Source organism: Ornithodoros turicata, chromosome 1 (assembly GCF_037126465.1).
Source record: "Ornithodoros turicata isolate Travis chromosome 1, ASM3712646v1, whole genome shotgun sequence".
Taxonomy (NCBI): domain Eukaryota; kingdom Metazoa; phylum Arthropoda; class Arachnida; order Ixodida; family Argasidae; genus Ornithodoros; species Ornithodoros turicata.
This window is the reverse complement of record NC_088201.1, coordinates 206,955,864-207,100,042: the sequence shown is the minus strand read 5'-3', so window position 1 is coordinate 207,100,042 and position 144,179 is coordinate 206,955,864. Positions and strand designations below refer to the sequence as shown.

The 144,179-nt window shown below is 44.5% G+C and overlaps 1 protein-coding gene across 2 annotated transcripts; it reads right to left on the bottom strand.

Annotated features, from left to right (window-relative positions):
- Positions 1-43,346: 43,346 nt before the first annotated feature.
- Positions 43,347-142,300, bottom strand: LOC135379001 (uncharacterized). 2 transcript variants are annotated; one of them, XM_064612223.1, is made up of 14 exons: positions 120,899-120,902; positions 107,291-107,376; positions 106,625-106,684; positions 106,489-106,536; positions 94,166-94,308; positions 86,811-86,873; positions 85,549-85,700; positions 83,450-83,487; positions 73,392-73,509; positions 57,758-57,829; positions 56,622-56,751; positions 54,870-54,971; positions 50,842-50,874; positions 43,347-45,793 (listed from the first exon to the last, which is right to left on the bottom strand). In XM_064612223.1, the coding sequence occupies exons 2-14, from the start codon at positions 107,337-107,339 to the stop codon at positions 45,674-45,676; spliced, it is 1,128 nt and encodes a 375-aa protein (XP_064468293.1). In that variant the 5' UTR covers positions 107,340-107,376; positions 120,899-120,902; the 3' UTR covers positions 43,347-45,673. The 2 variants fall into 2 exon arrangements, with proteins under 2 accessions (XP_064468293.1, XP_064468294.1); XM_064612224.1 differs by lacking the exons at positions 106,489-106,536; positions 106,625-106,684; positions 107,291-107,376; positions 120,899-120,902 and adding exons at positions 140,754-140,787; positions 141,164-141,243; positions 142,215-142,300.
- Between the last annotated feature and the right edge of the window lie 1,879 nt (positions 142,301-144,179).

Genomic DNA, 144,179 nt, shown 5'->3' with positions numbered 1-144,179 from the left:
TTCAACTAGCAAGCAACGACAGTTATCGCAGTCCCATATGAAGACACTTCATAATATGAAGCGGTAAAGAAAAACGCGGATTCAAGTACAAGTTTTCTCACCCGCAGTGGGGGTGGTGGTGGGTCTCTGCAGTGGGGGCGGTGGTGGATAAACGGTTATTTCGGAAAGGTCAGCCTGACTGAAGGTCAGCTTGCTATTCCTAAAACAAAAATATAGCACAAAGGTGGAGCCAAACCGAATATAAGATAACGAAGGTGGGTGAAGTGTAAATGACATGAAAAGTCAACTCATAACTTCTTCGTGATGGGACTTCCTATAACGATGTATTAGTAGGTTCGGATGCAATGAAAAGTGGTCTACCTTTCACATACTACTCATGTTATGTCATAGTGCAAATAATAGACCATCCAGGATAAATATTGTGATAATCTTGCCTTGCCGCAATCTTAAAACTCTCTTCATAGAAAAAAAGAAAGGCATGACCCTTAGATCGAAGCAGGGAACATGAAAGCTAGAATCGACATCTGCATCACTGAACCACCAGCCCAGAATGTTGTCATCGTGAGAGACCAAGACGCAACCGCTTTGGAACGCACACTCAGCAGCCGTTTCTTCTTTCGTCGTGTAAATAATAGTAATAATAATAATAATAACAACAATAACTTTATTTTTGTTCGTGTACCAAAAAACAACCACAAGGATTAAAAAAAGATAGGGTAAAAAAGAAAAAAAAAAACTTTTATAATGAATCTTCACGATTCCTGAAAACAAGTTGAACGCTCAATTCTAGATTTGTAGAGCACAACCCTGAGAAGTCTACTCAGCAAGAATCGAAACAGTACTACTCTTCTGCGCATTTAAAGAATATGAGAAAATGCCCTACCGTCGAGCGTTGGGCGAGTTCGGCGGCCGCTTTTTTCTGTCGTTCTCTCACTGTCAACCTTTGACAACACTGACATCACAAAACATGGGGCACCCCCGCTTCCTAGCGTCCTGGTCGATATCGTCGTTTTTCTTTTCTGGTAGAACGTACACGCTTATCGAGCAGCAGAATCGGTGATTTTATTTTTGTTATCTCCCAGGTAATACATTGGTAGTTTTATTGCGTGACAGTTCTCACATCAAATCGCGAACTGCCTTGGAAGGTGTTGAGCAGATCAAACGAGATAATGAGCAGATCAAAGACGGCATGTTTTATGATAACGTAGACTGAGAAACGGCATCACTAATTCCCCTCACGCTTACTTCTGGGGACAAAGCGAGCTGTTGCATGATTTTAGGAACAACCTGGTATCAGCTGAAAAGGGGTGACACCGAGACAGAGAGAGTAGAAATTGGTCGCAAAACCCGCACAATGCTCAATTATTTTGTATTTTCGCACATTTTTAATAGAGCACAAAAATGCGCTGTCGTGTCAGTTCTTGTGGGGTAGACCCTCCAGGGTTGTACTCTGCATCTTTGCAGTCACGCAGTCAAATTATTTTCATTAATTACAAAGATTAATTAAGGAAGTTAATTAACGGCTGCGCCATTTAGTGATACACCACCGCCATTGAGCAGATCCCGTCGGGAATAGATATATTCAACGACTTTCTCGAAAAAAAACAACAACAAGAAAGTCAATCGCGGATTTAATAAAATTCAGTCGGTCTTACGTCACGTACCCTGTATATATGACAATAAGCACGCGTGTATTTTTAACATATTCATTATTTTGGTACCTAGGACAAGTTAACCCGTAAGGAGATTACGGCCTTGCACAATGCTGAGAACGAAAGTTTTGGCGAGTTGGGGAATAAAGCAAGTTTAAGCCACATGTCCGAAATTTATGCAAAATGATTGACATGATTGACCTTTGCCATTAGAAAGTGGCAAAGTTGACTCGCATAATTGGTTTCGTCGTCACATCGATCTCGAATGAAACTTTGATGAGTTGCGCGTTCACAGAGAACAAAGGACGTTTAAGCCACAAGTTCGAAATTCATGTTAGAGGATTGACAATTATCTACATTATAACAAACACATGCGGCGCTGTGCAAGACGGAGATTCCTGTAACGGTGAAGTAAGTCGGAGTGCAATGGAAAGTCATCTGCTATTCACATGTTAAGTGCACAGGCGATCGCAGAGCATTACCGCAACTAAATCGTTTTGGCAAAGTACGAGAAAAATAGCACAGCAATACATTCTGCCACGAAGCCAACACGGCGAAAATAAGTCCTCCAGGAACAAAACTGTGACGTTCTTGTGCTTCCATTCCACTTGTACGCCATCGAAGGGCCTCTCACAGCAACACCCTTGTGTGGGCATTTCTTTCTAAAGCTCAGGCTCAACAGATATTCTAACAAAACCAGATGGGATGCATTGCTTCAATGGAGGGCAGCGAGTACGCCTAGAAGCCAACTTTAAGAAGCTGTGTACCGCACTTCTGGGAATGCTTTTGGAAGTTATTATCAGTGTGTGCAATATAATTACGTGAACATGCACTGTTGTGTTGTCAGACCGAACGGCAATTGGCGATAAACAAAAAGTATACTGCTAAAATTTTCTCAGATACGTTAACACAAATGAATTCATCGAACAGAGACATCTTAATAATTTATATGACAAGAGATAACGCTTCAAAATTCGTGTTCCTCCCGCGGGCGCATAATGTACCAACCATGCTCTCAAAGTTATATATAACTCAAGAAATGAGGTCAAAAGCAGTTACTAAATCTAAATAAGCAGAGAAAAGTTCAACTGACGCGTAAAGGTAACTTCCCTGCTGCACACCGCTGCAACGCGGAGAAGCCACTTTGACCGTTTCCGAATTTTGGCATCTGGGCCAAGTTTGCCGTACAAGGGAACCGCAGACGATTGAGTGACTCTGGCACTTCTTCTAAACGCTGAATCTAGAGGTACCCTACAACGCATATCCACGGGATATTACAGTGCGTCATACATTACCAAAGATATTAAGCGATGAAATCGTTTTCTGCGTGAAAATCCCCATACCTCCCATGTATTCACGGTCCGAAAACTGGGATGACTAGGGAACCAAAAGTATTTCATGTGTAACGATATTTTTCGTTTGTATAAGCTTAGAATAGATGTCTGAACGTGTATCCTCGGGAATATTACGATACCTTGGATAGAACAGCTACTACAGCACTTTTCTATTGTCTTGGCGGCAATGAAGGTCACTGATGATGAGTAAAGAGAATATACGAGTTCAAGTTTATTCAATATTTTATATCATTCATTATATTATTCAACATTTTATGTCAAGTTTATACAACATCAAGTCTATTCAAGTTCAAGATTTATTTCTTGCACTTATGCGTTTCAGGATACAATGAACGTGCAGGGAGGTCGCAAAAGGCTACATTTATTGTTTTGTGACCTTGCTACAATGGCAATATATATCTTAGGAATGACAATGGTCAGGTACGCTCTCTAAATTTGTAGCACTCAATTTTAGGTTGGAATGAGCAATGAATAGCAACTTCCCCACTGATATTTTCTTATATGCTAAATTTTAAATTTAATGTGATCGAATATGTGATAATATAATAATAATATATAAGAATATATTATGTGATAAATGAATGTGATCAACAGTAGATGTAAACAACATGAGTAGCCAGAGAAGTGCATTCTCAATAAGTAATTGTCATCTTATAGCGTATATGTGCATGCCTATTAACTGAAACAATTATCACAGTTCCCTGACAAGTTTTAATTTCTGAGAGTGTACTGTAGAGGCTGCTTAGATCTACAGCAGTTCATACAAGGTATTATATACTGTGAATGCCTTTAAAAATCCCATGTGACACATATCCCTTTACTTTCTGGAGGTGCTGTGGTAGTCAAAGTTTGCGGGCATTACGCAGGTTCTGCACCCATTTCTTGAGTATGTCGAGGCAGCTGTGAAGTAACATGCATTGATGATGATTATTCCAACTTTTATGGTGCATCGACAACAAAGGAAATAATACATCAGAACATTGGTTTGGGTGCAACCAGTTAAAAATGAATATGTTGTTTAATAAATGCATTGGACAAATGTTAAAACATCAGTTTAAAACATGGTTTACAATCCCTGTATCTTCTAATAATTAAAAAGATTAAAAACTATTCTAAAAAGAATATGGGGAACTCTTCTAAAAATAATTATAATCTCCAATTATTATATTGCTGGGTCAAGGAGCCTAAAGTGTAAGGTGTGTTTCTGATGGTGAACATGTAAGAAAATATGCAAAACTGAGAGAGGCTAACCACAGTGCGTGCACTGAGGTTGTTCCTTCCTGTAAAGTAGAAACCAGTGGATGAGGAACGTGATACTTACCTGTACACCCAGCCGTATCACACTGCACAGATTATTCACTGGGCAGCCCTCATGACGAAACCTGTATTGAGAGACCACTTTTGCCTTAAAACTGCTACAAATAGCACGACACGCTACAAATTATTACTATCGTAACAAGCTGACGATACAGCTCAGACACAAAGGCGTTATTCAAGTCGCGCCACACCACCGTTACGTAGGATTCTTTGTCACAAATCAAACCAAGGCACAAAACAATACCAATACATGACAAAATGTGACAATCGTGGTCTTATTATGACGTAATACCGAACTTGTGCGCGAAGGTAATTCAAAGAAATGAATGTGGCACTTGCTTCCGCAGAGAACACCGTGTACCATGCTAGCAATGCATGCAAAAAAGCGCTCGAGTGTTCCCACATATATTGATGACAACACTACCTGTGTAGTGTAACATGTTCTTTCAAGCATATTATGCACTCAAACTGTATTTGCCGCCGGGTAAAATGCAAGTGTGCTCGATTGAACGTCGGAAGAGCGATCAAACAACCTGCATCCAGTGCTCGTTTTGGGCAAAAAAACACTTCATAATGGTCAAATAAATGTACAGAACGGACGCCTATTTATTCCTTGATGAAGAGTGACTCACTTGTATAAGTTTAGGCCCTGTAACCTTGCCAGTACGGTTGGTACGACCGTAATTGCAAGAAGTTGCCATGATCGCTGCGGCGGCTGTTGTGGGCACCGTAAGATGGCGGCCGGTTTCTTCACGCTCGCGCTCCCTATCCGGGATCCAGCCTTTTACAATCGAGATCAGTGAGAAATGCATCGCTTTTATTTAGACGTTGTCGTCGTCGTCCTCTACATCGGAACTGCGTTCCCAATACAGATTATCTAGGCTAAAGTTGGACTTCTTTTTCGCCAGTCTGTCCGCCGCTAAGATGCGGTCGAGCGTCTTCATCTTGTCCTGACACATTTCTTGATGCGCTTGCAACCATTCCAGGCGGTGGACTTGAAAGGCTTCCTCCACGATGCCGCTTATAAATTCGCGAAGTTCTTCGTTTTTTGTCTTTTCCTTGCGACGACGAGAAACGCAGGAGAATAAACCACACATGGCGTTTTCCACGTATCGGTCAGAATGATGACGCGAGCGCGGTGCGCGCTGCCTTTATACAGATAAACGCGCGCGCAAAGAAACGAGAGTAAAACCGAAACTCAGAAACCACCCGTCGCCGCTAGGAGCGCGCGCGCGCGCAGCGGAGAGCCGAAACCGAAAACACACGCGGGCGGCGCAGAGGGAGCTAGGAGCGCGCGCATGCGCGGTCGGGTGGAGCAGAGGGCGCGAGGAGCGCGCGCGCATGCGTAGCTGCCGCGGCGCGTTGCCAGGCGCCCTCAGCTCCCCATAGAGCCCATAGTTTGAGATAATTCAGGCAACACTGGACATACGACCAATGAAAATGCGTCGTGATGCCTAGCAGCCAACCAGTCAGCAACCTCTCAGTTTGGCTCGGCTTTCGGCCGGCCCTGGCTGCCATTGACTTCTGCTGGTTTTCATACCTGGCGCCCGTTATTACAAAATAACTAAGACATTTTTGATAGGCGAAATACATATTTATTGATGCAACGTATAAACTCAAATGCTTGACTCATATATTCACCGTGCGTACAGGACGTTTCGTTCCTTGAATAGACAGCAACCAAACCAAGTTCGAACTTGCAAAGCACACATACAGTCTACTTCTGGAGGCGAGCGAAGTCCACGAGTGCGTGCGTTTCACAGATGAGCATCTTCTTCTCATTCTGGCGATGCACCGTAGGTCACACAGTCACGGGAAATACTTTTGTCGTTACGAACACTCTCTTAGTCACTGTATTTGAAAATGCGACAGCGCTCGAAAGTGTTCCTCAGGCGTCATCTCACCAAGCATTCCAGTTCCGACCCGGCAAGAATGTCCGTAGGTTGACACTTTATCGGAGATCAGTACATGGCCAGAGTCACTATAGCTCACGAACAAACCCGCGCGTACACTTCCTCTTTGGTCGTTGTGGTCAACCGACATCGGCGAGCCGCGGAGACGTAGCGACCTTGCTTGGAGCTGCCCGCCTGGCCGACTGCCCGCGAAAAGTGAGCTGTCAGATATTTCGAAACTTTATCAACCAATCCCGGAGCGCGCATCCTCCTTTGGCCAATGGGCATCCGTCATGATGCCTGACGATGTAATACCACGTGACTGTGACGTGATTTTATTTTTCTACTGCCGCAAATGCGGGGAGCTGTGGAGGCCTGGCGTTGCCTCAGTCAGTCCAGCTCTGCCTCTCGTAGGGAGAAGAAGTGCGGCCGGTCGCTCCGTCGTCACTTGATCCCTGGCTGTCGACGAGAGCGGACGCTCCGTCGCAGCGGGGAAAAAGGTGAGTGATTTACCGATGTTTGCGCGTTGTTTTACCGTGCTCGTGTTAAGCCTTTTCTCGCATGTTTAGACTTGTTTAGCGGTGTCCAAGCCTGTTGACGCACGTTTACCATCGTGTGGTTCGCGCCTTGTGTTAGCCGCGTAGTGTTGTGACGCTGTGGTTAGGCCTTGTCGATTGCCTTTTCCCCCGATGTGTAGTGTTTTCTCCGTGCTGTTTAGCAGTAGCGGTTGGGCCTTTTCCCCGCGCTCTGGCATGGTTAGACTTGTCGAGCAGTGTCGCCATTTTTACGTGTCGCTAGTACTTTCTTGTTCTCTGTGTTTCTCGTATAGAGCTACGATGCTGGCGCCATCTGGTGTGATGCCTTGGAACTAGCGTGCCCCTGCCTCTGCAACCGTCGTGCTCCAGTCGCCCGCACCGGCGTGATTTCTTCAAGATGGCGTCGTTGATTTTCAAATAAATCATTTCCCACTGTCTGCTTCCTTTCTATCTAGTTTTTTATTTCCTACAACCCGAGTTTTACATAGAAAATCCACGACAAGTATTGCACTGAGTCAGATTTCGCCCAATTTAAAAATTTTAAAAATTTAAATTTTTTAAAAAATTTAAAGTAAAAAGTGCAATACTTGCCGTGGATTTTCTGTGTAAACCTTGGGTTGTTACATTACAACTGCCAAGAACGTGCGCCAGCCTTGACATGATAGAAGTGAAAACTGCATGTCTATAGCACTTATATCTTTTTTTTATGAGACATTCGTCTCGAAACACACACACACACTGTATTTGATGTTTCAAAGCTATTGTGCTGTTAGATGCTTTATTATGCAAAAAGAATATGGCAGCGAACGAATGCGGGGACATAGGTAATTAACTTTAACGGACCTACACTGTGGCAGCAATGTGACATTAGTGAATAAACCCCTCATTGCTGGACGGACGAGGACCACTGGCATCATTGGTAAAATGGTTGCTTACAATCGCATATAAATACTATAGGTCTGTTAGAGAAGAAACTCAAACATGGTATTGCTTGCAGCCTGCTAATCCGCGTTCCTGCGCGCATGCTATGTAACTCTTCTTATGCAACTAATTCCTGCTTTCTTCACTCCATTCCCTGACGTATAAACAAACTCCAGTGATGGGAACTCTGTGCCTACGTCTTTGGGTTGTACTTGACAGTATAAGATGACTGGCAAAAAAAAAACATAATTGCGTTTTCACGAAGCATGTCAGTTTGTGCGCATTAACAGCTGAACTTCTCAAGGAGGACAGGTGAACATAGTATGGCCGACATGGCAGTGGCCGCCGCCAAGTGTAGGTCGTTGAAGCTGCAAATAGGTATCTCCGGGCTTAAAGGGGTAACGATAACGATAAAATATGCTTTATTGCAACTTCCACATAAAGAATACAATCAGGGGGAAGCCAAAAAGCAGCGCGAGGCTGCTTGACAAGGGCATTACCCCTTTAACATAATCGTCGCGACGGCATGCAGCAAATGAACGAAATTGTCAATGTAGTGCGAAATTGGGAACGCTATTTTAAAACTAACCTTTAAACATAACCTTTAAAACTAACACAACCATGATAAAATACCACAATGTGTGTACGTAGATGGGTAGAAATCCAGCAAACCGGTAGAATGTAGGAAGGAGTTGCCTCAGGACAGAAGCCGCCGATATTTCGAACAGAGACTGTTCTTCTTCTGGGCGGAAGAAGAAGAACAGTCTCTGTTCGAAATATCGGCGGCTTCTGTCCTGAGGCAACTCCTTCCTACAATGTGTGTAGTTCGGTATGTACAATAATGCACAATACTACATTGTGTATACAATAACAAGAAATTGCCCTATCCCGAAATATCAAATTAAATAAACAACGATGTTAAGGAAGAAAAGGAGAGGTCATTGATATATACCTTCTGAGTAAACTGTGAACGGAGAAAACTGTTTAAACCGTACGGAAGGGTATAAGACAGGAACTGATGGCTGTAGTTGGTATGGCCGCTAGACTACAGAGGGCCATCCAAAAAATTTTCAGATTAAGACATCTCATGAAAGTGTGTGTGCCATTTTACTGAATGGCGCTAAAGTTTTGATGTGTGTAATTTGTTTCCCAGAAAAAAAAATCACATAAACACGGGTCCACGCCTTCACCCTTAACGCCTTCACCCGAGTATTACGAGGAGGACAAGGTATGATGCTTGTCACGTCACCTATGACGTAATAAGAATAACTCGTTCTGGTTCGCCTGTCTGGGGGGGGGGGGGGCGGGTAGCTTCTTGTCCCTTTGCCGCCGCAAACCAGTTTTGCCAGTTATCCCCGTGGAACTGGGGATAGAAGAAGCGACCGAACCATTACCCAGCCAGGAGAAACGCTTTTTCGAAACCCCGAACAGCCGAGTAGCAGACGACAGAGGAGTAGCAGACAACATTTCTTTAGAGCAATCAGCAAGCGTTCTCCTTATAGTGCCAGTGCGAGGTTCCAGGCAGATCGCCGGCTGGTACTTCGCATCACCGCCGTTGCGCACAGTCGCTTTTTGTGACGTACTTCAATTGAATTTATTTGACAACCATGACCCTGTGATGTGGATTACTTCTCATGGTGTAACTTACTGGCCTATTCCCAAGTTTCATACGAAGAAAACAGGGTGCTAAAAATTGCCTCTGTGCTACTTTGTGCGTGCAGCAGATACACTCACATATTGACTAAAGAGGTAACACAGCCCAGTGTTTGTCGTCAAGGATCACAGTCTACTTTGTGGCCATGCTGACAGGCCTTCCATCAATAATGTCTTTGTCACTTCTCGTGTGCATTTGGCATTTCTAGCGTGCATTTCAAGTCTGGAAAAAATGTAATAGTCGTTCATAGGCTGGCTATAGCCCTGCCCTTCGAACATTAGACCTATCGTTTAGAGTTCACCACAGCCACGTAGAGATGCGAAGCCCCGGAAAAAAACCTGGAAATTTTGAAGAAAAACAGTTTTTCTGTTGTTTTTTTTTCTCGTCTGCGTAAAAATAGCCCAAAATTTCCAGTCGACAAAATTCAAAAATGTAAATCTCCGTCCCTTTTATGCGTTCCAACCACTCAGGAGAACTAAGCAGACCGAACTCCGCTGGAAAACGACGTCGCAATTCCTCGAGTCAATTGTTGACCGCGGCGCGGCGCTCGCGTTCCCTCCGGTACAGAGCCCTATATTAAAAGGGAGTCTGGCCATTAATGGGTCATGCCTATACCTGAAGCTCCACCCACTTTTTCAGCTTTCCGACCAATGAAATCTTGAAATATGGGGCGCTATCAATCAGCCTATCCTCACTATTTGCCCCCTTATCCACCATGGGCAGCGCCATTTTGGGTGGCAAGTGGATTGGATGGGATTGAAATGGATACCTCTCGCAATCTGCAAAAGTAGTGGATTGTTGGTGCAAATTTGATGAGCGCCACCTAGGGAGCGTAAGGCACGTCGGGAATTGTCGTCTGCTTCCGTCGTTGTACCGCTGCCGGCAGAACTACCTGCCGGGACACATTCTGTTGTCGGTATGATTTTTAAACAAATCTACATAAATAGTTGGAATATAAGAGACAAGAATGTTTATATCCATGAAATCCAGCAATTAAATATAAGATTGTACAGCACTGCGCCGTTTTTGTTGTGATTTCGTTGTGATCGCCATGTTCACTAGGCCTATCACCGGCGACAAAACGTATTATTTTTAGTTAGATATCGATGGATGAGCATAAGTTGAAACTGATTTCCGAGAAACTTATATTAGGATGTACATTTGCAGCGTAAAATCAGGTTAGTCTGTGAAAATTTTTTGTCACGAAATGCCCGCTTCACTGTGTTTGTTTTCGTCGCCATTTTGGGTGGCAGTATGGTGTCATGGCGACCCCCTTGGTAAAAAGCAAACCAATCAGAGGAGCGAAACTGTGATTGACAGGTCGAGCCTCTTTTTGTGACTCCTCCCAATGGCCAGACTCCCTTTTAATATACGGCTCTGCTCCGGTACAGAGGCGTGTATATTAGAAGGGAGTCTGGTCATTAATGGATCATGCCTATACCTGAAGCTCCACCCACTTTTTCAGCTTTCTGACCAATGGAACGTTGAAATATGGGACGCTATAAATCAACCTATTCTCACTATTTGTCCCCGTATCTAACATGGGCAGCGCCATTTTGGGTGGCAAGTGGATTGGATGGGATTGATATAGATACCTCTCGCAATCTGTAAAACTGGTGGATTTTTAGTGCACATTTGATGAACGCCACCCAGAATGCGTGGGGCAAGTCGGGAGTTGTCGTCAGCTTCCGTCGTTGTACGGCTGCTGGCAGAACCACCTGCTTGGACACAGTCTGTCGTCGGCACGATTTTTAAAGAGATCTACATGAATAGGTGGTATATAAAAGGCAATAATTATTATATCCATGACATCCAGCAATTAAATATCAGATTGTACAGCAGAGTGCCGTTTTTTTTTGTGTGTGTGTGTGATTCATTGTGATCGTCGTGTTCACAAGGCCTAACACTGACGACAAAACGTATTATTTTCGGCTAGATATCGTTGGGTGAGCATCATTTGAAACTGACTTCAGAGAATCGTATATGAGGATCTACATTTGCAGCGCAAAATCGTAGTCTGTGATTTTTTTTTTTTTCTTGTCACGAAATCTCCGCTTCACTGTGGTTGTTTTCGACGCCATTTTGGGTGGCAGCGAGGCTACCTGTCGACCCCTTGCTAAAAGCAAACCAATTAGTGGAGCGAAACTGTGATTGACAGGTCGAACCTCTTTTTGTGACTCCTCCCAATGGCTAGACTGTCTTTTAATATATGGCTCTGCTCCGCGAAATCGCCTGCGCGGCACTGCGCCGTTTGTGCTCGTATACTCTATTAAAAAGCGTTCAAAAGGAATGTTTCTTTGATAGGAATAAACAACGGTGTCTCCAGTGACGAGTTAATATTTTCTGGTGAGCTACAAATATTTCTTATTTTCTTTCTTTTGTTTTTTCAGTTTCTACTAGCTCGTTTTTGTCTCATAGATGGAGGCTACCTGTCGGATAAAAATGAAATCGGAAATAGGAAGACCAAAAAAAAAACAACTAAACTTTAATACGGAAGAAAAACGTCTGACATTGCCAAAGGTGCAGGTGTCGAATGCCTCCGACGGAATCACCTGTCCCTTCTCCCCGGCCGTCTAAGGTATCGTGCCCTTCTCTCTCTGGTGCGCGCGCATTTTGACCGCTGCGCTAGCACGCTAACATATCCCAAAGAAAGCAAATGTTGTTCCGAAAAGCCATATTTGAATGGTATGGAGGAAAGAGTATGTTAGAAGCTCTGTAATCGAAAGTCGCCGGATGCGATCTTTCGGGAATCGCGCGTTACGTGGGTCGTCGCATAAGCTGTGACTGAGAAAGTTTTATGTCCGTACGTGTCCAGCAGTTAAGAGACCTTTGTGTGCGTGAGTGGCAAGGAGGGGCGGGACGCTCTGATGATGGGAGACGGTGGGGTTCCGAAGGTTCTGGTACTTAGTTTATTATTTCTTGTCATGCACACAATCGCTCTGCTTTGGGGAACTGCAACAGAGAGTCGGGATGTAGTCACTAATCTATGTTGACGGACACTGAAATCTTGAACAACACTTACTTACAATACACTATCGCTTTGGTGTTCAGTTCCATGTTACTTCTGTACAAGCATACTGCTCAAAGCGTCTCACGAGGGATTTTACCACCGCCACACACACACAAAAAGAGGAACAACGCTGCACTACCACCAATGTATGCCTGCATTAAAAGCTGAAAAGCCCTAATTTCAGTAAATATGGGATTCCCCCCCCCCCCCCCCCAGGATGAAAATCGTCTTCGAGATCCCTTCCTTAAACAGGAAGTGCATGCACTGAATCCTGCACAGCGCGTGTGCAAAACCTGCGACGGAAGTGCGTTCTGGTACCTTAGCATTATATTCGTGTATGGTGGCATGCGATATGTGACTCTTAATCCTAGCGGATGCATCACAATTACGACAAAAGGCTCCTGTTTCCCAAAGCGTTGTGTATAGCGGCTGGTAGAAACGCGGGCGACAGAGCTCTCATGCAACAGCTGGAATGCAAACGCGGATTAACCAACCCAATGACATCATTACCCTACAGTGCGAGATGTTCCCGGGAATTAACAGTGATCAATGCAAACCATAGGCATAGTCACAAAAATGTCAATTCATGGCTATAATAAAGGAAATAGTCAAAACAGGTCGTAAGTCATTCCAGTAGTCCCATAGCATCCCACAGTACTGCATAGAGTAGGCATAGTCATACAAAGTCAATTTATAGCTGTAAACAATGAAATTGTAATATCAGTCACAAGCTATGCAAGCAGTTTCATACTATCACATAGTAGGTAGTGAGCAGGGTGATGAAAAGATAAAAAGACAATGCCACGATTTAGAATTTAATTCCATGACATGAAGAATAACATTTGTACCATGAGGATTAAATTATCCAGAAGAAGGATAAAATCCTTGCGGTATTGGATTAAGAGCGGTGGCATGAGAATTGAATCTAGTGAAACAAGGATAAACAGTGGGATATCAGGATTAAATCTCACGGTAAAACAATTGAATTCCTCGGTATAATGATTAAATAGGACAGGAGTACCGGCATGATTAGTTACCTGTTTTGACTATTCCCTTCTTTATGGCTGTAAAATGACTTTTTGTGACCATCACTGCCTACTGCACTACTGTGTGATAGAATGGGACTACCTGCATGATTTGGACCACATGATTATTTCATTCTTTGCAGCTATACACTGACTTTTTGTGGCTTTTCTAGGGCTATGTCTGGTATGTGTGCTACAATAGGACGCTATGGGACTACCAGCATGTTTTATGGCCAGTTATGACTATTTCATTGTTTAGAGCTATAAAGTCAAGTTTTACTGCTATTTCCACTAGTATGTCATAATATAGGACTACCTGCATGATTTATGACCTCACATGACTATTTCCTTGTTTATGGCTATAGATTGACTTCTTGTGACTATTGCTGCTCTATGCACTACTGTGGGATAATAGAGGACTAGATGCGCAATGTATAACCTAATATGACTATTTCCTTTTTATGACTATCAATGGACTTTTTGTTACTATCAGTGCTCAATGCACTCCTGCGTGACAGTATTAACTGCCTGCACGATTTTGTGATGTGACCTGATAGAACTATTTCCTTGTTCACGGGTGTAAATTGACTTTTCTGTTATTATGCTTTCTCTATTCACTACTATAGGATGGTATGGGACCATCGTCATGATATACGGCCAATTATGACTCCTTCCATGTTTAGAGCTATAAATTTACTCCTCGTGACATTGAGCATATTTGAACTCCCATGGGATCATTCAAGATTCCTTGATAATTTATTACCTGTGAAGACTATTTCCTGGTTTCTAGCTACACACTGGTTTTGATGAATACGACTATTCTTTGCGCAACAACGGGATAAGGTATGACTTGCCACATAATCTATGACCTGTTACAATTCTGGGCTCCTGCTACAAATGGTCTTTTTATGACTATGACTATACTGTACATTACAGTGGGATACAACAAGAACAACTTAATTTAGGATGATGAACGGAGAGTTTCATCACCGGAGGCGATAAGCTCCATTGCTGGTGCTGAGGTGGGGTTCTAAATAATGAGCCCACTCACAATAAGGATCGACGTCCGATTGTGTCCAGAACGGTCGAAAGAGCTTGGTGTGCAGAGAGTGCTGGATTCGGCCAGGGATAGTGCGACTAGTGCTTCTTGCACCCCAATGAAGTAATATAAGACTGCCTGATTTATGACATGTTATGAAAATCCTGGTTGTGGACAAATGGACTTGGACAAACGAACAAAAAAATGAACTTTTTATAGTTACGCCTATCTCCTTAGACCGCGATGGGATAGTATAAGGCCACTTTCACAATAACGTTTGCTATGTGAGAGTTCAAGATCGGGGCGTACGTCATTTTAACATAGAAGACCTGCGACGCGAAGAGATCAGTGAAGCGATAAATTATAGGGGAACATCAAGAACTGATGACCAGGATGTGATACAGTGACGTGGCTGTCATTGCTGACCAATTTACATCTGGAAAGAGGCGTGCAAAGAAGGGGACTTTTTCCAATGAATGTTTTATTTCAATTGTTCTTCTTTCCAGGCAACTAAGCTTGTGTGGTGCTTGTCTCTTTGTGTGTTCCATCTTGAGAGCAATTACTTTCCAGGTCGTTCGTGTTAGCTTCTGGTAGCCTCATAACAGCCCACAGTAGCGCACAGAGTGGGCCACAGAGTGCAAAAGTCAATTTATCGCTACAAACAGGGAAGTAGCCTTAACAGCTCATAAATCATGACAGTAGCCCCATACCATCCCGTAATAGTGCACAGAGTAGGTATAGTCACAAAAAGGTCCATTTATGGCTGTAAACGAGGAAATAGTGAACACAGGTCATAAATCATGCCAGTAGTCACATACCATCCGATAGAGTTGCATAGAATAGGCATAGTGACAAAAAGTTCATTTATAGTCATAAACAAACAAATTGTAATATCAGTCACAACTCTTGCAAGCAGTCCCGTACTATAACGTAGTAGTGTAGTGAGCAATGGTAGCCACAAAAAGTCAGTGTATAGCTGTACGTGAGAAAGTAGTCAAAGCAGGTCATAAATCACACAGGTTGTCCCATACTGTCGCATGGTAGTGAAGAGGGTAATGAAAATATAACGCGAGAATTTAGGATTTAATTCTACGCAATAAATATTAAAATTGGCAGCACAAGCATTAAATTATTCAGAAGAAGGATTAAATCCCGCGGTGTAGTCATTAAGAGTGGCGGCATGAGGATTAAATCTAATGAAACAAGGATAACGAGCGGGATAACATTACCAACCTTACGTTGTACCAACCTTAACCTTACCAGCTTGATAAGACTGCCTATTAAGTGAGCACGTACACAGTTCATGTGTAGGATTCGAATTCCGGAATCTTGTCGAAATTTCGTGTCCCAAAATCACGGAACTTCTTCATAATTAATTTTCGCTTTTTGGACAAGGCATGTGCGGTCGTACGAGTAAGAAGGAAAAAAAAACGATGTCTTACCGAGTTTTGGTATTAAGCGGCCCTACCCTAAGACTATCACTTGCAATAAGAAACTGAACCGTGAAACCGATACCGCAACATAACCTCCGTGTCTGTGTCGTCCTTGTCCCTCCTCGTCCGTAATCATATTCAGTCCCGACGAACACACTCTACACATTATCACACCCTCATCGCCCACGGCATATGACAAAGACGTTGCCTGCTGACTTATGTGAGCCACGCAGGATATAGAACAGCCCTCAACTTGCATTAAAACTCCTTCGAAATAGTGAGCATTCGATCCATAAGACAACACATGAGAGCTATAACTGTGGATTGGTAAAAGGGTATAATAGCAAAATGCAGCAGGACAAACGATACTCCAGCGGAAGATCTGAAAAGCGTCATTGCTTTTAGCAGCCGATTATTATACAGGGTGTTTAAGGAATATCCCCCGGATGAATAATTCGAAAACTGCGCCAGCTATCAGGATTTTTTTTCGGTTAGCAACATTGATGTGCCGTCTACAAACTGGCCGCTCAGTTTCGCATTTGCAGGCCTTGGTACTTGTGACGTAGGAATCGCCACTCTAAATCTGTGCCAAACAAGTAAGAAGATAGCTTTGACTTTTAGTGTCTTTTTCGGGCAATTAACTGGTGTGCTGTTACAAATTTGTTGATTAGAGCAGTGCAGGAACGCGCTGTTTTGCTCTACTGTCCTGCGCTCCAATTCGTGTTCGTCCGGTTGCATTGGTGGCGACGGGCGCAGCAAGATAAGGAACAGTCGCGACCGAAGATTTCATATGGCTTCTCCTTTTGTACTAAGCTGGTAAACAGAATTGCGGTCGCGGCATTGGATTATTCAGTGCGCCTTTATCGCCATAATGGCGATCACTTGCCAATGGCGATAAACCTATTTCGCGCGGGACAACAGTGGGTTGCTGTTAACACGTTGAGCATTGCCACTCGATGAGGCCTTTTGTAGTGAAATACGCAATCAGTAATCATTACATGGCAGTGTACTATCTCCATAGGGATGGCTAGCTAGACATCATTCATTTTTATAAAACCACAGTTAGCTCAATTCGAAGCCGTTCGTTCCGTCCTCAGCACTTCGCGTCCCAGGGCCCAGCGTTCAGTGTGTGCCTGTTTACAGGCGTCGTCTTGAGGACAGGAGGACGCACTTCCGTTGCATTCTCGGTACTACGCCTTACCGAGATCTGGCGAGAAAGCAAGCCAAGAGTGAATGAACGTCCTAGTATTGACATAGCCATATTTCTGTCACACGGGAGCGGAGCCTGAATGGGTTTTGATGGAGATGTTTGGCAGCCATGAATCTACATTTCGAAAATGATTTCCCATAATATTCGGGATAAAAATAATAATAATAATTATTATTATTTCACACTCAGGATATGGTGTGACGCCAGGAGAAAAAAGCCAAAGGCTTGACTAGGCCCTAGGTACTATACAGCTCACGTAACGATACATGTAAGTTGCAGTCGTGGGTTTTACATAATATGCATAAATAATACACAAGACAAATAAGCATACACATACGTGAGATATCACAGGCTACATAAAAAAAAAAGAATGAGAAAAAAGAATGTGCTCAAAACCGAAGTATGAACCCAAAAAAAAGCTTCTTTACGTTTCTATATGTGAGGCAGAAAAAGTTAAGGTTTCTAGAATGCAAATCCTTCAGTAAGCTGGGTACCTGATAGGTAATAGGCTGAAGTCCATAACCTGTTCGGAAGAAAGACATGTGCCAGGGATGCAGTGATCTAAGGGAATATGTGGTTGTATTCCTCTCCAAAGAAAAAAGGGTGAGGACTAGGATTTTCTACTCTGACCATTTTCATGTAAAACTGGAACAATCGATATTTATACAAGGCACCAAGATTTAGACTTTCATATTTATTATACAAAAATTCTGCATGATCTCTCTATCAGAATCCTCCAATTGTGCAGAAAACTCTCTTGTGTATGACGTCGATGTTGTGTTGACTGGACTTGCCTGTGTGCCCCATGTTAGCGTGCAATAACAAAGTTTGGAGTAGAAAAGACTGTGATATAACATTAATTTATTTTAATTATATACATTTTTTGTGTATTTACATGCAAGCTAATCCTTCTTGTCCAAACTCTGATTTTTTCAAGAACAATATTTGCGGGGTTGACTATGGTCGTCTCGTCTGACGTTGATATTAGTACAGTAGATTGGATTCGCATCCCCCTTTAAGCATGCATATGTAGAAAACTGAAAAGCACATAGCCTGTGTGTTATATTATTTCGGAACAAGCAAGATGCAAACACGTTTGGAATTATGAGTGGCTTTCTGGGTGTTTTCAAGACAAATATTGTATCAAAAACTGCTTGCGATTTCAGACATGTTTCACATGGAAAGCACAAACAAATATCTGTACTTCAAACGCTGTTGTACATTGGCAATCACATAACATCATCTAGGCATTCAGAAGTGTTTTATCCAACATACCCTGGACGATGGGTACCAAAAACAGTAACGTCGTCACACAATGTCGTACTTTCTGTTAAGTTTTCAAAGCGGGCTCGTATGCCCCAGTGGGCATCACAATATTTAACGAACACCATCGATAGGCACAACTCGACACAACGACACACACACGATCGTACCAACGTAAATTAGAGGTTAGTAGGTCACTGAACACTCCTTGAGGGGAGACGGCAACCATAACTCACGCTCGATTGGATACGGCTTGAAGTACCTGTTCCGAGTAATTGCATGCCCGGTGCAAAGTACTTGCAGATAAATCCTGCTTCAGGCCGATTCTATGTGGCGTATTTTTTGACTGCTTATAACTATTGTCCACAATATGGCGGCCTCCGAGGTTTGGCGCGGTGAATAGGCTGAAATACGTCGCAGACGGCGGCTTTCACCCACCTGATCTGTTTGCCTTTCGACAATTGCCGACCTAGCTTTTGTCGTTTCTCGTGCTCATTGGTCGAGTGTGAATTGATTCCACAGATTGCATGATGAAGGGCGTCCACGATAATACCTCGATATCGGTGAGTTGTCCTTTTTGCTGCTTTCGTCGCGTTCTCTTATCCGCGATTGCCTTCGTGCATATTCGCGATTACCCTTCCCGCAATGAGCAGTGCATGTTGGTGATAAGTGTACTTAGTGTGTTTCTATTAGCAGTTTGTGTTTGCGGTTGTAATTCTTACCCTATCTCGATTACCTTGTTGCGATTAGCGAAGTTTGTTCTGGATTGGGTCATTCTGGTTGAAACGTTCGAAGTCGGTGGCTGGACTGTCAGAGTTTGCGATGGTACTTTGTTTCGTTTTCTTCTTTTTTGCGCGATGTTCCGTTTCAGTTGAATAGTACATTCGCAAAATATTTACCTTCAGTTTTTCACCGTTCTCCCACAAGGCGTCACCAAAGATGATCGCCCGACGCGTAACGCTTCTTCATTCCAGAGCTTCCCGCGAATGAACTATTCGTTCGATTTCAAAAATTCCTCTCACTAAATTGTCATGCAACTTTGACAAAATCAGTGGGACAGAACGACGCAGGCAACAAAGCCCAGTGCGTTCGAGTTCAACATTTTCCCATGATATCATGAAGTGGCGCCCGTGCGCCACATATTTTGCGTGCGCCACACATAACATTATTTTGTTATTTGGTCCCCATTACGCAGGAGTCCAGCATACTCTTAATTTTTTACTCCCTCTAGGGTGTAATCCGGGTGTAATTGGGGTGTAAACTGATTTTTACTCCCAAATTACACCAGCTCGAAGAAGCACCCTCGGATGAGGGGTGTTAAATGGGTGTAATAAAAACTTAACACCTTATTTACAACATCCAGTGAGCTTGGGTGTAAAAGAGGCGTAAAGTGGGTGTAGCGGGCATAGAGCTTTGTACATTAACTGTATTTCTTTTGAAAGTTCAATTATATGCTTCATGCTCCTTACAGATGCATACAATGGGGCACCTCGCTAGAAATTTTGAGTCTACACTCTAAATCTTGTGACGAACATGTGCTTGTTAAAAAAGTTCCCTCAGAAAATACAGCCGGTACACAGCCGTAACCTCTGGAAATAGCCGTAACAGTTATCAAATAGCAAGCACAGCGGTCTCTATCGCCAAATGTGTGTGCCTCCTGAGCCGTGTACTCGAGTGCGTGTTGAATAATGCGTGTGCAGGCTATGTGTGCCTTCGCTGGAGCGTACTACGCTGCTGCGCGCTCCCCCGTGAGGAGTGACGTGGCACCAGTGGCACCTCGTATTCCTCCGCAGTGTATTCCTCGCTGCTTTCGTGCCCGCTGTATGCTCTGCAACCTCGCGTTTGAGAAAGATGACAACCTTGTTTTTTTAAGTACAGGTTTAATGTTTGCTTAAGGTAGGTCAACCTACCTGGGATTCAACGTACGACGCCTGCGTTTTACTTGTGTATAACCATCGCAGTACATTCTGTTGCAGACAGTGGACGCATTGCAAATGGCGGCAGGAGAGGATCGGCTACATCGGTGAAGCGATGATGTACTGCTCGCGACACGGTTGTCTGAAATCTCAAGCCTGTGGCGGAGCGGTCCCCTATCGGCGGTGTCGCGCTCTAGGGAACTATACCAATACCGACTATGAGGGAAGGCCGTACGCAGTCGCCACCTGTCGGGAGAAGTAACCCTCGGATACCCGGGTGGCGTCTGATAGCAAGAGAGGGAGAGAGAGGGATTGCGGCCTCCCCTAGGATGTTGTATTGGTACAGTTCCTTCGTGTGCGACACCACCGATAGGGCACCGCTCGGCCACAGGCTGGAGATTTCAGACAGCCGTGTCGCGAGCAGTACATTACAAGCGAGGCTAATTGTATTCTTTCGTTATAGGTGCACGTGCGACTGTATCAACTTCAAAGACGTGAGTAACAAAATGCTGTACTATTCTAGCATTCACGTTTGAACAATACCAGCATGATATTCACTCCGGTTTCTTTACAGGTAGTTTCCTGTCTCAACGGTCACATATACGCGTGCAAAATTGCAACTGCTTGGCATCGAAGCGTGTATGGTGCCACTAGCTTGGACAATTATTCATCGGCCATTTCGTTTGAGGAACTGTCGTGTTCGTCACTAAGAATGATTTTGGTTGAGCTGTGCAGCGCCAGACTGTTCGAAGTTCCGAGGATTGTGTGTTCGATGTTTGGGGGACTGCCTGGTGCATCGGAGGTTGTCTGTCCATGCAACGTGTGCTCCATATGTGTGTGTTGGCATTAGTGAACCGTGTATGCTTTCCATTCGGCCAACGATGATGTACGGGACTCAATTTGAAGGCATGTGCACGCCAATAAAATTTGGTGTTTCAATTCGGATGTCCTTATTGCATTTTCTTTTTTTTTTTCCTTTTTTTGCCAAGGGTGGAGGTCATTTTTCTGGTAGGGAACCCGAGAGGCATAATGTATCTCACGTATTAATGGGTACAAGTATTCCTTTAATACGTAAGGTACACTGTGGCTCCTGGCGTCAGCAGGGATGTCGTACCAGTTGTTTCAGGGAGCACAGGGCACCTGCAGCTTTCGCAGGCCTCTTGAAGTCATCTGGCACATTTTTTGGGAAATGTGCCAGTTGATCAGGCGGCACCTATCTGTCACTGGGTTTAGAGTGTACATTGTACTGCTTGCGACGTACTTGTCTGAAATTTGCAATTGAAATTGGGGTGTGGAATTCTACAACATTTGGCTCTTTGTCCTGTCACACGGATTTACAGTTTGCAGCTGCTGGCAGCTCAGAAAACCGAAATTTCGTACTGTGTACAGACGTACAACAAACACCCTTTTTTTGGAGGGTGTAATCCTGCGCACGGTGTTCACTCACACCCTTAAGGGGGTGAGTTATGACACTTCTGGATTACACCCAAAAGGGTGTTTTTGGTCGAACAGAAAACACCCTTTTTCTGGAGGGTGTAACCTCTCCTAGAGATGTTCGCATACACCCTTTAGGGGGTGAGTTATGACACCACCGGATTACACCTAAAAAGGAGTAAAAAAGAACAAAGAAAAAAGAACAAGGCTCTAACTCAAAGTAGCTTTCCGTGAAAAAAGAAATCACTAAGTTGCCGTTTTTTGGAAAATGGCGGATGTTTGGGTGAAAAAATATCAAACTGCCGCTCGTCCTATAGGATGTCCATCTGGGGACCAAAATGTAGCGCAATGACAATGTCTTGCAACTGTAAAATATGTCATGAACGTTTTTTGTCGTTGCCGCGTAACAATGGTTTGAAATCCAGTACGGTCAGCTTACAACCCTAACTGAGTCCGGGCGGCCTTGAGCGAAATTTCCCAGACAACGGTGTTTTCGGTGTTTTCGACGTGGTTTTGAAGAACTGCTAGTTTAGAGATCAGCGTAAATGTGAAGCTGACATGAAGACACCAGGTAAGGTCCTACGAATGGGAACTCCGCTTTGCTTCCTCTGCTAATGATAATTGAGGGTTTACGTTGCGAGACAACTGAGATCATGAGTGACGTCACAGCGGTCCGATTGTGGATTGCCTTTGCCCTCCTGATGGTTCTATGACGTGCGATGAGGTCACCATGCGGTATCACGTATTTAACATCTTTCGCGGAAGACGGCGTGTCAAAGCAACTTTACCCTGCCACCAAGTTGCTGGCGTCCTCGGCCGGGGCCGAACTCGCTTTCTTGGGATCAGAAGACGAACACGCTACCGGGTGATCCACCGAGGCCGTTTTTACCGTATCTGAATAAGCGAATCTGATGCCTGGTGTATTTGAGGATGCCTTACGTTTTCGTTATGGAGGGCAACGAAATAATAAAAAAAGTGGAATAAGCTATGTGGGGGACCGACTATGTGGGGCTTCATCCCTGCATGATTGGGGAGTACGTCACGCTTTCGCTTCCCCGTATCACCCACAATGCAACGGACTAGTAGAGCGCACCAATCGCACTATCCTCGACATTCTATATGCCTGCGTTGATGACCACCACTCCGACTGGGACGACTACGTTGCTTACACCGCCTTTGCACTGAACACGGCTCGGCAAGACACAACCAGCGAGGTTCCCTTCTAATTGGTGTACGGGAGGACGGCTGTCCTTCCTCCTGAGGCGTCCCTTGACTTTACCTGGCCCCTCGTCGCGAAGAACAAGGCTTTGGTTTCCAGTCACGCCTACGAGACCAGGCACACACCACAATTCTCCGGTCTCAACAACTGCATACAGATAAGCATGGATTCCCGGAGGCCAGGTTTCACACTGGAAATCCGGTGTCGACTCAGACAGCGGGAAAGAGCCGCCATATTTTAACAGCTCTTTCCGGCTCACGTCGGCCAGCTGAAGCCGTATCTGGTCCGGATATGAACCTTGTAATCTGCCGTACGCATGATCTAAATGTGCCGGACGGTTCTCACCCGGGTGGGTGGAGAGTGTTACGGCGTTGGCGATTGCGTAGAAGAGGATAAAGGGCGCGAGGTCTTTCGGAATACATGCTGCTTGATGTTGGATGTTCCTGTTCTGCTTTCCGCCCTGTAACAATATATATATATATATGCTGAAAGATAGAGGTTTTGGCGACCGCGAGATTCTAACAAAGTCACAGGCAGCCAACGAAGATATAGGAGGTAGGAACAAAAGGGGGAGTTATTTATTTACTGGTGACAAATTAAGGGGGGAAGTCAACGTTGAGCTGGAGGCTTCGCGTTCGTCAGTTCTGAGGAAGGCGGAGCATCCGCCGCAACGTTCTCTTCCAAAGAGCTGCAGACAAACAGCTTAGGGTACGTTTCATCGTCCCTTGTACATTACCCAACCGATTAACATCGTACATACAGTTTGTTTGTCCATTTCCTTGAGACTTCTGTTCGCTGCTCAACTATGTTTGTCTTTAGTGACATTTCAGCCTACTACCAGTATTACGCAGCTACCAGTATTAGCTGTGCGCTCTATTGCCACTGCACAATCAAGTTTACAGAAAAAAAAAAGAAACAGCTGTTCGAGACATAGCCGCGGACATCTGGCACGTTACACCCGACATGATGTCGACAAAGCCCCCGTGCGTTGTCTCACCCACGTCATGAGTTACGGCAGGGGAATAGACTAGGTCAAAGGTAAGTACATTCCTCCTTCCCTCATTATCTGGTACTCTCTGCCGAAAAGCGGTTGATTGTTTTTCAATGTTCTTCGTCATTCGCCGTTTTTTCGCAGGCACTCTTTTTTGTGTTTGTTGTTCTTGCATAACATGCCGAAGCCAATTAGTAAAGTGGAACGGCTTCCTTCATGGAAGTAGTCGCGTGACGACGTAAACCCGACATATCATTACTAAATATTCGAGGACGCACGTCACACGGCTGCACGTGAAAACCGTTTTTGTAGGCCCAGATTTCAAATGAGCATGGCGATTGGACCTCGTATGAGTGTTCGTCAGGAATCTCTGGCGATGGGATCGATTGAGCGGCTGAATGTCTATGTCGACAACGTGACAGCTTGCAGGCGGATCTTACGAACCATGCTTAACTACCCGCTGCGGTATACCAGAAAATATCCTTATCCCATCTTACCCATTCTATCACATTATCCTATCCTATATACACGGTTTCTAATAACGATTATAGAAAATTTGGAGTGTCTAATGAGGATAAAACAATGTACGTAACTATTCATCGGACGACGTATCATGAACTAAAATTTTGTGTCAGTACAGTTACTCCAGGTTCCGACCAGGATCTTACTGGCAACAATTCGTGAAAGCTCAAAAAAAAAAAAAGAAAAGCAACAACGCCGGCTTCTTTGCTGTGTTTCCGCTCCTTCCTTCCGCTGGATGGCGCCGCAATCGGAATATGTGTTGCAGCCGGCGTTGATAGCAAAGGCGCCTGTCCAACTGGATCTGCAAAACTGCTGTATAAAGCGGTTTTGTACGTAGAAAAAAAAAAGAAAATACACGAAGCGTACAACCGCGAAGCCGGAATATCAGGATGAACGTACTAGCATGCACCCAATCAGACAGATTCTGCGTTCATAGCAATCATCTACAAAGCTCTTCGTGTTATGCGACGTGCACTTCTATTCATGCTATCGTTCGCATTTTTCTCATTATTTATCGTATTGTTTGTTCATCTGCTGTCTATCGCTGTGCATACGGCGATTCCACTTTATTCACATTACGCACAATGCGCAAACTGTTCAGGAGCGAACCAATGTAATGGCCCCACGGAGCAAAGGAGTGCTCCACTAGTGCTAAGAAAATGCAGCTAGGGGCGTCAAAAGTCTCTGACAGCAAGGGCAGTGTGCCTTCACCTAACCGAAGCTAAGCTGACCACCTGACGTAACCTAGAGGAGACAATACCATGCATTGTCATATGTTAAGAAGCGTGTCAGATATAAAAATTTAGCGCCTGTTTGAAGCGACTCGTATATCAATCCTATTACGGTGGCGCTTGAAACTCGGATGGGAGGGCCACGTCGTTTTCTTCGTTACCTTGAGACGAAAAAGAGGTTGGCGTTAGAGCAGCACAAACTCAAATATTAGTTGATTGTTTCATTAAGTGTGGTACGACGATTGGAAGCAAGCCAGCGGTTTCGTCTTATGTATTATTATTCTTTTTTTTTTCGTTCCGTGAAAAATATAATGAGTTCGTGGTGGTGGTGGTGGTGATGGTGAAAGGGCTCGCCGTTGTCGTCCTCACCTATGTGGGCAACGTCACGACTGACGACCTGGGGGAATGTGCGTCCTGGGCCGACTTCTACGGGAACTGTGCCCACATATGTCTGATAGTGTCTGAGGAAAACCCAGGAAGTAATGAGTAATGGGTTCGTGTAAATATGTTCTGCCGATTGTTCCTCCAATGACACGGGCAAATACAGCAGATATGCTACATGAGGTATCAAACACACCAGCGAACTGCTTAAAGGAGTAATGAGGTGACATTTAACGTGGCTCGAATGTCTGCCTCATCTGTCAAACAGCCTATTAGGAGTCCAAGTGCAAAATACTTTCGTTCTGCGATCTATTATAGGTGCAAAATCGAGCTTACACAAAGAGTTAGGAGAAAGCCAGTCTCGCACGGCCAACACAATCCTCGAGTGTCGTGGAAACGTACCCATGCCTTGCTTTCTTTGTTGATTTCTTATCCGCTGGCGCACCGGTTATACATGACTGTACGTGATTGACATGTGTCGGTGTACGTCACGAGTCACGTGGTCGTGGACCACGTTACGTCACGACGTATTCCACTTCCACGCTGCGGTATTTTCACGATCGGAAGGAACTTTTAAGTGTGTGCTGAACAGAGGCCTTGTGCGTGCTCTGTAGGTCTCCCTCTGTAGTGAACGGTACAGGATTATATCGAGCCTCAACAAACAGAGTACAGATACCCAAGTAAATTATTTCCTCTATGCATTGGGCGGCGAAGCCGAAGATGCCCTTGCCTTTGCCCAGGATGCCGCGACTGTCGGACGACGACTCGAAGGCATTTCTTCTGTATTTCTTCACCTGTATCGTTCCTTAATTTTCCCACGACTGGAATATGCGTCTCCACTACGAAACTATCTTTCCTTCAGTGACTCGTCACGAATTGAATCTGTCCAGAAAAAAAATCTACGCATTGTACATAGCGTATTTTTAAGAAAGAGCCCTGACTTTAGAATGTAGGTCTTTAGAGAGATAATGTCATTTCTTAACCTTGAACCACTCTCAGCGCAACGTCGATTTCATTATATTATGCTATGTTGTAAGATCTTACAAAGTTTTCTCGATGCACCATCTTTATTACATCAGCTTCATATCGTGGTACCTGTCAATGTACCCAGACACACGAATATATTTTACCTATCCCAATATATACCTGCAAATCCGATCGCACCTATTGTACAAGTGACAAGCCCAGTTCACCCCTCTCTTGATATCTTTAACCCCCATACAAAGGTTTTCAAAACTCGTCTCCAGCTTTCACTGAGTAACATGTGAAGTTGTACAGTTCTTTCCTTCCCTTATAGTGCCGTGTGCTGTATGTCTGTAAGTCTGTACTGTATGTATCAATGTGAATATCTTCCTGTTATATTCCTGTTCCTGAATATGTTATATTTTACTTAATCTGTATATATATATATATATATATACAGGTACTAACAAAATATGAGGCAGACAACGAAGATGTAGGAAGTAGAAAAAGGGGGAGTTATTTATTTACTAGTGGAAAGTTAAGGGGGAAGTCAACGTTGCGGCGGAAGCTCCGCCTTCGTCAGGACTCCATTCGCCAGTCCTGACGAAGGCGGAGCTTCCGCCGCAACGTTGACTTCCCCCTTAACTTTCCACTAGTAAATAAATAACTCCCCCTTTTTCTACTTCCTACATCTTCGTTGTCTGCCTCATATTTTGTTAGTACCTATTTAATTTCGCGGTCGCCCGAACCCCTTTCTTCCAGCATGTATATATATATATATATATATATGTGTGTGTGTGTGTGTGTGTGTGTGTGTGCGTGTGTGTATGTATTTGTAAGTACTGTGTTTTCTACCTGCGCCAATACTAAGGCTCGGGCTATTCTTGGGCACATTAGTGAAGATTAAATAGAGCGAAAAAAAGGGTGTCACCTCAAGGCAGCCTCAAAACCTCTGACATCTCGACAAGAGTCCCCCTTCTAACCAGGGAATATCCCTGTGGTAAGCAAGGCTACTGAGTGGCGTATCGGTACTCTTCGCGCAGCAGGTCCGAACATATAGTATCACACAGGTTAATTGAGTGATAGTACTACCAGATATGCGCTGTAACTACAATCTTTTGTGTTTTGACTATATCCACTAACCACTGTATGAGACTGTAGTTTAACTACTAGTGTGATCACTTCACAGCTAGTTAAGTTAAAAAAAGTTAGTTAAAACTACTTCGCATCAGCTGGGTTGTAGTTGTTTAACTACATTTGTAGCTACTGATGTTTTGTGCGTGTTGTTATATCTGTGATCGCTTAGATGTAGAAATAGCGCGTGGGTGGCTAGAGGGTCAGAAGATAGCTAGTGTGCTCTCACACTCGGAACAATCATAGCGCAACACGTGCCCCTAAATACAATGCTGATGTAATGACAAGTCATGCGATGGCCTCCAATCTGACGACGAAGGGGGCGTAAGCTTTTCAATGCGTGCTGTGGGTGCCGGTCGTCATGTACCCTGATTGGCACAAACGACGTACGTTCTGCTCATGTGCCGTAACTTAAAAAACTGGTGTCTCCATTCCGTATCTAACCAGTCTAACTCAACTAGTTTGACCACTGAGGCTTGTGCAGTGACGTCATATTTGGTCACGTGACATAGGAAGACATAGTACCGTACCGGAGTCAAAGTAGAAGGGCATGCCGTGAGTTGTTGCGGTATGCGTGCAATGACGAGATAAGATTGCAAAAAACACACGCTGCTGCCTCATTCGTTGCTCAGAAAGACACCTGTGACGGATCCCCGTGTTTTCCCATGTCACGTGGCTCCAAGGCGCACAAAGGCTGCGCGTGACGTCACGTGCACACGCCTCGTTCTCCGACACCTGACGGTCCTGTGGCAACGCGTTGGATGTTGTCCCCGTCGAAACCGCTTCTCGCTCCACGCGCTTCGCGCTCTTGAGTCAGGCACACCGTGCGTCTCTGTGCACCTGCGTTTAGCATCGCAGTCCGTTATGAAATTCTCTCGTCGAGTGAATGTGCTGAATGAGCTTTAGCTGCCTGCGTCAGATGCACGAAGCTGATATTCGATTAAAACAATGAAAAAAGAGAGAGAGAGAGAGAGAATTGTCGCTAATAAGCAGAGGAAAGACCGTGAACCACACGGAAAGCTAAGTGAAAAATCAAGTAGTTGTATCCAGCTGTAACCTAACTACCGTAGTTAACAGTTTACAGTTTAACTACTTTTTAACTACCATGTTGTAGCTGAACTACATGAAGTACCTACTTGAGTGAATTTCGTCTTCTATATGCGCTTTGAAAACAGCCTTTGTTTTCGCTCTCCAGTAACGAAGCTGAAAGCGAATATGTCTCGGAGGACACGTATGAATAAAAAATGAAGTGCTGTACCCTCAGAGGGAAATTTTACGGGGGCTGGGCACCCGGAACGAAAACTCAGGGGGACGACACCCTCCGACGCCCCTACCTACGCCCTCGGTACACAACCTGAGTCAGAATATTCCGTTGGACGCGTTTGAAAAACGTTTGACCAGGTATCTCAAATAAATGTAACAGCAAAATGACTAAAATTCACGTCCTAGTGACTTGCAATCGAAACTACACACACACTCCGAAAAATACATCTCAGACGACGACTCCACGTTCAGACTCATCTTCACACCCAAGACATTTCCCGACTGGAACAATCTTCCGATGTAATCACACGTTCTAATTGTCGCGCCTCGTTAACATGAGCAACTCAAAATATTATAATTAAATCGATAAAACCAACAGTACGCTTTAAGCCATTGTCACTCGAAGTATGAACCGCATAGCTGAGCACCCAACATTCTGGACAATAGCAGAAAACACCAACTATATATTCCTATCTACCTATGTATCCTTCTTACGGACATCCTGTAGGGAACACCACCGAGACGGCAGTGGTACAGCCAGGGGAGGGGGTACCTTTGGCAGTGCATTTGTAAGAGGAGAACGAGGGGAAATCCTCCTCTATCATGTAAACTTCCCATAGAGCCCCTCCCACGATATTTTTCTAACTTCTCCACTGATAAGAGGAACTAGAGAGGGATGGAGGACAAAGAGTCCTGAACAGGATAAGGACGTTTTCCAGTAGCGTACACGCTGTCGTTTGATGGGGAGGGGTGGCAGGGCAACGCCTGTCCTTGCTGACGCCGTGCTTTTTGATGATAATGGCGATCAGCAACAGCGTAAATTCCATGTCCTTTCGCAAAAAAAGGACGTTACAATTTATTTTCCTCAAATTGCTTTCTCTCTAATATTCTATAAGATAGACAATTTGCTTGATGAGCCTTATTATTTGCTTTTTCGTTTTTCTTTTTTTTCTACAGGGAGTAGTTTGAAGGTGACCTTGTCACGCTTTCCCTTCCTCTTGATTTCCTCTTCGCGCCTTGGCTTCTATAGCAAGTGTGCCGTATACTATGCGCGTAACCATTTCGCCTCAGAAGGTCAACATGTCCTTGCCACACCCCATCTGGCATGTAGCAGCAGTTTGGAAATGGTCATTACTTTTCTTAGTTGCTAGTACAGTTTATTCAGACAGCTTATTCAGACACTTTATTCAAAGGAAATCGAGAAACTGCAGAAAACAGTTCAGCGGGACAAAGTACTGGACCTCTCAAACCACGGCATAACGGGCACGTTTATCGTCGAGGGGGCTGCCCGGTGCGGTGGCTGGTGGGAGCGCTTAGTGCGCATAATGAAGCGGAGAGGAGAGTTTTATGGCGGCAGTGCCGGACATTTGAAGAAATGACAAGTGGAAGAGGCTGGAAGCGGATGAGGTGGCAATGAATCCCCGTCCACTGACGTATTTCCATGCATCAGCGGACGAGACGACGTGCACACCCGACACAGGGAGAAAATAACAGACGATTATTTCTCGGACACAGCACAAAATTTTAATGGTACCCAAGGTTTAAATACACAAAAATCTCCGGATAGGAGAAATGGGCAGAAAGGATGGGTTGCTGACCAAACTTCCACGTGTAGCAGTCTACAAGGATTCCATAAGTAATATGTTACGCTCTAAGTCCTTTTCTTTACACAATACTACGGTTTGAGAAAAGATAGGTTCACATCCGCTTTTTAGGCCTTTAAAGCATAGGCCTTTTTCGAAAACAACGATAAGGTCCAAAAACTTTAGCTGATGGGCCATGAGATGCTCAATAGAAAATTGCAGCTCTGCGGCAAATGATCTCATGCTGTTACACGAAAACTGCGGTGACAAGGTAGGTTGGTTGAAACAACGATATCATCAACATACCGCCGTACGCATATTAATGGACTTTTTGTGGTGGTTGCTACCAATCCGAGAATGGCACGGTCCAGGGCATTGAGGTAAATATCAGCCAATATGGGAGGAGCGGACGAGCCGATACACACACCTTCAGCTTGAATAAAGGGTTTCCCTTCCCACCATCTCAACCGCCGATTGCAAGTGTAATTGAAGAATTGGCAGACAGTTCGCGGCAGGGCATGTCAACCGTGTTTGCAGTGATATGTTGATCAATCAATTCAGAGGTGCGTTTGAGTAAGAGGTATAGTCATAGAATAATAAAGGTCACTGATGTCGAAAGAAAACATTGACATTTGAACCGTGAAATGAGGCTAAGTACCCAAGCAAATCATCCGAGTTTCTCAATGCGATCGATCCGGGGGAGCTGATGTGACCGGAGGGATTTCTGCGAAAAGTCCGAAACCATCATTTGCCACGAACCACGTTGAATAATTACGATACGCAGCGGCATGTCCGGCGTGTGGTGTTTCAGCAGTCTTGCAATGTTTGACAGGATTCTTAAGTGGATGTTGATTATTCGACAGAATCTGGACAATACCTGCCTATATATATATATATATATATATATATATATATATATATATATATATATATATATAGCTGAAATGAAAATTGAAACACAGACTACGAAGGTACGGGAAGTAAGAAAAAAGGGATAATTTATTTACATTTAAGATACTTGGAATGCTAAAAGGGTTGTCTACGTTACGGCGGAAGCTCCGCCTTCGTCAGGACAAAACTGTTTGTCCTGTCCAAAACTGTTTTTTGTCCTGACGAAGGCGGAGCTTCCGCCGTAACGTAGACAACCCTTTTAGCATTCCAAGTATCTTAAATGTAAATAAATTATCCCTTTTTTCTTACTTCCCGTACCTTCGTAGTCTGTGTTTCAATTTTCATTTCAGCTACATACAGGGTGTCCCAGAAAACGTGTCATTGAATTATTAGAATTAAGTCATTGAAACCACGCCACCTAGAATCATGCGGTCAACAGCATTTGTTCTTATTAGGTTTTTGCCACCTCCTAATGTGAATGTCATGTACTCCAAGTTTAATTATGTAAATATTTGCGAACTGAACTCGGAAATCTGCCAAGTAAAGGTCACTTTTTTACCCCACCAATATGAAGAGCGTGCCGAATTCACTCAGATTCATGATAATTCACAGTGATACTCACGAGCTATCCCATCGGAAAAAATAGCCGAATATCATGCTTTTCGGAGCACCGGACCATAGCGCGCGATGACTTTTTGAGCGCAATCGCTCGCAGTGCGACGAAAGGAGGTTCCAAAGCCAGCCCACAGAGGGATAGTAGAAAAAGTAACAGTTCCTAAAACTGGGAGAGGGAAAGCATTATCCCAGCGAAAGTCGGACGTGATAAGCCGTGCCTGTTTTATCTCTTTCTGCGATGTCGGGGAAGGCTGGCTTTCCAACCTCCTTTCGTCGGACTGACAAAGATTGCGCTGAAAAATTCATCGTGCGCTATTCTGTGTAGTATAGAGCCGTTACGTACAACAGCCACTTTTTTCTAATCCAGTTGTAGAAATTTATAATCCACCACCCATTTCTAATCCAGGTCAAGCCAGGTCTAATCCAGGCTCCACCCCTTCATGGTGATCCATCCAATTTCTATGTGATTGGCTACCATTCGTTGCCACATCTGCTCGCTCGCTCATAAACAACAAAATTATCTATTCTATTCAATTCTAAGTCGGCTCATAAGCTTCCAAATTGCTCTTTTTTTAATCCAATTCTAGGAATTTCTAATCCACCACCCATTTCTAATCCAGGTCAAGCCACTTCTAAAACCCTCTCGTTGGTTGGTCACAGCTCCACCCCTTCACGGTGATCCATTCAATTTCTGCATGATTGGCTACCATTCATTGCCACAACATCTGCTCACTCGCTCGTAGACACCAAAATGATCTATTCTATTCAATTCTAAGTCGGCTCATAGGTTTCCAAATCGCTCACCTGTCTATCGGTCTGGGGGTGGTCACTTTCATTCATTTCTAAAACCTAGTGATTGGCTCAGGATCCTATTGGCTGCCTCCCATACATGTTCGATAGACTCATTGGTCATTCGCACTCACAGGTTACTCGGTCACACACTTTCAACTGCATATTGCTTCATAATTACAGCTGCATAATAGACAACCACTCATTGATCAATCCCATTCATTTCTAGGCCAGCTCACAGTTCCCCCAAATTGCTTATTGACCCGGGAGGCCTTCTTTTTTAGCCTGAGCGACTCTCGGCAATGGTTGGGACACAAAAACATGGTAAATAGTTCTCAATGTTTATTGAGTACATCATGGCAGTCTCGGAGATATTGTAGTTCTCCATGGGGACACATCCATGCACGCCGTACATCTCCGCTCGCATCCATGGCGTTTTCCGCATAAGAACCATGTGGATCACCCAGGTACTCGTCCTTCTCTGTCCATGACCCAGAGGCAAACCGCAGGAGAGAACAGTAGGTGACAGAAGCATTAATTCCCTTCCTGCACATCTTCTGAAGAGATGAAAGAACATTATGAGCTTCTCTATTTACATCATCCATTTAAACTTACCATATTCACAGCTTCCGTAAGGGTAGGATTCGATGTCATTGCAGAGGTATCGCTTGTCGTCATATGCCATCAGACTTCTTTTGACGTTTCTGATGGTGTACATGCACTGTTTCTTTCCAACGATCGATACTTGTTCGTTCGATACGCTCGTGTGATTGAACAAGGTATTGTAGTACGTCTCATGAAGGAGGTGCTTGCGTACAATATTCTTTTTTACCCCTTTAGCTCTTGCAATTTGCTTTCGTCCAGCTAATTTGACGGAATACATTTTAGCTTTCAAACATACTACTTCTTCGATGGGTACACTACCAGTTTCGCTTTTGAATGCCCCAAGTCTTCCACGATTCTTTTCACTGTACAGTGGATGATCCCGATCGAAGGAAGACAGATCTAAGTGGTCGTCGGCGATCGCTCGTAACTGATCTTCGTAGTCCTTGCAGAACAGGCCGAGGATCAAAGAATCCGTGTCAAAGTAGCAGGTAATCACCGGACAAGTGAGCTTGCTCAAGAGGGTTTCGTAGTAGAATGAGTACATGGTTAATTTACTGAGTTCTAAAATCGTAAACCCAATCTGGAGCGGGAAATCACATCGCACTTTTCTTTTGCGCATTTCGTACATGACACAATCCGGGGACAAAATTTCCATCCGCACGCATTCTGCCCGAATCCCGAGGCGACTCGCCGTCTCCTCATCGAAGGCTACTCGAATATCACGCATGTTAAATTTATTTAAAAGTGTTCTCCCAAAGACTGCATTATTTCAGAGTTTGTTGAAGTTTTTTTCGAAAGTCGTACACGAGGCAACGCGTCTGGCAACATTGTCCTCGATGTAGGGACGCAGGAATGGTGCTTGACAAAATTTTAGAATTCGGTGAATTTTTGTCACCTTCATGCCCAATGCGCAGTAGAGTGCGAGCAGTGCGTAATGAACGACGTACTCGACCTTGTCCTTGCACGTCAGCAACAGCTTTTTGCTGTTAGCTGGCTGATACATTAATTCTTCGAGAAGCCCTCGCTGGAATGGTGAGAGCCATTCCTTTGGGACGACTGCCTTCTCGGGAGCCAGGGGGAAGTACCTCGTTCGAGCGTGGATAGATTTTGGATACTCCAAGTCACATACGTACACATACCCCACCTCCAAATCCATGGGGTGACGCATAAAATCCACGGAGCTAAAATCCTCGACCCACTCGAAATCGCCGACGGGGAGGTGCTTTACCATACTGAATCCGTAAAGATTGTTGCAATCTATGTATGATATGTACACCTCCTCTTTATCAGGATCATAGCCACTACACAGAGGGTTGTTAGCCCGCAAATGACGCCTGCTCGCCTGACAGAGCCCGCCCCTAACACCCGATTTGATGGTTCTGCGATATGGTATTTGGAATGGTATTTGCGATAGCTCCGTCACTATGGACTTCGCGAGCAAGCGCCATAAAATGAGCTATGTGTGCGGTTACATCCCCTCGATTTTCTTTCATCATTAGAACGTCAGAACAAATGCAAAACCTAAAGGGTATTCTTTGCGCTCGCAAAATAGCAATTATATTGTGGAGGTGGTTCATTAAATATTGTCGCAAGTCCTCTACTCCCTGATCGTGAACAGATGCCAATAGCACAAACGCTTTGACGATACCTCGAAATGCGCTATCAGTTTGAAAGAAAGGCAGGAAGGAAATGTCCACATAGGGATGTGATCGCTCAACGTGAGCATGCAATGTGCCAGGTGAAATGTCTGGAGAAGATGGTGAATTCTCTTCCAATGGCTCATCATTCCCAATATTATGAGGATCAAGAAAGCAGAACACACATCTAGGCACTGAAAAATAAAGAAGAAACACTAAGAAAACGTGCACCACAGAGCGTGGATGAAAAATACTTACTTTTGAAGCGAGCTCCGCACACTCCCGAAGCAATGCGAAGACTGCTGCCTCTTTACACATCCTCCCCACTTATATAGCGGCGACCTCGCTGCATGCCCCAACATGCACGGGCGCGAGGAGTCGTCATAGCCTAAAAATAAACTTGTTCTGCATGTTCAAGGTCGCAGCTTGCCCCTTGGCTTCACGTAATGCTCCGTCCGCCTACACCATTGCCGCACCTGAGCGCAAAGTTCGCTCTCATCACATGTCATTCCGATATGCAAGTTGCTTCCATGAGCAGGCACACAACCATCCCTTTTTAGTCACAGTGGCTGCGGAATTTCAATAATATTACTTAAATGAAACAAATTGCAGTGAAATGCAGATTCATCTCAGATTCCCCCATTCACCAATTTCAGTGATCCTAATAATCCTAGTGATCCTAATTATAATGTTTAAAAAGGGAGGCCAGCGCAGCTTGTACCTTGGACTTGAAACATTACATGGGGGAGAACACGAAATTTACCGGATTTGTCGCATTGTAACAATTTGAGATCGACATCGTGTAGCTCATTCTCAACATTACAAATCTTGCGGGAGGTAGGGTTGCTTCTTCTGCAATAGGCATTGGAGGGGATTCGTGAGATACACCGCTCAGCAAGGAGGTTTTTGTCGGAGGGATCAGTTATTTTAGAGTCAGCATTAGATAGGAAAGCAGCGACATCGAATTTCGGAGACGTCACTGGTAAACAAAATTTCGGGGTAGCAGAAAAGACATCCAAAGTTGACCTAGAGGTATTAGTTGGATTGGACTGGCATTGGTTGGACTGTGGCATGTAGGGCAAAGGAAAATATGTATCAATCTCAGCCTCCTCGAGCATAACCTGAATACGGGGGAAAAAAAACTTGTCGCGCACTTGCGTGAATGCAACGGATGTGAACCTATCTTTTCTCTGAGTGAAGTATTGTGTAAGGAAAATAACTTATGGCATAGATTACTTAACCTATCATTTCTTCCCATTACTCCTATTTAAACCTTGGATGCCATTTTGTTCTGTCCCTACTGAAAAATCCTATATGTAGATCCTCATATGATGTTATTGGATATAGGACCTATAAGTGGTGTAGGTATCACAGGAGTTATAGGTTTTATAGGATAGGCAATTTTATTTTATAGGCAATATAGATATTATAGGAGATGTAGAACCTGCGTGTCCTATATGATCTGTACACTGCGTGTATGGGGACACGGTATGAAATTTGGCTGTGGCGATACATGCATACACATGCAATGAACAAAAATAATAAGAGAGGAGTACAGTAAAATACCATCTACGTCCCTTTATTTATTAATACCATTCACAATTTTTTTACATTCAAGGACACAGCTGTAAAGGCTTGCACTACCGTGGAGCAGATGACGGAGTTGCATGGGTGAGGCGTATGCCTCATCTGTTTCACAGTAAACACGAATCAGTGAAGAGCTCTGCAACGTACTTTCACGCGACTTACATGATGTCTCAACATTTCCGTGACGTATCTGTGCAACATTCCCACGTCGTGTGTGTGCTGGCTCATCTGCGTTGTTCACGAAAATCGATCCGTGAAAAGCATCTGAAATTCACAAATTCGTCGTACGTAGCAGGGCCACTGGAGTATCACATGTGACATCTTCACCCTGATATGTCGAGTGCGTTTATCCAATAAAAGGAAATTTGCATCCGCCGCGGGCTCGGAATCTGAAAGCAGAGACAAAGTCAGGAAATGGTGGTCGGTGTCAGGAATTTCGGGAATGACGCCTTAACCGCTGGAAATGGACGGGTGGTTTGAATGAGAAAGTTGTAGAGCAGAGAACAGAGCACATGCACACAAAATTTCGACTGAATCAGACGTCCGGTATGCGAGTTGAGACTCCGAACAGTGGGAAGCGTTTCAGAGTTGCGCTAGCCAGACTGGTCGCCTCGTCATACTCTCAAGCCGGTATCGCGAGAACGAAACGTCGCGCGTCTACGGGATCAACGCTATTCGAAAGAGCACATCGAGACTGTCACAACGAAGGGAAACACAACCATGTCGCAGCAAGGGGAACGTTTTGGGGGGAAAAAGCCGTCAGTCCCATATACTGGGAGGCCAGTCAACGCGGAAACCTGTAACTCGAGAACCGTTAAAGTTGGAAAAGTGTGGTAAATTTTACCACGTGCACCACGTCGATAATAGTATGCTCTCGAAAGATACATCATGTCCGACGCGACCTTATTTCCGAAAAAGGGCCCAGAAGTTCGAAAAAACGGCGTTTCTACCGCGTCTCCTCGTACAACTTCTAAACCAGTAGAGATCAGCTGCTAGTGTGATTCGAGCGATCGTAGAGCTATTCCAGACATGTTCGGACCTAAATTTTGGTCTCGATCCGACAAACGGGGCGAGAAGTACGGGACTTTGGTGTCGGAAGCACCGGCGGCGGCCTTGGATTTCCAAATATCTCGGCAACTGTCAGGATTTCTTACAAGCCACGAGCATGCAGGCGAAGGAGGAAGAAACGGGAATTCGTCACAAAAAACCGCGTCCCGATATGACAGTTGCATGCCGAGATATTAGACCCGGAAACCCATTGAGCGACAAAGCAATATCGCTGGATGGGGTTCAACAACCACTGGACGGTTGAAAAACGCCAAGTACTGTAATATGCCAAATGTGTGCATGGAACGCACGCATCATTTTATGTTTGATGTTTGGTCAATCAATAATGGACTTGTATGTATGTTCCAAAAATGAGTCGAACATCAGTTATTTTAAGCTGCAGCTTAAAATAACTGATGAAACACCCCCATATCAGCCCTCCTAAAATTTTTACATGTAAAAATTTTATATTGATTTTAGGAGGGCTGATATGGGGGTGTTCCTGCACGTTCTTACTTCTTACGGTCGACAAAGGATGACTCCTATGTGGCTGTATGTGACCCTGTATGACTCATGGTCATGCATGGTCTACATATAGGATCCGTGTAACTCCTACATCCTCTATGTAGGAACTTATGGGTCCTGCATGGTCCTACATGACTCCTGCATGGGCTCGTTTAGGATCTCATAATGGCCTACACAGGAGTTATATAGGTTCCTAAATAACCCATAAAGATCCTGTAGCATCCTATATAATTTTACACAGGACCTATACGAATTTGCTCGTTATTGTCTCCTCAAGTCGTCAGTATGAACCAGCTAGTCTGCGCCCTTTCACTATTTTCACCGGACGTGCGAGTTGCATTGACCTCAGTTCACACGCTGATTAGACGATGGCTAATACCACCGCCAAACACTCAAGGTGATAATCACCCATCATCAACTCTACTTGATATCGAAGCTTTATTGCAAGGCAACTGCATGATGTAGAGCAAATACTACGCTACGTTTCCACAGCTACGCTTGAAACATTGTTTCCAGGCTGGCCTTCTTTCGTAGTTGCTTACGTTGAGTGGCAGATCTGAAATACCAAAATGCGCGGCACTGCATCTTTTGATGACTCATGTCCTGGACGCATACGTTAGCCTTGTCCTCTGTCCTCGCCTTGTCGCTTGTCCTCCGGATTCCGCAACAAAATCACAATGAAGGATGTGGTATACCCAAAATATATCCAATTCCAGTTCAAATTCAAATTTCCAATTTTAATTTTTCCTTTATTGAAAGTGAAGAAATGGCAAAACATAGAAATCGGAACCGCAGGGCAAGCCCGTGAAGTGGTTCCCCTTCAAGGATGACAAAGACTTAGGACTTAAGGGAGCGCCATAAAACAATGTTACAGGCAGCAATAAATAAGAGAAAGCGAAATGATAAAGTAAATCGAAAAACAACGGTAAGATTAAAGCAACAGAGCACCAATATAGTAAAACAACATGTTGTATAGCACCAATGTATTACATGAATACAACTTTAGGGCAGGAGCATAACAACTGCAAAAATGGAAAAAGAAACCATCGATCGAAACACATCGAAGTTCACTCAAGATGTGAAATAATCTTATTTCGAAACACATAAAGCGATCGGGAGTCACGGACGGCATAGAGTAGACAGTTTCGAAGCTTCCCAGAATAAGAAGAAAATAAAAACATACAGAGTTAGAACGGGGGTAGGGAAGAGCTACTGTTAGCTTATCAGTTCTAAGATTACACACATTCCTATTGAACTGCTGAAGAACCGAGCACGAGTAAACCATACCATGAACGATTTCGTAAAACAATAGAAGGCATTTGTATTTAACAAGTTCAGACAACGGTCTAACGTGCAAGAGTGTGAAAGCAAATGAAACCGATTCTCGAAATGGTATGTGAAGCATAATGCGCAGTGCACGTTTCTGTAACACATACAAGTCATGGAGGCGATTGTCATAAATGGTATCATAAACCTCCAAGGCATAAGAGAGATGACTGTCGAACAACGAGTAGTAGACTGCTAGCAGTACCTTCAGAGGAAGGGGATACTTTAAACGAGAAATTCCATACAACCCTTTCTTAGCCTTTTCCCTCACATGTTCTATGTGAACTGGCCAAGATAAATGCGAATCTATGTATATGCCAAGAAATTTCGTGTTATCGACCCGCGGCAGCCGCATCCCCTAACTAATAATTCCCAGCTACCATAGTCAATACATTTTTGTTTTGGATGAAAAACCATATAACAGGATTTGTCAACATTGGGTTTTAGCCCGTTCACAGATAACCATAAGCTGAGCTTACTGACTACAGACGTAGCCTTGTCGTATCAGTCACAAAGGGAACTACTTTCAACAAACATATTCATGTCATCTGCATATAGCGCTGCAGTGGTAGATAAAAATTTAGGTAGGTCGTTAACATAGACTAAGAAGAGGAAGGGACCAAGAATTGACCCTTGTGACACACCACGAGACATGTATTGCATGGATGAGGTATACTGGCCTAGTGATACATATTGTTTCCTTCCTGTCAAATAACTAGAGAGGAGATCAAGCGCCGTACCCCGAATCCCATACTATTCAAGATTCCTAATTAATATTGCATGGTCCAAAACATCGAAAGCATTAGATAGATCAATAAATATACCCAAAGTCAACAATTTATTATCAATATTAGTTGTAATCCTTTCCATAATATCCACCAGAGCAAGCTCAGTTGACTTGCCCTTACTGAAACCGTATTGAGAAGACGACAGGAGCTTGTGAGAAAAAATCTAACCTAGTCAAGATTACCCTCTCAAGTACTTTACTAAAAACAGAGTATGGATATAGGACGGTAATTGGAAACCGAAATAGAATCAGCTTTTTTGTAGACCGGTATAACCTTTGTAATATTATCCGGAAAGCAACCATCAGAAAAGACAAGGTTGATTAGGTGGGCAAGAGGACCTGCTAGCAGGTGGTGAAATGTTTTAACGATGTTTACTGAAATACCATCATGACCCACTGCAGCCGTATTATTTAGTTGCACGAACAGATTCCATCTCGCCTTCATCTACCGGCGCTAGAAAAAATGAAGCCGGATGTCGTTCAAGATTCAATAAGTTAACCGATTGACTGTCACACTCTCCCGTTCCAGTGTTCGTTAAGAAGTTGTTGAACGTATCGGAAATACTAAGTTTGTTCGAGATAAGCGTTCCATCGTCATCTCTAATCGTCATAATGTTGTATTTCTGGTTACTTGTATTCAACGCCTGATTGGTGGTTCCCAATACCTTCTTTGTGTTGCCGCGAGCTTGCGTAACGCGGTCGTGGTAATGCAACGTTTTTGCGTCTTGAAGAGCCGAACGTAGAATGTTGTTATATGTACTAAATCGTTTACGTAGAATTGCAGTATCTGGATACATACGTACTTTTTTGTAGAGGTTATTTTTGCGTTTAATACATCGCAGCAGAGATGCCGTCACACAGGTCTTCCTTAATTCATTGCGCTTACTAAATTCTACAACAGCAGTGTTGGTAGCAGCGCTATTGCTAATTTCGGCAATGAATTGGTCAATCTTGTTGCTAACAGACGTGTCATTGGTCAGAAATTCCCAGTTAACATACCGCAATGATTTCTCAAGCAGATTATAATCAACTAAGCGTTTCTGCAGTTTTCTTAGAAGTTTTGTAGTAATTCCTGTATCACAAAGGAATACCATTTCGTGATCTGCGACATCAACTCCCACAACATCAGCAGATACTCTGACCATTCATATTTGTGATGATAAGATCTAGTGCTGAAGCAGTTCCTGTTTCAATCTATCGAGTCGGGGACTTGATCACTTGTTCGCATCCATAGGATGAGATTAGCTCCAGATATTGCATAGAAGCTGAGCTGTGTCTAAGGACATCAATGTTTATGCCACCGAGCAATAGTATATTGAGTTCCCGTGAGGAAAGCTCGTGGAGTAAGGCCTCTAATGCTGTTAAGAATACACTGTTGTTCACAATTGAATATTTGTAAATAACACCGATAATAAGCGGAGAATCCTTAAATGCTAAGGAGGTGAGACCACTAGTCACATGAATCTGAATGAATATGTTTTCGCACATAGGGACGTCGAGTGCAAAGTTACCACAGACGCTATAAGCTATTTCGTTGCGAATGTATAGTGCAACGCCACCATGGCTATCTGAAAATCTATTCGCAAATGTGCTCGTGTAGCCATCAACATAAAAAAAGAACAGTCTCGTTCAGATATCAACCAAGTCTCAGATAGTACAACCACACTAGTAAACGAACAAAAGGGCAAAACATTTGTGATTATTGGATCAAAATTCTTAGTTAAGCTTTGTACATTCATATACATTACACTTAGGTTGGCGTCCTTTGCAACATTTGCATATTCACACAAAGACATTAGTGTCATTTGCACTGGTGGTGTGAAGCGATAAAACGAGAAAAAAAAGGAAGAAAAAAAAGTTATGGCATGCATCGTTCAGCTGGAACAGCCTACAGTACACTTTGATCATTGCAGTGCTCAATGCGTACTCTTTCAGATGTGGCATCCTTCTTTACAAAGATATTTCCATTACGAACCCACACAAACATGTATCCTTTTTGTTTAGCTTGAAGCCTGGCTTGCCATAACAGTTTTTTGTTTACAGCCGTCAAGTTCTCGCACACAAATGAGTCTTGATACATCGCTCCAAAACTGCGCAGATTTTAGTCAAACATACAACATTTATTACAAAGCGAGCACCTCTGTGAAGCTATAGGGCGCTCAAATAAACAAACTTTTGATACAGTGGACTAGGATTAGTGGTGTGCTGAGCGAAGGATGGTACTCTCGCTATTATATGGTTCTACATGCGTCTCGATAGCGCGCGATTGACTCGCCTCTCATGGATTTCCGCCAATCTAATCGTTACGTGACAGCTCCAGGGCCGTTAGCCCAAGATAATGTATTTCTTCCTTCTTGCATGCGCTGTGTTTCACCTTGTCCAGGGCAGAGAGCCCCGCCAATGCCACACGTAGTTCCAGTTTCCGAAATATGTTTTCTGTGCATTATCTGTATGTTATCTCAACCAGCACGTTAATGTCGGTATGCGCGAGCTTCAATGACAATAATAAGGTTTACGAAGCCAACTTCGACGTTTTTCAATCTGCGTGGGGAATCTGGCAGTTCATCCTTGCCTCACGCATTTAAGGAAGTTGGGTTATCTGAGTGTAGCCTCCACATATTTTTGATCATTAGCATGATAACATCCTCGCTACACATACAGGGTGTGTGCTGAAAAACGTGACCCGCATTTAGGCACATAGCTTGTTGCCTACCGAACTAACAAACTTCCGGCTTGTTGCACGATGGCCCATTTATGCGTGCGAAATCTGCAGAAAAATTGTGGAGGCCATATTCAGTTTAAAAAATAAACGGAGCAACGAAAACGTCGGCTTCCGTGCATCAGAATAGGGCAACATGGTGGACGTAGGAGAGTTGTGTTCAAGTACCGCTAGGGGAGCTATCGGTGCATAAATCGAAACGATGTCCCACATGGATGCTCATCGGCAGTACCCCTGGCGGTGCCTGCACATAACTCTCCTGAGACCGAAATGCACTACCATCCACTGTCATGACTGCCCTATTCTAATGCATGGAAGCCCATGTTTTCGCGCTGTGTTAATTTTTTTTATACTGAGTATGGCTTCCAGGATTTTTTTGTAGCTTTCGCACGCATAAATACGCCGTCGTGCGCCACCGGAAGTTCCTCGGCTAAGTAGACAACGAGATACATGTAAAAATGCGGGTCACGTTTTTCTGCACACACCCTGTACATTATTTAACAAAGTTTAACACCGCATAACTTCATTGAATAACTATCACCATATTTACCGCAGGGACAACTGGTACATTATCCCATCCTAAACAAAGGGCTCAACCGCTAACAACCTATGTCTATGAAGGCTAAGCATGACCACGTAAAATGTGTTGACAGTTGACAGAAATAGTTCATAGTGGCGGTTGGCGTCGTCTCTTTTCATGTCGAAAGATAAACATTGTTATCTGCAATATGTCGGGTGTTTCTCGAACCGGTGCACCAATCGAAGAACTGTGTTTTTATATATGCATTTATATATATTTCCATATATTTATGAGAATGTTGCTATGTTAAGTATCAATCCGACACCTCGTACAAGCTATGCTGAAGAATGGGAGGCAGTCGTAAAAATTCTAATGAGTTTCACCCAAAAACATTATTTCTAAAGCACGGCGCCTCGGTATTGAAGTGGGTACTACCCCTTTTGGCACCTTCAGTGGACATCTTTTAAAGAAAAATCTCCAACCGAAGCGGGTCGTTGCAGTAATTAATTAACAGAAAAAGAAAACAAAAAATGTTCATCCACAACTTGCAAAGTTCCGTCCATGGTTCCGTATGAACCGTAATTTAAACCGATTACCGGTATTTTTGGTTCAGTTCTGGTTCAGCTCCAAAATGGCGTCGACTGTTGCGGCTTGGTTCAGTTCCGGCTCGACCAAAGATAACGGTTAGTAGCAGTGTTCGTTTCAGACTGCGTTCGAATCTCTGACACAAACAGTCCCAATAAACAAGTGCACGGTTCATAATCTATGCATGGGCGTAGGGAAGTGGTCCTCCATGACCAAGCAAAAAGCTCAGGGCAAGAAAAAATGTGCAATGAACTACTCATTAAGTTTGAAAAGGGTACCTCTTATCAGGGCTAATCCACTAGTAAAACCGCGATCCAGCGCATTGAGTCTGCTGACACAGTACCTTGATGGAAGTAGGAAGCAGCCAATAGGTGCACGAGGCAAGTAACATATTCGCTCTCCCCTGTTAGGTATACATAAAGGGGTAATATATAGTGCTCATGTTTGATGGATTGCTGTTTATTACCCCAGTGATAAAAATGAGCGGCCACCACGTCTCAGAGATCACATGTGCTGTGAATTTCCGGTGTCTTTCCCCGGCAGAGCACATGGAGCGTCACAGCCCCGGGTGTCACCGGCTTGAGTACAACTAGTTGCTGGCGAATGAAATAGCTCACTATCCGGACAAGGTAGCTGCTTCGAAAAAAAAACTTCTACACCGAAAATTGCCACACACTGGAATACTGAGGTCGTCGTAGTTCGACAAAAAAAAAAAAAAAAGAACGCCTTGTCTGCGGCAATCGCCTGCTCACAAGATCACGTGCCCGGCTTCAATCCCGCGGTACACGCCTGCAATGCTTTGCATAGGCCGCTCAGCACTAGTCCACCATACTGCTGACGTCATCCGGGGAGAACAAAGGCTTCGAAGCGGATGAAAATGCTGGCGGGTGACGTCATGCTATCCTGCTCCCGACGAACCACCGTAGTATGGAACTTTTTTTTTTTCCTTTTGCTCTTCGCATTTTGTTTCGTGTGTGCTATTGTCACAATTTACGAAGCAATTACCAGCGCAAAACGAATCAGTTTGTTGTACTCGCCATCGAGGAGGTGCTTCGTGTTCGGTGTGATGCTCACTTTTCTTTAATCCTTGCGGAGTCTCTCTTTAACCTAACCCAACCGAACCAGGTGTACAAGTGACAAGTGTTATTGCGTGGTGGTATCCTGGAACTATTTGGCATTCCATTACTGCATTTATAAGGAGTAATGTGTCATGGTTATCTCTGTGCTGTCGTTCGCGACGACATTCGACGACATTCGGATAACCTACACTTACTACTGGTTACTAGTTACTACACTTACTTAAGTAGTTTGACGGCACTTACAGCGCTTAATGTAGGATCACCATCCAAGAATCAGCCTTGTTTCGAGTTGCATCTAACTTGACGCAACCTCACGTTATTGTAGCTCAGTTTCAACAATTATCACACACAAGTGACAAAGGAGCATGAATGCGCGTCACATAGTCCACAATACTGAGCAGTTCTGAAACAATGTCTCAATTGAGCGAATATTGAACACAACACAGGGGCAGCAGTCACTGAGTCGAACCAATGTAACGTGCTCGACACGACCAGGTAACCTTGAGCAGATGAACGCTACCTCATGGATGCACAGGCAGCACCTTCGTCGTAATAGCTGTCTGGTAGGTTCCAATTACGACGGGCCAGCGCCTTTATCTCGCTGTATTTCTTTCTACATTGCTTGAAGAAGCACAGCTGTAGGAAGAAAAGGAAAAACGGATGATTCTTTAGCACGAAAAGTTGAGCCCTTTTGTCCTTTACGGCATTCTGTTGACTTGTGACAATTCATGCGTAAGCCAGACTGGGAACTTCGTTAATGATAGGCTTATTTAACATGCTACTTCTCTGAAATCAGGGGCACGAAGCAGTTTTGCGCTACACTGAGGAGCATGTGGCTACTGGCCTCTGTTAGAGAGCACTCGGGATTTCGCCAGATAGAAGGGTCAGAGCACCAGAGTGATATTCGAAGCTCTCACGATCCGTGACAGAAGAGAGTGATGTGTCAGTGCACTTTGCATTGAACTTCAACTACGGGATATTGCTTATCTAAACCTGTCTCCCTTTTCCCCATTTCACTTTTCTTTTCCTGCGGTGCATATCATAAACTTCAGCTCTTACTCAGCGCCTATGTTGTGTGGTTCTTTCTTTGTCGTCGATGGTTGCTGCGCTGTGTTGTTGCGTTAATTGAACAGATCGTACCACGGAAGTACACATAGATGAACGTCTGTATCTGAATCCAAATCGCGGTCCAATAACATGAATCGTAAGAGAGTTATTCAACTTTAGACCTGTCGTCATTTGAGCTGAGTCGTTAGAATGAATGCATCAGCACGCGAATTCTATTTTCTTCGGCAAAAATAAACATTCATATGACATACGTAGACCTGTACATGAAGACATGCGAGACTGTCCAAACTTCCTTGGATAGCGAATGACTTTTACTCTTGTATTGTGGGAACACAGCGCTATTTGCATACAATATGCATCTCCGAGTCTATATGAAGCATTTCTAGCATTTATGTTTAATGCCACGCAACCAGGGACTGTGAAGGGAAACAGATACGAAAACGGTGAATCGTATCTACGTGAATTCCATCGGAAACAAAAATAATAACAGAAACAATAATGGTTCCGTTACTAAGAAACAAAAACAGAAATATATTTGCATTCGTCTAAACAAAATCGGAAACAAACGAGAACGGAACCCGACACCGAAAGAGCTGAGACAAAAAAAGAAACAAAGAAAAAAAGAAAAAAACAAACGAAATATCTTCTGCAGGAACGGAAATCGTTACCAATATTTAATCACCAAAAAACGAAAAGAGTAAGGAATACAATAAGCTTCGCGAGACAAAAACTAGTCCAGATGATATCCCCATTTGGCCAATATTGATATTGATGTATAAAGGTATGGATCAGCAGGCGTTTTATGAAAGGCTGAATAAGCGTTTATTAAGGCTTCAGGCCGGTAACAGTTAGTACGAGCTTGTCCTGTTAGAGCGATTGATTTCCCGAGAGACTTCAGTGGCAAAGCGTTCTCAGAACCTGCGTAAGACTAATGCTGAAAATGAAAAATAACTTGCTAACACAATCATCAGTGATCGAAGCCATAAAATGAGGTAAATGCGTCATGTTAAACTCGCACAAATCGCTAATCAGCCTTAAACAGTGTTCCGCGGTGACGAGAAAAAAGTACAAGGTAAGGAACTTTGCAGACCTGCAACACGCTACAGCTTCGGAGACAAGCTCTGGAAAATCCTATTACGCTCCGTAAGGGAGATCAACGCAACAGTGACTACTGAATGATACAGAGTAGATGCCGCAGGGAATCGGACGCGACTGAATCTGGAACTATCTTAGCTCATAACCGAATGGAGTTCCTGTCGACTACGCCATGTCAGGCACAAAAATTGGATGACGGTGTCGCCCCGCTGGTCGCGTGATGGCAAAGTGGCGGTCCAGATGGCCAGGACAGATATTGATGAATAAACGTGTGGGGCAGTAGGCGGTCTACCAAAGCCGAATTTTATTGAAGCTAGAAGTTAAAGACGTTAGCGCTACGACTTCAGGTTGGTAAAGGGCCAAATTAAAGAGCTCGTGGATGTTGATGCGTCGATCCTGGCTGATGAACCCTCGTGGTCTCGCCCATCGCTTTGATGGATGCAACGGTGAAAGTGGTGAAAATTCAGAGGCAGTGATGACGCTGATGATGCTCACACAATACTCTTTTCAGTAACAATCACTGCACATAATGGAAAAGGTGGCTTTCTTGAAGGCCAACTAAATACGACGATGGATGTGCCTGTCCCTACACCTGCATCTAGTCAACGTATGCCAACAATTGCGACAGCGTCATTTCCTGTCAAATACAGTGTTTTCAATTCAGCCTGTGAGCTCTACTGTGATTACCTGCTAACTAGAGCTGTAAGAACATTCATCTGTGTCTTTAAGACTGCTACGTAAATTCTTTGCAAAGCGAGCAACACGCGAATGCTATTTATTCACGCTATATCGGAAGCTCGGACAAGGTATTTTTGCTTGCTCCTAGCGCCATCGAAATACTACTCAGTAAAAATAACGACATCCCGATGAGATTCCAGCGACGTTCAATCAGTGCTTATATCCTGGTCTCTTCGATAGTCCAGGAACTTCCCCAGGATATATGTACTGCGCCTTATACATCGGAATGCAAGCATGCAGAGCGCGATATTTTTTAGGCGTACCTGAGACATGTGTTGTTTACTGCACTCTTAAAAAATGGTGTACTTTAACTCCTTTTTCTTGCCACATATATAACTCCATTTTGGAGAGTACAATTACTCTCAACAAAGGTGTTACTCCCTTACTCCTTGCCGGAGAGTAAAATACTCTCCAGTAAGGGGTTAGAGCGTATCCCCACTTCCTACAGGTTGTGAGGAGAATCCCTTATTGAGAGTAATTGTACTATCCAAAAGGGAGTGATATATGCGGCAAGGAAAGGAGTTAAAGAACACCTTTTGTTAACAGTGTGGGATCACAAGGATATCCGGATATTCAGGACGTTCGTGACCAGGTAGATATGTTCCAGGGATATTAATGAAAGATGTACATTTCGTTGAATTTGAACAACAAAGAATACGAAGACAACAGATGACTCAAACCAGCAGTGAAGCTTTAATGTAAGGGTACCGCGAAAAGTGGAGCGTGGAATATCGTTGTCTCCTGCAAGGCTCGCAACTGTAGGAATCCTAAGCAGTCAGAGCTAGATTATTTCTTTTTTTTTTTTTTAGTTTTCTTCCTCACGTCCTCTTTGTCCGTGTTTAGTATCTCCTAGGAGAGCTTCAGGTAATTGTCCTTGTTGATTTTGCGAATGCGTTGCAACTGACAACTTAATGCGATAAATTTCCTCGCGCCACTCGGCTCCCCAACGGAGAGTAACACGACATAGGTGCTACGTGGATTGGAGACAGACCTGCTTACAGCCACAAATGTAGAACCGAGAACCGTGGATGTCGTACGACTTTGCTGTTGCTAAGGTGGTCGAAAGTTTGGGACTGATTTCGATTACCAAAAAGGGATTAGTAAAGTTAAAGAATCGAATATATATAACTTATAAACAGAATGATAAAATAACAGAAGGGTAGAATAGACAAATTGAAATACTAAGTGCGAATCAAGAGGGACTTACGGAGGAACTACCTCTAAATTTGCACTTACTATGCTAATTAATTAATTTATTCTATCTGTCAAATTGAAATACTAAGTGCGAATCAAGAAGGACTTACGAAGGAACTACCCCTAAATTTGCACTTACTATGCTAATTAATTTATTCTATCTGTCAACACCATACAAAGTAGAATATCTTTTATGCTTTAGCATTACAATTCCCCAGTTCGAAAACCGTGACAGACTGATTGATATGCGAAGGGCCGGAGAAAAACCTTTCTGCTCCCTTCTTTATTCAATACCGGCATGCCGTGCAAGCACAATGGTAGATGGAATACCTCTCTACGGTAGCGCGGCCAGGGGAGGGGGAGGGGAGAGAAGGCTGCTGCTCTTGTTGTTGGCTTTGCAGTTAGTGATAGTGATTCTTAGGGGTGGATGGATGTGGGTAGAGGTGGATAGCGCTGCACAGTGGTAGTGGGTGGACGGTGTGTCCGCTATAAACAAAAAAAAACAACAAAAAAACAAGAGAATACGCGCATTCCGCCGCATTAATTATGCAATAATTAATCGTACTTCGATTTTTGGCAGTGAACCCGTTCCCTGGGATAGCAGAATTTTGTAGCAGAACAAACAACAACAACTTTATTTTCGACCTTGGAGAGTGGGGAGTTTCATCGCCGCAGGCGATACTCTACCCCTTTCACAATACCTAAATTGTAGCAGAAATTGCGCGTGTAAATAGTGCATACGTAGTTCACTTGTTTTGGAAACTGACAGCGGTCACACGCACGCGCACAAATTGTTCATCAATATACTTGTTTCATGTATTTACTCTTTATTTTCACAGGTGCCTGCAGTATCTTGGATGGGGTGATGGAAAGAACGGCGTTCTGTCCATGAAGCGTCTGCTTGCTAAGTTGTGATTGTGAGATCATCCTATCAGCTTGGTCTCAGTCAAACTCAGTCTCAGTATCAACTACATGGTGACTATCGACGTGGTGACTCTCTTGATGGGTGCCCTCTCGTCCTGGAGGTTTGATCCAAAACAGGTCGAAGTCAGGGCTCGAATTATACGAGTATTTTCCATTTAGGCGTAGGACAGCCGCTTTTAACAGAGCCAGGAGCGTGGTAGCGCACGAGTGCAAGACATTTTAGGCTATCCTGAGGGTTGTGTTGCATATCCATCAACTCTATATTTGGATATGTTTTAAAGGTATACTAGTCGAATGTAGATTGAAGGACAGAGCGAGCTCTGGAAGGAATGACGTTTTTCAGACGCTTGAAACGGGTGCGTGAGCTGCAAGCTGCGTCATCGAAGATGAAACAGGCACTTCTCTCTAGACATCAAGAAGTTAGCTGTCTGCGTCGTGTCTGTCTGTGTCTAAGCGTGCGTCCTTTGGCTTGTTTTTGGCACTTCGATTAATATTGTGGCATCAATGTCCTATAGTGCCACCAGAAAGCATTGAAGAGTGTTTTACGGAATGCCGAATGGTGCAGCTAGTCTTCACGAAATATTCTGGTGTTTTCTGTCAATCTATCTGGTCATGACGTAGCTAATAATGTTGGTTGTCTAATTAGAAAATAAAAGTGCACGTACCACATGGTCGTCGTCGAAGCATGCTTGTCCGGACTGAAAGGCAATACCGAAATGTTAATCAGGTGTGTGACGCTCTAGTACATTTGGATCAGATCATAGCACACTCAAGGGTACCAAGGAAAATGTTTTTTTTCTGTTTTACTGAAAAGCATTTTCTGTGTCCCGTCGTTTGATAGATACGTAATCATACAAAGTTCGGCACCAACCCCTGATGTGAGAACAGATAGGGTATCGACCATCGCATTTGTTCTCGTTAGGACGCTACGCTACGTCACCCTACGCTGCATGACGATACGTCATCCGTAGACGTCTCACTGACGGAGATGACTGCCGTGGCCATGGCAGTGATATCTCACACAGTGAGCTTCCGTATTCGTGCTACATATTTACACCCTACTACCCCGTTTAACGTAAAACTTCGTATTGGGTTCACATCGGAGCAAATGTACCCTGCCTAAATTGGGGTATGTAGTTATTCCTCGAAAATATTCTGGCACAGCGTCGATGTATTGTGTGTACCAGACTGTACTGAAAAAGCGTTCTGACATGTGTTCCCACTCTTCGACATGGTCCAGAACGGTTCTCAGCACACCACCAACCCAGGCAGCACACGACATCGGGCCGATATCGGCAGCAAGTTGGGCATGTCGGCCCAACATATCCCCGACACTGCCAACTTGTGACCGATATACGACAGAAGTTGGCAATGTCGGCTCGATGTTGATTGAAAAACGCGACATCTAGCCGACACTGCCAACTTGCGACCGATATCACGCTGAAGTTGGCAATGTCGGCTCGGTGTTGCCCGAAACAAGCGACGTGTAGCCGACAGTTTCAACTTGGGACCGATATCAGTTTGAAGTTGGCAATGTCGGCTTGATGTTGACCGACACCAGCGAGATGACGCTGACAATGTCAACGTGCAATTGACATCTCACAGAGATTGACAATATCGGCTTGATGATCACAGAAACGAGAGACATGATACCGACACTGCCAACTTGCGACCAACATCCCACTGAAGTTGGCATCGGCTTTCCATCGACCTGCTTGGTGTCCCGCGCCAAAAGCAAGTAGGAAACACATTCGTTACGTTGATGTAGAGTTAATATTCGAAGCAATTCCTCATTCGAGCCTTGTTTGTATGCGTCAGCGAATTAAAATAAGATACGTCACCTCCACCATTTTGATTCCGAGACGAGCAGGGCTCTCGAATTTGCGCAAGCTCGTAAGACATATATAGTATCTGTTTTCGTTTCGAAAGGAATGCCGGTACCTTTTAAAACATTCTTGCACTTCGTTTTAAGGCGCTTTTGAACTTTTTTCGTCTTGCTTTTTGTAATACCGCGCTGATTGCACGCCGTGGGAAATACGAGAAATAAAGGAAACCATCAGAAAATAAAACGAGTAATAAACAAATGGTAGAAATAAAACTTAGTTTCCTCGCAAACAACCAGTCTAACGTTGCTTTTTTCCTTACGATTGCCAACACACGAATAAAAATACAAAATTATGTTTGTGCAACATCGGTCACAAATCGGTAGCATGTCGAAATGACATCGGCAGCATGTCCAAATGATATCGGGCCAATATCGAGACCCGACATCGGCCCAACTCTGGGCGGTGTTGCAAAGCGTATGTTAGGCCGATGTCGGGAGTGTCGGCAGCAGCACATAGGGTTTTGCCAGGAGTTTCCCCGTATTGGATTAGACTTGGCAATAGGGGCCCCATATTGCCAAGCTTGAGCCGTTAACGGGGAAGTGTCGCTAATATCGCCCTGTATTGCAAGTGTGCAACCCGTCCCAACGTCATTCTCTCGTATGTTTAGCGGCACATAAAATAACTTTATGTTTTTCTAAAAGCGTTCTGGAATTTTGACAGGGCAACAGCCAAAAGACAGCAGCGTATTCGTACGAACGGCACGATTGTTATCACCCACCAAGAGAACACTGATCATATGTAATCCCTGTGTTCCGCACATGGTGCTAAGGCGTCGCATCGCTAATGACGACAATGGTGTAGCGGAACTAGACGCCATATAACAATGGCACGGGGAAACAATTCGCGCCGGTTACGCTGTATTGGGCTCTTCCAACATTTTCACATTATTGCGGCCTCTGCCAGCGCCACCTAGATACAGAAGGTCTGCTTATTACCTTCTCTCCCTCCTCCTCTACGTGGACACAAAGCCTGACTTCGTCTGATTGCGATGCGCCCTGTTACGAATCCAATAACTCCGGAATTATTGCAACTAACTTGGAACCTATAGAGACGAATCTGTAGATAAAAAGAGCACTTTCCACAAAATTACTCACGATAGAAATATGGGACAGTTTTGAGCTTTATTTTGAAGTTTTCCTGTTTACTACGCCTGGACGGCAGTGGTTCATCTACGTGGCTACGACAGCTAAAAGCTTTGATTTGATTTGATTTTTTTTTGTGGCGCATTAGTTAATAAGGCCATAATGCGCTAAATAGTACTGTAAGTTTTACCTAGGTAAAATTTTTGTGCTTACTAAACCAGTGCTAAGTGCTGGGTTAGTAAAATCACAGATGCTTTAAAAACTCGGTGCCTCTAAAAAAACATGTATACATTTTCAAAGGGTACAAAACTTTCATTGCCGAGCTGAAGAGCCGGGGGCAGTGGCAAGAAGTTTCTATTCCACGAAACAAAATGACGTTCACGGAGATGCTGGTAGGCTGGGCATACAATGAGGACGTGAAAGATTGAGAGTTGTTCCCCACAGTGACTGCATTCGGGACGGTCTACTTCCCGTAAGAGATAGTCATGTGTTAAATAGATGTGTCCCAGGCGGAGCCGACAGGATAGCACCTCACACAGTTGATTGGATGCAGATGGAGGAATAGCTTTTATAGGTTTTATAGTGCGTAATTTGTTGCTTGTCTGTTGGTCCCAAAAGCTCTGCCAGTGTCTGCTGCTTTTTAAACATAGCCCGAGATCTTTTGATGGAATGTCGAAGGGCGTTATCTCGTTTGTTAGGGCAGCAGAAGCTGCTCGATGGGCCTTTTCATTTCCTGGTATCCCAACATGGCAGGGTATCCAGCGGAAAAGTAATCGATATACCCTGTGCTTGCTAGGTTCCTTGCACGATGGACAATGGGGTCTTTTGTGAATGACTGCTACAGATAGTCTGTAATAAAGTCAAAAAATCTGCGTATATGACTGATGGTTTGATGCGATTTTGTAAGATATAATTAAGGGCTAAAATTATGGCATACACTTCTGCTGTGAAGACAGACATGGTGACCTTCACAGGATGTGACCTTGTAACAGTGCCAGTGACCATAGAGCATGATACCTTGGAAACACCCTTTGAACCATCAGTCTACAACTCTACGTGGCTGCCAATGCTATCCTTTCGCACCTCCAATTCCTGTTGCAGTTTGGTGCTTCACAGTTTAAAGTTTGTTGTATCTGGAGAGGTACATGTTACATTTTGGAGGGGCTGCCATGAATGAGTTTTTTACTTGACTCAAGGATAATAGAGTTGTACTCTGGAAAGCCATAGTGATCAACTGGTTGTGACATTCGAACGCTAAAAGAAGACACAGCTGAATGCCTGTTTTAAGAAATGCTGTCTGAATTGTGTACCTTCCACACATTGATATCTTGGGTTCTGAGGGTGAACCTTGATTCTTAATGAATGTGAAGCAGCCAGGTAAAACCTGCGTTGCTCTAAAGACCACTAATTTGATTATATGCATAGACATTGTATTGGCGAAGTTCTGAAAGTTCTGAGAACTAAACGTAGTCCTTGGAAGCGTACTGGACCCAGGATTTTAAGTGTTGATGGCCGTGCTGAAACATACACAGCACATCAATGACCCAATTTGCAAAAAAGAGTGGAGACGCTCCCTAGGACCGGTGAAGCTGAAGGTTCGACCGGGATTGGCTACCGCCGTGAAAAACACTGTTATGATTGGCTGACTATTAGTTGTTACGCCACGTCCATGGATGGCAAGGCTTCATCCATCTAGGTAGTGTTGACTCTGCACTGTGTACTTACAGTCTGTGGCGCCTTGCATGGACCAAGGAAGGTGGTGTCATACAAGTACCCCGGATGCCCACACCTCGTGGTACACGATTCGCTCACTGTAGAGCCTTGGACCTAGAACGGTGAGAGACGAGACGTGTTTTCATCACTCACCACACCACTGTCACACATACAACATGAAAATGACGCCCATGAGCATTTTCAATGAAGTTTCAGAATTAACAGCATTAGATGAATTTTCACGGGGCCCGGGTTTGGACTGAACTATAACGTTTTAATTTTAGTTTACTTCACGCTAGCGCCAGGACTTGACGCAGCGCCTCACGCCAGTTGCGTGCTTCGGATCAAGCCTGAAGTCAATTGCATGTGATCATCCCTACGGCTGAGTCTTTATTACTCGACACCTTATGTGGCACAGTTGTGTGGAGTTTAAAAGAGTATTCTACTTTCGGCATGGATAAAAGGACGGTTCTCGCCGAAGTCGGCCGCAAGGAAATTCCCCTGCCTCGACGGCACAGGTGCAGCGTCCAATGTTGCTCCATAGACGAAAACGTGCTGGGAGAAGGCAATGCATTTGGGACAGGTCCTGGTCGCACGTCACAGCAAATGTCAACCCACACGTGACCATATATATGGCCGCACCCGTGATCGGCTGATAAACAGTCCTTTTACTTTTTTTGTGCACTGTTCCGGGCGTCTTTCCACCTCGGTAGTTATATTCATCCGATAATCTTGCACTAAACGCTCAGTTTTCTAAATGAGGTCTCCTACTGTTGACCACTTTCAAAGAGGCGATGACAACCTACTATTACACACTGAGTCGATGCGATTTGCTTAAACTGAGGGGAAATCTGCTACTAAGTCTCGGAAGAAGCATCGTATAGTTGACGTTGCCAAAATACGTTCGTCTTCTGGCATGAAGGCAATCGGAATATGTCGACAAGCGCTAAAACGACATGACCTCAAAATGATGTTGTCTATGCTCTGACGCCATGCTTAATGTTGCTTCACGCGTGTTTCCTAACGTGGTGTCTAAGCAGAGGCCTCGTATTTTCCACTTTCGGGGCTTCTATCAAACGCACATAAAGGACACATCTTTCAGAGTGTTGTTATAGCTGAAACCGGTAGTACTCTCATATAAATGAAGCGTGCTTTTCCTGAAGTGTCTTCAGGTGTAGTAAATAATGTACCGTTTAGTGCTGAGATCCCAAATTGCACTGATATACTTGTGTTGAGCAAAAAAAATTATGCATGCCAGGAGTTTTGTTTCTCTGGTTGCGAGGTGAAGGATCCGCCTGAGATAAACGACTTGCTTTGTGAGTGACGTATTCAGTGTGTCAGTAAAGTATCACTAATCATATGTGAAGAAGGACACCACGGCAACTAGGTTTGCAACACTGGGTTTCCTTAAACCTGAGTGTAGGATTTATTCTTTGGTTCTATCAAGAAGCGGTCCGTCTGTAGTACAAGAGTACCTTATCACTAATAGTCTGCTGCTGAGACGCTTGGAGCTCGCACAATACTAATCAATCATTAATACGATCCAAATGCCGTCAATCCTCGTATCTTCTTTTCATCACGCGCGAAGCAATTTCCTTGGAAATGCAGTTACCGGAAAATTGAAATTCGGAATTCGGAAGGAATTCGAACAATCGAAAAAAAAAACCTTGTATTACTTCGCAGCACTACGACCTCGTTTGCATTTCCATAATTTAAACAATACGAAAATACGAAATATATGATTTTTCCCGTAGTAATGCTTACCGCTGTTAGTCCATTTGAAGTAACGGCCGCCTTACAGAAATTATCTACTTTGAATCCCACTACTCCTGAAAATGTAGGCGCCTTTTGCGTGTCTGTCGTTGTGTAGCATAGGCTTCCGTTCAAGTCATTCCTGTAAATAAACAAATTAGCTTCCAGAAACTTTGGTACAGGCAGAGTAGGTACGCTATTGGAAAAGCGCTGTCGCAAAACATGAACTAAAATGGCCATCTTCAACACTCTCGGAGCTAATCACCATTTAGAGACATTGTTCTGACTTCTTAGTTGTTGTAAATGCGAGCCGTATTTGCGTCTTCGTGCTAAGCGTCTATGCTCTGCTCTCCGTTGAGGGGCATCAGGCAAGGGTACCAGTAGGCTCTGCGACTGGGACAGAGGGCGTCATGCGGCAAACATATTTAGCCCTGAGTTTTTGTGAAAACAATGCGTCTATTCAGCGCCTTCCTTTTATGTTGGCACTCCGACGCAAGACTACATGCCATCATTCCCATCATTCCATGTCTACCTTCGAACGGTATTGCTTACGTGCAGTGTAGAAAACACGTAGTTTATACGTTAATGTAAGCACCTTCTCCCTTCATGGACGCCAACTGTCCCATTGTGAAGGTAAGTAATCGTGATCATAATCATAGTTCGGAATTTTTTTGTCGCCAGACAAGTGCGATCACGAGCGACGCCACAACGGTCGCGTCTGTGGATTAACGTTGTGCACACGTTACTTTTTTTTGAGCGTGCACCGAAATCTCGGCACATGAGACACCAGATTTAATGTCAGTCGCGGAAGACTGAGCAACTTGTGTCCTTCCAAAGAACTTACCATCGTCATCGGCCTGCTTTGAATCTTCCCAGATAAGTAGAAACGTCTTATGAACATCCATAAGACGTGTAGTCCTGGATATTGTGCACGTGTAATAGATATCCATTTTAATCCACTGAATATTCCATGGACGTACTATCAACATATAAAAACCATCCACACCGGAGTTCCTCAGCGATTTGTACCCTTCCAAAAAAGTTACCAGCGTCATCGGTATGCTTTGAATCCCCTATCTTTGAATCGGCGGGCGGACACGCTACCGACTCATCCGCCGACAGAAGCCATTATGAAAGGTGACTCTTACTTATATGCAGGGATGAGATGTTGGTAGCACTGATCAAGATGCTTGGCATCGCATTCACCGTTCTTCACTATCCTGCAAAAAAGAGAGTCATATATGGTCATGTAAGCTTATTGACTGCCTCTGAGACTTCGTGGCGCACATGTGGCAATCTCCAACTGCTGCGAGCGTACAATACTTTCACGTACATTTAGAGCGCCTGTCTGAAGAAAATGACTTGAACACAACGGCAATCCCGAAATACTCAGCGCAGCGGAATATTTTTGTGCATTTGGTTTCTTCCTTCTCAAATATTTTCAAATTCTTCCTGTGCGCATGATACTGTGATGATGCGTCCACCTGTACGTTGACTTTTCTTTATTTTGTTCATAGCGCATCTTCGGAGACCCGTCTTTCTTTCACCCCCAATGTGAGAGGAAGAAAGATCACACTGTCGCCTCTTGCGTCCTGGAAAAAATATTAACAGAAAACAGAAAATGCAACCCAAGATAAGGGCAGTTCAGATAGAGTCACCCCATACACACGCTTTTGTTTTATTTGTGCAAGTTCAAGCTCATCTTCGATGCATGAGGCGGTACTGTGCTCCTTCACCCTCTCACACTGGGGGTGAAGGAAAGACGGGTCTCCGAAGATGCCCAATGAACAGAATAAAGAAAAAAAAAGGCGTTCCTCCACACATTTTTCATGAACCGGATTATTTTACAGAACGGAGTCTTTTTATCAAAACGGTAATGATATCATGTCACCGTAAGGAACAGATGTTCTCTTTTGGGACAGCTTCGCAGCTTTTTCAACGATTCTTAGGTAATTAGTCGTTTGACGGTTGAGCAACATATGGCAAAGAACATCTGCCGGCCCAGAGAGAATAGTGAAAGCAGCATGTCTATGGCATATATCCAAATGTATCCAAAAGCAATCCAAAATGTATAAATCCATACACTCTGTGTACGTACATACACCTTCATACACACATCTGTGTGTTGTCTGTGGTAAGGCACATGACGTGAAAGCAAAAGCACAAGGCTTCCGACAGCAGCAATATATTGTGAGCTCCTTCGGCCCACTTTGCCGCTAGAGGGGCAACCATCAAAGTTTTTCTTTTTGTCTGTGGTAAGGCACATGACGAGAAAGCAAAAGCACAAGGCTATCTTCTGACAGCAGCAATATATTGTGAGCTCCTTCGACCCACTTTGCCGCTAGGGGCGCAACGATCAAAATTTTTCTTTTTGTCTGTGGTAAGGCATATGACATGAAAGCAAAAGCACAAGGCTATCTTCCGACAGCAGCAGTATATTGTGAGCTCCTTCGGCCCACTTTGCCATTTGGATGTACGTATATTTTGTGTTTCTGCTATTGTGTAGCGTGAATTACAGATGATACTGACGTACTTACAATACCGAGTGCAAACGCCTCCCCTGCTCACACCAGCGCGCTGACAAATATGTCGTACATACTTGTAGAATGAACAGTTGAAAATATTTCTTAATTATTTCATCTGCATGCTACGACCCTGCATCAACTTCCCGACCACACATGCGGGCCAAAACGCGAGCAGCTCATGTATCCCTATACACAGATAAGTGTGACAACACATTGGAACAAGTCATAGCGAACAATATATTTTCTACTTCGTATATCAGACTCAAGAAATTTTGTGTCTGTTGTCACCTTTTTTATCATTGGCTCACGGTTTCCCTATCACGATTCGCACTAAGTTGATGTGTTCTCACAATAAAGTTGTTTGTTTGTTTATGTTTATTGTACCAGCCTATTGCGGTGTCGAAGGGAATGAACAGGCGGACAGCGCCGCAGCAGCAGCTCTCTCGTCTCCGAGACGGACCCTTATTGCGCTGCCGAGGGGAGATCGTCGTTCCGTACTTCCACGCCTCGTCACTCCCCTGGCTTCCTGCCAATGAATCGCTGACATTTTCCCCCCAGATATGCAGAGCAAAGTTGATTCAGCGCTCCGTATACCTCTCATCAAGATCCCCGATTAGTTCATTGAATGCGCGTCGATGTGTGCTTTACAACGCGTGAGATAAGTTGACTCTCCCCAGTGCTCTCACTGCGGTGCTGTGTGAGATCTACAGCATATTCTCCACCTTCCACACCTTCTCCAACCGTACTCTCCGGTTCCCCTAACGAGCTGGGCTCCCCCCCCCCTCCCAGTCACAAAATTGCTTGGCCCCTGCCCACATACAGCCCACCAACACTCTGCCCGCAAAGCTCTCTTCACCTTTCTTGATGCTGCAACACATCTATCCTTATTGTGACGCGTCTCATTCTTTCATTCCCAGCATCATCACAAGTAAGGGTAGAGCATCGACCATGGCGATGAAACTCCCCATTCAACATCTCAATATTATCAGCACAGTTTTGTGTTGATAATATTAAGGGATGGGAGGAATCCAGAATTTCTCGGATCCGAATTCGAATTAAAGGAAGGTTCTACGAATCCACGAGTCTTTCGAGTCATTTCTTTAAAAAGAGTTCAAAAACCCAGGGAACAAACAAAGTGCTGTGTGCAGAATTTGATATCTGTTTAATGAAACACAAATTTCGGGCGAAGACATACCCACCCAGTCAGCACAAATTGTTGCAGTGGCATTGCACCAATATTGGAATGCAATATTGTTGTTATGTCGCTAATGACCGCTTTCTTTATGCTACAACGATGTCATTGAAACAACATTGCAAAAAAAAGTGATATCGGCAATGTTGATGCAACAGTGCCAATGACCAGTTATTTATAGTGTAGCGACGTTACAAAAATTACATCGGACACAGACTACATTAGTTAAACTACACAGTTAATTACACACTACAGTCTTCGTAATATATATGCAAGTGAGGACAGTATGCTTTCATATTCAGTAATTATACTGCTCCTGGGCAGACTTCAGGGCAATGTTGCCGACATTCGTCTGGGAAGCCTACCGAGAAGCTCTGGGAAAATCGCAGACAGCAGAGTCACGATTCGAACACGTGTTACTTCTCAGTCTTTGCGCGGAAGGCGATCGTTCTAACCACTATGCCACGCGAGGGCTGTGGTGTCGCAGCTGTTATATGGAAGAACGGCACATCCAGGGTTAGAGCGTAACAATGGATTGTAATTAATTTCTCAGTCGATTAATTTTCTTTGACCTTATGTTGTCCTCGTCTCGATCATTTTGTCCATAGTCATCTTCCATACTGCGTCCGCAGTGCTGTCCCAGACTATATCTCTCAGTCTGAATTCTCCCCATAATGGTCACACTAATTGTAATGTTAACTCACTGCAGCACCTGAAACATTGCCTGGGCAACATAATCGTAATGCTCCGCCAACATTGAACTATTGGCATTGTGGTCACATTTAATTTGTGCATGAGACGTTGCCGCAACGTTTGAACACGTCGCCAACAACCAATAGATAAATTACGGGTGAACGTCAGGCGAAGTAGTCAAGATTTCATTCATTATTTATTGGTGGGAATTACAGACAGAACAATATCGTGCAAACATTGCGTTACTGGAGCACTAGAGCAAGTGCCTCGGAAATAATGCTCCATGCGAAACGTGCAACATTGCAGTACTATGTTTGTTTCGATGTTGCTGCAATGTTTCAGACGTTGCTTAGAGGTAACATTTCTAAGTTGCTACGTATCCTCAATGTACCATGTGCAACATTGCTCTCGCAACGGAATCACACTGCGAGCTCTACGCATCCTTTGAAATATAGCAGACACATTGATGTAATGATAGTGCTGCAACGGTAAAATTAGGTGTCTGATGCACTCTTTTTTGAGTAATGATATTGCAACATTGCATTATAATTGATTGCCAAACACCACATCAGCAATGTAACAGCGACATTTCGTCAGCGTAGCACATCCACATTGCTTCAAAAACGCAATTACACTGTTCGCTCTACACATCTTTTGAAACACGACAAAAACTTCGAAATAGGATAAGGAAAGTACAAAAGAAAAGGAAAAGTATCGTGTCGGTTGTTTACCGAGAAGAAAAAAGAATTATTCTTGGCTATGACTTGGTCCAACATGTTCTTACACCTGTATCTGTTGACTGGATTAAGATATATAGATAGAGTAGAGAGATAGAGTGTATAGAATAGAGAGATAGAGAGTATAGATAGAGTATAGAGATAGAGTTTTTTGTCCTGACGAAGACAGTGCCACTGTCGAAACGTCGACCATTCTTTTTTTAATCTATGTGTTAAATTGCCCATTAAATAAATTAGTTTTTGTTAACGTTCCTGTAATCTGTAGTCCAAGTCTTATTATTTTACTTTTATTCAACTTCGTAGCCGTCTGATATATTAACCTATTTGTTCTGATAGAGTATATATAGATATAGATAGAGTATATGCATGCGTGAGCTGGTTGTATTGTTGGTTGTGTCCTCGTTGGTTAAGTCGGATCGCAGGCGTGTGCGAGAAGTTGTCATGTCGGATCGCAGGGTATAGATTAAATTATCAAGACATTGTCAATTGTTTGCATGTCAATACGCTAGTGTTGGTGGGAGGTTTTATGTGTAAACAAAATAACTAGTTATTTAACAAAAATAATCACGAATGTAATGAAGACTTCTGCCAAGGGAAGCATCTTATGATGCACCGACGCCGAAATTAGACCCATCGATTGATAACATTTTCCTTTGCATCTTCGCTTCCAGGAGTTCTTATGGTGTAAGTCCAACCTACAGTGTCAATACCGCCATACAGTCCAACCTACAAGGTATCTGGTCCCGTCTGAGGTCAGAACCATGACGTTTCTCTTCGTTGCGGGCGTTTGGATAGCACGCTATAATGAACAGCTTGTTGTGTGTGAAGACAAGCGAGCTGCATCTTTTCGTCGAATGCAATAGTCTTTTGCTCGGCAGCCATTAACAACAAGGAACGCAAGCATTCATCTCCGTGGCTATGACGTTTTTGCTGATGAGGTACTATCGCCGTCAGAATGGAAAGTGTCTGGTGGTTGCCTGGCTTTGCAATTATATTTACACGTAGGCGCATGACAACACAGCAAGTGCGTTGCGGAGTGTGACTGATATTTGGAAGCCGCCCCCTTTTGTTACTCGACTTGTTTGTACGAATTATAAATGTAAAAGACTGGGTGGTCTAACGCTTTGTTTTACATTGTTTCAGCTTGTGTTCATTACTATTATCCTTGAATCCTAGGTCAAGTATTCGAGATTCGGGAATCGGAATCCCTGAGCTCGTGAGCACAGCGAATAGAATTAAACGGTGAATATAATCTTTCGAATCCGCCAAGTTTGTTTGTTGGCGCCTCTGGAGCCCGCCGAAAACTAAATTGGACGACAGGTAGGCACGGACAAGAGCTCAGGTAGGCACTGTTACATTACATGTCACGTGTTTTTGCTTTACTATACTTGCTATACTCAAACACCGCCATGCCAGTACTGGCAGTACTGGCCAGTACTGGCATGGCGGTGTTTGAGTTACAAACATATGCTATACGTGTAGCCAAAGAGCTCCGGCTATTTTTTTCATTTTATACTTCACTGGCTTTGCACTGGGCTTTGAGTGAGTGAGTTACCTCACCCTGACGGGCGGAATCACGTGTTACGTGACCTTCTGACGCCATCCACTCAAATGTTGCCTGCCTGCGTACTGTTGATGAGGCCCAACAAGGCCGAAACAGCTGTCCAGTACTGGCATGGCGGTGTTTGAGTTACAAATATATGCTATACGTGTAGCCAAAGAGCTCCGGCTATTTTTTCCATTTTATACTTCACTGGCTTTGCACTGGGCTTTCAGTGAGTGAGTTACCTCACCCTGACGGGAGGAATCACGTGTTACGTGAACTTCTGACGCCATCCACTCAAACGTTGCCTGCCTGCGTACTGTTGATGAGGCCCAACAAGGCCGAAACAGCTGTCCAGTACTGGCATGGCGGTGTTTGAGTTACAAATATATGCTATACGTGTAGCCAAAGAGCTCCGGCTATTTTTTTCCATTTTATACTTCACTGGCTTTGCACTGGGCTTTCAGTGAGTGGGTTACCTCACCCTGACGGGAGGAATCACGTGTTACGTGACCTTCTGACGCCATCCACTCGAACGTTGCCTGCCTGCGTACTGTTGATGAGGCCCAACAAGGCCGAAACAGCTGTCCAGTACTGGCATGGCGGTGTTTGAGTTACAAATATATGCTATACGTGTAGCCAAAGAGCTCCGGCTATTTTTTCCATTTTATACTTCACTGGCTTTGCACTGGGCTTTCAGTGAGTGAGTTACCTCACCCTGACGGGAGGAATCACGTGTTACGTGAACTTCTGACGCCATCCACTCAAACGTTGCCTGCCTGCGTACTGTTGATGAGGCCCAACAAGGCCGAAACAGCTGTCCAGTACTGGCATGGCGGTGTTTGAGTTACAAATATATGCTATACGTGTAGCCAAAGAGCTCCGGCTATTTTTTCCATTTTATACTTCACTGGCTTTGCACTGGGCTTTCAGTGAGTGAGTTACCTCACCCTGACGGGAGGAATCACGTGTTACGTGAACTTCTGACGCCATCCACTCGAACGTTGCCTGCCTGCGTACTGTTGATGAGGCCCAACAAGGCCGAAACAGCTGTCCAGTACTGGCATGGCGGTGTTTGAGTTACAAATATATGCTATACGTGTAGCCAAAGAGCTCCGGCTATTTTTTCCATTTTATACTTCACTGGCTTTGCACTGGGCTTTCAGTGAGTGAGTTACCTCACCCTGACGGGAGGAATCACGTGTTACGTGAACTTCTGACGCCATCCACTCAAACGTTGCCTGCCTGCGTACTGTTGATGAGGCCCAACAAGGCCGAAACAGCTGTCCAGTACTGGCATGGCGGTGTTTGAGTTACAAATATATGCTATACGTGTAGCCAAAGAGCTCCGGCTATTTTTTCCATTTTATACTTCACTGGCTTTGCACTGGGCTTTCAGTGAGTGAGTTACCTCACCCTGACGGGAGGAATCACGTGTTACGTGAACTTCTGACGCCATCCACTCAAACGTTGCCTGCCTGCGTACTGTTGATGAGGCCCAACAAGGCCGAAACAGCTGTCCAGTACTGGCATGGCGGTGTTTGAGTTACAAATATATGCTATACGTGTAGCCAAAGAGCTCCGGCTATTTTTTTCCATTTTATACTTCACTGGCTTTGCACTGGGCTTTCAGTGAGTGGGTTACCTCACCCTGACGGGAGGAATCACGTGTTACGTGACCTTCTGACGCCATCCACTCGAACGTTGCCTGCCTGCGTACTGTTGATGAGGCCCAACAAGGCCGAAACAGCTGTCCAGTACTGGCATGGCGGTGTTTGAGTTACAAATATATGCTATACGTGTAGCCAAAGAGCTCCGGCTATTTTTTCCATTTTATACTTCACTGGCTTTGCACTGGGCTTTCAGTGAGTGAGTTACCTCACCCTGACGGGAGGAATCACGTGTTACGTGAACTTCTGACGCCATCCACTCAAACGTTGCCTGCCTGCGTACTGTTGATGAGGCCCAACAAGGCCGAAACAGCTGTCCAGTACTGGCATGGCGGTGTTTGAGTTACAAATATATGCTATACGTGTAGCCAAAGAGCTCCGGCTATTTTTTCCATTTTATACTTCACTGGCTTTGCACTGGGCTTTCAGTGAGTGAGTTACCTCACCCTGACGGGAGGAATCACGTGTTACGTGAACTTCTGACGCCATCCACTCGAACGTTGCCTGCCTGCGTACTGTTGATGAGGCCCAACAAGGCCGAAACAGCTGTCCAGTACTGGCATGGCGGTGTTTGAGTTACAAATATATGCTATACGTGTAGCCAAAGAGCTCCGGCTATTTTTTCCATTTTATACTTCACTGGCTTTGCACTGGGCTTTCAGTGAGTGAGTTACCTCACCCTGACGGGAGGAATCACGTGTTACGTGAACTTCTGACGCCATCCACTCAAACGTTGCCTGCCTGCGTACTGTTGATGAGGCCCAACAAGGCCGAAACAGCTGTCCAGTACTGGCATGGCGGTGTTTGAGTTACAAATATATGCTATACGTGTAGCCAAAGAGCTCCGGCTATTTTTTTCCATTTTATACTTCACTGGCTTTGCACTGGGCTTTCAGTGAGTGGGTTACCTCACCCTGACGGGAGGAATCACGTGTTACGTGACCTTCTGACGCCATCCACTCGAACGTTGCCTGCCTGCGTACTGTTGATGAGGCCCAACAAGGCCGAAACAGCTGTCCAGTACTGGCATGGCGGTGTTTGAGTTACAAATATATGCTATACGTGTAGCCAAAGAGCTCCGGCTATTTTTTCCATTTTATACTTCACTGGCTTTGCACTGGGCTTTCAGTGAGTGAGTTACCTCACCCTGACGGGAGGAATCACGTGTTACGTGAACTTCTGACGCCATCCACTCAAACGTTGCCTGCCTGCGTACTGTTGATGAGGCCCAACAAGGCCGAAACAGCTGTCCAGTACTGGCATGGCGGTGTTTGAGTTACAAATATATGCTATACGTGTAGCCAAAGAGCTCCGGCTATTTTTTTCCATTTTATACTTCACTGGCTTTGCACTGGGCTTTCAGTGAGTGAGTTACCTCACCCTGACGGGAGGAATCACGTGTTACGTGACCTTCTGACGCCATCCACTCGAACGTTGCCTGCCTGCGTACTGTTGATGAGGCCCAACAAGGCCGAAACAGCTGTCCAGTACTGGCATGGCGGTGTTTGAGTTACAAATATATGCTATACGTGTAGCCAAAGAGCTCCGGCTATTTTTTTTTTTTTTTCATTTTATACTTCACTGGCTTTGCACTGGGCTTTCAGTGAGTGAGTTACCTCACCCTGACGGGAGGAATCACGTGTTACGTGACCTTCTGACGCCATCCACTCAAATGTTGCCTGCCTGCGTACTGTTGATGAGGCCCAACAAGGCCGAAACAGCTGTCCAGTACTGGCATGGCGGTGTTTGAGTTACAAATATATGCTATACGTGTAGCCAAAGAGCTCCGGCTATTTTTTCCATTTTATACTTCACTGGCTTTGCACTGGGCTTTCAGTGAGTGAGTTACCTCACCCTGACGGGAGGAATCACGTGTTACGTGACCTTCTGACGCCATCCACTCGAACGTTGCCTGCCTGCGTACTGTTGATGAGGCCCAACAAGGCCGAAACAGCTGTCCAGTACTGGCATGGCGGTGTTTGAGTTACAAATATATGCTATACGTGTAGCCAAAGAGCTCCGGCTATTTTTTTTTTTTTCATTTTATACTTCACTGGCTTTGCACTGGGCTTTCAGTGAGTGAGTTACCTCACCCTGACGGGAGGAATCACGTGTTACGTGACCTTCTGACGCCATCCACTCAAATGTTGCCTGCCTGCGTACTGTTGATGAGGCCCAACAAGGCCGAAACAGCTGTCCAGTACTGGCATGGCGGTGTTTGAGTTACAAATATATGCTATACGTGTAGCCAAAGAGCTCCGGCTATTTTTTCCATTTTATACTTCACTGGCTTTGCACTGGGCTTTCAGTGAGTGAGTTACCTCACCCTGACGGGAGGAATCACGTGTTACGTGACCTTCTGACGCCATCCACTCAAACGTTGCCTGCCAGCGTACTGTTGATGAGGCCCAACAAGGCCGAAACAGCTATCCAGTACTGGCATGGCGGTGTTTGAGTTACAAATATATGCTATACGTGTAGCCAAAGAGCTCCGGCTATTTTTTCCATTTTATACTTCACTGGCTTTGCACTGGGCTTTCAGTGAGTGAGTTACCTCACCCTGACGGGAGGAATCACGTGTTACGTGACCTTCTGACGCCATCCACTCAAACGTTGCCTGCCAGCGTACTGTTGATGAGGCCCAACAAGGCCGAAACAGCTATCCAGTACTGGCATGGCGGTGTTTGAGTTACAAATATATGCTATACGTGTAGCCAAAGAGCTCCGGCTATTTTTTCCGTTTTATACTTCACTGGCTTTGCACTGGGCTTTCAGTGAGTGAGCTACCTCACCCTGACGGGAGGAATCACGTGTTACGTGACCTTCTGACGCCGTCCACTCAAACGTGTATATACGCTAACACCAAACACACACACACATTATATATATATATATATATATATATATATATATATATATAGAAGTACCGTAGAAGCAGTACTGTAGAAGCACCGTCTCCATTTCTGATCTTTATTGAATACCTATATATATATATATATATATATATATATATATACGCTCACCCTGCCCGGAATTTTTCCCAAAGCGGACAGTGACCTACGGCGAATGAGATCACCACCCGGACTTGACCTTCTGGAATATTCCCGAATCTGACTCACTGACAAACGCCTGTGGCGTGCCCGTACCGATTATGACGTCATGTAGCAAACCTATTTAAGAAATGTGTAATCAGCTACGCATCTTTTGTCCTGACGAAGACAGTGCCACTGTTGAAACGTCGACCCCTTGCCCATTTTACTTTTTAACGTCTCCCCATGTAATAAACTAGTGTTTGTAACTTCCCTAAAATCTGTTCCCGCGTCTTTTTTTAAACTTTATATATATATATATATATATATATATATACATGTATACGCCAACTTCACACCTTGTACCTGATGAAGCGTGGTCCCTCACGCGAAAGCTTCAGGAAGCTTCAGTGTTGCTTTTTGTATTGTGCTACATTTCTTATCGGACTCGAGTTCCCCTGTTTCACCGAGATTCTGCTATTTGGAAATACCCTCTAAGGAAACAGCACGTCAAATAAGAAACGCAACGTCCGATAGAAAGGGATGTCTGTTCTGTAACGCTAAGCGCCTCCAAGTTACTGCAGATGCAGTGGGAGTTGATGAGGCGTTTAAATATGTGATAACATTTGGAACACACGGACTGAGAGATCCTTGTTAGCCGCAATAACGCAAAGTACTCACTCTTTTGCGTCGTTTAGGTGGATGTTCTTTCCCCGGTGTGGAGAGGTATTTTGATGGCACTGCACCTTGTTTCAGCGATTCAGATTCATCAAATGAGGGTAAAATTTGGGCGGGTTGGTATGACATCTTTTAAAATGGATAAAATACCCCAGTCCAAAGGTAAAACAATGGGACGAGACGAACACAGACAAAGGGACGACGCACAGCACTGTGCGTCTTCCCTTTGTCTGTGTTCGTCTCGTCCCATTGTTTTACCTTTGCACTGGGGTATTTTATCCATTTAAAAAAAAAATTATCAGATTCATCGTCCCTTTCGTAGCCGCAACAATGGAAATATTTACTAGAAACACGAGCAGGTCATGGCACCGAACCGCCTTTCCGTTCCGGCGGTCCGATTGCTTCGTGCGATCAAAAGCTGTCCGTCTCGTCACTTGGAAATATATGACATTGGATGTCCCGCGAATACTGCTGTGAATTAGGACAACCAACCATCCAACATCGTCTCGGCATGTCAGCGAAAACCACTGGATGGGACTTCGATAGACTGCGACCACTGCGCGGACGTTGACATCATGGGGGCTTGGGCATAAAGAGGGGGGGGGGCAAGGGGGCGTGGCCCCTCCTCGAACTTCAAGGTCGCGTTATGATTATCCTGAGATTTCAGGATACCTCTGACCACCCACAGAGTGCGCAACGGCCGCCTTCAGAAAAAGATGTGGCAATGGGTGATGGACTGCACTCGTGCCCCACCCTCATAGCGCTCCCCTCCTCTTTCAGAATATCATGGGAACGGCCATGCATAGAAATTTCCACTACCGATGAACACATACGCGGGACCCCACGGCGCATGCTCCAGGTGGGCCACGGCACGTCCTCGATGGCGTGTCTCGGTCCCGGCCACTGATCTCTATATTAATAGGCTGGATAGCGGATTGAGGGTGCAACCGTACGGTCACCGGCCGCCATCTTGCGAAGCTCAAAACATTGTCGTCCGCCACTCAGCTGCATATTATGCATGCGCCTTTGCGTTCCGTTTTTTTTTTTTTGGTGTCATGCCCCCTGCTGTTGTTGTGGGTGTATTTCCCGTACTGGCAAGGCACCGGGGCCGACATTTCACAAGTAAGTGACTTCGTTTTACAAATAAATGTGATTTATTTGTCCAATAGCGGGGCGACAAAACGTTGCCATTGAAGCATGTGCGCGGCACTTCGTGGCTGGTATCTCAAGATCTAAATGTTAGACTTTAAGCAGTACGTTATCTGGATAGAGTCATTGTGATAGTCCAGACTTCCTGCAGTTCACGGATATGGTCTTGGCACGCAGCAGGCGTTGAAGTGCGCTTGTCAAGTGTGATACCTACGGCTCAGTTTGTTGGTCACGGTAATGACGATTGCTTGCTTGGATCAGCCTTGTCATCCCTGCCGTAATTGATAGCATAAATTGTTCAATGCAGGTTCCCTCACAGCCGCCCAGAACATTTAAAAATGTGTGTGGTGAATGTCATGCGAAAGGACTGGACGCCGTCGAGGAAATGACTGGTCTGCAAGACAGGTGCTTCGACAGAACGGGGCAATCCGTTCGACTGAGGCCTGACGCTGTGCCCAACAAGTTCGACTTCCCAGAACACCTCCAGAAAGTAATAATGCATACGTCATATGTAGAGGCCGGATTTATATGCACTAAAAGCTGGTTGAACACACATGCATGAAAAATTCATTAATCTTGCTCAAAATATGCACATCTATAAATTCACTTGCATTCACTTAAAACACGCAACAAATTCACTGGGGCAAAAGTATATTACTTTATGCAGTGTACAGAAAGCATGCACGTTGAAAGATTAGATCGAGAAGTTACCCGTCAAACGGAACTCGTTACGAAGTTACAGTGTGAAAAATGTGACCAAGTTAATAACGAAGTTATTCAGCCCGAAACGTAACTCGCAGTTGCGGAGTTATTAAAAAAAAGAACGAGTTACTCCCAGGTTACTTCGGACACAAAATAGCACTACACAGGTGCAGCGCGTGTGAGCAGTTCGGCCCTGAGTTGCCTCCGTTGAGTTTTCGTTTATGTCCAACAATTCGAACGCTTTGCATCTTATTCCCTGTGGTCACACAATGGTTCAGCTCCATTTCAATAGCAGCGGTTCTTACTTCCTGAACAGAATACTGTCATTGATTGAACATTTTATCATAAAATCACGTTTTATGTCATAAAACGTGATGGTGCATTTTATGACATAAAATGCCATGGAAGAACCGGAGAGAAAGCAAGAAAATAAGTGGACGTGAGTGAAAAGCGAATTAAAAGTAACTTGGAACTTTGGCAAAGTTACCTGAAAAAGAATCGAGTTCCTCTGAAAGTTACCGCGGCGAAAAAGTAGCGAGTTAATTATAAGTACCAAAAAAGGACCTTAGTTACAGTAACGAGATGCCTCGAACTCTGGTTGAAAGTGTGTATTTGCATGGCAATCTAGCCTCTATGAATCATGTTCCCTAGTGAAAAGTTTCAAGCGATGGTTGATGATTGGAATCAGTACTGCATGAAGGGCACCTTAAAGCTGCGACTAATCCAATATATGAAAACACTCCTGAATTATGCATTCATATGCAGTTAAAAGCCACTCCATATTGGATAGGAGAATACTAAGTTGGGCAAAAGCATATAAAGTAAAAAAGTATTGCATGAAACTCGTATTCATGGGACATACAAACACACCAGCCACATGTCTCTTTGGTGCGTTCCAGCATGTTTACTTTACTTAGAGGCAATATATAATTTTTCAACCTCGAATGTCTATTCTCCCTGCTTAGGTTTGCGACAACATATGTTTGAATGCAGCCCAAATGAAAACAATGTGATTCGTCTGATCAAAGAAGCTTCCCAGTGCTGCACCGCAATATGGCGGCGGGTTGGCGTACCCTTTCCCGCGATACCCTCACCCATCCGCTATCAGCCTTCTAAGTAGAGATCAGTTGTCTCGGCGGTGATTCCGTCAACTTGTTCGCTGTGACTCCGCGCAGCAGCTGGCAACGGCACGGCGCAGGCTGTACTGCCTCCGCCGCTTCGTTTAAATTCGCTCCCAAATCTATCCAAGTCCATCCACAAGACCTGTTCTACTTAGGCCAATTTTGACAGGGTTGACAAAACGTCGGGTGATGTCGGGGGATTCGTCCAGCCCATCAGCACTCGATCCTCAAGTACCGCTGGTTCAGGAGCAAGAACAAGTTCAGGAGCAACAATTTCACAGGGACGCTGTTAGCACGTGCAACGTCAGTCGTGCCATACTGACCGCAAAATGCATGACAAACGTTGCTTGTTGTATACATTTTTTGGACTGCTATACCTCTGCAGCATCACATATTTTATGAGTAACATACATGTCTTAACGTCAGACAACTAATTGCTTAGCATACTAAAAATTGGGAATCGCATTATAACGGGACGTCTTACCTTGCCAAAAAAGAAAAGAACAGTTTTAAGGAAGTGTATACCGGAAGTCCCACTGTGTAATCCACAAGACAAGGGTGTAACAGCTGTGTTTCAAAAACGCTATATCCTTTGTGATGAAATTAAGGAGGTGCATCACACCAGAGCATGCTGGTAGTACAGTTCGGATAATCGTCCTAGTCGAAAAAAAGTAATGGGTCCAATTACAAGATTTTCAATTGGATCCAGTTTTCGATCAGTTGTGCTTTTGCCACACATTGGACTGAAAATCAATGAACCTATTCAGGAACCAGTTCGTGCTCCCATTGCATGGCCAATTGGAGTTCAAAGTGAAATAACTTTCCTGAACGCAATGCGTGCGATACGAATACGTATCCGTAACGCATGCATTGCGTTCAGAAAAAGTTTTTTTTACAACGAAACAGCTACAACAACAACTTCTTTGTAACAAGTACAAGGATGTATGTAACTACACAACACGAGCTCGCGTTGTGTTGTTACGTCGCGTCCTTGTAGTTGTGCTTATAAGAAAAGATGAGTGCAGTGCGGGTATACCCGCGGGTATCCGCGCAAGTTTGTTCTTTTCGAGTACACAATTCCGTGTCATCGCGGGTTGCGGGCAAGGTGCCGGTAGACTCGCACTGCCTCCGCGGATTACGGAGGTATACCCGCTATACCCGCGGGCGCAGAACCAACCCGTTGGATTTTGGTGTATGACCCGATTCATGGCGAACACTTGGCCCAAAATACTTTACAAGACGTTCCACATGCAATTCATCATCTCAAAATACAGTTGTTATTGTTTGCCACACAGGGCTAACCTTGGCTATCTTTCGACACCAAGACTGGTACACTTCGCATCAGTAAGCTGGCAACCATGTCCATGCAGTGGACACAGCGCACGCGTTGGATAAGTAGCTCGCTACCGGAAGGACAGTGTCCTCAGCATCAATAAATAATTTCGTGCCGTCACGATCATGTGGCATACTTCATATATGCGTACGCATTGGGCAGCGGGTATATCGGCTGGTATGCGGATAGGCGTCGGGATGTGCGGGTACGGATGCGGGTTGTGCCCCCGCGGTTGCGGTGCGTTTGCGGGTACGAATTTTCAAGTCCGCACTCATCACTACCTATAAGCTCATGTTTCGTCGTCATCGACTCCGTGGGCAAGCTTTCCTACGCTCATGTCCTCTTATGTGTATAGTGTGTACTTAGTGTATACTCCATTGAACTTGCGTATTCCCGCATAAAAGACGTACCTGAGCAGGGTGTTGGGCCACATATATTGTGTAATAGCTACGTAGGAAAAGGGAGAGTCGTAGTAGATGCTGGCTATCAAACGTCCTCCACAGGGTCCTGTTCCATATTCGCGCCAGTCTGAAACAAGTCAGCACACTACAACGATCAAGACACAATGAAGATATCATGATACTCTATCGACCACAATCGACCACGTATTTCTGTACAAGAACGCCCCGGCAGAGACAGCCGTTGCAGTCAGTTCCGCCAGCAATTCACTTCGCAAGACACACCTTGTCTGACCCAGACAAACTCGGCAAGCGCTAGGCAACATTTTTGCATTTCAAATTGAAATTCGGAACTGAACGAAATTGAAGATGGCAACTAGCACCTTCAAGTAACGGATTAGTGTGAGAGGTGAGTGAAATAATTTCTATCTGTATTTCATTCTTTCATTGTATTCTATTTGTATTAGGATGGAATCAATCCGAAACAGGAAGGTTGAGAGGAAATCCCAAACATTTCTCCCTCCCAAGGCCACCGCGTACAAGCAGTATACCCAAGCAGCTCCTGCCTGCTCAGTGAAAAATGTAAATGCTTTCAAACATGAGTAACCCGCACGTCTCTCTCCACCACGCACACGCCAGATGGCTCCGTACCCTTTAGTAAAGGGTAAAAAATCGCAATATTTTACCCTCTATTTCAGAAGCTACCAGGTACCCTCTGAGCGACCCCTTTTATAAAGGTTACAAGGAAACCCACTAATTAGAGGTTACGGCCTTCAATCCAGCACCTGCCCGTAAAGGTTACGCCAACGTGCGGCTTTTTATACAGGATGTTCATTTTTATTCGCAACAGAGTAGCGCTCATTTGGCAGGTGGGGTATGTGAATTTTTGCTAATTAGTCGATCCGTAGTTACAAACACATGCGTCAGGAAATGTCGGAAATGTTTGTAACTACGGATGGGTTAATTTGCGAAAATTAACATAACCCATCTGTCAAATGAGCGCTGGTGTGATGCGAATAAAAACAAACACCCTGTGCGTGGGATATCGACAGACATTTACAGAACACACCAAGGTACCAAAATGAACCAGCAGAAAAGGAGATCTTGAACATATGTATATTACAAAAACAGAAGTCTGTCGAGAGGTGACACATTGTGCACAAGTGCGATTCTGATGTGAGGAGAAACCATGGTCGCTTTACCATGTATGTGGAAAAAAAGAACTATCTTCTAAGTGAGAAGCAATGCATAAAAGTGCGAGGAAGCTAGCGACTCAAAACAACTGACCTATGTTTGCTAAGCTGAACACACCCAACGAAATGGAGAATTGCAGCAGAAAAAAATTTATTCCACATTCGTGTTGCAGAGGCGAGCAAAAATGGCAATACAGTATTACATAAAACGCGCACAACCTTGAGGAATATGAGTGTACAGTAACCCAGGAGACACTACATTACTGCGTTATCAGCGTTGGAGGCGCTCTGGGACGAGTTTGTGAGGTACTGCATTGCGCTGGTGACGGTATGTGAACCTGCATGTGGGATCCTGGGAACAAAAGTTTGGGCAATGAGAGTAACATTTACGGAACCATTCAAATCCGTAGAAAGCACAAGGTACAAATCAGCATAAATGCGGGAAGGCGTTCACTCCGCGATTGAGTCTTAGAATATCGTAAGAATACAACAAGTAGGAAGCTGCGAATTATATATCTCGATGCATATATCCGCAGCTCGCAAAATGCACGCCGGTGTATTGACTTGGCGACCAAGTAAGAGCAGAAAAGTAGCAAGCGAAAGTGGCGTTCATATGCAGGGCCGCAAAACGCTTGCCATAATCACAACAAACATGCGCTAAGAGCTCTTGCTATCAAAATAACGCACGTACCTAGCACAAAATGTACACTTACCCAGTGTATGAAGTGTGTGAATTAGGGCTGCGGTGGTGACGTTCGTTTTCGGTTATATATTCTTTGCAATCTTCGCACTCACTACACTTTCCCCTCAGAACACCGAAAATATACTTGTTTGCTAGCGACATCTAGCTTTTCCGGTGTTCCTGACGATACTATGATAAACGCGAGGAAAACCACCGATTAAAACAGATTACACTTGTTAACGGACGAACGACGAGCGTTAAGCGTTACAAGGAAACCGCTCTCAGTGTGGATAGACCTAGACCAGGCTCGGCTACGCAGCGAAATCGGAAATCTTGGTGGTTGCGGCATTGACAATTGTTTTCCACCCTTTAAAAAGAAACATACTATCTGTATTTCAGACTGCGAACTTATAATCTGTGTTCATACAGCATTGATAACAGGTAGTTGACGTATAGGTGACGCTGAAACAGATAAAGAATAACAGCGTAGATTCGCAACTGTCGTCTCGAATGGGAGGCTGAAACGCGGCATTATGCTGAAAAACAAAAGGAAAACAAACGATAAGAAACTAAGAACGAGATTATCGTTGGAGATTTCGCTTAGAAGTTACAGTGTCGGAGTAGAGGGTACATTTATAAGTTACAACAAGCTGTCTTTGTTTTTTCCGAGATGTAACTTCTATTCGTGTTGTAAAGACATGACCTTGGTCGCTTTTAACCTCTAAATATACGTTACAGTGGTGTAACCTATAAGAAATCTCGAAATCTACGTCTATACAGAAGTTACATGTTTCTAAAAGTTACAATAAAAGGTACGGGTTTAAGAGTGTACGTAGCCTTTTGCAGTACGGGATGAGCTCTAAACTATGGAGGGACGTGACGTTCCGAAATTCGGGAATTCGCGGGGTCCCCGAAATCCACCATTAAGAATAAACGTTTAAGAATAAAACATTCAAGAATAATTCGCTTAAAAATACATGGTTAAAATATATCTCCTAAAATAAACCGCTTACTATCCCCGCTTAGAGATCACCATTTAATAATCCACCATTAAAAATAAACTGTTTCAAAATCCCCTCACCATCTAGCACGGAGGAGGTCTGATTGCAATTTAGGCCGGGTTATATCATGTTATGTTAGGTTAGTTTAGTTTGGTTTCGGTTAGTTTGGGATAGTTTAGGCTAGTTTGGTCCTGTGAGGTTAGGTTAAGACCCTTGCTTGCAGTTCACCTTGATTTGGGCCATACCACATGACTCTAGCAACTGTAGGGTGGATTTGGGGGGATTCTGAAACGATTTATTTTTAACGATATATTCCGTGGATTCCTTAGCGTTTATATTTAAACGGGGATATTTCGCCGATTATTTTTGTGCGTTTATTTTTAAACGTATATTCTGGGAGATATATTTTTAACAGTGGGTACTTACGCGTTTATTTTTGAAAGATTATTTTTAATGGTTTCAAACGGGATACACCCTGAAATTCAGCGTAGTGACATCTCTAACATCTCCGGCTCGACTAAGCAATACTAAGCGCCCAATGCCGAGGCGAACGTCAATAGTTTGGGCTGACGCGATTCCCACCCGGGTACATCTCAGTTACAACGTCACATGGGCAGCACACTAACCACTGAGCCACGCGAGCCGGTGACGCGATGCCGCGTGGTTCAATCCAGAGTACGTCAGCCCAGTCGTCGGAACCATTCGAAGGTGACCAGGACGACGACCCATTGCTTACCTGAGATTTGGGAACTGTAGCGCCGTATATTCATTCGCGCTTGCGGTGTGCTGCGTGCTAGAAAACGTGGTGCGCGTGTGATAGCTAAATTGAACGCATTTCTTTTCCAGTTTGAGGTTTGAACCGTTTAGGGTTTCAATGTAATATCGTTAAAATTCATCTAGTCAATTTCCGTAAGTGAAGTAAAATCATTCGTGGAACCCTTGATCATAATGGCAGTTCGGTTTCCGAAAGAACAGATCGACTGAGCTGGGTGTCTTAGCACAGAAAGGAACCGTACTAATAAAACGTTGAAAAGAAACTCGTTAGTCTGGGAATTTTTATTGATTTCAGCAAAGCATTTGATTCGTTTTCGTATAGGATACTATTACTAAAACTGTGCCGTTGTGGAATCCGGGGCCAACACTTTCGCTGTTCTCGTCATATTTATATAATAGGTATCAGAAGGTTGTCATTAATGGCTACTCTTCTGCACTGCAGCGCAAGTTAGCTTACTTGGTCCTTTGCGCTTTAGTGTTTAGATTAATGATATAGTGTGATCACCAAGAACGCTAAGTTTATCATATATGCCGACGATGCGAGCATCTTTTTTCACGGTTCAGACCCTGACGGGAGAGTCACACATGCAAATAGTGTACTGGAACGGGTAAATTATTTGGCTGATCCTAACTGTTTGAACATTAACACCAGTAGAACTAAGGCTGTTTTCTTCAACGCGAAAACAAGTTCAGCCCTCAGTAAATCTTGAAATAGATAGCACAGTTGCGGACAGAGTAGAAAATGAAACTCTCGGGGTAACTTTTTCTTCTACGCTTTCTTGGTCATTAAACGTTAATGACGTGCATTCCAAGGCATCGCGAATCCTTGGTTTTCTGTATAGGTATCGTAAGCATCTAACCAAACAAGTTATGCTACTTTACAACTGATTAATGTACTCACATTTTAACTACTGCTTCTTGGTATGGGAACAACCAAAATGGCCAACCTAGATAAGTTGCTTGTGTTGCGAAAGAAATTCCCCCGAATTTTGGATTGTCTACCATAGCCACACCACAACTGGTTTGTTTGAACGGTACTCGCTGATTATTATTCATAACCTGTATCGATATAAACATTTGTGTTATTTCACATTCTCACACAAAAAGTTCTTAGATAATATCTTATCACTGTTTGACCTCAAAGAGCATAGTTATTCTTATAATCATCGCGCCAAGAGCTTTTTGCATATCCCCCGATGTAGAACCAGATATGATGAACAGAGTGTTCATATATATTGCCATGTATCTTGAACGAGCCCCCTATTGATCCATTGACAGTGTCAAAGAAAGATATTCATATTGCATGCATTTATAGTTTACCTTCCACGGATGCTTTTCGTGTCGCTTAACCAATGGCATTTTGTACGGGGGCTGTGAACGCCTCAAGTCGATACTGCGACTTTGTTTTTTTTTCACGGCTCCCACCACGACTTAAAGTGGGAATAAACTTCCTTCATTCATTCATTCATAATTGGTGAGGAAAGCGCGAAGTCAAAATGACGTCAAGTGAGATCACAGGGTGGAGCTAAGAAGCGACAGAGTGCATTGAATATGTCATCCACATCCAAGCGCCTTTCGGATTTCAGCGATAGTAAGTACAACGAGCGTTCACTGCATAAGTTGCGCTGATATAATGCAGAGAAATGCGCACCTTGTTTTACCGCGTTGAAATACCTCAAAACTGTCATACGAAAGACATTGCGACCTATGCGAACGTTTGATTCCCCCGCTCGCGCGAACCTCTCCGCTTAGTTGCAGAGGTCGCGTGACAAGGCAAGAGAACGCGTCGCACGATCTGGCGAAGCACCTGCACAGTCTCACAGGAGGGATGCCACTCAAAGAGGCATGCAGGTTCACATGGAGTGTGAGAAAGGACCGCCTCTTGAGTTTGAAGTGACAATTATTCCGCGAAGCTATGCACGCAAGTCCGAAATTAAGCACATATGAGACAGATAGCGAATATCTTGCAGCATGTAGTTGAGATCACAAATGGTCAATAAATTGATATTTGAATGCTCCTTGCGCAATGCGCAATGTGTTAAGGAAAGAAAGTAATGTATCATCAACTTTATCAATAATAAATCGATCAAAAACACACAACGTGTCTCTGAAAACCACAAAACGTGTGAATGGCATTTCTTATTGCGAGGCGAGTGACGTAGCAACGCCGACTTCATCATGTCATCATGATTCGTATATATGGCCGTGAACGATCCATGGCCGGAGTCCTAGTGTTCTGATTACATGCCGGTATATCCATGATGGCTTGCTCTTGACGATCCTTACCAGCCGCATCTAGTTTTTTTGGGGTGTTTGTGATTTCGGGAGATCGTCGTCGTTTGATTTCCCGTTGCGCTCCGACGGTATGAGCGGATCATGCGCAGAAGGCTGCTCCCGACGAAACATCAGGCTTGCTGGAGTTTTTCCATTGCTCCATGACACGTCGTATGCTGCTTCTATAGAAATCGCCAAATCCGACAAGCTACTGTTCCTGAGCGTCCTCTTGACAGGGCTCTTTTAACCTCGCCAACCGTTCTCTCGGCTTGTCCATTAGTGGCAGGGTGAGAAACAACAAATTTAGGACGGGATGATGGCTGGCGATACTCTACCCCATTGCTGGTGGTGATGCGGGGAATGAAATAATGTGCCGGTTCACGATAAGGATCGAAGTCGTGTGGTGTCCAGAAAGGTGAAGAGAACCTTGATGGCAGAGCGTAGGTGTGATGGATGTGGCCAGGGACCAAGCAATTTTGTGAGAGAGAAGCGGCGGGAGTCTAGCTCATTGAGGAATGCGCAGAGTACGGTTCAGGGTGTGAAGATGCTGGTGTAACATGCTTTACACCATTTCTTTTGTGGAATTCCTGTATCTCCTCGGATACAAATGTCGTCCCATTATCCAAAACAGCCTTCTGAGGAATTCCGTCACAAACAAATTACGAAGCACTTGTACCACGGCTGCCGAATTGTGAGTCTTCATGTGCCGTATTTCCGCCCACTTACTGTAGGCATCAGCCACCATAACAGGTAATGGCCTTCAACAGGCTCAGCAAAGTTCATATGAATCGTGTAACATGGTTATCTGGCCGTGTCCACTCTGGCCGTGGCGCTCTTGCAAGGGCCTTCTGTGTCGCACAGCATGCTTCACATGACTTAACCATGGTTTCAATATCTCTCTCTATGCCACTCCATCAAGCATAACCCCGCTCAAGCCCTGTCAAGAGAACGTTCAGGGACCTTGGCTTGTTGGATTTCCCAAGCAGCGTACGACGTGTAATTCAAGCATTTGTGGCTACTATACCACGGTGCCCATCATGCACAAATTCAAGGGCTTGCTTCTATTTCGTTTGTCAAATGGCAACATTCGATGCTCGAAGTATGCGACCACAATGTAAAGAAAGTTCTGTCGCCAATGTCCGATAACTTCGTAATTGTGCATCCTGTAGCTCGTGCAGTGTCCCCACATTAATGGCTTCGTACACTTGAGGTAGTATCCGACCACAGTGCATTGCTGCAGATATGTCTTCTACTGTTAGAGAAGGACGCCTTAATGCTTCCCTCATTAACATATCTCCAGGCGAGCACTATTCGTCATCTGCCGAAGACATGGGCAACCTGCTTAATACGTGAGAATTGCAGTTGAGCTTTTCCGGCCGGTAGCTTAAGTAGTAGCTCTAAGCTGCTAGCATCCTGGGCGATATCTGTTGCGACACAGTATTTGCAGCTCCACGGATGCTCACCAAGGGCCTGTGTTCAGTATATATTTAGACGTGACGTCCTGGGAGGTGCATGAGAAAATGCGTAACCGCATGTACAATGGCGAGTCCTACTGTATCTGATTGAGCGTAATATCTCTCAGCTTGATCCAAACTCCTGGACGCAAAATTAACCGTCCTTTCATTCCCTTCCTTGTCAAGTTGTTCTGGCACTGGCCGTACACCATATGTGGAGGCATCATAGAGAAATAACGGGCGTTGAGGATCATAATGGGCTAGCATAGGAGCCCTGCAGATTTGCTTCTCGAGTTCCTCAAAAGCCTTTTAGCGCTCTGGGGTTCCCTTCCATTGTGCGTTTTTCTCCAGGCGCTTGTAGAGCGGAACTGCTGTAATACACCAGTTATTCAAAAAACGATCGTAGAGCGCTTTCATCCCGAGGAACGACTGCAGAGTTTCCTTGGATGTAGGTTCTGGCGCATTCTGAAGCGCATGTAGTTTAGCTTCTGTTTGCCGAATGCTTAAGGCAATTATTTTGTTCTCCAAATCTACATTTCGTCTTCTTCAGTATCGGTCGTGACTTTTCTAGTCTGTCAAGTAACAACTTCAGGCAGTGATGCGGCTGCAGTGGGCTTGCTCTGCTGCCATTATGTCGTCCAAGTAGATTGCTATGCCACCAATGCCAGCCAGAAGCTTGTCCATGTGTTTCTGGAATATTGCTGGAACAGCAGACATTCCGAAAGGTAGGCGCTTGCCTTGTACAGTTCCTTCATTGTATTGATGGTCAATCCCTCAGCCGATGGTTTCGTCACTCGTAATTGCTGGTCGGCTTAAGCCACGTCTAGGGTTTAGAATAGCGTGCATCCTAGCAGCTAACCTAAGGCTTCACTTGCAGTCGGCAACGGGTACGCAGCCTTCGTCGATGCGGCGTTAACTGTGCTGCGATAATCACCACACTGTCGTATGCTGTTGTCCTTCTTTCGTACACACATTAGAGGGGTCGTCCACTCTGCATGTTGCACAAGCTCTAGATTCCTTGTTGTTCCAAGCATTGAAGCTCCGCACGTACCGCATCCTGAAGTTCAATGGGCAACAGCCTTGCCCTGCAAAATATTGGTGTTGCATCTGGGTGAAGCTTGATGTCAAGAAGATTGCCGCTGTGGCCTTGGTTGGCACTGCCAAACAGTCTAGTGGAGATTGGCGTCCAGTGTGCCGCAGGCAAATATAACCCGCAGCATTGCATCAAGCGGCAACAATGTACATGTAGACCCAATCCCCACTGACGTGGTAGTACCGGCACGTCCTGTTGGCAATGCTGTGTTATCAGTTGCTGCTGGAGTGGTTACAGCGCCAAAGCTAGTCTGCCACCAGCCTCCTTAGTGCTGTAACGTAGCTGTTGATCGACTGATGAGGTCGCTGATCTAGCTTTTGGAATCTGCGTCCATGGAACACCTCGGAAGGTTGTGGACCACAGTGGTGCTTACGTAGTGACTCGACAATCTCTTCGTAGGTTGCGGCGTGTAACTGTCGTGGAGCGAACAGTGGTCGGATTGTTGCAAACGTTTTAGGTCCGCATCTGTTGAGTACCTGAGCCTGTTTCTTCACGGGATCTTCAATTACGTTTGCTTCAAAAGAGGTGGTCAGTCGTCCCTCCTATATAACCCAGTCTGAACCTTGAAATTGTTCCATAGATCTGTGAATTGTCGGTCGCCATTTTCCTTCCCTCTCGTCGCCGGTGCTACACTTATCCTTGATGGGCTCTTGATATGGCACAATACCGGAGAAACCAAGCCGATATACAACGATTTCTTAAATTACCAGCACTACGCCACTCATGCGCCACCTCGCATTTCTTTCTTCATCGTCGTCTCGAAACGTACAAGAACATCCAAACTCACGTGCATAATATTCCTCCACTCCATCACAGGTGGTTACATGCAGGGAAGCTTCAGTCCATATTCTGTTTTGCTCTGTTAGCACTTTTTCAGAATATTTTGAATGATCCTTGTATTCATACAATCGCAAACCGGAGGCACGAAGCAGCAGCACAACGTCACCTTCACTGAAAACGTTGACTATCGATTATATCATGTTCTCAGAAGCAAGATGCATAAATGTTCGAGGAGCTTCTGCATTCCTTATCGTCAACCAGAGGCACCTAAACAGGCCTGTCTCTTGCCGTTCGCTCATCATCCGTCCACTAACACGCTTCATGGCGTCCTGCGGCCGCTATACGCCGGTGACGCCACGTCAACTGGAGGCGATAGCGACAGGGGGGGGATACGCCACCGAGCATCCGAAAGAGGTCTGATCCTCCATAGACAACAATATGCGACGTAGCTTGGACCCCTATTCAACAACCGTTCAAATTAGTTACCGACAGCGTGTCAGCCTATACAGTTTTCGCATCAGGGCCAATTTCGGAATTTCAGTATTGGGCTGTCCTCCTCGGTAGTTGTCGCTAACGTGTTAGCTGACTGAGCTCAAGATCGGGTTCAAACCCGGCCAAGTACGACAGGAATATGGGGGAGGTAACACTGCCTCACGCACAATGCGGAACCCCGGGTGGTCGAAATTATCCGCAGTCCTCCCTGCGGCACGCCCAACATGTCGCCGTATTATAGGCCGGCAAACCCTACATGTAACATATTGGCCCCATTGTTTGCTCCACAAGGCTGTCCTTATTACTTGCTGTGCCTTGTATACTTACCCCATACAACGTTCTGATTTTCGCGTAGCAAAACCTTGCTGAAAACGAGAAATGTTCAGTTGCGATGGAACCATTTTGGTGAGCATTAACTGACTTTCGCACTGAGAGCACAACGATAGCAGCACACCAGCTGAACATATATAGTCAACCCTCGTTAATATGACACCCGTTTGTGCGACATCCTCACTTTGTGACCATTTTTCTGGGGCACGGTTTGCTCCCAATAGATGACCTCAGTAGAGGCAAACGTTATTATGACAGCCGGATAATACGACAGTGACCAACATCCCAGGGACAAACAGGGAAGAACACGTGTATTCTCTTCTCGTTATTGTGACCGTCCTCCACTGGCTGAGTCCAAGGGTCGAAACCGCAATGATATGAACCATAACCGAAAACCTGAAAAACAAACGTTATTTTTGGTCGGACCGAACTCGAACCGAACTGTAAACATTTTTTCTCTCCCCTTGAACGAACCCTGACTGAACTGTAAAAATATTATGCGGTAACCGGTTCGGCAGAAGGTAAAAACGCCTATACCTTCCAACTCGACTGCCGCCCACCAGTGCTCCCTGCATCGCTCGGAATCTTGCCGAATTCATAGAGCGGATATAACAAATTGATAAACCAAGAAGTGGTAAGTCCATGCACCTCTTGTGGTCTCACCTCCAAAAGGCTTAGGAAATGCCTGAGCATTTTTCTTACTCGACATTTTTGTGCACTTTGCATCGTTGCCTCGGGTGCTTCCTTTCATTCAGCGCCAACTTTAACCTACCGTTTAATATTGACAGCTACACCCACAAGCAACGCAGACAACGCAGACCACGGAAAAAGGTTGGCGCGTGGTCCAGAGCATGGTACAGAGCGTCGCGCTCTGGCACAACCAAGACGCCGAAAAAAGATACCTTTTTTCTTTAGAAGTTGGCGATAGCTCTTTTGCACTGGAGTTCAATGGCATGCTGTACGCCATTTCCCAGCACTTTTCGGTACCGTAAAGGATGATCTTCTGTAAAATGCATGGTTGTTTATAAAACTCAAGAACGGAATAAGAACTGCAAGGTTCTTTTTAGCTATGAAGCGTAGAGGCAAGGGTGCAAGACGATCAAATCATCGCCAGAACCTCATGTTACCTCTCACATGTGGTACTGATTTTGCATACCATACGTAAACCGGTTCGAATCGTTATTTTGGTTGCGCTGAACCCGAACCGAACCGATAACATTGAATCCCAACTTGAACTGAACCCCAAAAAATAATGTTTTCAAGCCCTGGCTGAGTCATCCGTCTGACCCAAAAGTTCAATGGCCGCGGGAAAACGCACGCACGGTGAATGCGGAAGACCCAAGTTCTGAGGTAACTCACTGCCATCTTTAGTGCAAGCAAGAAGAGTTAAAAGACGGTCAACCAGGGTCACTTTGCCAGTAATGTGACTCGTATCGGTATGGAAAGGACGTTCGGCATGTCTGGTGTAAAGCGTAAGCGTAGGGAGATCACAGCCGGGCTCCGAAGAGGTACCTGAGCTGCTACCCGTTAATGTGAAGGACGCAGGTGAAGCGCTCGGAGTGGCTCTTCGGTTCTTCGAGCAACAGAAGGACGCCCTGAATGTATTTGCTATTTCCCGTTCAACTGAGTCGGCGGAGAAGCTGTACAATGATAGTTTTTTTAAGCAGATGCTTTGGCGGATTTCTTTGGTCAATAGCTTGTAAATAAAGTGTAAGGTTGTAAATACTTAATAAATTATGTCGCTAAAATAAGTGAAATACCGTGCCTGCAATGTGTGCGCCTTAATAAACTAGGAGTCAGACTTTTATGAAGGGCTTATGTGGATCATCATCCATGTTGCTCGTTAATATGACAACTCGCTTTATGACCAAAATCTGCGGGAACGGCCTTGGTCATATTAACGAGGGTTGACTGTAAACCGAAGATAGCTTTGGTGAAAACCAAGGTAGTAGACACGTTGAACATTGGACAACTGTTCATGCTAAAAACACATTCTCTTGCATTCGGCGTGAAGCGTCTTGCAATGAATTTTCTTGCAAGTGGTCTGCGATCTAGGAGAGGCATCTTGCGTCGTGTGCTCTTCCCTCGACACCCACCTCGTGAATACGTAGACGATGTCGGACTCGTTGCTCCCAGGGTATTCAACAACTTTTGTGTTAAGTGTCTCCCAGGCTTGTTTTGCGTCTATTGACGGAACCTGTTTACCAGGAACTTCCAAGAGGTGGGTCCTGTCCTGGTCCTCAGTCATCTGAAAATACAGACGGTTAACAAAGTCATGCATGTGTCCCTAGGTCATGAAATTCCGGGGCTTTCTATGAGAGTAATTATCATCATCACTGCCGCCACTGTGGTCGCTCCGTATCTTAGGCTCAAATTTTTGAATGAGACTTTCCTTCCACTGCTTTCGTTCCTTTCTCTTAGGAACCCACAAAGCTACTCTCGTCAGAAGCTCGCCTTCTTTACCTAGTTATAGTGTTGAACTCTGCTTCTGGTTTCCTGCGCAGGAAAGCATAAGCAGAGTTCAACAGAGTTCGTCATGACGAAAGGAATCTTGAGTGCTTCCAGTAGTGCGTCTGACTGCGAGAGTACAGAGAATAACTTTACTAACCGCGTCCTAAAGACAAGCTATCGTCCAACATTTTGAACCTAAAAACGTTTTAGAGTTGCACTACGTGAGTTTGAGAACGGACGGTTGCAAGAAATCCCAGTGCTGAATTAAGCACGCGTTGCACCATGGGGGCTTATTGATATGTGAAAGAGATAATTGCCGATTGTGTTTCGTTTTCTATGACTTTCTATGACGCGTTAACATTGACGTAGTAAGGATACCCAAGCTATATCCACTCGGTGTATGCTGCCAAATGTAGCAACAGGAACACCAATACGTAACAACAGATAACGTAGTGGTCCTGCTTGAGCGAATAAGGAGCTAGAAGACCGTGCTGTAAAACAAGAAAACCGATCGCGTGTCGAAGGCTAGACTTGAAACGAAATGTAGCCCATCAGCAACCTTTGTAAATGCGGCCCTTTAGTGTGTGCGAAAGGAAGACCACAAGAGAAGGATTGTCTGAAACTGGGTGGAAGGTTTTCTTTCGGAGTGAAAGAGGAGCCGGAAACGAAAGTAGCTTTTCAAAGTTCTGGCCTTATTTTTGCCCATTAATGAGTGCTGAATTCCAAACACGGAACACCGCTATATCAAGGATACCCTTGCAAACATGTTCCAATACTGTGTTGCTGCTATGAAATTGCCTTGCCCTCAACCTGGTTTGAAGCCAGCACGTTGGACGAGTATGCACCTCCTGTATGAATATGCCCACTGATGCTAATGCATGTCGGGAAGTCGAGTATAAGATCGTACCACATAGGTGTCGTAAACTTTCATCTTCAGCTTGATGTTATTTTCTGCAAAACCTGCATTCATCTGGAACATAAGAAGAGAGATAGACAGTGTCCGTGTATTCGTATATTATGCAGTGTTTTTGTCATACGCGTCGAACTTGTGATTTGTAGACTACATAGCGGTACAAATTACAGAAAATAATCACCTTCGTCCAAGAATAAACAAACACAGTTCAAACAACATCGTATAGTGTGGGTAATGGCAAGTTCCATTCAGAGCGACAATGAACTTTCCATGGCATTGGGTGGGGTTTAAACAGTGCTGTGCAGCTTGGGACAAATCTTCAGGGAACAGCACCGTGCCGCATGTCTACATTGCAGTGACATCCAAACAGCACACAAGGGACATGAATAGATTCACACATAGATGAATAGATAAAGGGATGCATGAATAGAATTGTCAGCCACCCGTTTTTGACTGGGAGGTGGTTGGTTCGAATCCTTCCGCCTGCTGTTGAGATTTTCCCGAGGTTTTCCGGAGACTTTCCAGACGAATGTTGGCCAGGACGCATACTAACTCCCCTGTCCCCGAACGTCTTTATGTTGTCCCCTGTTCACCTGTCCACATCTGTACGCCGCTCATAGCCAAAATTGCTTCGCGGCGCTTACACGGAATTAAAAAACAAAGTCACCCGTTTGATATTCGACGTCTTCCTGATATAATGCAGACGACGTCTGCGATGGAGACATGCGCCAGTGCCGTGCATGTCAACTTTCGGTCTTTTGCATGTCAACTCAACGGTCGTACTAGAAGGACGTATGCCGTAATGGCTCTGTTTTCAGTTTGTGAGCAGAGATCTCGTAACGTTGCAACGTTTATCGCGAATGAAGAATTTTCCTCTGCAAATATGGGTAGCTGCGGGCTCTCTCTCAGCAACTTTCTGTAAAGCACACAATTGAAAAGCAACAATGAAGCTTCTTAAAGGGTCTCTGACAAGAACCTGGAAAATGTTTTGTTGGTAAGGATAACGAACCTACATGGTGCCTCCAATTTACAATTGAAACGTTTCGTCTCTGCGGTGCCGCGAACGGTTTCGATTGCAACCCTCAACTGGTGCGATCAACGCAAAAGTCTAGTTCTTATGCATCGGTTTTCCCTAGTGTATGACGCAAAACTCCCGCGAAGTTTATTGGCGGAAAGTCCACACCGGAAGTTCGGGTGGTTTGCGCAATGCTGGGTGCTTTTTTCAACATGGACGTCGAAGGAGAAAGCACCGCGGAGTCAACAAGGCGGCTTTTCAGATACCCAGCAACTGAGAGGAAGTGCTGCTACGTGAAGCAGAGTTCGAAAGCCTTGCTCTTGAAATGTTGAGCGACGAATCTACTTCAGGATGAAGAGGAAGTTCCATACGCATCGGACAACGTAGACAACAACCAACAGACTGGTGATGGGCTTTCAGCATTCATCATGATGACTCGGTATTCAGCATAGCACATGAACAGTTTGTGCAAATTTCCTGTTTGACTGCGCCGTCTTCTTAAGGTGCCGGTGTCTTTCATGCATAATAATGGCGAAATAGGCCGAGTGCTTATGCTGGAAGCAGCCGTCGTCAAAGTAGCATATTTAGAACTTCGAGGGCAGCACGAACCTATGAGCGCTCTTATTCACAAGTAAGAAGCGTGTGTCTTGCACACGTATGCTGGTGGGTTTCAATAGAAAATAGTTATTCTGAACTTTTCGTCATTGTTCGTCACTTATTCAGAAAGAGTACAGCTGAAATAATACTCGCCGTCCTACTAGCGTTAGCTTTTTTCAAAGCTTGTGTCGTATCATACAGGAAATACAGATACACTGCATACCAACAGTTTGTGAGATGGGTGTGGCACAAACTTGAAAAAAAAAAGAATGGTTACACCAGCCTGTGCGGTGAATAGGATAGTCCAAGCCTTTCCCATAGAAACTACTACAGGTTTTAAATCCCAAAGATACAACAGGTTTTCCCGTAGTATTTAATCCTCATACCGCGGAATTTAATCGTCATGCCGCCACTTTTATCATTGTTTCGTTGGATTGAATCCTTAGGCCGCCACTTTTAATCCTTATACCTTGGGATTTAATCATTCCTCTGATAAATTTAATCCTCGTGCTACCAAGTGGTTACCAGAATGGTTATACAAGCCTGTTCAGTGAATAGGATACGCCAAGCCTTTCCCACAGTAACTACTGCAGGCTTTACATACCAAAGATACTAGGTAGAGGTACGTCTTGCCATAATTTCCCTCATTTCGTTCATCTTTACGAAATTAGTACATTACTTAGTATAGGGACAGCTTGTGTTTATAAGCAACTTAGTCCAATACAGTTCATGTTCATTCATAGCCGTATGCGAATATTCAGACTATAACATCATTAGAGAAATTTTTAAGACAGTTTATAACCCAGATCTAAATGGTATACCCTGCATGTACAATTTCATAAAGCTGGTGCTATTAAACATACTTGTAGTTTGAGTTGTGCAGTATGTGATGACAAAAGATGATTGCCACATTAACAGTAGTCATATTTGTAATTCATATTCTAGTACGACAAAAAACATGAGCACATTTTTTAAACTTTTGTGAGCCACTTTGTGAATATCCCTTTTGCATGCATTTGCATTCTAAGAGATGGGGCTCTTGAATGTGAATGCAGAGAGAAAGTCACTGAAAGTCACTGAAAAGGTTAGCCAGCTGTAGAACTCGAACCCACATCTTCTGGATTACCAGTCCAAGGCTCTACCAATTAGCTAAGCTAACACGCCTCCCCAGCGACTTTCAGGGTGCGTCATCTGAAGGGACAAACCAGCCACTCTCTCTCACTCATCCTCCTTACACTCGTACATTTTTGCTCACTCACACACACATTCATACGACGGGATCGACGCAAGCGGCAAATGTTGAATATGAGAGAACTGATGTTCTGAGGCTGGAACAACATAGAAGGGACAAATACAACGATGTGTCTCGTTCGGGTGACGCTCTTGAATTTTTGAATTGTGTGAGTGAGAGTGAACATGACAAACTGATGTTCTGAGGCTGGAACAACATAGTGAGAGCATAGACAGAACAACATAGAGAACAACGTGAGTGAGAGCTTCCTACCCTAAGAAGATTAGTCAGAAGTATGATGTGTCAGTGGTGTAGGCTAATATGGGCTTCATAGACTGTGTCGGGTTTTTAACTCCTAGGCTAATAGCCGGTGTCGCAGGAAGAAGCATGCAGGGGATTTTGTTGAGCGCAGAACAGGAGTAATGTATAAGATACCACTGCCGTGTGGATGATCCTATATTAGCCCGCTGGGAAGGTGAGTGAATGATAGATTAAAAGAGCATGCGCTTGCCGTTCGGTCGGCCCCAGGTTGGGGCCAACCGGTTGGGGGTTACTGGCAAGGCCCTGGTAAGAGAGATTATAGAGGCTCATGCGATTGTAAAGGCCGTAGATAACACTTGTATCAGTCAAGCTTCCATCGCTCTATCAAATATACAGCTTGCGTTCTTTGAGAGGGTATTGAGGTGTCGCTGTTGCTCTCTTTCCTGTTGTTTTGTGGGTCTCCTTTTCTTTTTTTTTTTTTCGTTCCCTGGCTATGCTACTGGGAAATAAAACTTAATCGAGCGTGTGCCCTTTTCCGCTTCTCCATGTCCCTGTTCCTTGTGTGCTGTTTGGCGCGCTGCCATGTTGTTTAGTACAATACTGGGGTTGAGTGAACGGACACGGAGGTGTGGAAGAAGTTTGCTTCGTCTATGGAATGCTAGCAGTCGTTGAGTGTGCGATGCGCCCTCTGTGCGTAGCACATGCTTTCTCCGGTTTGCTCTGAGCAGGTGGAGTTCCAACACTGGAAATTCACACATCAGGACGCAGGAGCGAAAAATAAAAACCACAAACATTACCGGCCTTAAACCGCTACCACATGGGATTATTTAGTGCCAATTTCGTGAAGTGTACTCCAACCAAGCAAATATCACTTTCACTACATGCGTGCTACACGGCATAAGTGTCGGTTAAGCAATGACGGTAATTACGATAGATGACAATAAACGGCGGCAAAGGTTTTAGGCTTGCACCACAATACCTTCCTCAGAATGTATTTTTTTATATATTTAGAAGGCAGCTTCTGCAAATGTTCTTCGAACACTAACACTTTGAACACATCACATGACATCACAATTCGAACACATACCACAACAAAAACGACCGCCGCCAGACTCTGCGAGGTTCTGATATGCGGTTAACGCGAGCGATGACATGCTTTTTCGGCACAATGTCACAATGTACAAAGGTAAGCATGATTTGGAAAATACTGGTTTCAAATATTGCGATGTCGGTGCCTCTCACTTTTTCTCAATACTTTTACCTGTGCCACAGAGCGTGCCGTCGAGGCTACACACTCGGTCAGCCGAAAAGAAGCTAAGAGAGTTTGGGGAACTCACTAAATCGTTGGTGTACATTTTGCCTAGTGTCACTAAAACATGCCTTATGGCTGCAGACGAATGACACTAAGTGCAAGTGTCATTTGTTCAAAGTGACATTATATCATTCCGTCTGGCCAAGGCATTACTCATCGGGCGCATGCCTCTTCCCTTCTTTCGCGTTCCGCCGGCTTTGCCCCAAGGAAATTGCCGAATCATAAACCATTGTTCTTAGGAGCGAATGTTTTGCACCTGCTCTGCCAATGGAACATTCAACGGCTGACACGATTGTGTCAGCGGGACAGCTGCCCTTATCCAGGGCAGAAGTTTCACCAAGCTTTGGATATGAAAAGCAAGAAGCACAGATAGAGAAACGTGACACACCGAGAACGTGTGTATGTCATCTTTCAGTACCCCTGGTTCTCGGTCGACTTCATGAACAAGCTTGCCTGCACCGAATCCCTGTACAGTAAGGTACAGAATTTATTTGTGGTGGGTCACCAATACAGCTCCGATGAGTTTATGGCTCGTTCCTCAAGTTCCTCGTAGTATCAACACATCGATTCTCGTCTGAGGCGTTTCACTAAAAACACGCTTTCGGAAATTTATGAAAAGGACGCCTCATTCTAATATCACTGCATGTCATATTTGTCTAAGCTAAGCAGCGGTGCGATAGAGGTGGCATTTTGAGTTTGAGGAACACACAATGCGAAGAGCAGAACATGAGACTCTTGGAATCTTCGAGTCTTGTGTTGTCCTCTTCGTACGGTACGTTTCCCAAACTCAAGGAAATGTTATCACATTCTACAGTACAACAGCTTGCTTGCACCATTCTAATTTGCTCATCAGTGGTGAGATCCTGAGTGTGGTTGTCTCGGTGCTGACCTGTACGATGGTTGTGGAAGATGTCAGGGCAGCTTTCTTGCGTTTTCCCTCCTATGCGTAAGCGGCACGCTGAGTAAATTTGAACCACCAATACCACGACAAATTAACCAGTTGGAGGCTCGTCACGTGACTGACCATATTGGCGTAGTTCCTTCGGGACACATATGGTTCACGCTTTTTCCTTAAGCGTTCTGAGTGACTCCCCACCGTTTGTTAGCAACGTACTAAGGGCACGACTGGTTAGAAGTAGAAGTATTTCTCAGAGAACCGAGAGGATGGTGTTGAAGGTCAACGCATGAAAACATCAGACATACGAAGGCTCAAAAACAACTTTTAGTTCAATAGGGAAAAATATATGAGATCAAGAGATATGGAGCGGGGAGAGGAAGTCTCATAGACAGCTCTTTAGAAGATAATATGACGCCTGATACATGATTCATTCAACGGTTAGAAATAATAAAACGCGGAAGAAAACTGCGAGCCCCACAAGGTTGTTTCACGGTTTTGTTTTTCGCTTCCGTTAAGGTACAGTTATTGCCGAAGAGTTGAAGTAGGAAGAAGACCACAGAGGTATCGCTGACACAACCTGCCGTCGACACAATCGCCAACGCTATGCGGAAAACCATTCTTTTTTCCCCCCCTTTTTTTTTTGTCAGTGATCTCACGGCAAACACTACTCGCGTTTGTCTACATCACCGGCAACTTAGACGATGAATGTAGACATCGGAGATCCTGCATTTATCGCTTCGTTTATGGTCACGAAGCCGATCATTAAGACAGCGGGAAGTCAGTTGCACATATATCGCTCTACAGGAGAAAGGGTGTAGCGTAGACAACATTCTTGTAGTGCGGCATCTACCGGGTGTTTGACGAAGGACCCCAGGCTGGTCAGTTCGTAAAGAGATGGGGCCATCGAAGAAATTTCAGAGTCTAGAAAAAAGAGTCGTGAGCGGGACATATGCATACGCTCACTACTTAGGCAAACATCCTAATTTTTAAGTTTACTTTGCACGCTTTCAAGACCAGTGTTTACATGTCGGCACCTTCAGCGAAAAATATATATTTCAAAAAAAAAAAAAAAAAAAAAGAGACCGAACACGTCACTTCCATAACGAACGCCCAGCATACCAAAGCTGATTTTGCTGCTGTTCCTAATCTTGCGTCGTGCCCTTGTTATGAACTGATCAGATCAACACGACATTCACAGCCGGATAGCTGATTGAAAGAGCACATTGGTGCACTTCTCCGCGCAGGAAATATGTAGACCGAAACGGATAGGTTGTTCGAAAAAATCACTAAGCTCCGATGAGTTTTTTTTTTTTCCTTGGAATTTTTCTCGCTGAAAACAGGCATACTGACATACACACAGACATACATACATAAAACAGATATACCGTAGGTTCTGTGAAGTAAAATTGAAAAATTGGGATGTGTACTTTATTAGTCAGGGTATGCAAATGAGCCGCTCACTACTCAGTTCACGACCGATGTCGCAAGGATCTTTAAAAAAAAAAGAAAGGTCGTCTTTGGTGCCACCTGTTTACGAATTATTCAGCGGAGAAACCTACGTGAAACACCCGGTAGAGTAGACGCATTCCTTCTACACCTGACGTTAGGTGCTCTGGTGTTCTTTCTTTTTTTTTTTTTGCACAGTCTGGGGGCGCGTATTTGGCTGGTATCGTATGCCTTGGTGCATCTAGGGTAATCACCATCATCACAATCATCATCATCGTGATCAAGTCAAGCTTTTTTTTCTCTGAAATGGTAGGACAAGTAGGACAATCAATCAACAAGTAGGATGTGTCCTAGTTCATGAACTCGGGACAAATCGATTTTGTTGAGTTTGGGGACCGGTGAACCCTACGAAGCGGACTCAATCAAGTATCTCGTATCCATTTGCTTAAAACAGAAAAAGACAGAGGTCCATAGCTTTCACAGCAAGCTCTATCATGAAGATAACCTCTCCCACAATGTCAGAAACATACATTCTCTCTACACATTCCCGCCATAAGCAACGCAGTACGTGCATCTATTTCACACTTACCAGATTAAGCTGGCTCTGCGTATATATCATGAATTGTTCCTTCGATATGGTGCTGTAGCTGCGATCACCGACGAAGAGGACTGTGATGGGACGCGTTTCTGCTAGTTTAGTCAGCTCTTCGTCGGTCAGGGGACCCCTCGTAGCTGTAATTGAATATAAAATCATCACTGGCACTCTGCTCATATTTACGCGTTACTCTATCTCCGATTTGTTTGTCATGTCGCATATTTTGCATGTCAAGAGGGCAGAGTGCTGAACATCCACCCGAAAATATGTTTTCTATACAGCGTGGGGCCCGTCTCGGAAAAATGTTGTTAATGGCTATAACAAAGTTGAAATATCTTTCTTGTCAGGTGCAAGCACAACGATGCAAGCGTTGCTATGCGAGGCCTGTAAAATATACAGCGCATTGGGCACGGCCGAGATGAAGGTTCAGTGCGCATCGTGAAATGGATTCAATCGGAACTGTGTGGGGCCAACGTCGGGGGGGGGGGGGGGGGCACAACATTTGTACTCTTCCGCCATTGGTGCAGGATTCGTTCTTAGGCAGATATTAGGATGTTTCATGGCCGGAAGTGAATTAGGTGTTTGATTGAAATTTCGTATGAGTTCATTGATGCATTATAAAATTGGATGGAACGGATTGCAGCTAATCGATATCAATTTCTATTGCCAAGTAGTAATTTTTCAGTTCATTCACTTTTTGCCATCGTGTTATCAAGTTTTGTGTCTAAAGGCGTATAACGAGTGTAGTGGGGCTAACCGGCCATACTGAGTCATGCGCGTTCCCAATCCGAGCACTTTAAGAGAGAGAGCGAGAGAGAGATTATGGGTTTAGTGGCACAAAGGCGGCAAAAGCTAAAGAGCGCCATAACTATGGTGAGTGTGTGAGAGATGAGGATGAGAGAGAGGAGGATGACGATAACAAGTCAGTGTGCTAGATAAACGCTATCAAAAGTATGAGCGACGAGATGATCCAGGATAACAGATTTACATGATGAGTTAGATGACAAAGACTAAAAGCGGAGTAATGCTGAACATCCACATCTGACACGAGTCAGAACGACTGAGATTTCGAGTTTGGAACCGCACTGCGAATAACGTCACCTGAATGAATATACAGTTCCTCTGCAATTGTGACGATGAGTCAATTGCGGTTGAGTTCCCAGTCGAAGTTCCTAGCTTCATCTGCTATTGCAGACGTTCGTGTGCTACACAGTCCGTGCAAGCATATGCTGGAAGTTCGAGGCTCTTCGTGCAACGGACATTTGGCCTTTAGCCGGAAGAGATGCATTCACGTGTGTCTCATTCATTTTGGGAATCACGCCAGTTCTCCAGTGGAAAATTGGTAGCGATTTTAGGGAGCACAGAGTGTCAAGGTTCTACGCTCATTGATTCGTCCGCAACTGATGAAAGAAGTCCCATTGAATATTTGCAAGAGACGTGACCGGGCATTAAGAAAACGTGTAAAACGTGAAAGACGAAACGTCAACGTCCTTGCATGCATCGGTCCGGGATTACATTACGTGAATACAAAAAGAAGATTCTGGCCACGTTCCTTGCTCCACGGCTTTCATTACAGGATCAACAACTCAGAGCTCGCTTTATTCAAGAAGTGCAGTTGCTATCAATAATGCCTTACGTATCGCCGAAGCCTTTCTCAAGGCAGAAAGGGAGCTTCGTCCCCCCCAACACGAACACCCATACATCCACACATGTCACTAAAGTGCCACGTGGCGATATCCGGGAACACGAGAAATATTCCATTGTGGGATGATCCTGTAGTTGCACAAAGGAAAGCTGTACAGTTGGTTTCTAGTTGGTACATAGCGAACGCGTGCGTAGAAGGGAAACTTCTCAGGCGTTATATGGAGGTCGACAGGTAAAGACTAGAAGTAGGATGAACTCACAATTTTACCAATCCGAATCCAAAGCCGGTTCTGCGACTCCACCACGCTTATGATTCTAGAATCTACTTCGTAAATGTAAACTAAGACGTTGTTCATCGACTGCAGGACAAAGTCCCGAGCATAAATTGTTTCAATAAAAGTAACAAACGATCAAAACTGAAACTATATTGCATTTAAACATGGAATGGGAGAGTTCCTTCCCGAACTTATTCAGTCCAGAACAATGCCAGCGCCCGAAAACGTGACCGAGCTCTGGGCGTTCACTTGTTCGGTACTGCGGATAGTGAAGAGTACTATGAAGACATTTTCGAGTCTCTGCACAGCTTTCATTATTTTTTTGAGGAATTATGAGATTCCCTTTCACTTGTATGTGCTAAAGTGGTTCAGGATAAAGCGATATGTCTCGCCTACACACTTGGGCCCCAGTAAGACCGTCTACTTGGAGGATAATGCACCTTCGATAGGCATTGGTGCGGTTATATATCACAATATTAATGGCAAGGATAAGTCATTAGTCCAAGTTTGGCAGACAATAGAGAGTTCTAGCAGACCGTTGGTGACGTCGTTTGCGTCGAATCGTATCAACCAGAACCATTCAGTGGATAAGATTATGAGTCATGCACTGCGATTGGTTCCGATAGGCACGATAACCTTATCAACGGTATACTAAAATTCGCTATTGACATGCGCCGAAGGACATTAACCCCACAAGCAGACGGATCCCCATGCAATGATTTTTAAGCATTGCCATTATATCTCTGCGAAATAGTTGGTTCTCTATGCGAACCACAAGCCATTTACCGCAATTACCCGGTCACTGCGGCAATAAGAATGTTCCGTTAGATTCTGACTCTCCTGGCTTTTTCTATAGAGAATCGGTACAAGCCCACATGTTCGGTAGAACAGGAAATCACAACAAATTGGGACAGACTGCCAAGACAGACTTCTGCTGTGTGTAGGTGGCACGCCCACTGCTCCTTCTTGTTCATTTTTTGTACACTTCCTTCCGGGCTCAATATGTGTATGGGCCGGCAGCGGGCTCACACCTTCTATGTGTTTCGATATGAATACTCTCAAATGACCTCGTTGGCGACGATTACATCAGTTGCGATGGTTAAGCTCCTTAGAACGTTCCCGCAAGTTGCGTCATGGCTCAGCTTGGCCAACTGAAGGCTTTCCACACAAGCAGGCAACGTTCTTCAACTGCAAGGTTCTCACACGGCTACGTTGAAGACTAACAAGAACGGAAACGCAGGTACGGATGGTGAGACGGTTACGGTTACATTAGCACCTCTCTGTACAGTTCAAGGAGGTACTTCTTGGCTTGTTTGTAGACCAACTGACCAATGGACCAACTGAGATAAGAACAAATTCAAGCGAACCTCTAACGTCACTTCGATCCCCAGACTTCGGACAACCTACTACGTTATCATTTTCACAAAGGGAGGTCAGAAAGGACTACCTACATGGCGGAGATAAGGAGGTCGAGTGAATCCTGCATTTTAGTGGCTTAAGGCGCCATGTTACGTGATCGTTCGGTCTGCGAACCGGAGATGAGAAAAGGCTCTTCGCCGGTCTCAAGCTTTCACTCAAGCCTCCTCTCGAGTTAACCCTTGCATGCCCCTCATAACGTCTTCGTCTATTAAAGGATCGACAAGCAATGTTATGCAGGCCACGGAAACAGTTGAACGAAGTCCTCAGCGACACAGAAAGGTAGCAAAGCATTGTGCGTAACGAACACGTCATTGTACTCGATGTGGAGGTGTGCACGGCAGACAAACTAGTCACTTAGATGGAATAATCGGAGCACATTGATGTTGAATGCAAGAAGTTACAATGTTTGACAACATATAGGCCGTGGGTTAAACAGAGCACGATATCATACACATCAGGAGAATGTCAACAGTTCAGTGCTTTACATTACCTGTTATTCCAATCTTTACTCTCCTTTCTATTGGACCTATGTACTTCAGCCTCAGTTTTGTATTATTAAATTTTAATTTAGCAATCTTTTCACCTGTCTTGTGACAGACAGGTTAGCAATCCAAGCAGTGTTTATGCTCCTCTCACAACCTACTTTTTTATGTTTGAGGCTCTTTTTGTAAGAAGAGGGCAAGGGTGCCGGCAACATGGCACACGTTCACAAAAATGCAGAACCAGAGACACACACACACAAATATACAGCACAACACAGTCCCAATCATGATGTTGTGTCAGTTTTTCTGTGTCGTCTGTCCTATGTTTTTTTTTCTTGTGTCTGTAGGGATTTTTATCCCAACAGCAGTTGGCAGCAATTAGAGGATACTGAGAACATGTGAAGCATGCATATTCTCATTCTCACATTATGCATCTTTGTCTACTCACGTGCTTTCTCTGTGCTGTTTCTTGTGTCAGCGTTTCCCTATTGATACAGGGGCACAGGTGAGCGTTATACCGGCGACGCCTTCCGACCGTAAAACTCATCAATGCCTCACACCCTTTCTTGAAGCTGCGAACAAACATACGATCCGAACATATCATCCGAACCCTGGACATCGGATTGCGCAGGACGTTTCGTTGGCTCTTCGTTGTGGTGGAAGTCGACCGGGCTATTATTGGAGCCGACTTTTTACATAATTTTCATCTCGAGGTTTGCATTAGGCAACGAAGGTTGAAAGACGTCACAGAATTAGCCACCGGCGCTGGCATCTCGACGATCAACCAAACTGGCATATGCGCGTTCATTCTCGCTTCGCGCTACCGAGAAAGTCTTGACATCCTTTCCCGAGCTTATCAAGCCGTGCAACCTTTCGGCGCCAGCCTCGCATCATGTTACGCACCGCATTGACACTTCAGGACATCCCAGCACGGCGACCTCTCGACGATTATCTGGCGAACGCCTTTCCATTGCTCGTCGGGAGTCTGACCATATGTTGGAGGTGGGGATCATCCGTCCGTCATCTAGCAGCTGAGCTTGGCCGCTGCATATGACGCCCAAAAAGGAGCCGAACGACTGGCGGCGCTGCGTCGATTGCCGCGCCCTTAATGCACGAACAATCCCCGACAGATACCCTCTTCGGCACCTCCACCGTTTCGCGTAACGCCATGCCTGTGCCACCACGTTTTCAAAGATTTATCCAGCAAACGCGTACCACCAAATCCCAGTCTAGCCTGAATACATACCCCAAGACTGCGACTATAACGTCTCTTGGGTCGTTTGAGTATGTGCGAATGCATTTCGGACTAAGAAATGCCGCTCAAACGTTTCAACGTTTTATTTGCGAAGTTGTCCGAGGCCTCGACTTCGTAGTCGCCTACATAGATGTCTTCAGCTTGCTTCATCTCCTGCGACCAACAGCATGAGAAGCACCTCCAACAGCTTTTCAGCCGTCTCCAGGAGTATGGTTTGGTGGTAAACACCAAGAAGTGCACTTTTGGAGTTTCGGAGCTCGAGTTCCTCTGGCATCACGTGTCCTCCGAAGGAATCTGCCCTCTTGAGCCAAAGTGTAGGCCATGACTGATTTTCCCAAGCCAACGACGATTCCTCAGCTTAGTCGCTTTCGTGGCTTGATAAACTTCCACCATCGGTTTATTGCTAATGTGCCGCCACCATTCAGCCACACACGGACATGCTCCGCAACAACCCAAAGCCGTCGTTCAGCGTCCCTTGGTCGCAGTCCGCTGACGGTGCCTTCGCAGATGTCAAGCAGGCCCTCGCGGACTTTGCTATGCTAGTTCACCCCAAGACGCTCCAAGTCGCGTCATGGCATCTAGCACAGCTGTCGGCGCAGCTTTGCAGCAGCATATGGACGGCGCCTGGCACCCTGTAGCGTTCTTTTCCCACCGCCTAAACGACACGCAAACTCGATACAGCGTCTGTGGCCGACGGCTTTTGGCCATATATGCAGCAGTCCGTCATTTTCGATACTTCCTGGAAGTCCGCACATACCATGTTTTCGGATCATAAGCCCCTCGCATTCCTGTTTCGTACCAACAGCACCGACTACTTCGCCGGCAAGTCGCCACGAAGTCCGGCAGCTCGCAAACATTTCCCAATTTACGACGTATATACGTCATGTGTATGGTGTGGACAACAATGCTGCGGAGGCCCTCCCGCGCACCGAATCCATTTCTGCGCCAGGCGCAAGTCGGCGACTCCGAACTGAAACAACTTTTATCCACACTAGACACGTCACTGGTGCTGCGCGAGGTTCCCATTCCTGCCACACAGAAGACTGTCGACGACTTTTGTTATACCAGCACATGCGTTAATCAACCGTTCGTTCTTGTAAACTTGAGCCGGGCCATCTTCGACTCTGTTGGTTGGTTGGACTCGACTTGGTTGGTTTCGTTTTTGCCTCTAAAGAGGACGAAATAAACGGCTGACTGACCGAATGCGCGCGCCTGCCCATTCGGCTTCAACCACTCGGTCCGCAGTCAGCGCACAGAACAGTACGGTTCACTGGTCCCTGTCTAGCAAGGGGTATGGGCCCAGGAGCGGATACGTCTTTACTCTATCCCAAGGGGCTGTCAGTTGGAAGCCTACTCGGCAGCAGGTCGTCGCGCTTTCTACTTGCGAAGCCGAATATCTCGCTCTAACGGAGTGTATGAAAGAAGGGAAGTGGTTGAAGATGTTCTTAGGCGAACTGGCCCTTCAAATGTACTGCGGCGGAGAGATGCAACTTTTCTGCGACAATCAGTTCGCCATCAAACTGGCAGAGAATCCCGTATATCACCAGAGAACCAAGCACATACAGTTGAAGTACCTCTACGCTCGGAACGAGATCGAGAGCAAGCAGTTCAGTTTGTCATTCATCCCAAACGACGTCAGGATCGCCGACTCCCTCACTAAACCTGTACTGCGCGCCAAAAATGCCTTCTGCGCCCAGGGTTTCGGGCTTCACCTCACATGAATATTACCTCGCAAATTCTTCCGTTTTTCCTTCCGTGCTTTTCGGTTTTTTCGGATATTACTAGTGTTTCTTGTAACGTCCTGTCAGCTGGTTTGAGGGGGAGTATGTTGGTTGACGATGTTCAACCCAGCTGACACTCGGTTGGTTTTGTTTTTGCCTCTAAAGAGGACGAAATAAACGGCTGACTGACCGAATGCGCGCGCCTGCCAATTCGGCTTCAACCACTCGGTCCGCAGTCAGCGAACAGAACAGTACGGTTCACAGGTCCCTGTCTAACAGACTCGACGCGCGGCGATTCCCATTCCTGCATGCGCGATACCCAAAAGCTTCTGACACAGCGTTACGCCTGGCCGTGCATGAACACGGATGTTTAGCGCTGGGTGAAGACCTGCATCCCTTGTCAGCGCGAGAAGGTCGGTCGCCATACTCGAACGCCACTTCAGCTGTTTCTGCCACTTTGCGCCCAGTTCGATCATGTCCATGTGGACATCGTCGGTCCCCTCCCACCATCTTAAGGATACCGGTACATCCTAACCTGTGTAGAGCGATTTACAAGATACCTCGAAGCAGTGCCGCTGACCAACATCAGCGCCCAATCACTCACAGAGGCTTTTTTCGCATCCTGCAGCGCGCGGTTTGGATGCTCCTCCATCGTGACCACCGACAGTGTCAGTGCCCTTCCTCCACGGCTCTTACGCAGCTGCTCGGAACCCGCCATATCCACACGACTGCTTACCACCCTATGGCGAATGGGCTAGTCGAACGACTACACCGTCAGCTAAAGGCGACACTCACTGGCCGCGCTGACCCCGCCCACTGGAACCAACACTTCGCTTCGCATTACTGGGCATCACAGCCTCCAAAAACGAATACCTTAGCCGTGGTTCCGTGTACGGTGTCCGCTTCGCCTCCGACGTGAATTTCTCACATCGAGGCCCGCTGAGCCCCATCATCGCGCCGCCGAGGCGCGTAGATTTACAAGCTCCATGACTTGTTCCGGTCCATCGTCCTGGGTCTGCCGCGCTTGCCGACACGGCACACCGTTTTCGTCAGCCAGGACCTCAAGCACGCTTCGCACTGTTCATCAGGACCGACAGCGCCAAGACACCCCTTACGCCACACTATTCCGGACCGTACCTGGTGCACTTTCGCTCCCAGTCATCGTCAGCCTTAGTTGCGAGCACGACAAGATAGCCCTGGATCACGTGAAGCCAGCGTACGCCTCCACCGTCATTCCCTCTAACACGTACTGTGAACTTCCCATTCCTTCAGCCACACTGAAGCCCGAGGCCTACACAGCCGGAAAGACTGTGACATGGTCCCTTTTTTCTGACCGTCTCCAGCCGGACGACACTCTAGATGGGGGAGCCCGTAGTGTGCTGGTGCAATGAAAGAGGGTCGGATGGCTTGATTGAAGTAAAACTTGTGAAAGAGACACAAACAAAAGTATCTTCTACGGAGTGCGAGAGGGGGAAGATCGATGGATGACAAGGTAATACTAGACGGATATGAATAGTTGGACAAAATAAAACGGGTTGCACGATTTTGAATGAACTCGAGAAGATCCGTAAGAGTGGAGCGGTAGGGATCCCATATGCTGCAGGCATACTCTAATTTGGGTCTAATTAGGGTTAGGTAAGCAAGACGTTTGACGTCCGGGGGAGCAGGCCTAAGGCTACGACGTATCAAGCCGAGTTTACGATTTGCATCCCTTACAATGGTATGAACGTGATCAGTTCAGGAAAGATTTGATGAGAAATGAAGTCCTAAATACCTGTAGTTATCAGAAGTGTTGACAACCGACTCGTCAATGTGGTATTGATAGGTGAGGGGGGACCTAGAGCGAGAAAATGGAACATGGCAGCACTTGGAAGCATTTAAGGGAAGACGCCAAAAGGAACACCAGTTGGAAATTGACGCAAGGTCTTGCTGAAGGGTTATTTGATCTGAACGGGATTTAATAGCACGGTATAATACTCAGTCGTCGGCGAAGAGCCTGATGCAGGATGAGATGGAGTGCGGGAGGTCATTTATAAATATAAGAAATAGAAGAGGACCAAGCACAGAACCTTGGGGTACACCCGAAGAAACAGCGAGGAAGGCCGAAGAGGAGTTGTTTACAATGGTTGTTTCAGCTCTGTTAGAAAGGTAACTCACGATCCAGTTAAAGACGTCGGAATGTAGGTTAAGGAGCGAAAGTTTGTGTACAAGACCTGAATGTGACATGGAATCAAATGCTTTGTTAAAATCAAGAAAGACTGCATCTGTTTGGACACCACGATCCATATTGGAGAGGATATCAAAGGTGAATAGGGAGAGCTGGGTTTCGTATGAAAAGCCCTTACGAAAACCATGTTGTTGAGCAAAAAAGAAATTGTTGCCTTCGATGTGAGACGAGATAGCTGAGTAAATTACGTGTTCGATAATTTTGCACGGAATACTGGTTAAGGAAATGGGACGACAACTGAGGGGAGATGACGTATCGCCGCCTTTGAAAAAGGGGACGACCTTGCCCTGTCGCCAGTCGTGGGGCACGTGCCCCTGTTCAAGTGATTGCGTGAAGATGAAGGTCAGGAACATGGTCAGGGTTCTTTGGTATTTTTAAGTACATTAGAGTTGATGGAATCAATTCCGCAAGAGTGCGATAATTTCATGTTCTCAATTACCTTAAGTACCCCGGGCTGGGAGACCACAATTTTGGGCATAGGAGTGAAACCGCCGGTGGATGTGAGAGCACGGGGGAAACTGACGGTCGTCATGCGTAAACACACTGACAAAAGCTTCCTGACAGTCACACAGTCGGCGTCACACATTGCTGATCCGTCGGGGTTAGTCAGGCGGATGGAATCGCGCGCCGGTGGATTAATAATTTGCACCAGACAAGAACATCCCTCTACTAGCGGTTGCCAGAATGCAACATTATGCTCTGTACCTGCAAGGGTTTCAGTAACACATCAAGTACCGCAATACAAAACTGCATGGCAACGCAAATGCCTTGTCGCGACTTCCCCGCTCCAGTGAAGAACTTGCACAACTGGATGAGGCTGAACTGTTCGAACTACAATACGTTGTGGTGATAAGAAGGGTGCCTCATCTTGCGTCACGCTGCGCTGATAACCTGTCACGCGTTGCGAAGGGGGCGTTCCTGTCAGCTTTAAAAGACTTGTTAGCGACTGCATGTGGCTTTTTCCTGACTATCGGCAGGCCGAGCGGAGCTGGGGCTCTCTCTCTTGTAACTGGTATGTAATAAATGGCTTTTTGTTGAGTATCTCTCCCCTATAGTTGAGCGACCGCTAATGGCTCCGGGAGTGGGATTGCCTGCGGTGTGGCAGGAAGGAAGAAGTTTCCCACAACGTTTACAGCCTACCTGAGACCTACAATGAAATTGCCTGAGCACAAGCCGGACCGAGAACTGCAAGAACTGAGCCATGAACTCAAAACTGGCGTAAACAAAGCCAAGAAGTGAAACTGGGGTGGTGAAGAGTCCGCGCTGCAACAGGACTGTATCCTTCGAGCACACAGAGTGTTAATTCCACAGATCCGTAGCAGCAGGGTCCTCATAGAACTGCACCGAGGGCACTTCGGAATATCACGAATGCAGGCACCCGCTAGAAGTCTGGTGTGGTGGCCAGGCATTTATATTGATGAGATGAATAGCTACACGGAGTCCTTACTACACAAGAAAACGGCGCCCTTGTGTCAGGAACTTCAATGAAAACAGCATGGCAAAGATTGCATATAGACTATGCAGAGTCCAACAGCAAGTAGCTACTCATCTGCGTGGATTTTTTTTTTTTTTCAGGGTGGCCGAAAACGTTTTGAACACAGTCAACAAGCACATACAAGGCTATACACTTGCCTGAAGTCCTGAAGTGTTCAGCAGGTATGACTTCCCAGGAACACTAGTGACAAAGGCTCTCTAAGAAGAATGGGCATTAAACACAAAGTCACAGCCCCGTTTCACCCAGCAACAAATGGGCAAGCATGGAGATACGTTCAAAGTATCAAGCTGGGCCTTAAAAAATGGACCATACAGTGACAAGCGTTACGGACTGCTTGCGGGAATTGGTTATGCAGTATCGAAGGACGCCATCTGCGGCTACGGGGAAGTCGCCTGTAGGATTGTTTCTTGGCAGAGATATCCGCACACTGGTAGACCTGGTCAAGCTTGTGAGGGTTACTAAAAAAGTGTGCAGCGAAGGGACGAGATATCACAAAGGCGAGAAGGTAGTGGTATGCTGCTATGGCCGCGTGACTGTCGGGGTAGTCGTCAAGTGCTTGGGCCCCGTAACGTCATGGTGCTAGTAAGTGGTAAAGTTTGGAAACGGCACCTAAATCAAATGCCTCCTTTATGCGAGAAGGCTGACATTTGAAGAAGGTAAACGCGTTAGTGCTTCTCTGGCTTGAGCTGGACATGTGTGATCAGGAAATAGCTGGCAACTGCCAGCAAAGAGCATGTTCAAAAGATCCTGCATCTTCTGATAACAGAGGACTGGTAACTGTAACCAGAAGTGCATGGTCAGTGAAACACCTGACAGGCTAACCTATTAGGGAGCGAGGAACGTTACCTGCTTCTGACAGCAGTAGGCATATAGCGCACGCTAGAATTGAGGCACGAGAGAGAGACAGCGTTCCTACGGGCCTGTGTCTGAGTGTAGATTGTGACCGGCATGTCAAGATGGCACCGGGCGTTGTCTGTTAAATCGTTCTTACCAGGAGTCCCTACTCCTTCTGTGTAATTTGGTTAACACCAATCAAAGAATAGAAGAAAACTCATGCGGCACTGACATCACAGCCCTCGGCGTCGCGAGTGGGGAGTGGTCACGTGCTTACAGTGGCCAATGGGAACGAATCAACACTGAGCTCTGTGGGACCAGCTCTTTGGTCGATAGTGTCTTCGAGGGCTTCTATCTGGCTAAGCACGACACGTAGAAAAATAATTCTTTTTTCCTCATTATTCAGTATGTAATGAACCGCATCCATGAAAGTGTCCCAACTCATTTCATCCTAAGCGCATCAGCAAGGTTTCATGGCTTTTCGATGGACAGTGGAACGAAAGAAGATTGCAAATTCAGTGAATATGAGAATGGCGATCTCAGTGTTCATCGGGAGCCGAAACCTCCATCACGTCAGCTGCCACGCCGTGTCGCGTCTTCCGGTGATGCAAAAGAAAGCCATCAAATGCGTTTCTCTGGAGTGTCTGACTTACAACGTGAATATTTGGGGTAATTGATTTTTCCATGTTACTTTTGCGTTATGAATGATGGTATTCTTTCTTCATGCTTAAAATTCAATTTTAAAATTTGCATCATGTAAATATTCGAGACTAAGGAGCACCAAGGGACAGTCACAACACCAAGTCTCCCTTCGTCTTCCCTATATAGTGTCGGGTTTTTACATTATGAATAATTTTCATAAGCTTGTTGCTTCTTAGCCACTTTTTCATTGTCTTAGGATTTGGATATCAATATTTTCTCTTATCCCTACATACGCAAATGTTTCACTTGATGTTCATACTTACTGGTTGTGGTGGTTGTCCTACGTGTCAGTTTTGGCGTCGTTGTATCCTCTAAGGTTCATTTGGGATTAAATTTTAGATGTCAGTATTGTCTCTGATCCTTAACTCGGCAAACTTTCCAGTTGATGTTAATACTTACGCGTCGTGGTGGATGTGCCATGTGTGAGCTGTGGCGTCGCCAATGGGATGTCTCCTGTATCTGTTAAGACGAGCAAAACTCAGGACTTGGAGCAAACGAAAGGGAACTCTTGCAGAATAAATGTTGTCGCTAATTTTGAGTCCGAAACAGATAACGGTCGGATTCATCACAAAATTTGCCACGAGGGACCAAATGTTGTTCGGGAAATCTTATTTTCCTAACATGCCTATCAGCACGTCAGAAATATAGTCGCAGAAATGGAGAGAAATTAGTAGAGGAACGCTTTCACCAGATCAGTTTCAGCTGACACGAGGGACAAACGGTGTATCACCTGCATGATTCTGAACGGATCACTTCTGATTGGATCTTTGCTGCGCATTCTCTGGACGCATTCTCTGCACTTACGCACAACAGCCTTGTGGTTATGACTGTGATACATGGAGCACAAGCCAGTAAGGCTGCACTTTTCAGCACAAAAGCGGACACAGAAAAAGGGTGGTTAGCTAGATAATGATACTGACTCGGCAGTCGGAAGACACGAATATATCTTGCTGTCTGAAATTTGGCTTTGACATAAATACGCTACAGGGAGGTAAGGAGGGCACATTATTTCACATTTAGCATGCTCATACTGGTTGAGGAAGATACTATTTCCAGTGTTCCTACCTTGCTTGAAGATCATCCAGACTCTTACGGCGACGACGAGGATAAGCATTGCAAGAAGAAGAAATATACAGGCCAACACTCGGCCTCTAGAAACGAAATAAGGAACAAAAAAACGTTGACATGCAAAATCGAAATTTAGTGGGAGGTGCTCTCTAGGTGCTGAGTTCTGACCGCCGCGGTGGCGTGGAATAGCAGATTTTTTTCCCTTGTGCATTCTCTTTCGACGGTCAAAGTAGCGATACCTAATTCGCAGTAATACACGTATGTCTGTGGTCCGTCAGATGACATTCTAGCAATGCAACCGCGACTGTTGCACAATTAGCACTAGCTGTGCGAAAACTATCGTAATTAGCCTTAGCTCGATTTCACGAAACGCTTCCAGACATTGGCGCGCGAGATATATCAAAGAGATCAGATATACCAGAGACATATATGTGTATGTCAGAAAAGCTCACACATGGGGTCTGCAGCAATAACTCGGGTCAGATTCGATTAGGTTTGATTTTATTTTTGCGACGGACCTTGCACAGATCGGCGATCTAGAGACTAACGCGTTGTGCAGGATCATGCCGGCTTACAAGCTTCAGTGGTTAAAGAGGGTACCGATATTGCCTTTCCGAAGCTATTTCCATTCGCCCCCGATATAGTTCATATTATTCGTGACCTTCGTTACCTTCCCATTTTATGTTATCATGGAATGCGCGAAGTAACCATTAAAGGAAAGTTACCCACCAACATACTCGACATGGTCCCAGTCAACACACATTGTTGGTAGAATGCAGAATTAACGTTGAATATTGCTGAACAATGTAGAACGTAAAATGCGAACATTGGTTCCGCGCTGATTTTACGTAGTCAATTCAGCGTGTCAAATGTTTAACGTGAATATAACGTGGATTTGTTGATCAAATTCCATTGATTTCAAGGAAGAATAAAAGTTTGGGTGTTTGAGTTCCCTTTTCTCCGACATCTGCCTTCACCCCCCATGCCCCCACTGCCCCCTTCACTCCCTGCCCCCCTCCGTCCCCCTGCCCCCCTGCCGTGTGAGACCCCGCCCCAAACCACCGTACCACCGCCAGGCTGGCGCCCGGCCACAGGAGAAATCTGCGCAGAAGGCGTATTTTTTCGTCAGGCGCAGAAGAGAGAATCACGTGACGCTCTAGCCCGTTGCGCCGGGCCCTGTTGCAGCGGTTAATTTGAAACTGTTCCAGACGCCGCTGGGAGTTGGAGTCGAGGAACATGACGGCGTCTCGATGTCTTGGAGGAGTGCTGTAATTTCCAGCGCGAACAGCTCGAGCACAGTTTGTAGTTTGTGAAGCTTTAAGTGAGTATGCCTCGTAGGTATCGGATGCACCACATGCGGCCACAGTCTATACAGGTAAACGGCCGTGGTGTCTTTGTTTATTAGCGTTCATTTGAGACTCTATTGTTCTTCCAGTCGATTCAGCCCACCGAGTTCATGAAAATGAAAACGATCCCGGGTATGCTTGTACATTAGCGTGCGTGTGCTAATTTGAATTTGTGGTCCATTCACTGTAGTTTTCATCTTTCTTTCATCTTTCATCAGTTCTTTTAGGACTCAGAAAGTGTCTCCTTTAGCAAGCTTGGAATCATTTATCGTCTAATGCGCTACAGGTAAGAATGCTACGTAAATAGGAAAATTCTCAAACGTTGATTTGCCTGTATCATGTCTTATTTTTCTCAGTGTGCTTTGAGAGCGGAACTTATACTTGGCAGGTGAGTTCCAGAGGTGGGAAAACACGAAGGAACAATGAAATCGGTAGCCGTTCAGGTAAGGCGACAGGGGACCAGAGGCTACAGTTGCGTCGCTAGCAGGCAGGACACGAGCTAATTATACTCGTGAGTAACATCGATGATCCTTCCAAATTACATAAGGTGGCGATATTGTGATCGTGATCTGTATAAACGGACGCTGTGTGGATTGCAAAAACCACAAAGTGGTCTTGACACAGGCATGAGCAGCTCATCAGGTGGCGATTTTTTTACAGACGAAATGGATCACATTGGTCCGCTAGCCCTCGACAAGAAGCTTGCAGACACGCCTACGTGCTTCGTAACCGGAATTATGGAATTATACCAAACACGTGTTCAGCGTTTTTCTTTGAAACCGAAGGAAATAACTACGCTATGTTCAGCAAAAGAGTTGAGGTCAACGAACAGAGGTCAAGACTTTGACAGTGTGCTCCGGATTCCACTGCTAAGCTGCCGTTTCGCACTGAGTCAGGTTCACATATACTGTGACATTGTTAACTTCGGATATAGGATTCCTTGGGCATTGGATTCCATGGTAGGTGTGAGCCTGACACTAACGCAAATGTCACGCTGGCCTTTGTCAGCTGCCGGAAAGACCACGGCTTGCAAGGATGGCAGAGAACGATTTCAAGAATCAGCCATTTTTAAAAGTCAAGCCTAACGTTTCCTTTTTCTTCCTTCCTTTCACTTTCCTTTTTCGTCTTTTCACTGCAAAACTAGTCAGGTAGGCGATATTTCTATGTTGCGACATCTCCGTATTTCAAACAAAAGTATCGCCCAAAGTATCGCGTTTCTTTTTTTACTAACTGTAGCGATACACCGTTACTTTAAAAAGAAGTATCGATATCGGTATTTCGATACTTTTTACTCAAGTAAGGAGTGTCGGTATCGCGATACCATATTTCGGTAACGTGTACAACACTGTTTAAAGCTCACTCTTAATAACTTGTCTTATGTTTGTAAAAAGCCTGATGCATTATTCATGCCTTGACAACCAAAAGGCGGTTGATTTTGTGTATAAATGAATAAATAAATAAGTACCCCAGATACGGTAATTCAGCACTACTGTGCAATGATACGGCAATTTCAGCTTTCCAACATTGCATTATAGTAGTAGAGGGCCTTGTCCAAGCTCAGTCATGTCCACTTAGAGACATGGGTGTCTGGTTCGAACCCCACAGCGTCTGGGACACAGTCGCGTGTGTGGAGGGCGCGGCGCCTGTGCGGAGGGTTGTCCGCGCGCTTATCGGCGAGGGGAGGGCTGCGTGTGCGTTTGCCCTCTCACATTTTTCAGCCTGGGCCAACTTCTTTGGTCATTTTTCAATCTGCGCCGACTTTTTTCGCGACTTTTTCCCGTGCGCGACAGGCGGCGCTTGGGTGGAGGGCTGCTGCGGTGGGCGGAGCGTGGCCGGAGGGTTGCGTGAGCGCTTACTTGCTCACATTTTTCAGCATGGGCCGACTTCTTTCATCATTTTTCAATCTGTGTCGACTTCAATCGCAATTTTTTTCCCGCTACACCAGGTGTGCAGTAGGCGATTTACATGCAAAGGATAGCCATACACAAAAGTTCAAGTGAAAATATATTTATTAAAGTCACTAGCGTCAGGAATTATGTTATGACTCCATGTGAAGGAGAAAAACTCAGCCAAAAAATCTGATGCAATAGCATTGAAGGGGTATTTTATTAGGGAGAATCACGCAAGTTTTCAATTAAGCAGAAGGAGTAGCACATTTTTAATCAAAGAAGACATTTTTAATCAATACGATTACAATCAAAATTAAAAGTTTTATTATATAATCATTATACGTGACCACCATAGTGGAGTTTTAATTACAAAGTTCTGATATGTAACTTCAAGAACAATAGCTGGGCCGACTTCTCTAGCGATTTTTTATTATTTTTTTCAGCGCGCGGTGGGTGGCGCGCAGGTGAGGGGCTGTCCGTGTGCTTACCAGCGGGTTGAAGAGCTGAGCGTACACTTATGATTGTACACACTGGACTGACTTTGGCTATTTTTCAGCCTGGGCCGAACTCGTTCGCATTTTTTTCATGCGGCGCGCAAGTAGGGGCATGCACACTGACAACATCGGACCACATCTTTGGCGATTTTTCACCCTGAGACGACTTCGTTCGCAATTTTTGTCAGGTGGTGCGTGTATCAAAATTAAAAGTTTTATTATAAAAAGTCTAACATGAGCAACCTAGCAGAGATTTAATTACAAAGTTCTAATATGTAACTTCAAGAACAATAGATAATATTCCATTATGACACATTTAATCAAAGAAGATATTTTTAATCACTATGATTACAATCAAAATTAAAAGTTTTATTATAAAAAGTCTAACATTATTATATGTGAGCACCATAGCAGAGTTTTATTTACAAAGTTCTAATAGGTATAGTTAATTGTGAACAGCAGAGAACCTGGAAGACCATGAGACACGAACACGAGAGGAAATAAAATCTATAACAATACATTGGTTAATCAAAAACAACAGAGGAGGAGACTATAATTTTTAACTATCATGAAATCATCCTCGTGACCTCCCCATACAATTTTCATTCTAAGAGACACTACAAACCTTACTTTGTTTTATGAATTCAACACAGAAAATATAGTAAAAAATGAACTTCACCACATAGCACGCTCCTAGCCAACAATCAGCCAAGTAAACAGCATAGACATACGGAAATAATGAGAAAAACGATCAACAGCTAATAGAGAACCAGAACACATCACATAAACAACAGACACATGCAGGAAAATAAATGAAAAAGAATATATCAAAACGATCAACATGCACGGATGAACGGCAGAGAAACACTTTGAACAGCACATGATGAATAATTTAATACAGCACAGAGCTAACGCTGAATAGCAGAGAAACAATCTAAACGGCGCATCTGCCAACGTGTAAACAACAGACAGGAAAATATTACTGAAACAAGATCAACAGCTAATAGAGAGCCAAAATCCAACACGTAAACAAGAGGTACACAAAGGATAAATAGTTGAAGAACAATCTAACAAAACAAGAAACATGCATGGATGAATAGCAGAGAAACACTCTAAACGGTGCATCTACCAACGGTAAACAACAGACACATGCAGGAAAATAATTGAAAAAGAATCAATCAAAACGATAAACATGCACGGATGAATAGCAGAGAAACGCTTTGAACGATGCATCTGCCAATATGTAAACAACACACAGGAAAGTAATAGCGAAACAAACTATCAAACATTACAATTTGAAATAATATATCTTTTCAAATATCATAAAATCAACCTAGCGAGCTAACAATATAGAATTTTCATCCTACTCAAGCACTATAAACCTTGACAGAGTTATCCAAACACGCAACACAGCTATGCTTTACACAACACAAACAGACTCGAGACTCGGTGGGGTCACTCTCTCCATCTATGCAGCCCAAAGCAAGGAACCGGTTGTCAATCTGTGGGTGGGGAAACCATCTCTCTTTTTCAAATTCTTTCCTCCAAAAGGAAATATTCTTAGGACCAGTGTACAGAGGCGAAATTTTTATTGATCGCAAACAGACATTGGAATTATTCGATTCTCAAGAGCACAATAAGAATTCTGTCAAAAAAAAGTCTAGGAATTGGCTTTCTAAGCAAACGAGAAATATTATCGACGCAAACAATACCAAACGAGAAACGATGCATTTTAATGTATTTCAGATCAGACACAACTATTAGGCAATCATTATTCTCAACTTACAAAATATCAATTGAGCGAAAGTCAAATTTATTCATTGATAGAAACAATACTCACTCGAAAACGAGAATCAAATTTAATTACGTCGTTTTATGTTAACTTTGCAATACATGCAGAAGCCGCAAACAAGTCATCTGAAAATGCAAATTATTGTGTTTGCTATAGCGTAAATCAACGCACACAACTTAAAAATACATTCCCACACTAGTAGAATATTTTTATTAATATCAATCGAGTGATTATCTGAAACAAAGTCAAAAGCAGTAATTAATTTAGGCAAACATTTTTCGTAATCACGCAGCACAAATATACATCACAGAAACATGTCTTTTTTCATTCAGGACCCACTAGTGGAAATAATGTGAGAGAGGGAAGCTGAGTTCTCGCACACTTTCGTTAAGGTTACACCCGCAGGGAGTAGGGGAATCCAACAACGGTCTTGGTATACAAAGCCATAAACTCGCTCCTACAAGTCAAGTTAGGGAAGGAGGGGCTCTAGCGCTGTCTTGTACATAGAATCACTGAAAGCACACATTTTTTTCATTACGCATCACATCTTTTTTGTAAATTGACTTTCATAATTCTAACGTCAGGTGGAAGATTATGAACCTGATAATAAAATTTTAATAAATAAAATTAGCACCAATATGATTTAATTAAATGTCGAGGCGCACTGCAAAACAGAACAGACAACTGATATACATTGAAGAGATGGACAGATTTTGTACTCGTTACCATTCGTCATGGGAGGACCTGATAAAAAGTTGCTTCGAAAAGGAGGAGCCGCGAAACGATTCATTTATCGCTGCATTTCAATACGTCCTAGACATGGTCGTATTCGGAGGTATGGTGCAAATTATGGAATTCAAGATGCGAGAACTTGTATGTCGAATCTACAATAGTTATAAAATATTTGCACGTCAACATCGGAAGGACCATTTGGATTGATGGTGGAGTTTGAGGTTTGCTAACGAAGAATTGAAATACACTAGACCAAACGTAATTGTAATCATTGCAATGGGCATTGCATTAATCAAGAAAGCAATCAGATCAAATTATCATATACAAGCAGTCTATATCGCACGATTCATTGCGGATTTGTTGAAATTACACCTAACGGTTGGAATGGAAAGTACATAAAAAATCTTATCACGATCACACAACGATCACAATCTTATCACAGCAATACAAACACGGCGACAACATATCACCTGCGTTAATCAACGCTGGATTCAAGCGCCCAATAATCAGAATAAATTACTTGATGTCTTCGGAATTCATCAATCAAGACAACAAACGAAAACTTTGGAGTTTGGAATAGAATTGTAATTTATCGAAATAAACAAGTGTATAATTGAAATAATAATTTTGTTCTTTGTCATCATTGTAATGTATTCTACACAGCGCAACGAAAACAGCTTTTGATTAGATTGCTAAGGAGACACTACGTACAAGGATCTTCGCATGGAATCAGCGCTGGCAATCAGATTTTTACACGACCACACTCTATACAACACCGACACCCGAAGGAAAGAATTGTAGAAGATTCGATAATAGAAATTTAGAGGCATGTTACATCAATCTTTGTTTACAAAGAGGATCACTAATATTTTGCGAAAGCTTATTTTACGAATTAAATTGCACAGTGTATTTATTTTCTCAAACTATTGGACAGTTGACAATACTATATTGAAAGGAATCTATTATCAAATGACGCGAAGGTGGAGTCTACAATTCTAACCATCATAACATGCGGCACACGGTTCCAATACGATTTTGGGAGAATCGAATCACATAACTGTCATCAGAAATGTTTAATTGCTATACAATGAAGATGAGCACTATGCATAAGATATGTAATTATAATAAGTAAATATTCCTTTTGCAAACTTAACCAAAGCAGCACACATAAATGTAGCTTCAATTCACAGAATGTACCCGAGGTTTTTAATTAGCCATACTGAAAAACTATGAGTCTATTCGATATGTCACGGCATATGAGGCACTACAAATGGAAGGCCATACATTAATTTTAGAAGATTTTAGCTCATAATGAATCAAAACGCAATCTCCAACACCAAAGGTTGGTGTTTAAATTTTCAAAGTCAAAACTGTACACTCTTTCTTACAATTTTTTTACGATGTAGATTAAAAAGCTGTCTATGTAGTCACACATTGTATACAAGATATTTGTTTGTACATTAATTGATAAAATTTATCAGATCACATTCCGGAGCAGTGGAGACTATCAGTAAGTGTTTAATTAAAATTTGAACTGCTACCGCAATTTACGAACTGAGTTGTAGAAAGCGTAATTTCACAGCTTTAGCTGGCTCACTTTGATACGCGAAGGTTTTAAGAACTCTTTTGCGATGACAAAGAATTTAATTGAGTGTATTGATGTTTTCTATATACACTATAACGTAATGTGAATTCTCCACGACGTGGATAGTAAAAGTTACGAATATTTTTCGAACAAAATTTACTTAAAACTCGGAGAAAGGGTCACTCGCGTCGTCGAATGCGTTTCGGCAACACGCCGGGCAGCGTTTCCCGGACACCCTTCCGAAACCGAACGCGATTCGGCGTCCAACGCGTTAACGCGGCACCCCACGCGAGCGTGTTGCTTTCTTCCGGAAACGGGTTCGTCGACGAATCTTCGAATTCGAATTATCGTATCTTCTACAATTCTTTCCTTCGGGTGTCGGTGTTGTATAGAGTATGGTCGTGTAAAAATCTGATTGCCAGCGCTGATTCCATGCAAAGATCCTTGTACGTAGTGTCTCCTTAGCAATCTAATCAAAAGCTGTTTTCGTTGCGCTGTGTAGAATACATTACAATGATGACAAAGAATACAATTATTATTTCAATTATACACTTGTTTATTTCGATAAATTACAATTCTATTCCAAACTCCGAAGTTTTCGTTTGTTGTCTTGATTGATGGATTCCGAAGACATCAAGTAATTTATTCTGATTATTGGGCGCTTGAATCCAGCGTTGATTAACGCAGGTGATATGTTGTCGCCGTGTTTGTATTGCTTCAACAACTTGCACTTTGTTGCGACGAACTTGTACAGTCTCTTATTGATGCTTCCTTTCTTTGTATGAAGATTCTTGAATGGCGTACAAGAGAGTATTAGATGAAAATCGTCCGGTGGCCCACCGCAATTGATATGTTTGTTGAGTTTCAATAAATGATGATACATCAGACCTTGCGCGACAATATTGAACTTCTGTTCATTCGACATCCTTGACTGGTAGAATAAAATAAATGTGTAGAGGTTCTAGGGTGGAATATACCACGTGATAAGATTTTTTATGTACTTTCCATTCCAACCGTTAGGTGTAATTTCAACAAATCCGTAATGAATCGTGCGATATAGACTGCTTGTATATGATAATTTGATCTGATTACTTTCTTGATTAATGCAATGCCCATTGCAATGATTACAATTACGTTTGGTCTAGTGTATTTCAATTCTTCGTTAGCAAACCTCAAAAACTCCACCATCAATCCAAATGGTGCTTCCGATGTTGACGTGCAAATATTTGTATAACTATTGTAGATTCGACATACAAGTTCTCGCATCTTGAATTCCATAATTTGCACCATATCTCCGAATGCGACCATGTCTAGGACGTATTGAAATGCAGCGATAAATGAATCGTTTCGCGGCTCCTCCTTTTCGAAGCAACTTTTTATCAGGTCCTCCCATGACGAATAGTAACGAGTACAAAATCTGTCCATCTCTTCAATGTATATCAGTTGTCTGTTCTGTTTTGTAGTGCGCCTCGACATTTAATTAAATCACATTGGTGCTAATTTTATTTATTAAAATTTTATTATCAGGTTCATAATCTTCCACCTGACGTTAGAATTATGAAAGTCAATTTACAAGAAAGATGTGATGCGTAATGAAAAAAATGTGTGCTTTCAGTGATTCTATGTACAAGACAGCGCTAGAGCCCCTCCTTCCCTAACTTGACTTGTAGGAGCGAGTTTATGGCTTTGTATACCAAGACCGTTGTTGGATTCCCCTACTCCCTGCGGGTGTAACCTTAACGAAAGTGTGCGGGAACTCAGCTTCCCTCTCTCACATTATTTCCACTAGTGGGTCCTGAATGAAAAAAGACATGTTTCTGTGATGTATATTTGCGCTGTGTGATTACGAAAAATGTTTGCCTAAATTAATTACTGCTTTTGACTTTGTTTCAGATGATCACTCGATTGATATTAATAAAAATATTCTACTAGTGTGGGAATGTATTTTTAAGTTGTGTGCGTTGATTTACGCTATAGCAAACACAATAATTTGCATTTCAGATGACTTGTTTGCGGCTTCTGCATGTATTGCAAAGTTAACATAAAACGACGTAATTAAATTTGATTCTCGTTTTCGAGTGAGTATTGTTTCTATCATTGAATAAATTTGACTTTCACTCAATTGATATTTTGTAAGTTGAGAATAATGATTGCCTAATAGTTGTGTCTGATCTGAAATATATTAAAATGCATCGTTTCTCGTTTGGTATTGTTTGCGTCGATAATATTTCTCGGTTGCTTAGAAAGTCAATTCCTAGATTTTTTTTTGATAGAATTCTTATTGTGCTCTTGAGAATCGAATAATTCCAATGTCTGTTTGCGATCAATAAAAATTTCGCCTCTGTACACTGGTCCTAAGAATATTTTCTTTTGGAGGAAAGAATTTGAAAAAGAGAGATGGTTTCCCCACCCACAGATTGACAACCGGTTCCTTGCTTTGGGCTGCATAGATGGAGAGAGTGACCCCACCGAGTCTCGAGTCCGTTTGTGTTGTGTAAAGCATAGCTGTGTTGCGTGTTTGGATAACTCTGTCAAGGTAATGTTTATAGTGCCTGAGTAGGATGAAAATTCTATATTGTTAGCTCGCTGGGTTGATTTTATGATATTTGAAAAGATATATTATTTCAAATTGTAATGTTTGATAGTTTGTTTCGCTATTATTTTCCTGTGTGTTGTTTACATATTGGCAGATGCATCGTTCAAAGCGTTTCTCTGCTATTCATCCGTGCATGTTTATCGTTTTGATTGATTCTTTTTCAATTATTTTCCTGCATGTGTCTGTTGTTTACCGTTGGTAGATGCACCGTTTAGAGTGTTTCTCTGCTATTCATCCATGCATGTTTCTTGTTTTGTTAGATTGTTCTTCAACTATTTATCCTTTGTGTACCTCTTGTTTATGTGTTGGATTTTGGCTCTCTATTAGCTGTTGATCTTGTTTCAGTAATATTTTCCTGTCTGTTGTTTACACGTTGGCAGATGCGCCGTTTAGATTGTTTCTCTGCTATTCAGCGTTAGCTCTGTGCTGTATTAAATTATTCATCATGTGCTGTTCAAAGTGTTTCTCTGCCGTTCATCCGTGCATGTTGATCGTTTTGATAGATTCTTTTCCATTTATTTTCCTGCATGTGTCTGTTGTTTATGTGATGTGTTCTAGTTCTCTATTAGCTGTTGATCGTTTTTCTCATTATTTCTGTATGTCTATGCTGTTTACTTAATAAGAAAATGATTAATTGTGTAATGTTGGAATAATCTTCCCTATTGCGCTGGAAAATGTTCGTAACTGTCAGGTGTACGCCTCCCGTCTTGAACAAATCAGGGCAGATATTATTAGAGCTGAGTGTTGGCTAGGAGCGTGCTATGTGGTGAAGTTCATTTTTAATACATTTTCTGTGTTGAATTCATAAAACAAAGTAAGGTTTGTAGTGTCTCTTAGAATGAAAATTGTATGGGGAAGTCACGAGGATGATTTTATGATAGTTAAAAATGATAGTCTTCTCCTCTGTTGTTTTTGATTAACCAATGTATTGTTATAGATTTTATTTCCTCTCGTGTTCGTGTCTCATGGTCTTCCAGGTTCTCTGCTGTTCACAATTAACTATACCTATTAGAACTTTGTAAATAAAACTCTGCTATGGTGCTCACATATAATAATGTTAGACTTTTTATAATAAAACTTTTAATTTTGATTGTAATCATAGTGATTAAAAATATCTTCTTTGATTAAATGTGTCATAATGGAATATTATCTATTGTTCTTGAAGTTACATATTAGAACTTTGTAATTAAAACTCTGCTAGGTTGCTCATGTTAGACTTTTTATAATAAAACTTAATTTTGATACACGCACCACCTGACAAAAATTGCGAACGAAGTCGTCTCAGGGTGAAAAATCGGCAAAGATGTGGTCCGATGTTGTCAGTGTGCATGCCACTACTTGCGCGCCGCATGAAAAAAATGCGAACGAGTTCGGCCCAGGCTGAAAAATAGCCAAAGTCAGTCCAGTGTGTACAATCATAAGTGTACGCTCAGCTCTTCAACCCGCTGGTAAGCACACGGACAGCCCCTCACCTGCGCGCCACCCACCGCGCACTGAAAAAAATAATAAAAATCGCTAGAGAAGTCGGCCCAGCTATTGTTCTTGAAGTTACATATCAGAACTTTGTAATTAAAACTCCACTATGGTGGTCACGTATAATGATTATATAATAAAACTTTTAATTTTGATTGTAATTGTATTGATTAAAAATGTCTTCTTTGATTAAAAATGTGCTACTCCTTCTGCTTAATTGAAAACTTGCGTGATTCTCACTAATAAAATACCCCTTCAATGCTATTGCATCAGATTTTTTGACTGAGTTTTTCTCCTTCCCACGGAGTCATAACATAATTCCTGACACTACTGACTTTAATAAATATATTTTCACTTGAACTTTTGTGTATGGCTATCCTTTGCATGTAAATCGCCTACTGCACACCTGGTGTAGCGGGAAAAAAATTGCGATTGAAGTCGACACAGATTGAAAAATGATGAAAGAAGTCGGCCCAGGCTGAAAAATGTGAGCAAGTAAGCGCTCACGCAACCCTCCGGCCACGCTCCGCCCACCGCAGCAGCCCTCCACCCAAGCGCCGCCTGTCGCGCACGGGAAAAAGTCGCGAAAAAAGTCGGCGCAGATTGAAAAATGACCAAAGAAGTTGGCCCAGGCTGAAAAATGTGAGAGGGCAAACGCACACGCAGCCCTCCCCTCGCCGATAAGCGCGCGGACAACCCTCCGCACAGGCGCCGCGCCCTCCGCACACGCGACGGTGTCCCAGACGCTGTGGGGTTCGAACCAGACACCCATGTCTCTAACTGGACATGACTGAGCCTGGACAAGGCCCTCTACTACTCATTATACAGGGTGTTTCACCTAACAGTTCAGAAAAAAAAATATAAATGTACTTGCCGGAAAATGATGTGGTCAACGGTAGTTATCTTCAACAAATTTGTGCCATGATCCAGATGCACTTTGATCAGTTTTCAGTAGTGATAAATTTAATCAATTGAATCCAACCTCGAAATTTACCATGCCAATGTCACTTTAACATGTCAATTGAGTGCCAATGGCAGTGTTGTTCTCGTTCCCTTTTTTTGCACAAACCGAAAATGCATGTCGGATATACCGTGTTCCATCACAAAATGAATTGTCCTGCTATAGTGGTCAGACCTGAAAGAAAGAAGAAGAAAAAGCGAAACTCGCCGCTTCGAGATGCAATAACTGCCGGCCTCGCGCGGTCTTCACTGCCCCTTCAGTGCCTTTTTCCATGCTTCTGATGATAACGGCAGCCAGGGTTATCTAAAAAGGCACTGAGAACGAAATGAAGGTAAGAGGACAGTGACTTTTTCTTTTATGTTTTTGCGTAGCTCTTGTCTCTTTGGTGAGACATCCATGTTGTGATCGTACGGGGCAGATCCGACATGCGCTGTTTTTGGCAAATAAAAAAAAAAAACAACGTGACATTGGATTCGCACATTTCGGAGTTGAATTGAGAAAATTTAATTTATCGTGATTAAAGCGATCAAAAAATTGATCAAAGCGATCCTGCGTCTTCGTAAAAGATTGCGGAAGTGTCCCGTCGAGCCGAGACTTCTCATGGAAGTAGATTTTAACACATTTTTGTGACACGTTAGGTGAAGCACCTTGTTTAATGTTGCAAGTGTGACGCCACAAAAATGTAGGAAACAGTAGTGTCGCGCTGCTCGATCTGGAATGCGGAAGTGAATACTTACTCTGATGAAGTCGCTGGAAAGTGACACCGACCTCATGTCAAACACTAGCAACAACTTAACAAATGGTTCAACATGTGCCCTTGTGCATACCCATGGTTCTTTCGGTATGTGGCCAACACTCGCACATTCACAACATTCGCAGGATATTCGCGAGGCACTAATGTTGCCTTCGCAATACTCCAATTGTTTGAATATCGACGCGAGTACTTATATGTAAGATTATAATTCCGAAGCGAATACGAGTTTCGATATTCGAGTTGCGAATCAAATCGATCTAATCCCTTCCAAACCGAACATACTCGAATACTCGCCGGAGAGAAGATCACACAGCAACAAGCAATGCCGGTGTGGTGCAGCGAAATGACCAGAAACAGTGTTTGAGTGCACTAGTAGACTTATCCTATCACTTTCCTTAAATCGACAGTCCGGACCTCCGCAAGGTATTCGGATTCCGACTGCATTCGACTGCACGCCCACGTCCACGTAAACTAGAAAGTGAGCAAGCTTCCCCGTTTTAGAGTAAATACAGAGTTTTAGTACATCGTTACTAAAAGGCGATTCCGTAAGTAACAGATAGCGTTGATTGTTCTGCACACGCCCACAACAGAAAGAGATTTGCGCACGGCCCATAACCACCAACGCTATCCGTTACGTACGCAAAGGTGATAGCGCTCGATATACTAGAACTTACTAATGAATGACATCATGCGCTTAACCCATATCCGATTTTCGTTTCCCTGTGACGTCAGCGGTGTTCTCGACGTCACCATTGAGCCAAACAACAGAAAAATCGGCGCGTTCAAATCGAGCGCCATGAGCCTTGCGGGTACCCCACGTTGAAATTCCTCACTCATCCTCAGGATGGCACTGTGAGTCAGATATGACATCCTGGGAATATCTCCAAAGGAACCTCAATTTGTTAGAAAAGTAGAATGAGACTTCAGAGATGATCCTAGGGATAACATCTTGGGACAAAAATGGGATAGTCTCAGGAGCACTATAGGATCATATTCTTCTGCATGTAGCTATAGTGAATATTATTTCACTTCTCTCATGTAGAAGTGAGCTACGTTTACAGTAGCACCCAACTCTTTTTTTTTTTCAGTTTTTCAACCTCAGCAACCAGCTTGTTATTTTCAGTTTCTCCTCTTCGATTGTTTTCGATGACGAAGAATGGGTGCCGCGGTATAAACAGCGAAAATATATAAGGTCCTGCGCCACTACGTCTAAGGCAGTTCACTGAAATATGCGGTAATGGCATTTCCTTTCGGTGGTCTTCCACCATGATGCCAATACATATTTCCTTCCGCAGATAAAACATGTACTATATATTGCTTCTCTTGCGAACTCCCGCATGTGCTAGAGTCCTCCTAGCATCTCAGTCAAAGCGAAGGGTGAGGGTATAAGCAACCCTGCAGTGACGAATTCCTTGGAGTATTAGGTTACAACCAGGGTAACGTCCGTGTTTCCTACGTAGTTGATTTCAAACATCAATCGAACGTCAAGCATGCGCTGTAATATGCCATCACTTTCCTGTATCTTCCACGGAAATGCTCCGTGTAGCATCCCGTCAGGGATCTTGCTCGGATGTTAATGGCAAGAAGATCACAATGGAAGACCTAGCAAGCTATATTTTATCGCACATTAAACCCAGTGCATGGAGTATTCATTGATATTCGCAGGACGCAGGAGGTATGGCCGCAGGACGTATGGAAATGACTATCACTGGAAGATCCCATGATGACACTATCTGGATCTCCTCCGGACATCCCATCAGGGACAAGGACGCGATGAAACTTTCAGGACGTCCTGAGGATCGCGAGTGTTCTTGGGGTACAGAAACTGGGTGGTCGGTAAGTCAGACCTACGGTTTTTCTTTCTTTTTTTTTCATCTGAGAGACAAGAAACAGACAGGAAGCTGCGTACTCACAACTAAAGAAAAGTTTTATTGTTGACACATTTAAATAGGTAATTTCCAAGGCGTGTGCATCTCACAAACACGTGAGCACTAGGAACATTAGGGCACGTGAAGGCTAGGAATCATATATTACACAGCATTGATTGATTGATACATTATCTCAGCTTGTTTGAGCTCAATGGACGGTGCGCTCACAGATTTATCACTTGCAGGCTTCATAGATCTCCCTGTCCACTTGGTTTTCAAATGTACCAATTATTGTGTTGTTGTTGTTGTGTGTTGTTGTAGTGGTTCACATCCGCAGTTTTTGCAGTGAACTGGCAGATGACCAGACGAGGTGTTAGATTTTTGGGCAGCAGCGTGTTTATACATCTGCTCGTTTGGCCTATAGAGATTTTAGTGCACGATAAAGGGATACTGTACACAGCCCCTTGTGTACATTGCACCCTTTGTTATTGTGTTGTATCTGACAACCTCTGATCTTTTTGTCAGTTTTGTTTATGCAGAGTATAGCTTGAGAAGTTTATTTGGTGCCATAACCTCGACAATGATTCCTGGTCTTCACGTGACCTAATATTCCTAGCGCTCACGTGTTTGTGACATGCCTACGCCTTGGAAATTACCTATTTAAATGTGTCAACAATAAAGTTTTCCTTTAGTTGTGAGTACGCAGTCCTCCTGTCTGTTTCTTCTGTCCTTGTCTATCTGCTGAAAAAAAAAAAGAAAACATAAGTGTGAGCCTTGCGGGGGATGAATTCTATTCTTGCAGTGAAGACGACCTGTTTACTTGCTGGACGAATGACTGTCCTATTGCCGGTCGGGACGCAAAAGGCATTCCCTGTCGTACCTGCGCGTGGTTGAGGCGATTTTCAGGTTAGACTTGACCCAGTCGGGATTCGCGATTTATATATTCGATTCGATATTTATTGCTACTACGAACTATGTAGCGTGTGACAGTTGTTATGCGGGTGTTGGTGCTGTAACCCATGCTGCGTATGTGACCAGAACGATCTGGACATTGAATAACACTTACTTGTCTCTTTAAAAGGCTTGTTACTGCAACGAGCTTCTACCCAGGACGGTGCATAGTGTCTATCCGAACTGTTTTAGGGGTTCGGTCTCCACGAATCGGAAACTTACGTTGTTTTTCTTGTCTTGCACTGCACTAAACAACACCTAGCCCTCATCGCTCAACAACAGCGTCGCATATGCAGTAACCAGGCACTGCTAATAAAGAGCAGGAATGCAATACGCATTATAGATACGGCATGCAGGAACGGCCATGCACAGAACACAACACACAGCCAACACCATCTAGACAGACAAGGTCTCTCCATGCTTCTCTATTCCGCGCCCTGACGTCACGCAATCCCATCCGGCAGCTTCGTTTGCTAGAGCGGGATTCACATTGCTAGGTGCCCGCGTCCCAGTGCGTGCGTGACTTTATGACTGAATGAGCTTACATTTACTAAAAAGCAGGAAATACACACACAAAGCGCTACTTTCAACATTTCAATGCATACACACTGAAACCGTTGTTGTAGCGGATGAGCTTCTTAACAATGTAGCACCTTTGACCGACAAGCCCGTGCGCAAGGGCAGTTGTGATACGCGTCAGACACGAATGAATTTCAATCCTTCTGAACCATCACAGTAATCAGAGAAGCTGTCAATTGTGTCCATGAGATTTTCTTTGCTGTTCACTCAACCTTGCCCATTGAAGGAGATGCACACATATATCAATACGTATTTAGTTCATGAAGCGCAACACTGTATACGAGGCATCGTTGTGAAAGTAAAGCATTTCTACATAGGTTTGCGAACATCATTTTAAGACAGAACCAATCACATAAAACATCACGCTATGTTGACCTTGAGGCAGGGAAGGAAGTCGTAGTTACTGAAGGTCACAGGGCTGACTCGGTTGACGGCTGACACGCCTGAGGTTAGAAGAGGCACCCAGAAGAAAATAAAAAAGAGAAATTAAAAAAAGAAAGCGAGCACTGAAGCAAATGCAAGAAAGTCAGTTAAGGGAATGATATCACAATGTTCTCAAATGTATCAGACAAAATGTAAATCAAACTCTTTCTTTTTTTAGATGTTTGACCCATTTCAACCCCTCTAAAGCGTATGTGCAACAACAGGCCCAACGAAAAGAACACTGTAAGGTGTTTCTTCTAACCAGCATTCAATGACATTGACAAGGAAGTCGACGTTGAACGAGCGTCATTTAGTGCACTGTATAATTACTATGCGATTAAGAGAAACAGCCTAAAAAAGCGTGCTATTGAATTGACATTCAAGGCCTGAACGAAGCAAACATTGAGCAACAGAATGCGAAGCGTTTAAGATTCCCAGCACCTTTGTGGCCGAAACGCATACGTCTGTTGTTAATGAAGCTCTTTATGATTTTAATTCGACAAGTTCTGCATGAGAAAAAAGAGAACAATCAGAAATTCCTCTCCTAGAATAATCAAAACGGAGATTCAGCGCCATTACTCAATACATTCCGGAGGAAGAAGATAGCAATAGCAATAGAAACTTTCGTTTCAACACGTTCTTGCTATAGACACGCTGTTGAACAACATTAAGCTGCGACAGATCAGTTGCACAGGGAGAAGCAGCAAGCAACTTCTCAGAAACAAAAGATAAAACTCTACAACGTGAATACTAATAGTGCCATTTGATCAGAGCGTTCTACGGGTGCCATTCATAACGTAGTCAATGTTGCATCCAAAAACTAATTGTACGTCTCAAAGTACAACTTTTGCACGTATTTTGAAGTATGCTGCTGACAAACCCTTCTAGAACTGTTCCTGACGAAGTATTAAAAGCTACACGAGTCCAAACGAGTAGTAAAGCTGTTCAACTCACCTTTATTCGTGCTTTCGTGTACTCTTAACAGAAGAAGCTGTAAGTTGCTGGGCTTGCCGCTGTGTACGCAATTAATCCGTAAGTTATGGGCACAAACACTGCAGTAGGATCCTATTCTTCGGAAGTACACGTTCGTTCGCTGTTTCATATCGAGAAAACGGGTGAATTCGTCTTCGAAATAGCATCTCTGTCGAACGCAACCACAGCAAGCGGACGCCATTGTTGTCTTTCCGACGGACGGCATATAGGGTGACGTCACGGAGCTGTGGAGGGCCCTTGTGTATGTAGGTGGTGTTGACACAGCCCGCGGAGAGGAGTCAAGCAGATGCCGGAACAGAACGCTCCTGACGTCACTACTGTTCCAAGTGCGGCTTTCAGTTGAGAGCAAGAGATGCAAGTTCGGAATTGCATTACAAATTCTTGGAGTCGAATATAAACGAAACATTTTGCATGGTAGATCGGAATGATATAAGGAGCCATCTGACAAGGCCTGTTTACTTCACATTTAGGGTCCAGACTGGCCCTTTATTATGTCAGAACAATGGTGGTGAAGTACCATTTCGTCCTTGAATGCTTCATTCTCGAACGCACTACCTTCTCAATAGATACTAACAGATATGGCGCTTGTATACCGAAGTAAAACATATGATTTATCTGCGAACATTTTCTGTACGTTCGCTCTTGATTTCCACTCCGCCTATGCGTCAAACCGGTCCATTTTGGAGCTTGTGGGAGCGATAGCCAGAAACGTGTTCGTGTTCGCTTTGATTCACCTGCTGCAGTCGTTGTTGATAATAAGCATTGCTCTCCGGGGTGAGGAGGATCAACTGGGGGCGTTGCTCTCGGGCTTAAAAGAAGCAGCAGCGCTCGCGATGGGAAGACATGTCTGGGAGACGGTCGATAGGACTCGGCTGAAAGACGCGGCTGAGAGACACGGGGCTGGTGGCGGTAGCGTGGCTGTGCACGGTATTGTATTGTTGGCTCTTTATCTGACTGGTATGTAATAAAGTATCTGGATTTCCTACGTCTGTTTGGAGTGTCGTTCCTCGGAGGCAGAACGAGAGGTCTTCCCCTGGGTGGGTTTCGCCTGCCTGGTGATGGCAGTAGGATTCCCACAAGCTATTAGCTTCGTATTCGCTACGGTTCTACACTTATTCGCTTCGTATTCGAATATCCAAATGCGTTGTTCGCTTCGTATTCGTTTCGGTTTTCAAAGCACTGTTTGCACGGGATGGTTAAAATGCAGGTGGCGGAGACGTTGCACTGTATGTCGTGATGTAGTAGCGCGATAAGATATCTAACGTAGTTGCTCACTGAAGGAGCAGCGATAACCATATTTGCACTCACATTCATCGAGGACATTTACTTCCTCAGGACGTTCAGCACCAGCGGCGGCAACTTCTGCGGTACCAAATACAATGCATTAAGCAACACAGGTAAATGCGTGAGTTAATCAGGACTTGCGGACTGCGCACAATCTGCAACTCTTCTAACGTTTCCATCAGTGTCACATTCTGATGGGACCATTCATCCGGCTGTGGGGTATGAGTCATAAAACGGCTGTTGAAATTTAAATCGCCAAGTGGCAAAATCGAGACTTAAACATGTAGAATTCGACACATTGCTGCCATAATGGCAGTTATCAATTGTTTTTACGAGAATATATTTCCCGCTCAACATATGCTGCTTGCGCAGAAATGCTACACTTGTAGAAACCATGTGTTATTTGAAAAAACACTGCATGGACCAGTGATCTGTGCCGCAATCTGTGGACGGTTTCAAAACCATGGTCGACATGTCAGTGGATAATGTCGGAAATTAATATATTCATAGCACTGCTGCCGAATTAGAACCCATGTCGACACAAGTTTCATATAGTGTATTGAAATGCAAGATGAAAACACGTACAAGAACAGCACAACACACTCCGATAACACTGATAAAGCACTCCCTCAATAGCCCCCCCCCCCACCACCACCACCACCACCAAATCGCCTTCTTATTTACATTCTCGACTCGTGTAGTACTGTGTCCGTCCTTGGGACGTCTGCTGTGCGGTCATACGCCGAATTTCGGAGGCGATGCATGATGGCATTCTTACTCCGTTTTCAACTGTATCTTACACTTCTTCAGATGTGCACATCATGACAGTAGACACTGTTGCTACACTTTAGACCTTCACGATGGGATGGAATGAAATGGTCGCTCAATCGGTGCAATGCGTCTGTCACCATTCGGACGTAGTCAGAGCGGGGTGTTATGGGTATTCAATTCCCTATCCAAAAGCTAACTTTGGTAGTGCTTTTGGGAAAGGGGAATGAAGGTGACATCCTCCTGCTCCATGCAAACTTCCCATAGAACCCCTCCCCAAATATTTCCCTCGCTACGCTACTGTCTATCACGTACCCAAGCCGGTAGCTGACGCTTCATCACTTGCTGTTGCTGAAATACATTTAAAACGATAGAGCGTCAGCATATACCACAAACCGATGTCCCTAGAAAGATGCAACCGGTCACGATGTCCTAGCATTCAAAATTCAGTGTGTACATTCTAAAAGGACTATACAGAGTGTTTATTTGTATTCGTTACAGAATTTTGAGCAGTTGAGTTTTACGGCCAGACAACATCACCGTGAAGTAAGTATGAAACTACAGAATGACTCAATACTAAAATTTATTAATTATTTCTAATTATTGTGTTTCTTGCAAAATCGGGATATCAGAATGAGAGATCCTCCTGGCTGAAAGCCATTCCATGTCTAAAATGTCCCGGAACAAGCACGTGCGTGAAGGCTTCCACCCACGGATATTGATATGTAAATGTTCCGAAACTGTTACCGGGGCACATTTGCATATCACAATTGGAGGATGGAGATTTTAACGCAGGTGCGTGTTTCATGATTTTTTAAATGGTTTTAACCTAGGAAGGTCTATCATCATCCCCCTGTCCCCATGTAGAATGATCAGGTGTACAATCAGAAATCGCATGAGGTCTAGAAGCTAGCGATAATACCACAGCATCATTCCTTTCCTTGAAATATCAGACACGACTGTACTCGATCTCGTCATAACCAAGAAGTGAACGAAAAGCGAGCTTCTCGCGCCTCCTGGTCCTAACTCTATTTTTCTCTTTATATAACATGTACCAAAGAACCCATGGGAAACATGTCCCATACACCCCCTCCCGAAATATTTTCCTCGCTACGTTGCTGTTTTTCACATACCCAAGGCGGAAGCTTCCGACACCTGAGCACTTGACGTCTCTGAAATAAAAATTTAAATGAAAGCGTCAGCATTTACCAGTAAGTGATGTCCACAGGAAGTCGTCACGGTGTGCCACGATGTTTCAGCTTTAAAAATCCAGAGGCCTATATCTAAAAAATTATATGTATCTGCTGGGTCCGAAAATCACCGTGCTTCAAAACAGGACATCACTGAGCAACGTGTCTGTTTCGCGTTTGTCGATGTCCGTCCAAGTGGCTTGCATCCACTTCCAAGAATGATCCAAGAAGCAATGGTTGATGTACGAGGAAATAAAATAAAACTCCGATCTGAACAGCGGTGGTCCAGAGGACGATTTTCATCTCATTATGCAATCTCTTCCATTTCTAATGCGAACGAAACAAGGAAACATTAGGCTCCAACACTTCGTTGCAGTCAAAAGTGAGACTTGTGCCACTATCGCCAACCACAACACATCTCACCCATCATGTTTGATGCCGAGCTCAAACGACCACCCGTTCAGAACTTTTACCTTCAACACTCTGCATACGTCGTGCATCGGAAGCGAGACGGCTGTCGCAAGGTGTCCAGTCGGGAGGGCTATCTTGAAGAGGTGCGTATTTTGAAAAAAAATAAAATGAGAACGATTCTTGCCGAACCCGCATTGAACAAATAGAAGGTCGTTTTCATCACGGTAGGTCATAATATCGGAAGTGAGGTTCAGCAAACTTACAGGGTATAGACTCACTGATATTTGGCGATAATTCTCTACGTTTACCGTGTCAGTTGTTTTGGGAAACAGTATCACGTTTGCATGAAGCCAGTTTGCACGAAGCCAGTCGAGAGGTAGTACAGCACCTTCTAGCAATTCCTGACACAAGTGTTGTGTAATATTTATGCGTACTATTCCGCAGCACGGCAAATTAACTGTTATATATACAGGGTGTCCCAGCTAAGTGTATACAGATTTTTAAAAAATATATATAACAATTTTTCCAAGATGAAATCAATTGCAATATAGCATATGCTGAAGGGCACTCCCTAGGAGGGCATTAGCAAAGTCCAAAGGCAATGTCTTAATTAACTTTCATTAATTATAAAAGCTACAAAGTTGTCCCAATGAGAACATCTGTTCCTTTCGGTCACCTGATATCGTAGCAGTTTCCAGAACAAACATCCGTTCGATAGATCGCCCCAAAAAATTTGTGAAGGAACGCCATTTTTTCTTTATTTTGTTCATTGCGTATCTTCGCGAAGTATACAAGTAAAGTTAACCACGGCAACAACGTTATGCCAGAGTGAATCTTGCTCTATTCTCAAATCAGCTGGCCTTCTGCGATGTTACCAGAGAGTCCTCGATGCATTCTTTTCCCTTGTGAAAATGTGTCGTTGCTGGTCTTCTGGTAGGAAATTAGGAATTCGGAATCCCCTCTGGGCGTGGCAGAATGATAATGACCTGGAGGAAATGACTGACACGTTTGTTGTTTTGTGAACATCTAAAGTGCCCCATAGGCTGAGAAGGACGTCAGGACAGGTACAGGCGAATCGGAAACGGCATGTTGATCTCCATATGTTGTAGGCCGTTGACTACACTTGAACTTTGTTGAACTTTGTTTGAGTTTTCATCGGGGCACTGTTCGTGATCGACATTTAGTTTGACTCATAGAAATCACGCTAAAACAACTGTGAAAAACTGTGTGTTTTTTTTTTTTTTACGTGTAGTAAATCACCGCGATTTCGGTGCGTACACTGCATATGAAATCCTGAAGAACTTGTGCAGAAGCAACGTTGTTCATTCTACGTTTGGAACCGCTGTTTCAAGTGTATATTCTGACAATGTTGGATCAGTGGCGACCGCCTGATATTGAAAAAAAAAAAAGAACAAAGCGCCGGAGCTACGTTGCAAAATTGCACTCCTCAACGTTTCTCCGACATTCTTCGAGTGCTGTGTATTCCACGTCGACGCAGCTATTTCGTATTCATATTCTGGAACATATAGGTTGCCTGTTACCTCTGCACCACTGCGAAAAGGGCACCGTACCAATTGCTGGAGGACGTTGCTAATTTTATGTAGACTCTCCAACGTTCCTGTGAAACACATATATCGGTACTGCTGTTTCGTACCCACATTCTGACAGCGTTGGACCGGTGGTGACTGCCCCACATTGCAAAAAAGGCACCGTACCAATGCCGGAACAACGTTACAAATTTGATGAAGACCACTCAACGTTTCTCCGACATTGTTCCCATGCTGTGAACGCCACGTCGCTACAGTTATTTCGTACCCATATTTTGACAACGTTGGACCGGTAGCGACTGCCCCACATTGCAAGGAAAACACCATAGCAATGCTGGAACAATGTTACAGATTTGATGTAGACCTCTCAACGTTTGTCCGAGATTGGTCCAACGCTGTGAACGTCACGTCGGTGCAGCTATTTCGTATTCATATTCTGAGAACATTGGCCCGGCGACGACTGCCCCACATTGGAAGAAAAGCACCATAGCAATACTGGAAGAATGTTACAAATTTGATGCAGAGCCCTCAACGTTTGTACGACATTGTTCCAATGCTGTGAACGCCACGTGGATACAGCTATTTCGTATCCATATTCTGACATCGTTAGACCGGTGGCGACTATCGCACATTGGAAAAACGGCACCGTACCAATGCCGGAACAACGTTATAAATTTGATGTATACCCCTCAACCTTTCCCCGACATTGTTCCAACGCTGTGAACGCCAAGTCTATACAGGTATTTCGTATCCATATTCTGACAGCGTTGGACCGGCAGAGACTGCCCCACATTGGAAGAAAAGCGCCATAGCAATGCTGGAAGAATGCTACAAATTTGATCTAGACCCCTCAACGTTTCCCCGACATTGTTCCAACGCCGTGAACGCCAAGTCTATACAGGTATTTCGTATCCATATTCTGACAGCGTTGGACCGGCAGCGACTGCCCCACATTGGAAGAAAAGCGCCATAGCAATGCTGGAAGAATGCTACAAATTTGATCTAGACCCCTCAATGTTTGTCCGACATTGTTCCAATGCTGTGAACGCCGCGTCGGTACAGCTATGTCGTATCCATATTCTGACAGCGTTGGACCGGCAGCGACTGCCCCACATTGGAAGAAAAGCGCCATAGCAATGCTGGAAGAATGCTACAAATTTGATCTAGACCCCTCAATGTTTGTCCGACATTGTTCCAATGCTGTGAACGCCGCGTCGGTACAGCTATGTCGTATCCATATTCTGACAGCGATGGACCGGCAGCGACTGCCCCACATTGGAAGACAAGCGCCATAGCAATGCTGGAAGAATGCTACAAATTTGATCTAGACCCCTCAATGTTTGTCCGACATTGTTCCAATGCTGTGAACGCCGCGTCGGTACAGCTATGTCGTATCCATATTCTGACAGCGTTGGACCGGCAGCGACTGCCCCATATTGGAAGAAAAGCGTCATAGCAATGCTGGAAGAATGCTACAAATTTGATCTAGACCCCTCAATGTTTGTCCGACATTGTTCCAATGCTGCGAACGCCGCGTCGGTACAGCTATGTCGTAACCATATTCTGACAGCGTTGGACCGGCAGCGACTGCCCCACATTGGAAGAAAAGCGCCATAGCAATGCTGGAAGAATGCTACAAATTTGATCTAGACCCCTCAATGTTTGTCCGACATTGTTCCAATGCTGCGAACGCCGCGTCGGTACAGCTATGTCGTAACCATATTCTGACAGCGTTGGACCGGCAGCGACTGCCCCACATTGGAAGAAAAGCGCCATAGCAATGCTGGAAGAATGCTACAAATTTGATCTAGACCCCTCAATGTTTGTCCGACATTGTTCCAATGCTGCGAACGCCGCGTCGGTACAGCTATGTCGTAACCATATTCTGACAGCGTTGGACCGGCAGCGACTGCCCCACATTGGAAGAAAAGCGCCATAGCAATGCTGGAAGAATGCTACAAATTTGATCTAGACCCCTCAATGTTTGTCCGACATTGTTCCAATGCTGCGAACGCCGCGTCGGTACAGCTATGTCGTAACCATATTCTGACAGCGTTGGACCGGCAGCGACTGCCCCACATTGGAAGAAAAGCGCCATAGCAATGCTGGAAGAATGCTACAAATTTGATCTAGACCCCTCAATGTTTGTCCGACATTGTTCCAATGCTGCGAACGCCGCGTCGGTACAGCTATGTCGTATCCATATTCCGACAGCGTTGGACCGGCAGCGACTGCCCCACATTGGAAGAAAAGCGCCATAGCAATGCTGGAAGAATGCTACAAATATGATCTAGACCCATCAATGTTTGTCCGACATTGTTCCAATGCTGTGAACGCCGCGTCGGTACAGCTATGTCGTATCCATATTCCGACAGCGTTGGACCGGCAGCGACTGCCCCACATTGGAAGAAAAGCGCCATAGCAATGCTGGAAGAATGCTACAAATATGATCTAGACCCCTCAATGTTTGTCCGACATTGTTCCAATGCTGTGAACGCCGCGTCGGTACAGCTATGTCGTATCCATATTCCGACAGCGTTCGACCGGCAGCGACTGCCCCACATTGGAAGAAAAGCGCCATAGCAATGCTGGAAGAATGCTACAAATATGATCTAGACCCCTCAATGTTTGTCCGACATTGTTCCAATGCTGTGAACGCCGCGTCGGTACAGCTATGTCGTATCCATATTCCGACAGCGTTGGACCGGCAGCGACTGCCCCACATTGGAAGAAAAGCGCCATAGCAATGCTGGAAGAATGCTACAAATATGATCTAGACCCCTCAATGTTTGTCCGACATTGTTCCAATGCTGTGAACGCCGCGTCGGTACAGCTATGTCGTATCCATATTCTGACAGCGTTGGACCGGCAGCGACTGCCCCACATTGGAAGAAAAGCGTCATAGCAATGCTGGAAGAATGCTACAAATTTGATCTAGATCCCTCAATGTTTGTCCGACATTGTTCCAATGCTGTGAACGCCGCGTCGGTACAGCTATGTCGTATCCATATTCCGACAGCGTTGGACCGGCAGCGACTGCCCCACATTGGAAGAAAAGCGCCATAGCAATGCTGGAAGAATGCTACAAATATGATCTAGACCCCTCAATGTTTGTCCGACATTGTTCCAATGCTGTGAACGCCGCGTCGGTACAGCTATGTCGTATCCATATTCTGACAGCGTTGGACCGGCAGCGACTGCCCCACATTGGAAGAAAAGCGCCATAGCAATGCTGGAAGAATGCTACAAATATGATCTAGACCCCTCAATGTTTGTCCGACATTGTTCCAATGCTGTGAACGCCGCGTCGGTACAGCTATGTCGTATCCATATTCTGACAGCGTTGGACCGGCAGCGACTGCCCCACATTGGAAGAAAAGCGCCATAGCAATGCTGGAAGAATGCTACAAATATGATCTAGACCCCTCAATGTTTGTCCGACATTGTTCCAATGCTGTGAACGCCGCGTCGGTACAGCTATGTCGTAACCATATTCTGACAGCGTTGGACCGGCAGCGACTGCCCCACATTGGAAGAAAAGCGCCATAGCAATGCTGGAAGAATGCTACAAATATGATCTAGACCCCTCAATGTTTGTCCGACATTGTTCCAATGCTGCGAACGCCGCGTCGGTACAGCTATGTCGTAACCATATTCTGACAGCGTTGGACCGGCAGCGACTGCCCCACATTGGAAGAAAAGCGCCATAGCAATGCTGGAAGAATGCTACAAATATGATCTAGACCCCTCAATGTTTGTCCGACATTGTTCCAATGCTGTGAACGCCGCGTCGGTACAGCTATGTCGTATCCATATTCCGACAGCGTTGGACCGGCAGCGACTGCCCCACATTGGAAGAAAAGCGTCATAGCAATGTTGGAAGAATGCTACAAATTTGATCTAGACCCCTCAATGTTTGTCCGACATTGTTCCAATGCTGTGAACGCCGCGTCGGTACAGCTATGTCGTATCCATACTCTGACAGCGTTGGACCGGCAGCGACTGCCCCACATTGGAAGAAAAGCGCCATAGCAATGCTGGAAGAATGCTACAAATATGATCTAGACCCCTCAATGTTTGTCCGACATTGTTCCAATGCTGTGAACGCCGCGTCGGTACAGCTATGTCGTATCCATATTCTGACAGCGTTGGACCGGCAGCGACTGCCCCACATTGGAAGAAAAGCGCCATAACAATGCTGGAAGAATGCTACAAATATGATCTAGACCCCTCAATGTTTGTCCGACATTGTTCCAATGCTGTGAACGCCGCGTCGGTACAGCTATGTCGTATCCATATTCTGACAGCGTTGGACCGGCAGCGACTGCCCCATATTGGAAGAAAAGCGTCATAGCAATGCTGGAAGAATGCTACAAATTTGATCTAGACCCCTCAATGTTTGTCCGACATTGTTCCAATGCTGCGAACGCCGCGTCGGTACAGCTATGTCGTAACCATATTCTGACAGCGTTGGACCGGCAGCGACTGCCCCATATTGGAAGAAAAGCGTCATAGCAATGCTGGAAGAATGCTACAAATTTGATCTAGACCCCTCAATGTTTGTCCGACATTGTTCCAATGCTGCGAACGCCGCGTCGGTACAGCTATGTCGTATCCATATTCTGACAGCGTTGGACCGGCAGCGACTGCCCCATATTGGAAGAAAAGCGTCATAGCAATGCTGGAAGAATGCTACAAATTTGATCTAGACCCCTCAATGTTTGTCCGACATTGTTCCAATGCTGTGAACGCCGCGTCGGTACAGCTATGTCGTATCCATATTCCGACAGCGTTGGACCGGCAGCGACTGCCCCACATTGGAAGAAAAGCGCCATAGCAATGCTGGAAGAATGCTACAAATATGATCTAGACCCCTCAATGTTTGTCCGACATTGTTCCAATGCTGTGAACGCCGCGTCGGTACAGCTATGTCGTATCCATATTCTGACAGCGTTGGACCGGCAGCGACTGCCCCACATTGGAAGAAAAGCGCCATAGCAATGCTGGAAGAATGCTACAAATTTGATCTAGACCCCTCAATGTTTGTCCGACATTGTTCCAATGCTGTGAACGCCGCGTCGGTACAGCTATGTCGTAACCATATTCTGACAGCGTTGGACCGGCAGCGACTGCCCCATATTGGAAGAAAAGCGTCATAGCAATGCTGGAAGAATGCTACAAATTTGATCTGGACCCCTCAATGTTTGGCCGACATTGTTCCAATGCTGCGAACGCCGCGTCGGTACAGCTATGTCGTAACCATATTCTGACAGCGTTGGACCGGCAGCGACTGCCCCACATTGGAAGAAAAGCGCCATAGCAATGCTGGAAGAATGCTACAAATATGATCTAGACCCCTCAATGTTTGTCCGACATTGTTCCAATGCTGCGAACGCCGCGTCGGTACAGCTATGTCGTAACCATATTCTGACAGCGTTGGACCGGCAGCGACTGCCCCACATTGGAAGAAAAGCGCCATAGCAATGCTGGAAGAATGCTACAAATATGATCTAGACCCCTCAATGTTTGTCCGACATTGTTCCAATGCTGTGAACGCCGCGTCGGTACAGCTATGTCGTATCCATATTCCGACAGCGTTGGACCGGCAGCGACTGCCCCACATTGGAAGAAAAGCGCCATAGCAATGCTGGAAGAATGCTACAAATTTGATCTAGACCCCTCAATGTTTGTCCGACATTGTTCCAATGCTGTGAACGCCGCGTCGGTACAGCTATGTCGTAACCATATTCTGACAGCGTTGGACCGGCAGCGACTGCCCCACATTGGAAGAAAAGCGCCATAGCAATGCTGGAAGAATGCTACAAATTTGATCTAGACCCCTCAATGTTTGTCCGACATTGTTCCAATGCTGTGAACGCCGCGTCGGTACAGCTATGTCGTATCCATATTCCGACAGCGTTGGACCGGCAGCGACTGCCCCACATTGGAAGAAAAGCGCCATAGCAATGCTGGAAGAATGCTACAAATTTGATCTAGACCCCTCAATGTTTGTCCGACATTGTTCCAATGCTGTGAACGCCGCGTCGGTACAGCTATGTCGTATCCATATTCCGACAGCGTTGGACCGGCAGCGACTGCCCCACATTGGAAGAAAAGCGCCATAGCAATGCTGGAAGAATGCTACAAATATGATCTAGACCCCTCAATGTTTGTCCGACATTGTTCCAATGCTGTGAACGCCGCGTCGGTACAGCTATGTCGTATCCATATTCCGACAGCGTTGGACCGGCAGCGACTGCCCCACATTGGAAGAAAAGCGCCATAGCAATGCTGGAAGAATGCTACAAATATGATCTAGACCCCTCAATGTTTGTCCGACATTGTTCCAATGCTGTGAACGCCGCGTCGGTACAGCTATGTCGTATCCATATTCTGACAGCGTTGGACCGGCAGCGACTGCCCCACATTGGAAGAAAAGCGCCATAGCAATGCTGAAAGAATGCTACAAATATGATCTAGACCCCTCAATGTTTGTCCGACATTGTTCCAATGCTGTGAACGCCGCGTCGGTACAGCTATGTCGTATCCATATTCCCACAGCGTTGGACCGGCAGCGACTGCCCCACATTGGAAGAAAAGCGCCATAGCAATGCTGGAAGAATGCTACAAATATGATCTAGACCCCTCAATGTTTGTCCGACATTGTTCCAATGCTGTGAACGCCGCGTCGGTACAGCTATGTCGTATCCATATTCCGACAGCGTTGGACCGGCAGCGACTGCCCCACATTGGAAGAAAAGCGCCATAGCAATGCTGGAAGAATGCTACAAATATGATCTAGACCCCTCAATGTTTGTCCGACATTGTTCCAATGCTGTGAACGCCGCGTCGGTACAGCTATGTCGTATCCATATTCTGACAGCGTTGGACCGGCAGTGACTGCCCCACATTGGAAAAAAAACATTGTACCAGTGCCGGAGCAATGTTACAGATTTTATGGATATCTTGTAGCGTTTCACCGACATTGTTCCAGTGCTGGGAATTTCACGTTGGGATAACATCATAAGATGCCTATTCCAGCAATATTTCCAATTCGTAATCAAATGTTGCATAAATATTGGGGCAAGGCTGTGAAATAACGTTGGTATTCCAATATGAATGGGAACGTCGCAGCGACATTGCCAACATTGGCCAACGTAACCAATGTTGCACCAACATTATTCCTACACTTTGTGTTGCTTGGGTACTGATGAGGTTTTGATAGGGCAGGTCCTTTAGCGCCTCATTCGTGCTAACACTGCTTTGCTTTTCGCCCCGTCTTTCTTGCGGAGGAGGTGCTCTTTCGATTGGCGTTCTAGCCGGTTTGCAGGTACCGGCTGGTTTCTCACGCCCTCACGTAGGAAGGCGTACCTTACCTTTCTGGGGTAAGGTCAGAGGCCGAAGAAACACGGATTTCACTGATGTAAACTTCGCTAATCATAACATCAGCTTTATTATATTCGGGATTTCATTGATGTATCGAAGTATCGACGATATAGAATCGAGTATTTGTATCGAAAATCAGTTTCGGTTGTGTATCTTGTATCGGTATTGGTTTTTTTTTAGGATATCGAGTATTGGTATCGAAGGTACTCTATAAGTATCGTGCCTATCCCTGGCTGGAACACATAGAAATATCAAATACATACAAAGCCTCAAGTGCCTAAGAAATCAATGATGAAAGATGGAAGTCACTGAAAAGGTTAGCCAGCTGTTAGACTCGGACACACATCTTCTGGTTACCGGTCCAGGGCTTTACCAATTGAGCTATGCTGACACACCTCCCAGCAATTTCCAAGGGTGCGTCATCTGAAGGGACAAACCATACACCTGCACTTGAGGCTTTGTATGTATTTGTTCTTTCTGTGTGTTCCAGCTTCAGCAGATGAATTGTCTCATGTTCGACAAATGCCGCTTGCGTCTATCCTGTCGTATGAATGTGTGTATGAGTGAGAAAAATGTAAGAGTGAAAACGGGGATGAGTGAGTGAGAGAGAGTGGTTGCTTTGTCCCTTCAGATGACGCAGGCTTGGAAGTGGCTGGGAGGTGTGTTAGCTTAGCTCAATTGGTAAGCCCTGGACTGGTAATCCAGAAGATGTGGATTCAAGTCCTACAGCTGGCTAACATTTTCAGTGACTTTCATCTTTCATCTTTTAGAGCGCCCACCCTGTAGGTATAACATCTGAATCGAATGAAACAAACACCCTGGTGTTATATCCCTGCTGTTGATATCTAGTTGGATCTTCGGCGTACTGTGTGCCTATATCTATCGTGGGACAAAATTCTAATCGTGGTTCTTTTATCAATGAAAGCAGCTCCATCAGCGTCACATACGGTACATATTTTCTGTCGGATAACATAGTGCGCCCATGATCGATTTTCTGAGGAGGCATGGGCTGTCTCGCAGCTGCCTCCTCCCGTGCCACCAGGCCCCTTACAGTACATCAACACCCGTTAGGTATCCCCTGCCATTTGGGCACGCAGAACTCTTACCCCTGGAGTTCCCCCATGTCAGGAGTCAATTTCATTTTCTAACGGAGACATAAAAAGCAAACACTCTTCCGCATCCTTCAGAGAGGAACAATCTGCGAAAAGCAGCGCGGTCCGAATAAAACAACAACCAACGAAAGAAACTATTTTGCATAGGGTGTGTCTAAATAGGCCCAGGTAAAGTTAAGCATATATGCGTGTTAAAGAAGTGGTGTACTAACAGACTAGGGAACGACCTCAAGTCACAAGTTATTTCTCAAATACCTCCCGACTCTTGTACATCATACGCTATATCGTTATGTGACTGAAAGTAAATCAATGTCTCTCTCTCTCTCTCTCTTTTGTTTCTTTCTAGAAGATGCGAAGGCAGAAAAATAGGCGCTGTCAAGTTGCCGCTGGTGAGTAAATCAAAGAATGATATTAAACGGTAGGAGCAACTTATTTATTTACACATGGTAACAAGACTTTCGTGCACGAGAGTGCGCTTCTTCAGGTTACAAAAATACGAACATGGTACAGGAACATATATACAGTTGACGGGGGAGTTTTAGCACGAGAGGGTAACAGGGTGATGGACAGGATGCAGATACAGATAAAAATGAAAAGAACAAATACAAACGCAGGGATGATATCCCTGCGTTTATATTTATGTTCTTTTCATTTTCACCTGTATTTGCATCCTTTCCATCACCCTGTTACCCTCTCATGCTAAAACTCTCCCGTCAACTGTATATATGTTCTTTTGTATGATGTTCGTATTTTTGTAACCTGAAGTGCAGTCTCGTGCACGAAAGTCCACCATTGTGACCATTTGTAAATAAATAAGTTGCTCCTACCGTTTAATATGATTTTTTTTTCTAGGTAAGTTCAATGATAAGCTGGTCCATGTAACACTTGATTTCATGGCAAACCTCGTAAGCGATGCTACTTGCTTACACGTCACATTACACATGACGCGCATGCTTATAAATGCGTTAACTGCAATTTTCAGTGGTACAGAACTCACCACTCATGCTGCAATGTGGTACTTTTTTTGAGGGGAGGGGGGGTGGCGGCGCTTTGGGCAGCCCTGTATGAGGACGTAGATGTCGATACTCCTAACAAGTAAATCATCTTCGGCACAGCGCAGCAGATTTATCCGTACCTACAACACTTCGAACGCACGCAAATGTTTTGCAACTCCACCAACTTTTTTTTTCCTGTGTACCACTGTTACTTGTACTTGCACCCCTATCTTGGTGCAACCCTCCTCCGCCCCCAAGAGCTTACGGTTCTGAATAAAATCCTCGAACGCAGGCAGTAGCCATTATACTATCAACATGAAGGGGTACTTACGCAGTGCCGCGGTAGAACCGGACATGGCTGTCATCTGGTTTGCAAAACAGACGTTTCGGGAATTGGTTTTTGCATGGAAAACATTAAGTGTTTGAAGGCTACGATTTAACACACAGCAATGGATAAGCGAGTCCGAAGCGGAAGAACTGTAGTGCTTTAATAAATAAGTCAAGCTAATGATCAGTGCTTCGAATAAAAGGTTTCTTGTAAAGGCTTATAAGTCTTTCTGAGACGAGGTCCCAGCTGGCTAAAAACCAGGTTTTGAGGGTCATGTGATTTCAATGAACATGGACGCAGGGTCGAAGTATTCTATTGCCCCCCAATATGTGTTTAGTCGAAACATTTCAACCACATTCCACTGGAAACTACGTCCATGAAATGTCGAAGTGTGACAAGTGAATATTTCTTACCTGATGACGCAGTTCAAGTAAAATTTCAAGGTAAACGTTCCAGGATCCAACTCAATCTTGAGGAAACCCCTGGACCAGCACTGTTTGATCAAGAATGGATTAATTAATTGAGATTGCTTGAAGAAAAAAAAATATTTTCTAAAAATCTGCAAAGGCGAAGTCGACAAAAGACTACGAGGTAGCTTTCGAAACTGCTAGAGAAATTATTGCATGTGATACTCGTGCACTGCGATCCGCAGCTACCATCCCGACTCAATTGTGATGCCAGACGAAGAGGTATCGGCACGATCTCACGAAGTGCCTGATGGGACGGAAAGGCCAATCGCATTTTTCTCGTCAACTCTAAAAATGGCGGAAGAGAACTACTCACAATTCAGCTTAGGCAATTAGGCTTCACAATTCACAAACAGGCCTTAGCCATTGTCTGGGATGCGCACATGTTCTACGCTTACTTATATGGCACATTGCAGGCTTCCAACACATCAACCGTTGACGCAGATATCCTCACCAATGAAGGGGATATCTGCAATCTAATGTAACATCCAAGCAGCACCCTTCCAACGCTATGCTCTCTTCCTCTCCGGCATGGACTAGGATATAGTGTATAAGGAGTCAGAAGCGAACGGCAATGCTCACGTTCGTCGCGCTTATCTATCCCAGATGTTCCACCGGTGAAGCTGAGCTTGAGCATTTAAGCCACCTCCTGTTAACTTCCTGTTGCTCATGCACAACTGCGAGACGCTATCCGACGAGATGTATCCAAGATATATTTTAGTGTCACGAATGGCTGGGACAATTCTAACTCGGACCAAGATCTTGTGCTGTACAGCCAATTCCAAAATCTCGTCGTTATATATGTCGTCTCTATCAAGCTCGCCCATAATCTCAGTTGTCTCGCGACGTAGACCCCGAATTATTATTATCTATCAAGCGTCGACGAAGGAGAAAGCCCTTCCTTTTCGTGTTGAGATAGCCGCTATAAATTCGACTGAATAACTTTCCACGACCGCGTTCCCTTAATAAATTAACCAATGACTTCTATTGAACTTACCTTTATGTTGAGGCGGATATTTCTGCAAAACAAAGTCGCACAATGAATCGTACTACATCCACAGAATGAAAGCTCATGAACGCGTGACGTACTTCTTCTGCTTCATCCCATGTACGCCATGTATGAGCGCTGTGGAGAAATTCGCTCTTCCAGATAACTTTACTCACGAAGCGGGAGATATTTACGCATCAGACACGACTGCAGCATCTAGAAAAGTAACGGGCAACGCAGTAAATATATATATATAACTAGGATTCCTGCCTTCCCGGTTTATCCGGAATAATCGGGAAAACATACCGCAGTATAGGTAAAGCCATTTGAATCTTGAAACTATTAAAAACGCTCAGTAACCTCACACGTGAGAACAATACATAGATACATAGGTGAAAAATATGTGATCAATCGTATATTTTTGTGGTATACTTTAGCCACGTACTACAGCACAAGCGACTTTGCCTAAAGCCAACAACTTTATTACAAGATGATGACTAAGGAGTTTCATCGTCAGAGGCGATTGACTGTGTCTGACTTTCATTGACAGCAATTTCATCTCGCCAAAGTCAACATATATACGTCGTTGATCGGTCGTTTTTCTGTTGCGTGCTCATTAAACCGTATTTCGACATGCTTACTGAAACACTATGCGTGGGTGTTGCACAATTGTTCGAAAGAACGGTATCATGAGCTAAAAAACACGTATCTCTATGATTTTCGTTTCGCCAACATCAGCATCGATAGAAGAAGCTGAGGAGAATCGGCATGCGGTTTGAGACTGGCGTATGTTACGCCATGTGCTTGTAGTGAAGAGTGTCCAGAATATGACCCCAACGCATATACTGCACTGAGAAAAATTTCTCTGTTGTTTCAACGGAAAATTACCGGAAATCTATACCCCAGACATTCCGTTGTGCAATACGGGTGTTTCGTTAAATAAGCATTACGGTGTCTGTCGATATAACATATCCTGCTGTTATTTTACAGAGGTTCACGTTTTTTTAAATAACGCACGGCTGTTGAGCTGACAGGCTCACCTGTTAGCTTACTGGAGGACCTGTTTTATCTCAAGAACAGAAGGCTGTTGATATAACAGGTTCATCTGTTGCTTTTACAGAATGCTAGTTTTAACCCAACGACGGAACCTGTTGTTGTAACAGGTTTATCTGTTACATTTACTTGTTTTGTTTGTGTAACAGTTTGTCCATTTTTATTGAAAACAGAACACTTCACGGACAGAGCTATAAAAGAAAGACTGACACTACTTTTGTGGTATTTGTGTTACCAACAGGGACAACAGAAAAATACCCCCTGCTAAAGGTACAAGTACCACAAAAACATTGCCAATTTTCTTTCATTGCTGTGTTTGTGAACTGTCCAGCTTCCAATAAAAACAGACATCCTGTACAGTGTCTTCCATGGAATGCTTCCAGTGAAACATGGAATTACATGTACATAAAAGGTGTTACACTGGGACTGGAACATGTTTCTGGAATGATTGCGCTAGTTTGCTGTCCTGTACCCGATCAGAAACCACACGGAACCTATTTCTGAAACAACAAATGAATATGTATTTTATTTTCTTCATTGGGAAATTTCTTGCATCGGGGTCATTTGAAGAGTTGCTGCTTCTGTCTTAGGGGTGCGCTCATTTTGCGCTTCAACTACACATTGTGAAAGAAGTATAACAAACATAAGACTAGTACTTGTAGGCGTTGCTAGAATGATAACTGTGATAATGTCAGAATGGAGCAGCATGAGCCAAGTAAGCCGACATAGCATCTGCGTGGTGATGGTCTCCGCTTACAGCTTGTAATTGGAATGACTGTCGGAATAAAAACTTATGCATACAGGTTGTTGTCTCAACAAAACACCCAGCTCGTAGCCTCATATTGCTTGATTTTTTCCACAAATGAAAGCACTTTTTGCGTCACAACTCCAGGTCCACGCCTCTTGCTTTTGGCTTTTGTT

Excerpts from the sequence above, each read along its gene's own strand:
- LOC135379001 (XM_064612223.1), bottom strand. The coding sequence starts at position 107,339 with ATGCTTATCCTCGTCGTCGCCGTAAGAGTCTGGATGATCTTCAAGCAA. Across the intron at positions 86,874-94,165 it reads CGCAGAGCCAGCTTAATCTG|ATGAATGCAGGTTTTGCAGA; the intron begins GTAAGTGTGAAA and ends CTTATGTTCCAG. Across the intron at positions 45,794-50,841 it reads GCTTCGACGACGACCATGTG|CTGTGCTTCTTCAAGCAATG; the intron begins GTACGTGCACTT and ends TTCTTCCTACAG.